General features: G+C 42.2%; 4 protein-coding genes and 2 long non-coding RNA genes across 7 annotated transcripts; 4 read left to right on the top strand and 2 right to left on the bottom strand.

Annotated features, from left to right (window-relative positions):
* The first annotated feature begins 27,195 nt into the window (after nt 1–27,195).
* LOC139537618 (zinc finger protein 70-like) lies at nt 27,196–30,125 on the top strand. Its single transcript, XM_071339152.1, has 2 exons — nt 27,196–27,504; nt 28,715–30,125. The coding sequence occupies exons 1-2, from the start codon at nt 27,333–27,335 to the stop codon at nt 29,653–29,655; spliced, it is 1,113 nt and encodes a 370-aa protein (XP_071195253.1). The 5' UTR covers nt 27,196–27,332; the 3' UTR covers nt 29,656–30,125.
* Nucleotides 30,126–44,366: 14,241 nt separating this feature from the next.
* Nucleotides 44,367–58,850, top strand: LOC139537610 (zinc finger protein 70-like). Of its 2 annotated transcripts, XM_071339131.1 has the most exons (3): nt 44,367–44,630; nt 49,254–49,511; nt 52,649–58,850. In XM_071339131.1, exons 1-3 carry the CDS (start codon nt 44,459–44,461, stop codon nt 53,587–53,589), a joined length of 1,371 nt encoding a protein of 456 aa, XP_071195232.1. In that variant the 5' UTR covers nt 44,367–44,458; the 3' UTR covers nt 53,590–58,850. The 2 variants fall into 2 exon arrangements, with proteins under 2 accessions (XP_071195232.1, XP_071195240.1); XM_071339139.1 differs by lacking the exon at nt 49,254–49,511.
* A 9,144-nt stretch (nt 58,851–67,994) lies between these two features.
* Nucleotides 67,995–98,956, top strand: LOC139567576 (zinc finger protein 721-like). The gene is made up of 8 exons (XM_071388941.1): nt 67,995–68,265; nt 71,042–72,012; nt 77,959–78,181; nt 80,409–81,348; nt 91,249–91,494; nt 91,561–91,837; nt 92,926–93,181; nt 97,577–98,956. Exons 1-8 carry the CDS (start codon nt 68,103–68,105, stop codon nt 98,515–98,517), a joined length of 4,017 nt encoding a protein of 1,338 aa, XP_071245042.1. The 5' UTR covers nt 67,995–68,102; the 3' UTR covers nt 98,518–98,956.
* A 17,748-nt stretch (nt 98,957–116,704) lies between these two features.
* LOC139537609 (procathepsin L-like) lies at nt 116,705–120,802 on the top strand. Its single transcript, XM_071339114.1, has 8 exons — nt 116,705–116,864; nt 117,760–117,898; nt 118,112–118,234; nt 118,693–118,845; nt 119,078–119,302; nt 119,604–119,772; nt 120,039–120,156; nt 120,385–120,802. The coding sequence occupies exons 2-8, from the start codon at nt 117,770–117,772 to the stop codon at nt 120,482–120,484; spliced, it is 1,017 nt and encodes a 338-aa protein (XP_071195215.1). The 5' UTR covers nt 116,705–116,864; nt 117,760–117,769; the 3' UTR covers nt 120,485–120,802.
* A 10,792-nt stretch (nt 120,803–131,594) lies between these two features.
* Nucleotides 131,595–133,908, bottom strand: LOC139568411 (uncharacterized). Its single transcript, XR_011673598.1, has 2 exons — nt 133,679–133,908; nt 131,595–133,515 (listed from the first exon to the last, which is right to left on the bottom strand). It is a non-coding gene; the product is annotated as an uncharacterized lncRNA (long non-coding RNA).
* Nucleotides 133,909–134,426: 518 nt separating this feature from the next.
* Nucleotides 134,427–140,616, bottom strand: LOC139537606 (uncharacterized). Its single transcript, XR_011667569.1, has 2 exons — nt 137,571–140,616; nt 134,427–136,630 (listed from the first exon to the last, which is right to left on the bottom strand). It is a non-coding gene; the product is annotated as an uncharacterized lncRNA (long non-coding RNA).
* Nucleotides 140,617–144,179: the final 3,563 nt, after the last annotated feature.

Raw genomic sequence — 144,179 nt, 5'->3', positions numbered from 1 at the left:
CATAGGGTGCCATTTGGGACATAGAGAGTGAAAAGCTCAAAGCTGACTGATGTATTGAGGTAGTGGGTTAGTCGAAGCGACTGCACTTAAATATAGTGTTGTGTCACTTCCTGAAGGAGGAAGTAGTTGTCCACAAGGGAGAATAAAGTACATTTTGAGTTGAATGTTGAACCAACTGCACAGTGTGGCTTTCTATGCGTAACTGTATTTCTGCGTCCATTGGGCCCCATGTAGGTCTCTACCTAGATACATACAGTACCAGTCAAAAGTTTGGACACCTACTTATTCAAGGGTTTTTCTTTATTTTTTACATTGTAAAATAATAGTGAAGACATCAAAACTATGAAACAACACATATGGAATCATGTAGTAACCAAAAAAGTGTTCAACAAATCAAAATATATTTCATATTTCAGATTCTTCAAAGTAGCCACCCTTTGCCTTGATGACAGCTTTGCACACTCTTGGCATTCTCTCAACCAGTGCCATGAGGTAGTCACCTGGAATGCATTTCAATTAACAGGTGTGCCTTGTTAAAAGTTAATTTGTGAAATTTCTTTCCTTCTTAACATGTTTGAGCCAATCAGTTCTGTTGTGACAAGGTAGGGTTGGTATACAGAAGACAGCTCTATTTGGTAAAAGACCAAGTCCATATTATGGAAAAAACAGCTCAAATAAGCAAAGAGAAACGACAGTCCATCATTACTTTAAGTCATGAAGGTCAGTCGATACAGAACATTTCAAGAACTTTGAAAGTTTCTTCAAGTGCAGTCGCAAAAACCATCAAGTGCTATGATGAAACTGGCTCTCATGAGGACCTCAACAGGAAAGGAAGAACCAGAGTTACCGCTGTTCATTATAGTTACCAGCCTCAGAAATTGCAGCACAAATAAATGCTTCACAGAGTTCAAGTAAGAGGCACATCTCAACATCAACTGTTCAGAAGAGACTGCGTGAATCAGGCCTTCATTGTCAAATTGCTGCAAAGAAACCAGTACTAAAGGACACCAATAAGAAGAAGACACTTGCTTGGGCCAAGAAAAACGAGCAATGGACATTAGACCAGTGGAAATCTGTCCTTTTGTCTGATGAGTCCAAATTTGAGACTTTTCGTTCCAACCACCGTGCCTTTGTGAGACACAGAGTAAGTGAACGGGATGATCTTCGCATGTGTGGGTCCCACCGTGAAGCATGGACGAGGAGTTGTGATGGTGTGGGGGTGCTTTGCTGGTGACACAGTCAGTGATTTATTTAGAATTCAAGGCACACTTAACCAGCATGGCTACCATAGCATTCTGCAGTGATACGCCATCCCATCTGGTTTGCGCTTACTGGAACTATCATTTGTTTTCAACAGGACAATGATCCAACACACCTCCAGGCTGTGTAAGGGCTATTTGACCAAGAAGGAGAGTGATGGAGTGCTGCATCAGATGACCTGGCCTCCACAATCAACTGACCTCAACCCAACTGAGATGGTTCGGGATGAGTTGGACCGCAGAGTGAAGGAAAAGCAGCCAACAAGTGCTCAGCATATCTGGGAACTCTAACAAGACTCTTGGAAAAGGATTCCAGGTGAAGCTGATTGAGAGAATGCCAAGAGTGTGCAAAGCTGTCTTCAAGACAAAGGGTGGCTAATTTGAAGAATCTAAAATCTAAAATATATTTTGATTTGTTTAATACTTTTTTGGTTACTACATGATTCCATATGTGTTATTTCATAGTTGATGTCTTCACTATTATTCTACAACCTCGAAAATAGTAAAAATAAAGAAAAACCCTTGAATGAGTAGGTGTGCAAACTTTTGACTGGTACTGTACATGGCCGGGGGGGTCTGAAGCAGGTTAGTTACAACTGGGGTTGGAGCGAAAACCTACAGCAAGTAGCTCTCCGGGAACAGGGTTGTAGCAAAAAACCTACAGGAAATAGCTCTCTGAGAACAGGGTTGGAGCAAAAACCTACAGGAAGTAGCTTTCCAGGAACAGGGTTGGTGCAAAAACCTACAGGAAGTAGCTTTCCAGGAACAGGGTTGGAGCAAAAATCTACAGGAAGTAGCTCTCCAGGAACATGGTTGGAATGAAAACCTACAGGAATTAGCTCTCCAGGAACAGAGTACCATAGGTGGTGGCAGGCAGGTTGGAGGGTTAGCGAGAGAGAGAATCAGAGGTGGATGCAGGCAGGTTGGAGGGTTAGAGAGAGAGAGAATCAGAGGTGGAGGCAAGCAGGTTGGAGGGTTAGTGAGAGAGAGAGAATCAGAGGTGAAGGCAGGCAGGTTGGAGGGTTAGCGAGAGAGAGAGAGAATCAGAGGTGGAGGCAGGCAGGTTGGAGGGTTAGCGAGAGAGAGAATCAGAGGTGGAGGCAGGCAGGTTGGAGGGTTAGAGAGAGAGTGAGAATCAGAGGTGGAGGCAGGCAGGTTGGAGGGTTAGAGAGAGAGAGAGAATCAGAGGTGGAGGCAGGCAGGTTGGAGGGTTAGAGAGAGAGTGAGAATCAGAGGTGGAGGCAAGCAGGTTGGAGGGTTAGAGAGAGAGAGAGAATCAGAGGTGGAGGCAGGCAGGTTGGAGGGTTAGAGAGAGAGAGAATCAGAGGTGGAGGCAGGCAGGTTGGAGGGTTAGAGAGAGAGAGAATCTGGATTTGTGTTTAGCTCTGGGCCCGGCAGTCAGGGTGGTCTGGTCTGTGACTACATTGGGTTTACGTTGTGTTTTTAAACATGACTACCTACCCCCTCTGCAGATCATCCTGCTCTGCTTACTCTCACTATGATAGGAGAGGGGCCACATTACCCAGTTACAGGAAAGATGAGATCATTGGCCGGACCAGTCCCCTCACATAGTGGGTGAAACAGCCCTAAGTACAGACTCTTGCCTGAATGAGAGGTGAGGGGAATGACTAAGTGTGCTTGATTTTCATTGTGCATGGAGAACATACCATGTTGGGACAGCTACAGTATGTTATAGTGTTCACAATTACAAGCAGAGCACAAAGCAGAGCATCTCCACTGACTGAACACAACATAGGGTCTGAACCCAACGCATGGTGAGCCAACCCTGACGCTGTAATGCTGTGTAACATGAAGATGGGTCTGGGTCGCTCCGTGAGAACCAACGTGTTCACCTCTCTCTACCAGCAGATAGTAGCGCCGACAGCCCTGTTTTGTTTGTGTTTAGAGCTTTTTTTTCTGGACAGTCATAAATGAGGGGATCCATTGTCTTGTGGACCCGGTAATCATTTGGGCCAGGATGTTCCCACGCAGCCAGGGCCATAGCCACCTTCCTGCCAATCACCAGTGACAAAGCTGAGCCGTGTCTGAATGACTTATTGTTCCCCCGCCGAGGGAGGGGTGCAGCCAGGGAGGGGAATGGGGTTGTGATGGGTCACGCAGACTCAGTAAGCTCCACTACCGGCAGCATGCACCAACACTACATTAGTTCTAAAGGGGACGGCGCTAGAGGTAAACAGTATCAGAATGAACATGATGTGTCCCAAATGGCACCCTATTCCCTACGGACCCTGCTCAAAAGTAGTGCACTATGAAGGGAATAGGGTGCCATTTGGAATGAACAGAATGAACATGGACTTGATAGAGGTTCTCAAGGTTATCAGTTCTGGTTGTAAACTGGTTGTAATGATGCCATAGCTTTGCCTGCTATGGGAACCAGTGTATACGGCTATGTCTCTACCACATGTACTGTAGACATGGGGAGCTATTGTAGGCAGCTACATGATATGCAAATTAAAAGGGCTACCTGTGTTGTTGAAAACTCATGCTTGTTTGATAATAATTGGTAATAAGCTCCTTCACTTTAGATACGTTCACAAAGTTTCAAACAGAATAGTATGCCGTGCTTTCGCTTTTTTTATGTTGTGTGGCACAGTTTGTAGATGTATTGTACACATTCGTGTACATTCCCCAGAGCAGTTAAACCTCAATAATAAAACAGGAATTCCTACAGAGATGTAGACAACCCTTGTCCGGCTCCTTAGAGTAGCAGTGGAATAAAATGATGGAGAGAAAAGTCAAACATTTCCACAGTCTCAAAAGTCCTCAACATTTTCATTCCTTCCATGCTCTCGCTGTACCTCCATTGTTTCACCCCCCTGGGGGCATGACCTAAATCTGTCATTTTACTGTTTTTACTGGAATATAAAACACCATTGATTCAATTTAAATCAGCAGCCAACGTGAGCCAAGTGAGATGTAACATATATCCCCACAGCTATGGGAAAATGGAGGGAGAGCCCATCTAGATACTCTGAAAAGAACGACAAAGACATGCAAGACAGCCAACTGGAAAAAACACAGCTGTACCCCTTAAAGGGATAGTTCACCCAAATTACAAAAGTACACGTTGGTATTTTTTTTTAACTGCATTGTAAGTAAGCATTTCACTGTAAGGTCTGCACCTGTTGTATTCGACGCATGTGACAAATACAATTTGATTTGATTTGATCCATACTTTGGTTTAGTTTCACTGGCATTGTTTGCATTTGTGGCACAAATCCCATTCAAGTCACTGGACCGATATTAGCGTTTTCACGCATCATGTCAAAATCATCCAAAAGTATAGAAAATTGATTGTGAAGCAAAGTCACTTATAGATTAAATCAAATCAAATTGTATTTGTCACATGCGCCGAATACAACAATTTAACCTTCAGTGAAATGCTTACTTACAAGCCTTTAACCTACAATGCAGTTTTTAAAAAATCCCTAGAAAAGTAAGAGATAAGAATAACAAATATTTAAAGAGTAGCAGTAAATAATAATAGCGGGGCTATATACAGGGGGTACTGGTACAGAGTGAATGTGTCAATGTGAGGGGGGCACCGGTGTCGAGGTAATTGAGGTAATTATGTACATGTAGGTAGAGTTATTAAAGTGGCTATGCATAGATAATAACAGAGAGTAGCAGCAGCATGGGGGGGGGGGAGTTTGCTCCCTCTAATTCTCTCTCTCTCTCTCTTTTTCTCTCTTTCTCCTTCTCTCTCTTTCTCTCTCTCTTTCTCTGAGGACCTAAGCCCTATGACCATGCCTCAGGACTACCTGTCCTGATGACTCCTTGCTGTTCCCAGTCCACCTGGTCGTGCTGCTGCTCCAGTTTCAACTGTTCTGCCTGCGGCTATGGAACCCTGACCTGTTCACCGGACGTGCTACCTTGTCCCGGACCTGCTGTTTTGGACTCTATCTCTACCGCACCTGCTGTCTCTAACTGAATGATCGGCTATGAAAAGCCAACTGAAATTTACTCCTGAGGTGCTGACTTGCTGCACCCTCGACAACTACTGTGATTATTATTATTTGACCATGCTGGTCATTTATGAACATTTGAACATCTTGGCCATGTTCTGTTATAATCTCCACCCGGCACAGCCAGAAGAGGACTGGCCACCCCTCATAGCCTGGTTCCTCTCTAGGTTTCTTCCTAGGTTTTGGCCTTTCTAGGGAGTTTTTCCTAGCCACCGTGCTTCTACACCTGCATTGCTTGCTGTTTGGGTTTTAGGCTGGGTTTCTGTACAGAACTTTGAGATATCAGCTGATGTAAGAAGGGCTATATAAATACATTTGATTTGATTTTGATTTGAATATGTAATTTTGTAATTTGGGTGAACTATCCCTTTAAAGCTGTAACTCTTCATACAGGGGCCATGCAGGTTAACAACTCCTGTGACTAAGTAAACATGGGTGAAATGGGGCCAGACTGTTATGAATCCAAGCCAGGATATTCACGTCTTCACCAAATGGAGTTTTATCCAACAGTCTATCATTCTGTAGTTACCATACAGTAGGCTACATACACACATCCGCACTCAGCCTAGCAGTATGACTCTGACCCTACAGTACATGAGGTTCAGCTACCAGGTCACAGAAGTACAGTATAAAAAGGACACAAGGAGATAAGGTAAGGTCATAGATAGAAGACACATTCTACAAATCCTGTAGTCTGATTTTCTGTGAATCTGATTCAAAGGAATCCTCTCACAATGCTTACAACAATTGTGTTAAAGATTCCTGATCTACAGACGTAAATCTGGATGTGGCCCCTCCCTCCCTCCCTCCCTCCCTCCCTCCCTCCCTCCCTCCCTCCCTCCCTCCCTCCCTCCCTCCCTCCCTCCCTCCCTCCCTCCCTTCCTTCCTTCCTTCCCTTCCTTCCTTCCTTCCTTCCTTCCTTCTTCTATATGTTTGTAGCAGGCTGTACGTCAGACACTGGCCTGTTTGGAGTGTTTACTCTTAGACACGAGCCCACCTCTGAGTACCAACACTAAACCCTAAACCAGGGTTCCCCAACTGGCAGCACGCAGTGGTTTTATTTGACCTCCCAAGTTTTCTGAGCAAGTAAACAAAACCTTTTTTTTCCATTGTTGTAGATAAAACACTGTAAAAACACCAGGAAATCAGCTCCCAAGTATTCCCACGCATAATAGATGGACGTGATCGTATACAAATGCAATGACGGTTTGAAATTATTATGTTTTAGTCAAACATTATATCTGTTTAGGCTTCTTGCGATCAATTTGATGTCTACAAATTTGTAAATATGTTCCGGCTCCCGACCATCCGCTCAAGAAAAAATCATCCCACGGCTAAATCTAGTTGATGATCCCTCTGCCCTAAACCCTCTGGAGGGTTTGTGCAAACAACGTGTCTGTGTGGTTAAATGGATTCTTCAGGATTTTGGCAATGATGCACACAATCTACTTCCCCAGGGTCAGATGAACTCATGGATGCCATTTTTATGTCTCTTTATCCAGTATAATGGAAGTTAGAGGTAGTTGTTATGCTAGCAGCATGCTAGCAGATACCCATAGACTTCCAGTCATTGCGCTAGTTAGCATTGGCTCACAAAACTGTTTTCTAAGAACCATTTTCCATCTGTTTGATCAGAAATCAAATAATTTGCTTCTTCCACATTTTTAGGATGGAAAATGGTTGAAAATGTATATATCAATAATATAGGCTTTCATTTGACACCAAATTTGACATGCTCCTTTAAACTTCACATGTTGGTGCTCATGGGTCCTTTTACATGAAAATTACCTGTGGCGGAATTAGGCTAAAAGTAACCTCCCATCTCATAAAAGGATAACCATTATAATACATTTACAAGGTTATCTAAATTAAACCACAACAGTTAATAGTGCAGTGTGTGAATTGTGAGACCATTGACATGACATTGCATCCTACCTTTTACATGTTTTTCTTAATTTAACCTTTATTTAACTAGTCAAGTCAGTTAAGAATACATTCTTATTTACAATGACGGCCTTGTCCGCAGCGCTGAGTGAGTAAACCCACACACACACACAGAGACACAGACACACACACACACGCACAGAGGCACACACACACACACACGCACAGAGGCACACAGACACACACACACACACACACACACACACACACACACACACACACACACACACACACACACACACACACACACACACACACACACACACACACACACAGTAGCGAGAGGAAAATAAACAGGCTGAGCTGTTCTCCGCAAAATCTAAATATTGACTCTGCAACCTGTAATCATACACAGTCTGGACAGAATAGAAATAAACAAGTGTGCGTTCTATTTATGTGTGCCTCTGTGTGTGTGTGTGTGTGTGTGTGTGTGTGTGTGTGTGTGTGTGTGTGTGTGTGTGTGTGTGTGTGTGTGTGTGTGTGTGTGTGTGTGTGTGTGTGTGTGTGTGTGTGTGTGTGTGTGTGTGTGTGTGTGTGTGTGTGTGTGTGTGTGTGTGTCACACAATTAAGATGTATTGAATTGGGATCGTTATTGAAGCACTGAGGCTATTTGAAGTCAAGTTGAAATATCTCTTTCCTTTAGTACTTTAGACATAGAGGGTTTCTACATATGGGACTGTATTGTGTGCTCAGTTCATGGTCTTCTACACAAACAGGCATCTGATGGGTTTTTATTTTAAATTTTTTTATTTAGGGGTGGATCAGCTTAATATTGCGGAAAAATTGTTGCTTCCATCAATGTAATTGTCTGCATCATTTCCAATCCCCCATATATTTTTGGGGTAAATATATATATCCATATACATACGTGTACATACCCATACATATGCATACATAAACATTCATACATATACACATATATACATACACATACTTATATAGATATACATACTTTGTTACTTTATATATTTATATATTTTATATAGATATACATACTTTGTTTTAGATTATACCTTTATTATTCCCCGCAAACCCTACCATCCTACCCCAATTGGAGTAAACAAATAAACAGTAACACTTAGGCTTCTACCTTCAGTTTATTCATATTATACACATTTACAGACACAATCTATTTTACATTTTGTTTGTTTTTAGTCCTTCCTCTATTTCTGATGTCCATTCAGTTTGATTTCTATTTGTAACTGTGCTATTTCACAAACTTTCTGAACCTATATACATTTTACAGACCCCGTATGTTTTACATTGGTTATCTTGTTATTAGTCCCACCCTTCATCTCCATTCAACCCCTCCCATCTATCTCTTAACACCATCCATTTAGAATTTATATTTGTCATATATTTTTCAACTGTGCTGTGATGCTTCACAAAAGAACTGAACCTTTCTATTCTCATAGCTTCCACAGATTGTAAATTTAAGATAAACATTTTTGCTAAAATAATAATTATATTATTGATTGATTGACTATGGCTTTTCAAATCACCCAGTATTGCTATCTGTAGCGTTAGTCCTAGGCAAATGTTGCAATTCTTCAGCCATTCCTGGACCTGTGACCAAAAACGAGCTAGATATGGACAATTCCAAAATAAATGATCTAATGACTCTGCCTCCTCACAGCAAAATCTGCAGAGCTAGGAAGATTGTATCCCCCATATATATAACACTCTATTGGTTGCAAGAATTTTGTATAGTAATTTAAATTGAAAAACTCGACATTTTGAATTCGGCGTTGTTTTGCGTGTCAATTCATAAATCATGTGCCATGGAATGAGCACATTGAAAATATCTTCCCAACTATTTTGCAATTTATATGTGACAGATGTCAATTTTTTGGTCCTTAAAATAAATTGGTATATGTTTTTATTTATCACACTTTTCTTTAACCATTTATATTCTTTAATGCAGGGCCAATATACAAGTTCCTTACTTTTTTCCCCTTCTACTTGCCTCTTCCATTTTCGTGGTAATGCTGCAATTAGTTGGTTGTAATTTTGGGTAGAGCAGACATTTCCATATGTCTGTGTTAGCTGCATGTGTGACATAACTCCACCAGTCCTATTTATGATATCATTCACTAAAATTAGACATTTTTTAAACATTTCATCGAAAAAAAGTTGTTTTTTTAATCAATTAGTATATTTGAGTTTAACCACAATATTTGTTTTATTATTTGTTCTGTCTTTTCAGGTGGATTAAACTGAAATTGCAACCAACTTTCTAAGGCTTGTTTAAAAAATAACGATATTTTGGAGATTATTTCCTTTTCAAACAACTGAAAGTGAACAGGTGTAATCTGAATAAAGGGAAAAAGGCCATTCTTGAACATGGGGTGAGACATTCCTACCAATTTACTAGAGAACCAGTTTGGATTTAAGTATAACTTTTGTATGACTGATGCCTTCAGTGAGAGGTCTAATGCTTTAATATTTAATAATTTCTGCCCTCCGAATTCATATTCATTATATAAATAGGCCCTTTTAATTTTGTCTGGCCTGCCATTCCAAATAAAATTGAATATTTTTTGTTCATATAATTTAAAAAGCAGGTCACTAGGTGTAGGCAAAACCATAAGCAAATAGGTAAACGGTGATATGACTAAAGAGTTAATCAGGGTGATTTTTCCACAAATAGACAGGTATTTTCCTTTACATGGTAGCAAGATCTTATCTATTTTTGCTAACTTTATATAAAAATGTATTGAGGTGAGATCATTTCTTTCTTTTGGGATTTGTATACCGAGTATGTCCACATCTCCGTCAGACCATTTTATTGATAAAAATGAAAATTATTTAAAAAATTGTGATCCAATACGTAATATAGTACACTTTAATCCAGAGAGGATAGCAAAAGTATCTAGATCCTCTATGAAGTCGTGGAGGGATTCTAATTGTGGTTTTAAAAGAAAACATGAATCATCAATGTACAATGACACCTTAGTTTTTAAGCCACGGATTTCTAATCCCTTAATAATATTGTTGGATCTAATTTTAACAGCTAACATTTCGATAGCAATAATAAACAGATATGCCAATAGTGGACAACCTTGTTTTACTCCTCTAGATAGTTTAAAACTTTCTGAGATGTAGCCATTATTTACTATTTTACACCTAGGGTTACTATACATAACTTTAACCCATTTTATAAGAGATTCCCCAAAATTGAAATATTCTAAGCATTTATATATAAACTCCAGTCGTACTTTATCAAAAGCCTTTTCAAAATCAGCTATGAAAACCAGGCCTGGTGTCCCCGATATTTCATAGTATTCTATTGTTTCCAGTACTTGTCTTATATTATCTCCAATGTATCGTCCATGTAAAAAACCTGTCTGATTAATAATATCTGACAATACTTTTTTAATTCTATGCGCCAAGCATTTAGCTAAGATTTTTGCATCACAACACTGAAGTGTAATTTTTTTTAATGGACTGGATCTTTATATATACCACTGGGGCCTGTTTCAGTAATAATGATATCTGTAACGATCGTCTGTGGTGGAAGAAGGACCGGACCAAGGTGCGGCGTGGTAAGTGTTCATGTCTTTTTAATAAACCAAAACTGAACACTGGAACAAAACAATAAACGAAGTGAACAAACTAAACAGTACCGTGTGGCGACAAACACTGACACGGAAGACAAACACCCACAAACCAAAAGACAAAACAGGCTACCTAAATATGGTTCCCAATCAGAGACAATGACAAACACCTGCCTCTGATTGAGAACCATATCAGGCCAAACGACAAACCCAACATAGAAACACAAAACATAGATAACCCACCCAACTCACGCCCTGACCACACTAAAACAAAGAAAATACAAAAGAACTATGGTCAGAACGTGACAATATCAGACCTTCTTGTTGCATGTCCAATAATCTACCATTTATATAGGAATGGTTAAAACATGCTAATAATGGTCCTCTGAGTATATCAAAAAAAGTTTGGTATACATCCACTGGTATGCCATCCAGCCCTGGAGTTTTCCAAGCCTTAAAGGCTTTAATTGCATCAAGAAGTTCCTCCTCTGCAATTTGGCCTTCACATGAGTCTTTCTGTACAGATGTTAATTTGACATTATTATTAGGAAAAAAATCCATACAATTAGCTTCGGTTAGTGGAGATGGAGGAGACCTGAAATGAAAACATATTCTTAAAGTACTTCACTTCCTCTTTCAAAATATCGTTCGGTGAATCATGCGTGACTCCATCATTTGTAACAAGTTTCAATAAAAAAATGTTGGTTGCATTTCTATGTTAAAGATTGAAAAAGAATTTGGTGCATTTTTCCCCATATTCCATCCAGTTCGCTTTATTTTTATAATATATTACACTGGGATCTTTCTTGAATAAGTTCCTCCATTTCTTTTTGTATTTCCTCTAACTTATTCTGTACCTCTATGGTACCGTTTTTATTGCTATCTAACTGTACTGTTTGTCCTTCAATTTTCCTTTGTCAATATGGACTCTTTTGATCTAAATTGCTTTTGTTTTATAGATGAGTATTGAATTGCATGGCCTATAAAGGCACATTTAAAAGTGTCCCATACCATAAGGGGATCTGCTGTACCTATGTTATGTCTGAAAAAGTCAGTTATAAATTCTTCTGCCCTAGTTCTAAACAATTTATCATCTAATAGGCTTTGATTCAATTTCCAATATCCTCGCCCACGTGGAAATTCTGTAAGAGTAATATATATACCAATTATGTGATGATCCGACCGCATTCTGTCCCCTATCAACACTTTTTAAACTTTTGGTGCCAGAGAGAATGACATAAGAAAGTAATCAAGACGACTAGCTTGATTAAGCCTCCACCATGTATATCTCACTAGGTCAGGGTATTTAAGCCTCCATATATCCACTAATTCCAATATATCCATGACATTCATGATTTCCTTAAAGTTTCTGAGGGTGATAGTTTGTAGTGCGATTTCCTTTCCGGTCCATAGAGGTATTTAAGACCGTATTAAAATCTCCCACCATAATAATAGAGTCTAGTTTTGCTTGTAGAGTTGATCAATTCTTATATATATTTTCAAAGAAGCTTGGATCATCATTATTTGGACCGTATAGGTTAATAAGTCATATCTGTTTCTTGTCCAATAACATATTTAAAATAATCCATCTACCTTGATGATCTGTTTGGACAATTTGCACATTTGGATCAAAATTACTGTTAATTAATACCATCACCCCTTTTGAATATCTTTGCCCATGGGAGAAATATATTTCGCCTCCAGTCCTTTTTCCACAAAACTTAATCTAAAATTGTTGACTGAGTTTCCTGTAAACAATAGATATTATATTCCTTCTCTTTTAGCCAGGTAAATACTGATAGTTTTTTCTTATTATCTGCTAAGCCATTACAATTATAACTGGCTATACTTATTTCACCATTTACCATAATGAAACACCTTTCAATTCTATTTATCAAAATATGTTTGTAAATGTACCATTAAAAAGTAACATGATGATTGAGTGTCTATGTAGCTGTACCATGATATTTGCATTGCTACTAAGTAAACCTCCAATTGGTCCCCACTATTCCATCCGCTAAAAGCCCTCCTCATACCGAGTTGGGTTGTCATCCCAATGCCTGGCAGACCACCCCCGACCCCCCGGATCCCATAGCCCTGAAGAGACTGGGATCCATCCTTCGAAAAGAGCACACATTGCCACTCACAGAACAGAAGTAGATCAACCGCAAAATGAATTTCCATCGCCCTCACCTCGATTTGTATTATATATATAGCCATCAAAAAATATATGTATATATTTTTAAATCTTGTTTCTTATTTTCCATAATTAGCTATTAATATTTGTAGTAATGTAGGCAATTTATGCAAAGGATTTTACCTCTCACCAGTCTCGCCATCACCAAAATTACATTATTGCAAGCAATTATTATATTAGCAAACAATTATTGTGAATCATCCTATATTGTCCCTACCATCTTTAACTCCCTCGCAACAGTTGTGGGATACACACATACACCCACACACTCACACAGACTCAAACACACTGAACCCCTCTCCCCCACACAACCATAGGCTCACATTCTCAAAAGTTGCACCATCCCAGAGCCCAACTCAAGAAAAGTCTTTATTTACGAATGCATATACAGTTGCAGCTGTATGAGAAGGCCTGCAAAACTGTGCAAAAAAATGGGCAGAAATTGGGAGATTTTATTACCCATTGTCACGTCCTAGATGATGGAGGTCAAATGCACCCCTTTCCCCTGAAACACCCACAACACGGCATCTGCTGTTAATTCTCATCAGCATTAACATTAAGATTTAACACTTTTTTTATGAGCATATATTACAGCATATTGGATGACTGTCATTCATATTCCATTCACCCAGTTCAACGTAACAGCTCAATGTAACATTGTAAGGTTTAGACTACTACATGATACAAGCATTTTACCTATACCCACCAGGTTGCTAAAAACCTAGCCTACAAATGAAAGTTTTTAACACACAAGTCGAGAGACAAATTGGAGTAATCAAGGTGACAGACAGTGACACATTCAATATCGTCTTGCACACTCTTGCCTGCATCCAGCTGATCTGTGGTGTAATCATTAGTCCAACAGTTGCAAAACAAGAATTTATATAGGACAAATTCAGCTAGGTCCATCCCCATTTCATTCATTTCGCTTCCGTTTAAGAAACGTTTTGCAACAGAATCATTGGAATGAATACACCCCTGATCACCCATGCAAATACCCTGAGTGTACAAAACATTAAGAACACCTGCTCTTTCCATGACATAGACTGATCAGGTGAATCCAGATGAAAGCTATGATCCCTTATTAATTTCAGTGGTTAAAATCAACTTCAATCAGTGTAGATGAAGGGGAGGAGACAGGTTAAATAAGGATTTTTAAGCCTTGAGACAATTGAGACATGGATTGTGTATGTGTGCCATTCAGAGGGTGAATGGGCAAGACAAAAGATTTAAGTGCCTTTGAACGGGGTATGGTAGTAGGTGCCAGGCGCACTGGTTTGTGTAGAGAACTGCAACGCTGCTGGGTTTTTCACGCTCAACAGTTTCCCGTGTGTATCAAGAATAGTCCACCACCCAAAGGACATCCAGCCAACTTGACACAACTGTGGGAAGCACTGGGTTCAACATCGGCTAGGATCCCTGTGGAACGCTTTCGAAACCTTGTAGAGTCCATACTCCGGCGAATTAAGGCTCTTTTGAAGGGGGAGGTTGTTCTGCCACGAAAGTCAACTACTCAGTGTAGTTGACTTTCATAGTAGACACATACAGTATCATCCATTTGCTCGTTGTATAATTCCTTCTCATATCTACGAGCTCTCCTCATCTTACCTTTTCCCTTCGTTTGTGGACTTCAGTGTACAACACAATAGCTGTTTGTGACCAGGCGCAAAAACCTCTTCAAGCCAAACCTCTTCATACCATTACCGCTAACCTTGACACAGCCTACAACATTTTCACCATATTAGCTAACGCCATAGTCAACAAACTAGAACTAACGCGTTAGTAAACCCACAATCCAATCCATGTGTGCAATTATGCAGTACAGTGTACAGAAAGCAGTTTAGCAGATATAGCGGCGGCAATAAATTAAAACAACTGAAAGCTTACCTTGACTTGGAAGAGTTGCAGTGTTGGACAGCATTAGCCAGCTAGCTAACATAAATAGCATTCAACTCTGTTTGAGTCAGGTTGTTGAGTAGGCTAAATTAGCGGAATTAGCTAAGTAAGTGAAAGGTAAATTAAGAAGAAAAAATTACAACAAAATCTCTCTCTCTCAATACAATTTCTATTTAAGGGGCTTTGTTGGCATGGGAAACCTATGTTGGCATTGCCAAAGCAAGTTAAATAGATAATAAACAAAAGAGAAAAAAAATATTCAAATTACCAGTAAACATTACACTCACAAAAGTTCCAAAAGAATAAAGACATTTCAAATGTAGTATTATGTCAATATACAGTGCTGTAACGATGTGCAAATAGTTAAAGTACAAAAGGGAAAATAAATAAACATAATTATAGATTGTGTTTACAATGGTGTTTGTTGTTCACTGGTTGCCCTTCTCTTGTGGCAGAAATCTTGCTGCTGTGATTGCACACTGTGGTATTTCACCCAATAGATATGGGAGTTTATCAAAATTGTATTTGTTTTTGAATTCTTTGTGGGTCTGTGTAATCTGAGGGAAATATGTGTCTCTAATATGGTCATACATTTGGCAGAAGGTTAGGAAGTGCAGCTCAGTTTCCACCTCATTTTGTGGGCAGTGTGCACATAGCCTGTCTTCTCTTGAGAGCCAGGTCTGCCTTCGGCTGCCTTTCCCAATGGCAAAGCTATGCTCACTGAGTCTGTACATAGTCAAAGATTTCCTTAATTTTGGGTACTCTCTGTTTAGGGCCAAATAGCATTCTAGTTTGCTTTGTTTTTTTGTTACTTCTTTCCAATGTGTCAAGTATTAATCTTTTTCTTTTCTCGTGATTTGGTTGGGTCTAATTGTGTTGCTGTCTTGGGGCTCTGTGGGGTCTGTTTGTGTTTGTGAACAGAGCTCCAAGACCAGCTTCCTTAGGGGGCTGTTCTCCAGGTTCATCTCTCTGTAGGTGATGGCTTTGATATGGAAGATTTGAGAATCGCTTCCTTTTAGGTGGTTGTAGAATTTAACGGCTTTTTTCTGGATATTGATAATTAGCGGGTATCGTCCTAATTCTGCTCTGCATGCATTATTTGGTGTTTTACATTGTACAAGGACAATATTTTTGCAGAATTCTGCATGCAGAGTCTCAATTTGGTGTTTGTCCCATTTTGTTTATAACTTATTCAGTATTTTTAGACAGATCCTAATTGATATGTCAAATTTTATGTTCCTTTTGATGGCATAGAAGGCCCTTCTTGCCTTGTCTCTCAGATCGTTCACAACTTTGTGGAAGTTACCTGTGGTGCTGATGTTCAGGCCGAGGTATGCATAGGTTTTTTGTGTGCTCTAGGACAGTGGTTCCCAAACTTTTTATAGTCCCGTACCCCTTCAAACATTCAACCTCCAGCTGCGTATCCCCTCTAGCAACAGGGTCAGCGCACTCTCAAATGTTGTTTTTTGCCATCATTGTAGGCCTGCCACACACACACTATACGATACATTTATTAAACATAAGAATGAGTGAGTTTTTGTCGGACCAGGGCACAAATAATAAGTTTTTGTCGGACCAGGGCACAAATAATAATTTAATAATAATAATCAATCATTTTGCTCTTTATTTAGCCATCTTACATATAAAACCTTATTTGTTCATAAAAACTCACCACAGGTTAATGAGAAGGGTATGCTTGAAAGGATGCACATGAATCTGCAATGTTGGGTTGTATTGGAGAGAGTCTCAGTCTTAAATCTTTTTCCACACATAGTCTGTGCCTGTTTTTAGTTTTCATGCTATCACATAGGTACGTGGTTGAAAAGGGCATCAGTGTCTTAACAGTGCGATTTGCCAAGACAAGAAACTCTGAGCGCAGCCCTATCCAAAATCTGGCAGTGACTTCTGATTAAATTCAATTTTCACAGAACCGCTTGTTGATATTTCAATGAGGCTCTCTTGTTCAGATATCGCTAAGTGGACTGGAGGCAGGGTATGAAAGGGATAACGAATCCAGTTGTTTGTGTCGTCCGTTTTAGGAAAGTACCTGCGTAATTGCGCACCCAGCTCACTCAGGTGCTTCGCTGTATCACATCTGACATTGTCCGTAAGCTTGAGTTGATTTGCACACAAAAAATCATACAATGATGGAAAGACCTGTGTGTTGTCCTTGTTAATGAAGACAGAAAAGAGCTCCAACTTCTAAATCATAGCCTCAATTTTGTCCCGCACATTGAATATAGTCGCGGAGAGTCCCTGTAATCCTAGATTCAGATCATTCAGGCGAGAAAAAATATCACCCTGATAGGCCAGTCGTGTGAGAAACTCGTCATCATGCAAGCGGTCAGACAAGTGAAAATGATGGTCAGTAAAGAAAACTTTAAGCTCGTCTCTCAATTATAAAACAACATGTCAATACTTTGCCCCTTGATAACCAGCTCACTTCTGTATGTTGTAAAAGCGTTACATGGTTGCTGCCCATATCATTGCATAATGCAGAAAATACACGAGAGTTCAGGGGCCTTGCTTTAACAAAGTTAACCATTTTCACTGTAGTGTCCAAAACATCTTTCAACCTGTCAGGCAGCAAGAGCCTTTCGGTGGATGCTGCAGTGTACCCAAATGGCGTCGGGAGCAACTGCTTGCACGCACGTTACCACTCCACTATGTCTTCCTGTCATGGCTTTCGCGCCATCAATACAGATACCAACATATCTTGACCACCAAAGTCCATTTGATGTCACAAAGCTGTCCAGGACTTTAAAAATATCCTCTCATGTTGTCCTGGTTTTCAGTGGTTTGCAGAAGAAGAAGTCTTCCTTAATTGACCCCCCATAAACGTAACAGACATATACCAGGAGCTGTGCCAGGCCCGCAATGTCTGTTGACTCATCCAGCTGTAACGCATATAATTCACTGGCTTGTATGCGAAGCAGTAACTGTTTCAAAACATCTCCTGCCATGTCACTGATGCGTCGTGAAACAGTGTTGTTTGATGAAGGCATTGTCTGTGTAGTTTTTTTGGCTTTTTCCCCCAGCATTGTCCCAGCCATATCCGCGGCAGCAGGAATAATTAAGTCCTCCACAATAGTATGGGGCTTGCCTGTCCTAGCCACTTGGTAGCTCATCATATAAGACGCTTCTAGCCCCTTCTTATTAATGGTATCTGTTGTTTTTATACATGTCTTACTACTCGAAAGTCATCCTTATTTTTCCCGCAAGAGAGTAATGGTTAATGAGATTGGATGTTAATTATTTGACTAGGCTATCTGTATTTTACATTGTGTTGTTATTTTGCTGAACACTAGATGCTACTCAGGCAAGAGAGAAAAAAATCACCCAAATGTATAGCCCTGTTGGAAAATATAAATGTACCGTTTGAAAAAGTTATTTAAAAAAAAATATATATATACATGTATGTTGAAGAGGGTGGGGCTTAAGCTGCATCCCTGTCTCACCCCATGGCCCTGTGGAAATAAATGGGTGTGTTTTTTCCAATTTTAACTGCACACTTGTTGTTTGTGTTCATGGATTTTATAATGTCGTTTGTTTTCCCCCAACACCGCTTTCCATCAATTTATATAGCAGTCCCTCATGCCAAATTGAGTCGAAAGCTTTTTGAAATCAACAAAGCATGAGAAGACTTTGCCTTTGTTTTGGTTTGTTTATTTGTCAATTAGGGTGTGCAGGGTGAATACGTAGTCTGTCGTACGGTAGTTTGGTAAAAAGCCAAATTGACATTTGCTGAGTACATTGTTTTCGCTGAGGAAATCACTCTGTACTCACTCTGTCTCTCTCTCTCTGCTGCTTAAAGAAAAAAAATGTGTTCACAACTGTTCAACTATTGTCTTCCTCTCTTTTTGAGTCAACTACTCACAACATTTTATGCACTGCAGTCGTCCTCCTGAAGTTGTCGTAATTACTGTGTCTATGGAAGAGATGAGCCTACTTGGTTTTTGTATTGAGGTCTGTACCCAGAGGAAGACGGAAAATATCTGTCCTCTGGCTATACCATAGTGCTACCTTAGAGGATGCTGTTAAGGCTACTGTAGACCTTCATTGCAAACCAGTGTGTTTTAATTAGTTATTTGGTGACGTGAATATATTTAGTATAGTTTAATCTAAAAAGGATAACTTTTTTAATGTTTCACTATTTTTATTTTTATGAAATTCACTGAGTAGGATGGTCCTCCCTTCCTCTGAGGAGCCTCCACTGATTCACATCATCCTTTTAGTTTCATATGAGTCGTATACCAACATCTGACATCAGGGACTTTTAACAATGGCCAAGAATACACTGAAGGGAGCAATAAAAAAATCCAATAGGTTCTTGAAGGAGCATTATTGTGACATGCCAAGTTTCCACTGAACTGAACTCATAAATGACATTACAATAACAGATATCAATCATCGCAATTACATGTGCATGCATGTTTTGCTCTCTCTACGTGTGTGTGTGTGTGTGTGTGTGTGTGTGTGTGTGTGTGTGTGTGTGTGTGTGTGTGTGTGTGTGTGTGTGTGTGTGTGTGTGTGTGTGTGTGTGTGTGTGTGTGTGTGTGTGTGTGTGTGTGCGCAATTTCACAGACACCCATGCACACACACCCCGGAAATTTGCGCTAAAGCTCCCAAACCCCAAGCAGTATCATATCAGGTTGTAAATCTAGATGATTGTGGGGCTAAGTTGTCCCTCTCTGATCTGTTGTCCCTAAGTTGTTCCCCTCCCTACAGTTTAGCCATAATAGCATTGGCCTTCAAAGCCCTGTTGTTCTGGGCAGTGGGGGCTGTGCAAAACTTTTTTTCTCTCCGCTCTGCTGACAAGTATTTTTCTCCGCTCATACAGGACTAATAAAGGCCTAGTGCACTAATTTGGTGGATTTTTTGTATATATTGTGATTTATTGGGGGGGGGGGGGGGGGGGTGGGCTATTTATCACCCTAATGAGACTGTTGAGCTAGCATTGGATTTTCTCTTTCTTTCTGGGTGAGTCTTTTTGGACCATTAGTGCTGCGGCGATGCTAAAACATTTCTGGTTCCGCTACACAGAGCCTGTATGAAATGTGTAAGTGTGTGTGTGTGCTGTGTGTGTGTGTGTTTGTGTGTGTGCTGTGTGTAAGGGTGTGTTGCCGGTGCCAGAGGCAATCAGAGGAGTGCAGAGAGCCTGGCAAAGGACCTGAGCGTCAGTGGAGAGAGAGGGGAGAGAGAGAGAAAGGGGGAAACGGATGAACAGACAGACAGACTCTTCTTTCACTTGACTGCATGACATCTGTCAGAATTGAAGGATGTTCCATCATGTAGTGTAGACACTTGGACAAACCCAAAACAAACACGTCCGACACCATGTCTTCCATTAATATATTTAATAAACTAAATTAGGCTATGACTTTGAGCAAGGCCATTCAAGCTGATCTTTGCTCTCATATTGAGAACATTGAACACAGAAGTAAACAAAGTACACTCTTAGAAAAAAGGGTTCCAAAAGGGTTCTTTGCAGACGGATAGAGTTCTACCAATAAATATTTTCATATGAAGAACCCTTTTTGGAAGACAAGGGTTCTTTGTAAGGCAAAGGGTTTACCTTTTTTATCCTAAGAACCGGTTTTGGAAGAAAGGGTTCTTTGCTGATTCTTTGTAAGGCAAGAAGCCCACTGGGTATAGACGTCAGTTCAACATTCAAGACGAAATTCCTTTACATTGATGACTTTTTGCAAATACGATCAGTTTTCCACGTTGATTCAACGTCATCACATGGAATTGTTTGGTTGAAATAACGTGAAAACAACGTTGATTCAAGCAGTTTTGGTTTTAAACTGCAGCTGGCCCAGAACAGTGCGGTACGTCTTGCTCTTCATTCTAATCAGAGGGCTAATATACAGTGCATTCGGGAAGTATTCAGACTGCTTAAATTTTTCCACATTTTGTTACGTTACAGCCTTATTCTAAAATGTATTAAATTGTTGTTTTTTCTCATCAAACTACACACAATACCCCATAATGACAAAGTAGAAACTGATTAAGAAACTTTTGCAAATGTATTGAAAATAAAAAACTGAAATATAACATTTACATATGTATTCAGACCCTTTACTTAGTACTTTGTTGAAGCACCTTTGGCAGCGATAACAGCCTAGAGTCTTCTTGGGTATGACACTACAAGCTTGGCACAACTGTATTTGGGGAGTTTTTTTCATTCTTCTCTGCAGATCCTCTCAAGCTCTGTCAGGTTGGATCGGGAGCATCGCTGCACAGCTATTTTCAGGTACTTAGCTCTGTTCATCTTTCCCTAGATCCTGACTAGTCTCCTAGTCCATGCCGCTGAAAAGCATCCTCATAGCATGATGCTGCCACCACCATGCTTCACCGTAGGGATGGTGCCAGGTTTCATCCAGACGCTTGGCATTCAGGCCAAAGAGTCCTTTAGGTGCCTTTTGGCAAACTCCAAGCGGGCTGTCATATGACTAACTGAGGAGTGGCGTCCGTCTGGCCACTCTACCATAAAGGCCTGATTGGTGGAGTGCTGCAGAGATGGTTGTCCTTCTGGAAGGTTCTCCCATCTCCAAAAGAGGAGCTCTGGAGATCTGTCAGTGACCATCGGGTTCTTGGTCACCTCCCTGACCAAGGCCCTTCTCCCCCGATTGCTATAAATAAGTTTATATAAATAAGACCTCAAAGAAAGGACATATGATATATGTAATGTCATAAAGTGTTTCATTTGAAATGCTAATAAGACTTGTGGAACTGTTCATAGAGGGTTCTAGGAAGAACCCTTCAAAGATAAAATGGTTCCCGGTACAACCCTTCATAGAAGGTTCTAGGAAGAACCTTTAGATAATAAAAATGTTCTTGGTAGAACCATTTATAGAGAGTTCTAGGAATAACCCTGCATAGAGGCAGTGGTGTGTACTTAAGTAAAATACTTTAAAGTACTACTTAAGTAGTTTTGGGGGTATCTGTACATGACTATTTCTATTTTTGACAACTTTTACCTCACTACATCTTTAAAGAAAATAATGTACTTTTTATTCCATATAAGTCCGCCAGATCAGAGGTAGTAGGGATGACCGGGGATGTCATCCCTACTAGGGATGACACCCAAAAGTAATCGTTACATTTTGAATGCTTAGCAGGACAAGAAAATGGTTCAATCCACTCACTTATCAAGAGAACATCCCCAGTCATCTCTACTACCTCTGATCTGGCGGACTCACTAAACACACATGCTTTCTTTGTAAATGATGACTGAGTGTTAGAGTGTGCCCCTGGCTATCCGTAAAAAAAATTAAAAGAAAAGAAAATGGCGCCATCTGGTTTGCTTAATATAAGGCATTTTAAATGATTCATACTTTTGATACTTAAGTATATTTAAAACAAAACACTTTTAGACTTTTACTCAAGTAGTATTTTACTGGGTGACTTTCACTTTTACTCGAGTAATTTTCTATTAAGGTATCGTTACTTTTACTCAGGTATGAGGATTGGGTACTTTTACCACCACTGCATAAAGGGTTCTAGGTAGAACCCTCAGCGAAGGGTTTTAGGGTTCCCCTATGGGGACAAACTAAAATCCCTATATGGTTCTACTTAGCATCTTTTTTTCGTGCAGATAGAGGCTGTGAAACTCTGCTTCCTTCAAAACAACCCCGTAACGTCTTTCACCCAGGAACACTGAGGTCAGTCTTAGTATGAGAACCGTGAGAAAGTTTATTAGCAATATTATGCCTGTGTTTGTATTTCTACAAGCCCATTTAATTGAAACGGACAGAGAGAGAGTCGTTCCACCTCAAAAATCACCAGAAAGAGAACTACAACACCCACTATCTCAGATTGTTCTGAAACTGTTTCTGTCGTTAGAAACAGATCAGATTAGCATTACTGCAACATTATTTTGTTTAAATATAATTTGATCTCTGAGAAATTAAGCAAATTGATTGCACCCAAACTGGCCATTTTAATTTATAGGATTAACATAATATTTAACAAATCAGATTTGGACCAAACTTTTCTAATAATGACTAATCTCCCCAAAAAACACTTATGTATTCGATGTTTATGTATTCCTATTGGTTGGTTGAATTTACATGAGTTATGCTTGCAGATAGGGAGAACAAGGGGAAGGGATCCTGAGAGGATTTGTGTGAGTAGTAGATCTGTGCCAGCACAGAGGGATAGGCCAATGAGTGATACAGTATATGCTTCAGCAAGATTAGCTTTATAGCGTTCATAGCAATAGTTATCAACCATACCGCAGGGATGGAATGTAAGTCACAAAAAATAGAGTTTTGGTGGCAGATTCAGAGAAGTATTTGGTTGTACGAGATTTGACGTCAGAAGAGTTTTATATACAGTACCAGTCAAACGTTTCGACACACCTACTCATTCAAGGGTTTTTCTTTATTTTTACTATTTTCTACATTGTAGAAAAATAGTGAAGACATCAAAACTATGAAATAACAGATACTTGAGATTCTTTAAAGTAGCCACCCTTTGCCTTGATGACAGATTTGCACACTCTTGGCATTCTCTCAAACAGCTTCATGAGGTAGTCACCTGGAATGGATTTCAATTAACAGGTGTGCCTTGCTAAAAGTTAATTTGTGGAATATCTTTTCTTCTTAATGTGTTTGAGCCAATCAGTTGTGTTGTGACAAGGTCGGGTGGTGTACAGAAGATAGCCCTATTTGGTATAAGACCAAGTCCATATTATGGCAAGAACAGCTCACATAAGCAAAGAGCAAAGACAGTCCATCATTACTTTAAGACATGAAGGTTTGTCAATCTGGAAAATGTCAAGAACTTTGAACGTTTCTTCAAGTGCAGTCGCAAAAACCATCAAGCGCTTTGATGAAACTAGCTCTCATGAGGACTGCCACAGGAAAGGAAGACCCAGAGTTACCTCTGCTGCAGAGGATAAGTTCATTAAGTTAACTGCACCTCAGATTGCAGCCCAAATAAATGCTTCACAGAGTTCAAGATCAAATCAAATCAAATGTATTTATATAGCCCTTCTTACATCAGCTGATATCTCAAAGTGCTGTACAGAAACCCAGCCTAAAACCCCAAACAGCAAGCAATGCAGGGGTAGAAGCACGGTGGCTAGGAAAAACTCCCTAGAAAGGCCAAAACCTAGGAAGAAACCTAGAGAGGAACCAGGCTATGAGGGGTGGCCAGTCCTCTTCTGGCTGTGCCGGGTGGAGATTATAACAGAACATGGCCAAGATGTTCAAATGTTCATAAATGACCAGCATGGTCAAATAATAATAATCACAGTAGTTGTCGAGGGTGCAACAAGACACATCTCAACATCAACTGTTCAGAGGAGACTGTGTGAATCAGGACATCATTGTCGAATTGCTGCAAAGAAACCACTACTAAAAGACACCAATAAGAAGAAGACACTTGCTCGGGCCAAGAAACACCAGCAATGGACATTAGACATCTGTCCTTTGGTCTTATGAGTCCAAATGTGATATTTTTGGTTCCAACCACCGTGTCTTTGTGAGACGCTGTGTGGGTGAACGGATAATCTCTGCATGTGTATTTCCCACCATAAAGCATGGAGGAGGAGGTGTTATGGTGTGGGGGTGCTTTGCTGGTGACACTGTCTATGATTAATTTAGAATTCAAGGCACACTTAACCAGCAAGGCTACCACAGCACACTGCAGCGATACGCCATCCCATCTGGTTTGCTCAGCATATGTGGGAACTCCTTCAAGACTGTTGGAAAAGCATTCCAGGTGAAGCTGGTTGAGAGAATGCCAAGAGTGTGCAAAGATGTCATCAAGGCAAAGGGTGGCTATTTGAAGAATCTCAAATATAAAATAAGTCGGAAGTTTACATACACCTTAGCCAAATACATTTCAACTCAGTTTTTCACAAATCCTGACAATGAATCCGAGGAAAGATTCCCTGTCTTAGGTCAGTTAGGATCACCACTTTATTTTAAGAATGTGAAATGTCAGAATAATAGTAGAGAGAATGATTTATTTCAGCTTTTATTTCTTTCATCACATTCCAAGTGGGTCAGAAGTTTACATACACTCAATTACTATTTGGTAGCATTGCCTTTAAATTGTTTAACTTGGGTCAAACGTTTCAGGTAGCCTTCCACAAGCTTCCCACAATAAGTTAGGTGAATGTTGGCCCATTCCTCCTGAAAGAGCTGGTGTAGCTGAGTCAGGTTTGTAGGCCTCCTTGCTCGCACACGCTTTTTCAGTTCTGCCCACAAATTTTCTATAGGATTGAGGTCAAGGATTTGTGTTTGCCACTCCAATGCGTTGACTTTGTTGTCCTTAAGCCATTTTGCCACAACTTTGGAAGTATGCTTGGGGTCATTGTCCATTTGGAAGACCCATTTGCGACCAAGCTTTAACTTCCTGACTGATGTCTTGAAATGTTGCTTCAATATATCCACATAATTTTCCTCCCTCATGATACCATCTATTTTGTGAAGTGCACCAGTCCCTGCTGCAGCAAAGCACCCCCACAACATGATGCTGCCACCCCCGTGCTTCACGGTTGGGATGGTGTTCTTCAGCTTGCAAGCCTCCCCCTTTCTCCTCCAAACATAACGGTGGTCATTATGGCCAAAAAGTTATATTTTTGTTTAATCAGACCAGAGGACATTTCTCCAAAAAGTACGATCTTTGTCCCCATGTGCAGTTGCAAACCGTAGTCTGGCTTTTTTATGGCGGTTTTGGAGCAGTGGCTTCTTCCTTGCCGAGCGGCCTTTCAGGTTATGTCGATATAGGACTCGTTTTACTGTGGATATAGATACTTTTGTACCTGTTTCCTCCAGCATCTTCACAGGGTCCTTTGCTGTTGTTCTGTGATTGATTTGCACTTTTCGCACCAAAGTACGTTCATCTCTAGGAGACAGAACGCATCTCCTTCCTGAGCGGTATGATGGCTGCGTGGTCCCATGGTGTTTATACTTGCGTACTATTGTTTATACATATGAATGTATTACCTTCAGGCGTTTGGAAACTGCTCCCAAGGATGAACCAGACTTGTGGAGGTCTACAATTCTTTTTGTTGAGGTCCTGGCTGACTTATTTAGATTTTCCCATGATGTCAAGCAGAGGCACTGAGTTTGAAGGTAGGCATTGAAATACATCCACAGGTACATCTCCAATTGACTCAAATTATGTCAATTAGCCTATCAGAAGCTTCTAAAGCCATGACATCATTTTCTGGAATTTTCCAAGCTGTTTAAAGGCACAGTCAACTCAGTGTATGTAAACTTTTTACCCACTGGAATTGTGATACAGTGAATTATAAGTGAAATAATCTGTCTGTAAACAATTGTTGGAAAAATTACTTTTGTCATGCACAAAGTAGATGTCCTAACCGACTTTCCAAAACTGTTGTTTGTTAACAAGAAATCTGTGGAGTGGTTGAAAAACAAGTTTTAATGACTCCTACCTAAGTGTATGTAAACTTCCGACTTCAATTGTATATATATATATATATATATATATATATATATATATATATATATATATATATATATATATATATATACATACATAGATACATACATAGGTCTTTATTGAACATTAATTGAAAGGAAATAACCCAGTAATCATGCGGTTCTCCAGGAATTTAGTTTGACAGCCTTGGACAAAGGTGTTGGACTGACTGTCACAGGGAGTTTCAGCCTGGCTACCCATCACATTTGCTTAAGTATGATATTATGCAGTTATAAATAGAATTATGTCAGACTGATCATATTTAGTCATAATAAATGACCAGGAGTAGGGTGGATTTCAATAGAATGTCACCTTGGGGAACACCCTATCCAGGTTTGCCAGCCTGGGATGCGCACTACCCAAGACGGCTGTAGGTCCGGTGGGTCCTGTCTGGTGTGTCCTGTCCATGACCTATGAATGTAGACACAGAGAATGTGAATAAATACAGTCATTACAGAACACTATTACAGTCCCCTTCCTAATGCTTATTAATAAATTGATACATTTTTTACATCATTCACACTATGAAAATAGATACTTGATATGAATAGCCTATCCAATATCATAGCTTAGGCTACATTATATTGCATAATATGCCTTTTTAGAAGTGTTGACATTCTGGAAGGGATCAGATTAACACATCATAGCAAGACATAAATTGTAGTAACGAATTACCTTACTGAGTTGTTGTTTTCACGTTCTTCCAGTGGTAGTCTACTTAGTGTACTGCTCAGTCTGTCAAAGTCGACCTTTTTTTCTTTATTTCATGATGTGCAACGGGGCATACCAACGCAATGGTGTGTATCTCTTTTACAATGTCAATGACGCAACTTTAGATATATTTTCTTAAATCTGAAAACGAGCAATTCTACCCATGTGTTCCCATCGTGCTGACGTCACTTCCGTGCAGTACAGCGTTCATGTTTGACAACAAGCCCCTAGCCACAGAGATTCTGAAGACTGTACTGTCTTTGCCCATGCTACGTGTATTTTGGGAAGCTATTTTGTGCCCTAGAATCGTCCAACGATGGCTAAATTACAATATCTGAATGTGTATCTAACTGAGCGGTTGATGCAAGCTGCCGAGGAGATACTTAGAGTGGTCGGAGACACAATCTCTGAGTACCAGGAAGAAATAGCCCGGACAAAGCGAGAAAACCAATACCTGAAACGCCACTTGATCACACCGGTCATACCGGGTATGTAGCTAGCTCGACTTTACACAAATTAGCTATAGGGCTAGAAACGTGTTAAATTGTATTCTACAGTATTTGAATGTTTAGGGCAGAGAGACGGTGTATCCCACCCCTCGCCCCTACCAACTCGCTCTGAGGGCCCTGGTCATGGCTGGAAGGAATTCAACTTGTGCCAAATTAATGTCAAAAGTTTTTTTGTTTTGTTTTTAGCATTTGAGCATACCCTAACCTTTTTCTTAACATTAACCTAATTATCCTAACTTGCTGAGTAAATCTTCCTAGCCTGCTACAAAAAGTAAAATCTGACATTAATTTGACAAAAGCTGGATTGAGGGCCCTCAGTTTCCCCATGTTGCTGGCAAAATCCGAGGGTGACTTCCTGAGAGTGATGAGGGGATCATTAAACCCATCAACTTTGGGACACACTGGTGACTTGAATGATGAAATTCATGTTACACTTTGCAATAATAAAACAAGCATGAAATTCTTATTAACAAATCCACTCTGTCGTTTAACAAGATATAAACCGCAGTAACAGTTAAACATTGCATTTTGTGAGGTATTTAATATTTTACATGTATCAAAAATCAAACAAACAATTGCACTTGGCATATAATAATGCCTTCTCATCACACCAACATGGTTTTGGTACACCAGAAGTACATTCATTTCCAATGGAACACTGTGTTTGCCTTACAGCATTGCGTTGCAGAGGCAATTGCAGTGCGTTCTGTGTGGTGCATACCTTGGATTTATTGAACATATGCATGAGATTATATGCATAGACGGCTTGACAGAAATGGTAGCAGAAGGTAAATGTTGAACTTTTGTTGCTCACATATCCAGAAGATGCTGCGTACCATTTTGCACAGTGATGCTTGCGCAAACGTGAAATTGCACAAATTAAAAAATATTTGGGGGGGATTCCACTTCGCTCTGAAGCCGCCAACCTTGCTGGCTTGGTCAAAGTGGTTATCGGAGACACCCTCCATCATTTTCACACCCTCAGCTTTAGGACACTTGTGCATATGGCAGAGGTGTGCGTGAACTCGCAAATAGAGGGGCGAGAAGAAGGCGGGATTTGAGATTCAGACAGAGACATATATATTCCATTCCCAGAACAAGCTAGCTAACTCAATGGTGGTCTTGTCAATCAAACGTCAACAGCTGTCATTACTTTCATTGACATCATTTATTGTCTTCTTTCCACCAGCTCCTCAGCCCATTGTCTCTTGTGTCTCAGAGCAGCAAACTCCCCCTGAGCAACAGCACTGTGAGCAGGAGTGGAGCCCCAGTCTGGGGCAGAGGAACCCAGAGCCCACACAGATTAAACAGGAACAGGGTGAACTCAGGACTCGTCGGGAGGTAGAGGAGATTCAAGGGCCGGAGGCTGATACCAAAGAAGACTCCATAACCATTCCTCCCTGTGTGAAAAGTGACTGTGATCAGGATCCACCTCAGCCCACACATCTTCCCCAAACTGTGGAGAACAGAGAGAGAGACTCTCTACTGACCAACACAACTGGACAGATCAAAACCGAACCTGATGGAGAGGGCTATGGAGTATCACTATCAGAACCAACCAGTGACTCCCCTCAGTCTCAGCCCCTCTCTGCATTAAATCCAGACTGTTCTAGAACACAGAGTGAGAACACTGACAGTGTTACTGATGTTTCGAGAGATCCAGAAAGGAGACCAGAGGACACACAGACACACTCATGTACTCAGTGTGGAGCCGTGTTCTGTGAGCTTTCCCAACTGGAGGCACACATGCTATCCCACACAGTACCACACAGTGGTGACACTAGTCACAGGCAAATCCTCTGCACAGTCTGTTGGAAGTCATTCACCTCTACCAGTTACCTCAAGGTCCACTTGCGTTCTCACACTAAGGATAAGCCCTTCCACTGTGGTGTGTGTGGCAAGAGCTTCAGCTACTCAGGCAGGTTCAGGGAGCACCAACGCATCCACACTGGAGAGAGACCGTACCGTTGCCACGTGTGTGGTAAACGCTTCAGCCAGTCAGTCCATCTGAAGACCCACCTGAGGGTCCACACAGGGGAGAAACCCTACTCCTGTCCTGTCTGTGGGAAAGGATTCAGTCAGTCCAGCCATATCAAGGGACACCTCAGAACTCACACCCGAGGGAGGTAGGAGAAAGATGCCTTGGAGTGGAAAGACCCCATGAGGGGATAGACAAAGCCTTTCCCTTGAGCAACATGGGAAGTCATACTGAGTCTAGGGTCTCTTTTACAGGGCTTGTCTAGTCTGTGTTTTTTCCCTGTCAAGATAAAGGTTAAATCCAAATGTTCTCAAAGTACCCAGCATTTTGGAAGAGAAAGAGATAGAACTGAAGAGAAGGAATGTCTAACTCTACATTTAATTGTAAGACTAGAGGACTATAGAATGTGTAATGTTTTGTAGACTGAGTCACCTCATGTCTCCATTGATTTGAGAGAGCTGCTCATGAACATGCTATGAAAATACTTGACTTGAACGCATCCCCTCGTGGATCAATATGTGACACTATGTTAGAGAGAAATATAATGTTAATTTCTTCCTCTTAAAGATTTCAATTGGAGCTGGTTGGTCTCCTTGCAAATAAACTAACTCTGTCATATTGATTAAGAATGTGTGGGAACATTTACTTTTGAATGTCTGTTTCCGAAGAAGGAAAGAAAACTCACATCAGGTCAACGTTAGCTAGAATGACCATTTGTTACAGACAGCCCATCCTCATCAATGTTCTTATAAAACCATGTTTGAACACTAAATGGTATACTTTAATGATCTCTCACCCAGGAACACAGAGGTCAGTCTTAGTATGAGAACTGTGAGGAAGTTCATTAGAGCAATATTATCCTTGTTTTTATTTTACACACCCATTTCTTGAAACCAACAGAGAGAGATGTAAAGTTGACATAGGGTTTTCTAATGCACACAAGTTTACCTCCCTTAACTTCTCTTAAATCATGTCAAGTTATCATTTGTCACAGTAGTATACACTTGCGTCTAGTAGTGTGTGAATCAATGTACAGTGTTTATTTTTATGGTAGGCCTTGGATCTACGGTTACTCTGAGCTGAATAACTGTTAGAGGTCGCCCTCTAGTGGAAAAGAAGACAAGGTGAAAAATAAAGATGGCTAAAATCAGCCACCAAGTTCAAGGCCGACCGCAGTACTGCAGGCATTGTATGCAGAAAACATAGTGAAGGGAAAATGTAAATCTTCGTGGTCAATCTTCATATAAATATATACACATTTTAAAGACAATCATGGTACCAGTAATTGCTTCTATTACACCAGATGTATGTCCTTGAACAGATTATTTTAAAATCCCATACAGAATAAGTTATGGATATTTTAGTAGCTAATGGCAGCTTTACAGAGGGGGCAGCACTCATTTTACGCCATTTCGCCCAGTGGGCGGTGTTATATATCAGGGTTGGCGTGGGTTGAAAAGTGCAAGGACTGTCCGATACGCATCTGTGTTCAACCGAGAACCCTCCGCCTGGGACTTCATTCATAATCGACATCACTATGGTGGGTTTATACTTTCATATTATTACATAATTTTGCTTTATTTGAACTAACGATAGCTAGCTACAGTTGAAGTCGGAAGTTTACATACACTAAGGTTGGAGGTCATTAAAACTAGCTTTTCAACCACTCAACAGATTTCTTGTTAACAAACTATAGTTTTGGAAAGTCGGTTAGGACATCTTTGTGCATGACGCAAGTAATTTTTCCAACAATTGTTTACAGACAGATTATTTCACTGTATCACAATTCCAGTTGACTGTGCTTTTAAACAACTTGGAAAATTCCAGAAAATTATGTCATGGCTTTAGAAGCTTCTGATAGGCTAATTGACATCATTTGAGTCAATTGGAGGTGTACCTGTGGATGTATTTCCAGGATTACCTTCAAACTCAGTGCCTCTTTGCTTGAGATCATGGGAAAATCAAAAGAAATCAGCCAATGTACAATTGAGAGTAATATGTTAGTGGAGGATAAAAATAACTGTATGCCTATGGATGTGTAGCTAGCTACAGTATGTAGCCGATCTTTGTATGGACCCTAAAACGTTAGGTTCTGAACTAATATTCATACCAATCTATGAACCTCAACTATCATAGTTGTTGTATCAACTTCAAGTTTGAATGGCATTAATGAAGCCTGTGGATAGAGTAGAATATGATAACTTTATTGTGCCAAGGATGCAAGTCCTATATACACATGTAATGTAGTTATTACCACGCATGAGATTCCCACATTGTAGCCTGTACATTGAATATATTCACTGATCATGTACTCTTCCTTGGCAAATAAAGGTGTGGTTCAGGTATGAATCTCTGAGACATTTCAGTCATATCAAACTCCATTATTTGAATGTTGCTGTGTCTGCATGTACTGTATGTATTACAATTATACACTTCAACAATGTTTACCACTCTTGCTTCTGGGACATCAATGATTACACATTGTAACTATGCAATAGACTAGAAACATGATTGATTTGTAATTCATATATACAGAAAAAAATGCATATCTAACTCCCTTCATCTGCATTAATCTGAGAACACAGGATAGTATTTCAATGAGATACTTAATTTCATCCCGTGGAGAATGTGAAACACTTTATTGAAAGAAGTTCATTCATTATCAAGGTGTTATAAATACATGAATGCATTATAATATTATAAATACAAATTCAATCTGTACTTCAATGCACATATGGTGTGCATTATAAAACGAGGAAGAAAGATGAGGTGGGGAGAGAGGTGTAGAAGACAGAAAGGGAAAGAGGTAAGAACAGCAGCAGACAGCATATGATTCATGAATTAAAGTGCTACCCTAATATTCTCTCAGTTCATCACAATTGCGGGGTCTCCTAACCAGCCTTGGGCCCCCAGTTGGCCCGAAGGTTATCTTAAGAGCGGGTGAGGTGGCGATGACGGGACTGGCTTCCTCTCTCACATTAAAACATACCTGCAGACGAGAGAGCATGATTAAGCCTTGTTTAAAAAAAATCCTAACACGGTCAGTCATCTTAAATCAGGAGGTGAAATGCAAAACTGACCTTGGATCATTAACTCTGGGACTACTACATCTCTGTCTGTATTTCAATGTAAAGCACGTCTTTAAAAATACTTCCTGTTGACCAGCCACCCTCGAAGCATCGTTACTGAAATTGTTAGATTACTTGTTAGATATTACTACATGGTCGGAACTAGAAGCACAAGCATTTCGCTACACTCGCATTAACATCTGCTAACCATGTGTATGTGAAAATTTTTATTTTATTTGATTACCCATCGCTTCACAAAAGCTGTGGCCCTTGCAGAGCAAGGGGAACAACTACTTCCAGGTCTCAGAGCGAGTGACGTCACCGATTGAAACTCTATTAGCGCGCACCCCTACTATCTACATGGATTTCAGAGCACTCTCGTCTGAGTGTACCAGAGCGCAGAATAATTACTTTACAAGCGCTCAACACCCGTTGAATATGGCCGGTGTCAGTAAACGTCAGAAAAAAAGCGTAAAATTGTTTCCAGCAGCACATGTACAGTCACCAACCCTCTGGTTAACACGAAAACTGCCTTACCAACTCTGCTAGGGCGAGTAAAATGCCAGAGCGGTCTCATTTGTGTCGAAGTAGCTAGCCAACGTTAGCTTGGGTGCTTGACTGCGGTTGTTAGGCCAGAACGCTCAAATCAACCCTACTGCACTCCGAGAGCGAAACGGTCTGAATTTACAAACTGACCATTTTCTCTGAATGGAAACACCATAATATTAATCAAATTAATTAAAATCATTCCCATATACTATGTTATTACAAAAAATTATCTGTTAATGCCAATACGGAATACTATCAAATGCTTCTCAAAGATGCCCTCTGGTGGTCAAACTAGCAATAACAGAAGAAATGGCGGATAATTAAATGACGTGCCACAGAATGCTGAAGCAGCACGCAGGGTATGCCACAGTGTGACGGTCTTGTAATGTCTTGTAGCCAATTCCAGCCTTGTGTAGGTCTACAATCTTGTACCTGACATCCTTGGAGAGCTCTTTGGTCTTGGCCATGGTGGAGAGTTTGGAATCTGATTGATTGATTGCTTCTGTGGACAGGTGTCTTTTATACAGGTAAGAAACTGAGATTAGGAGCACTCCCTTTAAGAGTGTGCTCCTAATCTCAGCTCGTTACCTGTATAAAAGACACCTGGGAGCCAGAAATCTTTCTGATTGAGAGGGGGTCAAATACTTATTTCCCTCATTAAAATGCAAATCAATTTATAACATTTTTGACATGCGTTTTTCTGGATTTTTTTGTTGATATTCTGTCTCTCACTGTTCAAATAAACCTACCATTAAAATTACAGACTGATCATTTCTTTGTCAGTGCGCAAACGTACAAAATCAGCAGGGGATCAAATACTTTTTCCCCTCACTGTATATTGGTTCCTAACTTCCCTGAAAAGTTGCATATCGCGGGAGCTATTTGATGCTATTGCAGTACGCCACAGGATGTTTTTGTGCTGGTCAAGGGCAGTCAAGTCTGGAGTGAACCAAGGGCTATATCTGTTCTTAGTTCAACATTTTTTGAATGGGGCATGCTTATATAAGATGGTGAGGAAAGCACTTTTTAAAGAATAACCAGGCATCTTCTACTGATGGAATGAGGTCAATATCCTTCCAGGATACCCGGGCCAGGTCGATTAGAAAGGCTTGCTTGCTGAAGTGTCTTAGGGAGCGTTTGACAGTGATGAGGGGTGGTCATTTGACCGCGGACCCATTTCGGACACAGGCAGTGATTGCTGAGATCCTGGTTGAAGACAGCAGAGGTGTATTTAGAGGGCAGGTTGGTCAGGATGATATCTATGAGAGTGCCCGTGTTTATGGATTTAGGGTTGTATCTGGTAGGTTCCTTGATAATTTGTGTGAGATTGAGGGCATCTAGCTTAGATTGTAGGACGGCTGGGGTGTTAAGCATATCCCAGTTTAGGTCACCTAACAGTACAATCTCTGAAGATAAATGGGTGGCAATCAATTCACATATGGTGTCCAGGGCACCGCTGAGGGGGGTCTATAACAAGCGGCAACAGTGAGAAACGTATTTCTGGAATGGTGGATTTTTAAAAGTATAAGCTCGAACTGTTTGGGCACAGACCTGGATAACATGACAGAACTCTGCAGGTTCTCTGCCGTAGATTGCAACTCCACCCCCTTTGGCAGTTCTATCTTGGCGGAAAATGTTGTAGTTAGGTAAGGAAAATTCAGAATTTTTGGTGGCCTTCCTAAGCCAGGATTCAGACACGGCTAGGACATCAGGTTTGGCAGAGTGTGCTAAAGCAGTGAATAAAACAAACTTACAGAACTCAACAAATGATAGGGCCTGGGGAATAGGAGTAGAACTGGGTGCTACAGGGCCTGGGTTAACCTTTATATCACCAGATGAACAGAGGAGGAGTAGGATAAGGGTACTGCTAAAGACTATAAGAACTGGTCGTCTAGTGCATTAGGGACAGAGAATAAAAGGAGCAGATTTCTGGGCGTGGAAGAATAGATTCAAGGCATAATGTACAGAAGGGTATGGTAGGATGTGAGTACAGTGGAGGTAAACCTAGGCATTGAGTGACGATGAGAGAGGTTTCGTCTCTTGAGGCACCAGTTAAGCCAGGTGAGGTCTCCGCATGTGTGTGGGGTGGGACAAAAGAGCTATTTAAGGCATTTTGGGCGGGACTGAGTGCTCTACAGTGAATTAAAACAAGAAATAGCCAAGACAACAGTAGACAAGGCATATTGGCATTAGAGAGAGGCATAACGCAATCACAGGTGTTGATCAGGAGAGCTATGACAAAAATGGGTAAATGGCGATGAATGGGCAGAGAGGGTCAGTTAGATACATACAGGACCTGAGTTCGAGCCTGGGACCGACAGGTAAAAATGAGGTACCGTGTTATTGAAATAGTCCAGGGGGCATCAGCAGTGTAGCCGAGTGATCATAGGGTCAAAAGAGCAGCAATAGGTGAGTCAGGGTGCCTTTTGGTAGTCACTACTACGCTAGGTGAGCAGGGGACACAGCGTTCAGAAAAGCTAGCGGGCCGGGGCTAGTGATGGTTCTGCGGAGACATCGTAACAGAATAGCCTGTTGAGACCACATCGGGCGATCACATCGGCAGTCCAGTCGTGATGGATCGACGAGGCTCCGTGTCGACAATAAAGGGTCCAGGCCAATTGGCAAAGGAAGTATTGTAGCCCTAGAATTAGCTGGTATATGGGCCTAGCTCCAGGCTAGCTCAAGATTAGCTGGTGCTTGCTTCGGGACAGAGGTGTTAGCTAACAGTAGCCACTCGTTTGCAGCTAGCTAGCTGCGATGAGCCAGTGTAATGATCCAGAGCGGCAGGAATCCGGTGATATGGTAGAGATAAGCAGTCCGATATGCTCTGGGTTGATATCGCGCTTTGCAGACTGGCAGGTGTTGTCTGAGCTAAGGCTGGCTGGTGACCGAGAAAAAGGTGAAGACTGCTAGCCGTGGCTAACAAAGACTAGTAGCTAGTTAGCTGGCTAGCTCCAAATGGAAGTTCCAGTTATAAGGAATAAAAATAGCAGATCTCTACCACATTGGGTGAGGCGGGTTGCAGGAAAGTATATTTAGTTCATAGATAGAAAGTGAGATTAAGATATATATAGGAAAAAGCCTGGCTATTTACAAGGGATTAGACAAAGACAAACACACACGTCCTACTGCTACGCCATCTTGGCTAACTATTGTGGGTGTATTTCGCTACACCCGCAATAACATCTGCTAAATATGTATGTGACCAATACAATTTGGTTTGATTTGAAGTGGCTGGACCAGTTTTCCCAAAAGTGAATGCTGTGTAACGTCAAAAAATGAACAATGTGTAACATCAAGATTTTCTTGCTAGCCAACCAACAAGGTCAATGACTGCTGCTATCAAGCCAATCTATTTCACTTAGGCTAATTAATGAAAATATATTAAACTGATCATGACTAGATTTAATCTCATTTCACTGCTATTGGTTAGGGGCATATCCATTGAAAAGGACCCATGGGCACCAACATTTGAAGGTCATAGGAGTATATCAAATTGGGTGTCAAATGAAATTGAAGTCTATATTTTGGGGCAATGAAGGCATAGATGCATTTTTCCATTTTAAGAATTTGGCATAAGTAACGACTTTGATTTCTGGATAAGAGATGGGAAAGGGGTCTTAGAAAACATCTACAAGAAAAAGTCTTAAGGTATCAGAAATACATCAAAATAATGTTGACGTGAAGACCCCTGCAAACACTTATATTTAGTTTTGGATAAATGGTTTACCTTCTGTAAGTTTAAGAAATTTTGCCATTACAAAAACCCACACACTGTATCTTTATATTTTCTAATTTCTCTCCCTCATGAGGGTGGAAGATAATAAATGTTTACAGAAGTAACAAGTAATGGTAGACCTACCAATTAGTTATAGTGATTTTACTGACATTAATTTGGTTTATGAATTATTAAGTGATTAAAGCTTAGAATTACCAAAAGAAATCAGTAAAGGAATTACTGCAACTGAATTGGCTACACTGGGAAATCATAGAAGACAAAAAACACAGTTGGGTCACCTGCACCTGCTACTCCCTTCCACTGGCATACTGTTATGTTCAGCTCTTAATGGTTTTCTTTGTCTTCCTGTCTGGTGATCAAACCAAGTGTTGAAACTGTCAGTCTGGACAACACCTTCCTCTCTCTCACTGCCTCTCTCTCTCTCAATCTCCTGGTAATGCCAGCTCTTACTGACACCTATCAATGAGCCCCCTCTCTTTCCATTTACTGTAACCAGCATCTCACCAACCGACAACGGACATCCATGGACATTGAGAAGTTGTTTAAGTTTGGTCAGTCCACCCTGGCTTTGATGTTAACGTCAACAGTCAGACCAGAATGGACAAAATCTAAACGATAAAAAAGGTCCCCCTGAGAACGTTCCCTTGGGACCATCTCACGACGTCCAAAGGACTAGTAAAATTAAAGTCCTGAGAACCTCTTTAAAAGGTTCTGACATGGTCCTCAGTGATGTCCTGAGAACAAACAGGGAAATAGAGAAAGGTCCCCGAAAGGACATTCCCTTGGGTCCATCACGCAACGTTCTTAGAACTTTATCATAACGTCAGTGGAATAATGTTACGCCAAAACCCTTAATTAAGAGACTTAACGGGAATGTCGTTGAATGTCCTCAGGACATCCCCTGTTTGCTGGGATGCTGTATTGCATGGAAACTAGACTATATTTTGATCAACTGTAGGCTACTAATAACAGCAGCTGTATAGTCTAGCCTACTATGCATTCTGGCCAGGGTGAAGCGGTAATGTTGTGTATTTATAGCCCATTTGTTTGTGAAAATGTGAATGGGATCAAATGTGCTTTATATTCAAACTTGGGCTGACTTGGCTACCAATACTTTTTCAATCCAAATGATGAACTGAAATGTAGCAATAAACACAATACATGTGTACATGAGTATATTTTTAATTAGACCTACAGTTGCATAGGGCAGGACTACATGATGCAAAACTGCATAAAGCAAGCGCTGTGTTTTATTGTCCAATCATGTTATTTTCTGTGTATAGGAAACACCACTAGTCCTGTATAATTAATATTGACAAGTACCAGGTTGCTGCAGTTTGACAGGGTTTTCATCAAGGAGTTTTTTTTAAACCATGTGACCTGATTAGAAAAACTCTGGTCCCATCACAGCCCATTTTAAACCTTTTTACCACAGATGAATCACGTCATACCGTAAAAGATCCAGAGTTGTACCTGGTTAGGTTACCAGATCAGGAAAAACTACGTGCCCCTGAAACGTTTTTCCACCACACCACTCGGAGACCTGTGGTCCCACCTCTGAACTATGGAGTGTGAAGACATACAGTATGCAATCAAGATATCTTTGTTTTTTATTTTGTATTAATTTGGAAAATGTTCTTAGATTTTTATTTCACTTCAGAAATGTGGAGTAGGTTGTGTACATCGTTAGGAAAAAAATGTAATGTAATTATTTTTGTATTTCAATTTTAACTGTTAATATGATGGATTTATGTCCTTGGTGTTATTTATTTGTTCGAGGACGTATACATGAGGCCAACTTTACCATATTATCTTGGAGGCATACTTACACACCCATTTTCATTGTACACCCCCTGATACTTTGCGTGAATGATAACTCAACTTTAAACAATGTGAAATGTTGCTTTTTTTCTATTCTGTGGCTGCATGAAATAGAAAACATAACGTGAATTCAGCGACGACATTTGTTTTCTTCATCTTTGTGGCTCCCTGATGAAACAGTAACATCCATTACAAAAAAACTACAGTAAAGATGGTTGTTTAATGTGAGAGCCTCAGCAATGTTAGGATTTTGAAAGTCGTGTAGTGAAGGACGCAGGGCATTAGCCAACCTGTAGCGCTGTGTTGAATAAGATCGGTGTGTTAAATAGATTCCACAATCCACATTTGAGCGAGTGCTCAGCACCGAGGTAAAGTATGTTTTTATATCTGACATTCACTGTTAAATCTCTTGTTCGCAATAACTTTTGCATTGATTGTCATAGAAACATAAAAACAAGTGCTAATTATTAAAGAAATGTCTTGCCCACTTTTACAACATTTGATTTGCATAAAAATGAATGTGTTGATTTATTATAAATAATCAAATCATATAAAAATGCTTTAATCTCTTGTTCGCAATAACTTTGCATTGATTGTCATAGAAACCTCAAGTGCAAAATATTCTAAAAAGGTCTGGGAAAGACACTGAAAGAAGAGACCGATACTTTAATTGGAGAACAGGAAGGATGACATCAAGAAGATGCAGAGAGGATTAATAATGAAATATTATCTTCATGGCTTCACCCTCTTATTTTATAGTAAAATATTGTCTCTTTCTTAAAAAATGTCAACCTTCTAAGTTTGTTTTAGTTCTGTAAACCATTTATTAACAGTACATCTACTGAATCTCAATTGTTTAAAACAGTAGGCTGCTTTAAATCTGCATGAGGCTATAAACTCGCATTGCTTATTTTCAAAGCTTTGTGGGAAAGGAAGAACACACCAGTGTGACTTCTGACAATGACATCACAGTCCACAACATTATTTTAGGTAAACAGCTGAAGGATGGGGCTGGTGAAATTTCACCCCTCTCCAATTAATGAATGTTGAATGTCAAGACTTAATTTTATAATCCACTTTTCAATATTTTCAATAAACCACTAACTCAAGCTGAACTGGACAAGGTGGCTGACTGGAAGAGGTGGCTGCAGCTAGGGTTCATGTTGTGTTTACAACCGTCTCCAGAATCCCAGTGAAAGACCCTGGCCGAACACACCCACATTCACATCGACGGGGCTGTACTGTAGCGGGTCGAGAGCTTCAAGTTCCTCGGTGTCCACATCGCTAAGGACCTATCATGCTCCAAAGACACCAACAGTCGTGAAGAGGGCACGACAACGCCTCTTCCCCCTCAGGAGGCTGAAAAGATTTGGCATGGGCCCTCAGATCCTTAAAAAGTTCAACAGCAGAACCATTGAGTGCATCTGGACTGGCTGCATCACGGCTTGGTATGGCAACTGCTCTGCGTCTGTCCGCAAGGCGCTACAGAGGGTAGTGTGTATGGCCCAGGTCGAACTCCCTGCCATCCAGGACCTCTATACCAGGTGGTGTCAGAGGAAGGCCCTAAAAATTGTAAGACTATAAGACTGCTAAATAGTTAACTAAATAGCTACCCGGACTATCCTCTTGGACCCTTTTACTCTTTTCGACTCTATGCACACACACTGGACTCTACCCATACACATACTTACACTGACACTCCAACACACAGACACAAATAACATGTTCACACAGGCACACATTTGCCACACACACACACACTTTCATGCCGTCCCTAGGAGGGGTGCGTCAATTGAGTGGGTTGAGTCACTGACGTGATCTTCCTGTCTGGGTTGGCGCCCCCCCCTTGGTTGTGCCGTGGCAGATATCTTTGTGGGCTATACTCGGCCTTGTCTCAGGATGGTAAGTTGGTGGTTGAAGATATCCCTCTAGTGGTGTGGGGGCTGTGCTTTGACAAAGTGGGTGGGGTTATATCCTTCCTGTTTGGCCCTGTCCGGGGGTATCATCGGATGGGGCCACAGTGTCTCCTGACCCCTCCTGTCTCAGCCTCCAGTATTTATGCTGCAGTAGTTTGTTTCGGGGGGCTAGGGTCAGTTTGTTATATCTGGAGTACTTCTCCTGTCTTATCCGGTGTCCTGTGTGAATTTAAGTATGCTCTCTCTAATTCTCTTTCTTTCTCTCGGAGGACCTGAGCCCTAGGACCATACCTCAGGACTACCTGGCATGATGACTCCTTGCTGTCCCCAGTCCACCTGGCCGTGCTGCTGCTCCAGTTTCAACTGTTCTGCCTGCGGCTATGGAACCCTGACCTGTTCACCGGACGTGCTACCTGTCCCAGACCTGCTGTTTTCAACTCTCTAGAGACCGCAGGAGCGGTAGAGATACTCTTAATGATCGGCTATGAAAAGCCAACTGACATTTACTCCTGAGGTGCTGACTTGCTGCACTCTCGACAACTACTGTGATTATTATTATTTGACCATGCTGGTCATTTATGAACATTTGAACATCTTGGCCATGTTCTGTTATCTCCACCCGGCACAGCCAGAAGAGGACTGGCCACCCATCATAGCCTGGTTCCTCTCTAGGTTTCTTCCTAGGGTTTGGCCTTTCTTGGGAGTTTTTCCTAGCCACCGTGCTTCTACACCTGCATTGCTTGCTGTTTGGGGTTTTAGGCTGGGTTTCTGTACAGCACTTTGAGATATCAGCTGATGTACGAAGGGCTATATAAATACATTTGATTCTACATCACATAAGCTGCTGCTACTGTCTATTATATATCCTGTTGCCTAGTGACTTCACCCCAACCTATATGTACATATCTACTTCAATTACCTCGTACCCCTGCACATCGACTCAGTACTGGTACCCCTTGTACAGTAGCTGGGCTGAGGATTTGCATTTGGACCATCATTTAGGCACTGTGTTCGTTGCATGACTTAACGGATTTCATGTTTCAAGCGGCACATCAGAATCATTAATACAGCAAACACTATTAGCAGTCCTCACATCAACCTAACAAACCAAATCCTACTACAGATACCCTGGAACAGTAAAATGTGTAGGATGTGGGATACAGCATTTTCTACTTAACCAAATTAATCTTGACTTCTGCAGCTTGTTCTGAGCGAGCTTCAATGTGGAGGTCTTCGGGGTTGTGGTGTTATGTAAGGCTGTACATTGCAATATGAATGTTCAGTACACAGTAGGTTGACTGGTGAGCTAATGCCAAGAGTGTGCACAGCTGTCATCAAGGCAAAGGGTGGCTACTTTTAAGAGTCTCAGTTATAAAATATATTTTGATTTGTTTAACACTTTTTTTTGTTACTACTTGATTCCATATGTGTTATGTCATAGTTTTTAGGTCTTCACTATTATTCTACAATGTAGAAAATATTAAAAATAAAGAAACTCTTAATTGTGAAGGTGTCCAAACTTTTGACTGGTACTGTACACACACACACATGCAGTATAGTCATTGGATCAAATAATGAAACGCTAAGATGATTGGAAAATGAACACCTAACATTTTAATGTTGCTTTCAAAACCTATCATTATTAGATCCTGTTCAGAGAAGTCAATGATAGGCAATATGTTCACTCTAAGGTCATGACTGTTATATTGCCTGCAGTACACTTGATGGCTGGCAGGTAGAGTAAGTGCATCTGTTTCTGTTATGTCTTGTTTACATCAAGACATTTCATTACGCCATATGTCGTCTTCACGGAGTCTTGCCCCACTACTGAATGGACAAGTGCAGTGTTTGTAATGCACGATGCAGGAGAGCCTGTCTCATTAAATATACAAATATTATTCAATACAGGATACATATTTTTTCAGTGGATAATATTGAATTACTTGTTCCTCAAACTTTATAGCAAGTCAAGCTAGCTTGCAATGTAGAGCAGCTAGCTAGCTAAAAGCTAGGCTTGGTTGAAGATACAGTATCTTCAGCCTAGCTTTAAGCTAGCTACTGTGCATTCGGAAAATATTCAGACTGTTAGGATTTATGTTTATGCATAATAGCCTGTTAGCATATTGGTTGAAGAGGAATATTGTTTTGTTACACACATGCACGCACACCCCCCTCTGTATAGTGTGTGTAGGTGTAAGGAATGACCAACACAGGCCATAAAAGTTGTGGACAGTCTGGAGAGGGGAAGGGTGCAGCTCTCTAGACCAACCAAGAGTTTAGAATACTGGACAATACCATATTAGGAACTGTTTTAGTGTAGAATCGACAGACCCAAGACGGAGCTAATCTACCCAGCAACCAGAGGTGGACAAAGGAACGCGCCAAGGGGCCAGCAAAGGGGGGCAGAGTCTAAACCAGGCCCAGCCTCTACTGTGATAGGCCAACAGACACGTTGAAACGACGTCATCACGGTATAAGAACAGCTGTTTACGTACTTCGTGCCAGTTCATCCTGCGCGGTGAAACAGCGAACCCGTATATACGAAAATTGCATTTGCCATTCATTGTTTGCGGTAATTAAACATAATTAAAGAAAGTTAGCAGACCTTGCATTTTATTTATCCTGACACCGGATGTGTTACACGCAGCGTTCACAAGACCCCTTGACTTTTTCAAAATTTTGTTACGTTACAGCCTTATTCTAAAATTGATTAAATTGCTTTTAGCTAGCTAGCTGCTTTGCAGCCTCCCGAAATAAATCTGGTCTCTTATGAGACAGGCTCTCCTCCACCTTGCGTTACAAACACTACAGTTGTCCGTTCAGTAGCGGGGCAGAGAAGGGTGCAATTGTGGCATCTGCAGAAACCCCTCGTTATACTTCTATTGGTACATTTTAAGCTAGGACAGGCGGAAGGCACGAGCGATCCAGTACAGTAGGTGGCATTAATGCACAATAACATTGGATGCTAGCCGCCAATAAACCCCACGGAAGAAGGGTCAGGGGCGACAACAGTAGATAGCTAACCAGCTGTACATGATAGTGTCCTTTGTCCCCGCCTGTCGGGCACTGTTTTCCCGCAGTTCTGTTAATGACGCGAGGACAGGTGTTTGGCAGGTAGGAGCGAAGGACCCACATTCAAAAGTGTCACAAGTATGAAGACAAAGATAGTACGGTATCAAACTCTGATGAAATGTTCTGCTCGAGATGGGGGGCGTTCATGCTGTAACCAATGGGTTGCTCGAGGGGGGTGTTCATGAAGGAACCAATGGGAACGCCCCGAATGCAGGCTGCAGTAGCACACTAACGGCGGCTAAGACTCCGTGATAATGACAAACAGTGTAATGAAATGCGTCACGATGTAAACTGTGCATTAGACTGTAATTAGTGTCAGCAAAACGTTGCATGGATGAGGTAATGGTCAGTAGTGCATTGTTATCAAAACATTCCTATTGATATGATTAATCAATACTAGTAATGGTTATTTTGAATAAATTAAGTATCCATTAATAAAAAATAAATAAAAAACCTCATTATACTGCAAAGCACTAACTGTAATAATGAATGCTTTACTGATTGTATTCAGAGAGAGAAACTCCTTAGGAATGTGTGTGTCCCCTATCAGTAACCACATACAGGAAAATTCAGCAGCTGCCCAAGAAGATAATCAATCTGTCCCATTCTTCCTGTGTGATTGTGTCTGTTCACTGTGACAGAGACGAACAATTAATTTGACGTTCCTATGGTGAATGTGACTAGAGTGCCGACGTCACTTCCGTGCGCACAGCGTTCACGTTTGACAACAAGCCCTAGCTAGCTGCGTGTATTTCGGGAAAGATATTTTGCCCCTTATAATCGTCCAACGATGACTAAATTACAATATCTGAATGTGTATCTAACTGAGCGTTTGATGCAAGCTGCCGAGGAGATACTTGGAGTGGTCGGAGACACGATTTCCGAGTATCAGGAAGAAATAGCCCGGACAAAGAGAGAGAACCAATACCTGAAACAACACTTGATCACACCGGTCCTACCGGGTATGTAGTTAGCTAGATTACTGTACTTCTCATTTACACGAATTAGCTAAATAGCTGGAAAAGTTACATTGTTTTCTACAATAGTTGACTCTGTGGGGCAGAAAGACGGTGGATGCCTAGCTCTCAAACGTAGCATTCTGCCTTCTATAGTTTCAGCCATTAGCTTCCCCCACGACTACCTCACGTGAACTACAATCCCGACGCTGTGTTTTAACGTTTAGAAACGTCAATAATCATTGCTTTCGATACATATGGCTCTTATCTTTCATCAGCGCGAAATAGCGGAGTTCCCACTAGTGAACGGCTCTTTTTGGTGAACGTTGGGAATCGCGTCGGTGAAAGAGCCGTTTATTTGGCTCCCTGATTTGCATACTGCTAATACTGCTTTTTGAGTTTTTATAAACGATTATCTGCAAATAGGGTACAAAATCATTCTCCGAATATGGTAAGTTGGAGACAGCGGAACAATTTGTTGACGGGGTGCAGGATTTCTTGGGCCTAATTTAGATATGTTTCTTCTTACAATTTCCAACATTTTGGTAGGCTATTTCGAGAGTTTGGGACAAAGTTCTTTCTGCATTTTTGTCAAAAATTAGTTGACATAGCCTTGTTCTGTTCAATGGTCTCTACCTATATAGTACTCTAAATACCCCAATCCATGTTGATAAGCTTAAAATAATAAAATATAAAAATAGCCGACACCATTTAAACCAATGAGGGTTTGGAACTTTTAAAGCCAATTATCTCAGAATCATCATCTTGCAGATATAACCTTATAGTCCCAAGTTCTTGATGTGTTAGTGATCTGTCTGTAATTAGATACATGCGGCTTCTCTTCTGTCATTATATGTTGCCCTATAAGACTAAATAAACCCTTGCTCACCAGAATGTCATCAAGTGATAGATTTAATGCTTCAATCTAGTTGACGTCGGTAAAGTTCTCTTTAATCTCTGCTTCTTTTGTGGAGCAAAGACGTTTAGGCACCGGTGAGAAAATGCAATAACTCAACAAAAAACGGGACAGGTTTTGTAACATTACTAAAATGACATCAGTTTTACGGTTGTAAGGAAATGGAAAGCTATGAAAATGACACCACATGTTTCTAATAAAATTTCAGTTTGGCTTGGATGCATGTTTTATGTGGTTGAAATATCAGCTTTCATGATGCTGATAAAGATAGCACCTCTACAGACATCCCTAACTGTGCATTTACATTCTCTCAAGATGCTGAAAGAAATAAATCATATTTCTCCACTCCTGTTCCTGAGTCATTTCACATTTGGTGTATAATTTTACTGCAATTAATGCTTAATTCCGCAGGAGTTAATATTAAGGCTATGTGAAAGGTTAGATCAACAGTCAGTGTCCAGATTTCAGTTTCCATTTAAAACATCTGAACAGTAGGCTACAGTTCCCTTGATGTGCCATAGGCCTGTTTGATGTCCTCGTCTTGTGACTTCACATTTTTTATAGCGCTTCACAATCATCACACATAAGATAGCCAGCACTGCTATCAACCTCTGTTACCACTTCACCAAATCTTTCATTACTTTTCTTGCCCTGCCTTCTCATTATTTTCAACTCTTCATTTTATAGCTTTTCTCTTATTGAATTAAACTCAGACATTGTTTTTTTAGCCTCCGTGTATATCAACTAACTTTTCTGCCCCTTCACAAAAAACATTTGGCGATTTGCGTGTAGGCTAATTTGCGCAGAAGCTTATAGGCTCACGTACTAATGCCAGAAAGCCTAAAAAGAATGAAAGAAAAACTTCAATGTACAAGAATAAATTGTAAAAAAATAAAAAAAATAATGTATTGTTTTCTCTTCATTCAACCAGCCCGTCCTTCATCCACACAATATTGCAGGACCCTAAACCCGCCTACACCGTGGATATAACAGCATGGACTGCTGGTTATGAACTAACCCCCACATCACTACAATAAACCCATCAACTTCAGGACACACTTGTGACTTGAATGATGGAATTCCTGTTCCACTTTTAAAATAATAAAACATGCATGAAATTCAAATGAGTAAATCCCCCTGTCGTTTAACAAGATATAGTGCATTTGGAAAGTATTCAGACCCCTTGACTTTTTTCACATTTTTGTTATGTTACAGCCTTATTCTGAAAGTGATTAAATAGTTTTTTTCTCATCAATCTACACACAATACCCCATAATGACAAAGCAAAAACAGGTTTTTAGAAATGTTTGCACAAAAAAAATGGAAATATCACATTTACATAAGTATTCAGACCCTTTGGCAGCGATTACAGCCTTCAGTCTTCTTGGGTATGACGCTACAAGCTTGGCACACCTGTTTTTGGGGAGTTTCTCCCATTATTTTCTGCAGACCCTCAAGTTCTGTCAGGTTGGATGGAGAGCGTCGATGCACAGCTAGTTTCAAGTCTCTCCAGAGATGTTTGACCGCGTCTGGGCTCTGGCTGCTCAAGGACATTCAGAGACTTGTCACGAAGCCACTCATGCGTTGTCTTGGCTGTGTGCTTAGGATCATTGTCATGTTTGAAGGTGAACCTTCACCCCGGTTTGAGGTCCTGCATGCTCTGGTGCAGGTTTTCATCAAGGATCTCTATGTACTCTGCTCCGTAGGGATGGTGCCAGGTTTCCTCCAGACATGACGTTTGGCATTCAGGCCAAATAGTTCAATTTTGTCTACATCAGACCACAGAATCTTGTTTCTCATGGTCTGAGAGTCTTTAGGTGCCTTTTGGCAAACCCCAAGCGGGCTCTCATGTGCCTTTTAGTGAGGAGTGGCTTTCGTCTGGCCACTACCATAAATGCCTGATTGGTGGAGTGCTGCAGTGATGGTTGTCCTTCTAGAAGGGTCTCCCATCCCCACAGAGGAACTCTGGAGCTCTGTCAGAGTGACCATTGTGTTCTTGGTCACCTCCCTGACCAAGGTCTTTCTCCCCTGATTGCTCAGATTGGCTGGGCAGCCAGCTCTAGGAAGAGTCTTGATGGTGTTCTTGGGCACCTTCAATTCTGCTGAAATGTTTTGGTGTCCTTCCCCATATCTGTGCCTTGACACAATCCTGTCTCAGAGCTCTAAGGACAATTCCTTCGACCTCATGGCTTGGTTTTTGCTCTGACATGCACTGTCAACTGTGGAACCATATATAGACAGGTGTGTGCCTTTCCAAATCATGTCCAATCAATTGAATTTACCACAGGTGGACTCCAAGCAAGTTGTAGAAACATCTCAAGGATGATAAATGGAAACAGGATGCACCTGAGCTAAATGTTGAGTCTCATAGCAAAGGGTCTGAATACTTAAGTAAATAGGGTAAAAAAAAAAATGTAAAGCCTGTTTTTGCTTTGTCATTATGGGCTATTGTGTCTAAATTGAGGAAAAATACAATTTAATACATTTTAGATTTAGGCTGTAAAGTAACAAAATGTGGAAAAAGTCATGGTCTGAATACTTTCCGAATGCACTGTATATAGGGTACTGTATCAAGCAATCATTAATTAGTTAATGTCATTACACAGCATACGAGTCATTCATGATTTTAAATGCAATCAAGCATTTTTGCTTTAAAACAAAATATAGCGTCCCTTGAATAATTAGCATAAACAATAAATAAACCGCTCCATTTCGACAACTGCATTCACGAATGCATGCGACTCGTTTTAGTCTTTGCTGTAATAAAGGCTTAAACAGTATTTTTTTTTTACATACTCTCTGGTACTCTTCGAATTTATTTACTGTTGTTTTCATTGTTTCCAAACGGTCAGAAAAATTACATTGTAATCTAACAGCACCTGTTTGACACATATGCACACAGCACTTGCTCCTTACCTTATTTTTATTGATCTCCAGTATTTTCCACAACTACTCAAATTTATTCCACACATATGACTTCCCCTTTTCCTCCTTAGCAACCAGTAAACATTCCCCCGTTTCGAGTTTGTCACCTCCTCTGCATCCATTTTGCTGTGATGTGTTACGGTGTTCAGAGTTTGTTATAACCAATTTATTGATGTGATTATGATATGCTATAGGTCAGGCCCTATTGGTCACGTGCATGTGATAAAAAAAAATCTGAACAATCGATTGGTTGAAGAACAGAACTCTCGGTTGGCAAAGATTTTTTTTTTTAAGTCGGGGACAACCCTACAATCCTGGGAAAACAGTTTGGAAAGCAAATGGCTATTGCTGTAAAGAGAAGATCATGAAAAGACTGTATTTTAGTCATAAAAATGTTCAACTTAATTGAGCGAACAGTATAGCCTACATTATTGGATTGTCTATAAGTGTCACGTTCCTGACCTGTTTTCCTTGTTTTTGTATGGGTTTAGTTGGTCAGGGCGTGAGTTGGGGTGGGCATTCTATGTTATGTGTTTCTATGTTGGGTTAAATGTGTTTCCTGATATGGTTCTCAATTAGGGGCAGGTGTTTGACGTTTCCTCTGATTGAGAACCATATTAAGGTAGGCTGTTCTCACTGTTTGTTTGTGGGTGATTGTTCCTGTTTCCTGTGTCAGTGTTGGTGCCACACGGGACTGTGACGGTTAGTTTGTTTTGTCATTTTGTATAGTGTCTTGTTTTGTGTTAATTAAATCATGGAAAATTACCACGCTGCACATTGGTCCTCAGATCCTTCTCGCCTCTCCTCGTCTGAGGAGGAGGACGACTTAGACTGCCGTTACAGAACCACCCACCAAACCCGGACCAAGCAGCGTGGCAACGGGCAGCAGCGACAGCAGCAGCGGTACCAGGAGGAATGGTCATGGGAGCAAATTATGAACGGAGAAGGACCCTGGGCTAAGGTTGGAGAATGTCGCCGCTCTCGTGAACAGCTGGAGGCAGCTAGGAGAGCAGAGGCAACCGGAGAGAGGAACCGGCGTTATGAAGGTACGCGGCTAGCACGGAAACCCGAGAAGAAATCCCAAAAAATTCTTGGGGGGGGGGGGCTAAAGGGTAGTGTGGCGAAGGCAGGTAGGAAACCTGCGCCCACTTCCCATGCTTACCGTGAAGAGCGGGAGTACGGGCAGACACCGTGTTATGCGGAAGAGCGCACGGTGTCTCCTGTACGTGTGCATAGCCCGGTGCGGGTTATTCCACCTCCCCGCACTGGCCGGGCTAAATTGAGCCAAGTGCCATGAAGCCGGCTCTATCTGGCCTCCAGTACGTCTCCTCGGGCCGGTGTACATGGCACCAGCCTTACGCATGGTGTCCCCGGTTCGTCTACACAGCCCAGTGCGGGTTATTCCACCTCCCCGCATTGGTCGGGCTACGGGGAGCATTCAACCAGGTAAGGTTGGGCAGGCTCAGTGCTCAAGGGAGCCAGTACGGTCCGGTATATCCGGCGCCACCTTCCCGCCCCAGCCCAGTACCACCAGTGCCTACACCACGCACCAGGCTTCCAGTGCGTCTCCAGAGCCCTGTTCCTCCTCCACGCACTCTCCCTGTGGTGCGTGTCTCCAGCCCAGTACCTCCAGTTCCGGCAAAACGCACCAAGCCTCCTGTGCGTCTCCAGAGCCCTGTACACACTGTTCCTTCTCCCCGCACTCGCCCTGAGGTGCGTGCCCTCAGCCCGGTACCACCAGTGCCGGTACCACGCACCAGGCCTATAGTGCGCCTCGAGAGTCCAGTGTGCCCTGTTCCTGCTCCCCGCACTAGCCTTGAGGTGCGTGTCTCCAGTCCGGTACCACCAGTTCCGGCACCACGCACCAGGCTTACTGTGCGCCTCAGCAGGTCAGAGTCGGCCGTCTGCCCAACGCCGCCTGCACTGCCTGCCTGCCCAGCGTCATCTGAGCCATCCGTCTGCCCAGCGTCATCTGAGCCATCCGTCTGCCCAGCATCATCTGAGCCATCCGTCTGCCCAGCGCCGTCTGAGCCATCCGTCTGCCCAGCGCCATCTGAGCCATCCGTCTGTCCCGAGCCATTAGAGCCGCCCGTCTGTCCCGAGCCGCCAGAGCCGCCAGCCAGTCAGGAGCTGCCAGAGCCGCCAGCCAGTCAGGAGCTGCCAGAGCCGCCAGCCAGTCAGGAGCTATCAGAGCCGCCCTCCAGTCAGGAGCTGCCCTCCAGTCATGAGCTGCCCTCCAGTCATGAGCTGCCCTCCAGTCATGAGCTGCCCTCCAGTCATGAGCTGCCCTCCAGTCATGAGCTGCCATATAGTCCGGAGCTGCATCTAGTCCGGAGAAACCATTCAGTCCAGAGCTGCCTCTCTGTCCGGAGCTGCCCTTCAGTCCGGAGTTGCCCCTCTGTCCTGAGCTACCCCTCTGTCCTGAGCTACCCCTCTGTCCTGAGCTACCCCTCTGTCCTGAGCTACCCCTCTGTCCTGAGCTACCCCTCTGTCCTGAGCTACCCCTCTGTCCTGAGCTACCCCTCTGTCCTGGGCTACCTCTCTGTCCTGAGTTATCTCCTCTATTTAGGAGGGGCCTTGGTGAAGGTTCCTGGACCAGGGTCGGGGGCGAGGGTCGCCACTCAAGGGACGCTAAGGAGGGGGACAAAGACAATGGTGGAGTGGTGTCCTCGTCCTGCGCCGGAGCCGCCACTGCGGACAGATGCCCACCCAGACCCTCCCCTTGAGTTTTAGGGGTGCGCCCGGACTTCGCACCTTGAGGGGGGGGGGGGGGGGGTTCTGTCACGTTCCTGACCTGTTTTCCTTGTTTTTGTATGGGTTTAGTTGGTCAGGGCGTGAGTTGGGGTGGGCATTCTATGTTATGTGTTTCTATGTTGGGTTAAATGTGTTGCCTGATATGGTTCTCAATTAGGGGCAGGTGTTTGACGTTTCCTCTGATTGAGAACCATATTAAGGTAGGCTGTTCTCACTGTTTGTTTGTGGGTGATTGTTCCTGTGTCAGTGTTGGTGCCACACGGGTCTGTGACGGTTAGTTTGTTTTGTCATTTTGTATAGTGTCTTGTTTTGTGTTAATTAAATCATGGAAAATTACCACGCTGCACATTGGTCCTCAGATCCTTCTCGCCTCTCCTCGTCTGAGGAGGAGGATGACTTAGACTGCCGTTACAATAAGCTATATCAGATACGTTTCTTCTCCTTTCAACTGGAAAAATCTGGCATTTTTATAAACAAATTTCATGCCATTCTACTACGCTTTATATGACTGGAGACATTAGCAGAATATTATTTTATACAACAAAAGGTTCAGGGTAGCCTACTCTGCTAACAGCAGAAAATGATTGTCCAAAAATAAACATTCAAGTGGCACTGACCCAACAATGATAGAGTGAATGTGTGCGCTCATCGGGGATATGGCCAATGCTCTCCGATGGTGCCCTACTCTACGCGGTCAGCCATGCTTTTTTTTGTGTTTGAGTTATATTATGAGCCAAAATTATGGCTATCCAATCTTTTCATCACATTAGGAATAGCAGGCAAACTAACATAAGTTTGCAAATGCGATGATGTATGGAATGCATTATTATAAAAGGCGCATTTTTAATGGTGACAATTAGCTTCCCTTAACTTCAAACTCACTGGCCGCCTATGCGCTGGTACAACCCACTCAAATAATGCAGTGCGGTGGCTTGATCCAGGTGGTTATCGGAGGGTCTAATTAGCTCCTACACCAGAGGTTCCCAAACTTTTTTGGCCTGCGACCCCATTTTGATCAACACTTTTCCGCGACCACACAATGTATAAAAAAAAGAGAGTGATGTAATCAACGGCCAATGTTTACCTTTTTAAATTGGGGATATGACAGTCTATTACAAATCAGTCTGACAGTACTTTTGATAGTATTTCAACTTGTCAGTTTCTTTCGCGACCTCTAGTTTGGGAAACGCTGCACTACACCCTCCATAAATTTCACTCCCTCAGCTTTGGTACACTTGTGTGTATGGCAGAGGCACGTGTGAATGCGCAAATGGATGGATGGGGAAGGGGAAGGGGTGATATGGGATTCAGCCAGAGACATAGGTATGTCATTCCCAGAACAAGCTAGCTAACTCAATGGTGGTCTTGCCAATCAAGCGTCAACAGCTGTCATTACTTTCATTGATGTAAATTGTCTTCTTTCCCACAGCTCCTCAGCCCATTCTCTCTTGGGTCTCAGAGCAGCAAACTCCCCCTGGGCAACAGCGCTGTGAGCAGGAGTGGAGCCCCAGTCTGGGGCAGGAGGACACAGAGCCCACACAGATTAAACAGGAACAGGGTGAACTCAGGACTCGTCGGGAGGTAGAGGAGATTCAAGGGCCGGAGGGTGATACCAAAGAAGACTCCATAACCATTCCTCCCTGTGTGAAAAGTGACTGTGATCAGGATCCACCTCAGCCCACACATCTTCCCCAAACTGTGGAGAACAGAGAGAAGTACTCTCTACTGACCAACACAACTGGACAGATCAAAACAGAACCTGATGGCGAAGGCTATGGAGTATCACTATCAGAACCAACCAGTGACTCCCCTCAGTCTCAGCCCCTCTCTGCAGTAAATCCAGACTGTTCTAGAACACAGAGTGAGAACACTGACAGTGTTACTGATGTTTCGAGAGATCCAGAAAGGAGACCAGAGGACACCCAGACACACTCATGTACTCAGTGTGGTGCCGTGTTCTGTGAGCTTTCCCAACTGGAGGCACACATGCTATCCCACACAGTACCACACAGTGGTGACACTAGTCACAGGCAAATCCTCTGCACAGTCTGTTGGAAGTCATTCACCTCTACCAGTTACCTCAAGGTCCACCTGTGTTCTCACAATAAGGAGAAGCCCTTCCACTGTGGTGTGTGTGGCAAGAGTTTCAGCTACTCAGGCAGGTTCAGGGAGCACCAACGCATTCACACTGGAGAGAGACCGTACCGTTGCCACGTGTGTGCTAAACGCTTCAACCGGTCTGCCCATCTGAAGACCCACCTGAGGGTCCACACGGGGGAGAAACCCTACTCCTGTCCTGTCTGTGGGAAAGGATTCAGTCAGTCCAGCCATATCAAGGGACACCTCAGAACTCACACCCGAGGGAGGTAGAAGAAAGATGCCTTTTTTTATTAGGATCGCCATTCGCCGACGCCAATGGCGACAGCTAGTCTTACTGGGGTCCAACACATAACGAAAAAGACATTACAGACAAAAAACTTTACACTTAAAAATGAACGTGTGTGTGTGTGTGTGTGTGTGTGTGTGTGTGTGTGTGTGTGTGCACTCAGTTCCACATACATGTCAGTACATACACGCAACAAGTAGGTCACATGGGGGAGAGGCGTTGTGCCGTGAGGTGTTGCTTTGTTTTTTGAAACCAGGTTTGCTGTTCACTTGCCCTATATGAGATGGAAGGGAGTTCCATGCAATCATGGCTCTGTATAATACTGTAAGTTTCCTTGAATTTGTTCTGGACCTGGGGACTGTGAAAATATGTCTGGTGGGGTAAGTGCTGTGTGTAAGTTGATTATGCAAACAATTTGTAATTTCGAACACATTGGTGTTTGTTTATAAAAACGAGAAGCGATGCAGTCAGTTTTTCCTCAACACTTAGCCAAGAGAGACTAGCATGCATATTATTGCTTAGGGGATGGCGGTGTCAAAAAGCAGAGGATCTTTTTATCACGGAGAGACCTCTCCCCATCTTTACAACCATTGAATCAATATGTTTTGACCATGACAATTTACAATATTAAGATAATACCAAATAATTTAGTCTGCTCAACAGCCAAACCATTCATTACCAGTTTCAGCTGAGGTCTAGAACTTACGGAATGATTTGTACCAAATACAATGCTGTTAGTTTGAGATTTTCAGGACCAGTTTATTACTGGCGTCCCATTCTAAAACTGACCAACTCTTTGTTTAGGGTTGCAGTGATTTCACTAGCTGTGGTTGCTGGCCCGTATAGGGTTGAATCATCAGCAGACATGGACACAGGATTTGTTTAATGACAGTGGCAGGTCAGCTTTCCATCTAAGTTGTCAATGCCAGGAGGTTTGTCATTATTGATCGATAACAATTGTTCCGCCTCTTCCACACTAACTTTACAAAATTCAAACTTACAATGCTTTTCTGTCATTATTTTCTTTCAACTGTTCGTGGTTGGCATTTACAGCCTAGGTTTGCCCACTTTGCCAATTAAGTAATTATTAAAATAATTGGCAACATTAAATGGTTTTGTGTTGAATAAGCCATCTGATTTTATGGAAGATGGAGTTGAATGTCTTCCTGCCCATAATTTAATTTAAAGTACTCAAGTTATTTTCCATCATTATTTTTATCACTGACCTTGTCTTCATAAGTTTCTTTTAAGTTTAGTCACATCATTTCTCAAATCTCAATAAGAGATGTGCAGCCAGACTTATTAACCACTCCTTTTGCCCCATCTCGTTCAACCATCGTTCTTCAATTCCTCATCAAATCCTTAACAGTCAGTTTCTTAACAGGTGGCATGTTTATCAATAATTGGAAGAAGCAATTTCATAAATTCATCAAGTGCAGCGTCTGGATGCTCCTTATTAATCACATCAGACCAACAAATATTTTTTACTTCTACATAAGTCACAGCTAAATATTTTGTATGATCTCTTATACACTATTTTAGGCCCAGCTTTTGGAATCTTGTCTTTCCTGGATATAGCCACTATATTGAGATCACTGCATTCAATGGGTACGGATAAAGTTTTAGAACAAAGTTCTACAGTATTAGTAAAAATGTGATAACTACATGTGGATTATATAAACTCATCAAAAAAAGAAACGTCCTCTCACTGTGAACTGCGTTTATTTTCAGCAAACTTAACATGTAAATATTTGTATGAAGATAAGATTCAACAACTGAGACAAACTGAATAAGTTCCACTGACATGTGACTAACAGAAATGCAATAATGTGTCCCTGAACAAAGGGGGGGTCAAAATCAAAAGTCAGTATCTGGTCTGGCCACCATCTGCATTAAGTACTGCAGTGCATCATCTCCTCATGGACTGCACCAGATTTGCCAGTACTTGCAGTGAGATGTTAACCCACTGAGGGACCCTGGGCATCTTTCTTTTGGTGTTTTTCAGAGTCAGTAGAAAGGCCTCTATTGTGTCCTACCTTTTCATAACTGTGACCTTAATTGCCTACCGTCTGTAAGCTGTTACTGTCTTAACGACCGTTCCACAAGTGCATGTTCATTAATTGTTTATGGTTCATTGAACAAGCATGGGAAACAGTGTTTAAACCCTTTACAATGAAGATCTGTGAAGTTATTTGGATTTTTACTAATTATCTTTGAAAGACAGGGTCCTGAAAAAGGGACGTTTCTTTTTTTGCGGAGTTTAGTTCCTGTAGTGTAAACACCCTGGTAGGTTGATTAATAACCTGAACCAGATTACAGGCACTGGTTACAGTGAGAAGCTTCCTCTTGAGCGGACAGCTTGATGGAAACAGTCAATATTCAGGTCCCCAAAAAGTAGACCTCTGTTTATATTACATACACTATCAAGCATTTCACATACATTATCTAGATACTAACTGTTAGCACTTGGTGGCCTATTGCAACACCCTAAAAGAACAAGCTTTAGTTGAGATAGGTGAACCTGAAACCACAACACTTCAATATCACTTTACATGAGATCTTCCCTAAGCATTAGAGGGATATGTTTATGAATATATATTTGTATTACTTGTATTGCTACTGCTTTATCAAAGGAATTAGCTTAGTGAGTCTCAGAAATGGTTAATACAGTGCATTCAGAAAGTATTCAGACCCCTTTCCTTTTTCCACATTTTGTTATGTTACAGCCTTATTCTAAAATGGATGAAAAAAATATCAATCTACACACAACACCCCATAATGACAAAACAAAAACAGGTTTTTAGAAATGTTTGCAAATGTATTAAAAATTAAAAACAGATTTACATAAGTATTCAGACCCTTTGCTATGAGACTCGAAATTCAGCTCAGGTGCATCCTGTTTCCATTGATCATCCTTAATGTTTCTACAACTTGGAGTCCACCTGTGGTAAACTCAGTTGATTGGACATGATTTGGAAAGGCACACACCTGTCTATATAAGGTCCCACAGTTGACAGTGTATGTCAGCAAAAACCAAGCCATGAGGTCGAGGGAATTGTCCGTAGAGCTCTGAGACAGGATTGTGTTGAGGCACATATCTGGAGAATGGTATAAAAAAATGTATGCAGCATTGAAGGTCCCCAAAGACAATGTGGCTTCCATCATTCTTAAATGGAAGAAGTTTTGAACCACCAAGACTCTTCCTAGAGCTGGCCACCTGGCTAAACTGAGCAATCGGGGGAGAAGGGCCTTGGTCAGGGAAGGGACCAAGAACCCGATGGTCACTCTGACAGAGCTCCAGGGTTCCTCTGTGGAGATGGGAGAACCTTCCAGAAGGACAACCGTCTCTGCCGCACTCCACCAATCAGGCCTTTATGGTAGAGTGGCCAGACAGAAACCACTCCTCACTAAAAGGTGCATGACAGCTCGCTTGGAGTTTGCCAAAAGGCACCTAAAAAGACTCAGAGCATGAGAAACAAGATTCTCTGGTCTGATGAAACCAAGATTGAACTCTTTGGCCTGAATGCCAAGTGTCACGTCTGGAGGAAACCTGGCACCATCCCTACGGTGAAGCATGATGGTGGAAGAATCATGCCGTGGGGATGTTTTTCAGTGGCACGGACTAGGAGACTAGTCAAGATTGAGAGAAAGATGAACAGAGCAAAGTACTGAGAGATCCTTGATGAAAACATTCTCCTGAGCGCTCAGGACCTCAGACTGGGGTGAAGGTTCACCTTCCAACAGGAAAACGACCCAACACACACAGCCAAGACAACGCAGGAGTGGCTTTGGGACAAGTCCTTGAATGTCTTTGAGTGTCCCAGCTAGAGCCCGGACTTGAACCCGACCGAACATCTCTGAAGAGACCTGAAAGTAGTTGTGCAGCGACGCTCCCCATCCAACTGACAGAGCTTAAGAGGATCTGCAGAGAAGGATGGGAGAAACTTTCCAAATACAGGTGTGCCAAGCTTGTGGTATCATACCAAGAAGACTCAAGGCTGTAATCGCTGCCAAAGGTGCTTCAACAAAGTTGAGTATAGGATCTGCACAGTTGTGTAAATTTGATATTTGCGTTTTTTCTTTTTAATAAATTTGCGAAAATTTCTAAACCTGTTTTTGTCTTGTCATTGTGGGGTAGATTGAGGGAGGGAAACAATTTAATTTTAGAATAAGACTGTAACATAACAAAATGTGGAAAAAGTCAAGGGGTCTGAATACTTTTCGATTGCTTGGTAAGTGCTTGAAAATTCACAAAAAGTGACATTAGCTGATTATCTCATAGAACAGAATATATAAGATCTCCTTAGCCTGTATTTATCATTTTCCTGGGTAGCTTATCAGAGATAGCCTTGGAGTGGAAGGAGCCCACGAGGGAAAAGACAGAGCCTTCTGTTCTCAAAGCACCTAGCTTTTGGAAAGAGGAAGATAGACATACCTTTGTTACGGAGTCTAGTTGATAGGTAATCGACTAGTTGGACTGTTCCCCAGACTCCACGCGTAGGGACTTGTACAATGCTTAACAAGGCTATTGAACTTAACATTGGTGTCTGTCTTTATTCCTTAATCCGACATATCATACAGAAACAACCTTCTCTTCAGTGCTACTAATTCTACATAGAATTGTAAGACTAGAGGACTATAGAATGTATGATGTTTTGCAGACTGTAACTAAGGCCCCTCATTTCTGCATTGATTTAAGAGAGCTGTTCTAATACAATGCTATGAAAAGACTTGAACGCATCCCTTCATGTATCACTAGGTTACAGTGAAATATAATGTTAATTTGTTAGATTTGCATTTTTTTTTTTATTCTTGATGATTTCAATAGGAGCTTGTTGGTCTCCTTGCAAACAAACTCTGTCATTGATTAAGTAGACCTATGTGTGGGAACATTTTATTTCTGAATGTCTGTTTCTGAAGGAAAACAATACTGTCACATCAGATCAATGTTCTAGTGATCAGTGGGACTGTTACAGACAACCTATCCTCACCAATGTTGTTGTAAAACCATGTTTGAACACTAGATGGTATACTTAAATTATTTCTCCTCCACAAAAGTGTTACACAAGCTAGGTTTCCATCCTATTGGCAACAGATTTTCTGCTTAAAACAGTGTGTGTTTCCCCACCAGATGTGTTCCCATCAAATTGACTTGTGCATAAAAGGCTGTATGTGATGACAGTGCACATGAAAATATCTTGTTAAATTCACATATACCGAATAAAATAAAATAAATACAGTTTAATGGTTTGCATCGCATTTAACTCTGATTATTATAATATCAATATTTGCGCATAAAAGCATTTCTAACTCCATTCCTCGCAAAATGAATTTGACTGATTTTACATTTTGAATGGAAACCTGGTTACAGTTGAATATGATTGCCCTCACAGGTCCTGCCAAGCAACAGCCTTAAATCCAGAAACCCAACTATTGGTAAGTTTATACGTACAAAATTCAAAATCTATGATGACTTTATAGCAACAAAAAAACTTCCCCACTAGAGCTCACCAGCTTGTAGTCCTAAAAACAGGAAATGAGTTGACTGTGGTTTGTTCAGCCATTCCTATAGGGGAAATGAATGGGGAAAGAATAGAGTTTTGGGATACACACCGAAAATAAGGTCAGAGGGTAACACAGGCTTCGATCTTAAATGTTTTGTTCTATGAGATAATATCAGTCAGTTAAAATGACCTTCATGAATTGAAGCATTTGTGCTTGTTTTGATTACATACAGTGAAATTCAGAAAGTATTCAGACCCCTTGACTTTTTCCACATTTTGTTACGTTACGTACAGCTTCATTCTAAAATGTATTAAATAGTTGTTTTCCTCAATCTACACAATTTTTGCATATGTATAGCAGGGCTGAGGGGGAGTTTGGAGTTTAGCCAGAGTGAAATTCTCACTCCAAGGAGAGAACAAGGCACTCACAGCCAAGGTAAAAATCCACGATTCCAACATGGATTGTCTACTCAGGGAAAACAGGGTGATGAAGGAGTCACTACTAGACAAACAAAGTCGTAGCATGCGTGAAAATCAATTTTTTTCTGGGATTCCTGAGGACGCATCCAAAAACTCAGAGGGCGCGATCAGAGAATTCTTGCAATCCGCCTTGAAACTTCCTATAGAGACTGTAAACAAGGTGGCTTTCCACCGAGTACTCAGACTTGGAGCTCGGAGTGACAAGACCAAGGGTCCCCGACCGATCATTGCAAAATTTGAACAATACCAACAAAAGGAGCTGATCAAAAGTAGGGGAAGGGAGCTTAACCGGACCAAATTTGGTCTCAATTACCAATTTCCAAGGGAGATAAATGAACGTCGTAAGAGACCGTATCCGGTAAAAAGGCAACAGACGGAGAAGGGTAAGCGTGCCTTTCTAATTGTGGACAAACTATAGATGGACAGCTATTCCCGAGACAGCTCCATAACACCATGGCTGTACTAAATTCTACAGGGACTTCAGGTTACGAAAAAAGAAAGTATGGGAACTGTAAAAATATCTGAACACTATGAAGTGGATATGAACACACACATACTCAATTACATGCTCCCGTACACATATGGACTTATACATGCTGTAGAGTAATGAAAGGTGTCTTTCATGATCATGTGAAATGTCAATTTCTATGGAAATGCTGGGATGTGTTTTTCAATGATGTTAAAGGTAATTATGATGCAACTGTGACAGTGATACGATATGGATTACAATTATCATCATGAATATTAAGGCTATACGCACTACATATTACACACACACAGACGCTCAACCATGCAAATTGGCGGAGTTATTATTTATTTGGACGGGATACATTAGTATTACTCTTATACAGACATCGTACACACTCACTAAATCACATCCAATATCATACACATCAACCTACTCAGATTTACTACACACATAATATCTTGTCTCAATTTTCTAACATCTGTGGCATTGGCTCACAGGCAAGGGAATAAAACAAATATTGCTAGAACCTATTTCTTGAATTCTAAATATCAGACATTTGAAAGTTGTAATTTTGACCGTCATAATAGCTCTGATGTCAGTAACTTTACAAGTGTAACAGTATAACTTTAGTACGTCCCCTCGCCCCGACCTCGGGCACGAACCAGGGACCCTCTGCACACATCAACAACAGTCACCCACGAAGTGTCGTTACCCATCGCTCCACAAAGGCCGCGGCCCTTGCAGAGCAAGGGGAAACCCTACTTCAAGTCTCAGAGCAAGTGACGTAACCGATTGAAACGCTATTAGCGCGTACCCGCAAACTAGCTAGCCATTTCACATCCGTTACACAAGCACTAATTATGGTCAATTTAGACTGAGAATAGTATCTAGTTATGGTAAGGGGTGAAATAAGTATAGCCAGTTATAAAAAAAGATCAGTCTTTACGTGGCTAAAAGAAAAGGAATTGAACATATACTGTTTACAGGAAACTCACTTTATATCCTTAAATGAAGTTGCGTGGAAAAAGGAATGGGGTGGTGAAATATTTTTCTGTCATGGACAAAGGAACTCAAAAGATGTTATTTTTTCTACAAAAACTGCTGAGTGACACTAAGCTCAGCTTCCACCAAACTGTTTCACCTTTTTCACATCTAGAAAGTCATGGCTCTCTGGGTCAATGGCAGACAGGGCCTCCACCAGTTGGCTGTTGCGTTCGCTGATTCGTTCTGACATCTCACCAATGACAGCATCCAACTGAGTGTATCAGTCTCTTCTCCTCTGTCCTGCTGGCCTACTGTACTTTCCACCACGTATTTCTTGTCTGCGTTAGCATTGGTCCCAACACAGAACTTTCGACACGGGAAACAAAATGCCGTATCTGCAGTAACCGGGTATTCCAGCCACTCTCTTCTCATGAACCAGTTGCAATTAAATTAACATTTTTGGACAGAAAACCTGCGGCTAGTGTAGGATTCTAGGCTACCCTGGGCTGGTTCCACTGTTCCAAGATCGTCAGGAACAGTTGGAGGTAGAGCCATTATCCTGGCAGCGCTTGTAGAAGGGTGGGTATGCTAGCTAAGAAGCTTACTCAACTTGGTTGTGGTGCGGCATGAGGCAGATGAGTAAAGCAGCTTCAACTGTAAACTTGGCCCCACCCTTATAAATCAAATATTACAGGCGTATCACATTATTCACTTAGCCTACCACAGATGAGAAGTGACTCTTCCTGCTTTTTATGGAAACCCAAAATGAGTCATACCTAACCACCCAGTGGCTTTTCATAGCCCTCCTTACACAGCACAGCGAATACACAGATTTGTTTTTGCGCCAACCTGTCACTCAATCATTTTAAACTTTCTTGCTATTTTTATAAAGGACAAAACTAAAACTGAGTTTGAACTGAGAGGGCTAAGCCCCCTTTAGCCCCCTCGTGGAGCTGGGTCCGAAGAGCTCTGAGTCTGAGCACTTGCATACTGCAGCAAGTCATTAAAGCAGAAAGCCCCTTTGCCAACAGAAATTATGTTTCTCATTAATTTAACTCCTATCTCAAGTGATGGTTGTGTTGTTTGTATCTCGTTTCAGTACTGTGTCAATAGACTGCAGGCACTCAGAGCAGTGATTTTGTAATGGTTATGTAATATGTACGTTTGTGGACACGTGTGTGTGTATGTGTGCGTGCGTTTGTGGAGCAGTGCGTTTCAGCTTGTGTTAATTTCAGAAGACTGTATGGGCAGAGAACGGCTGTGAAACTTTTCCTTCTTCAAAACAGCCTTGTAACGTCACCCAACCAGGATCACTCAGGTCAGTTTTAGTATGAGAACTATGAGAAAGTTCATTAGCAACATTATCCCCGTTTTTATGTTATACACCCTAGAGTCCATTTCGTTGAAAATGACAGAGGTGTACACAAGTTTACCTCCCTTAACTTGACATGATGAAAAATAACATATGTCGCAGTGGATACACTTGCATCTAGTGTGTGAATCAATGTACAGCGTATATTTTTATGGTAGGCCCATGAATGGTAGGCCTACTTTTGGGCTGACTAACTGTTAGAGGTTGCCCTCTAGTGGGAAAGGAGAGGAGAAGGCAAAAAATAAAGATGAAAGCTGAAAAATAGGTGGATCAAGTACTGCAATGGTAAGATGATTGAAAAACAAACACTCAGTAGCGAACCGTCATTCAGGGCAGGTGGGGCTCTGAGCTCCGCATTTTTAGCAAAAAGGTTACCTTTTTAAAATGTTATTTTGGCATTAATACGTGTCATATCAGTTTGCAAACAATGTAAAACAAATCATTAAAAATCATTGAGTTAATAAAGCCTCCATACAAACATGGTCTCTTTTTTACTTTCTTGAGTAAGGCAGCTCCAAAATGCAGGTGTTTCAGCCTAGCTCAGTGCTTTCTGTGGTGGTGGGGCAGCCGGCGGAAAATACAGAGCATAGGGGTTGGTAATGTTATCTAGTTGCGCCGTGATTGGCTCAGTGTTCTGTCACACATTTATTCTGTGTTCAGTGTTCTGTCACAGTCATTTACAAAATAGCCTCCAAAACCCTACTCAATAAATTGGATGCAGTCTATCACAGTGCCATCCGTTTTGTCACCAAAGCCCCATATACTACCCACCACTGCGACCTGTACACTCTCGTTGGCTGGCCCTCGCTTCATACTCGTCGCCAAACCCACTGGCTCCAGGTCATCTACAAAACCCTGCTAGGTAAAGTCCCCCCTTATCTCAGCTCGCTGGTCACCATAGCAGCACCTACCTGTAGCACGCGCTCCAGCAGGTATATCTCTCTGGTCACCCCCAAAACCAATTCTTCCTTTGGCCGCCTCTCCTTCCAGTTCTCTGCTGCCAATGACTGGAACGAACTACAAAAATCTCTGAAACTGGAAACACTTATCTCCCTCACTAGCTTTAAGCACCAGCTGTCAGAGCAGCTCATAGATTACTGCACCTGTACATAGCCCATCTATAATTTAGCCCAAACAACTACCTCTTTACCTACTGTATTTATTTATTTTGCTCCTTTGCACCCCTTTATTTCTATCTCTACTTTGCACCTTCTTCCACTGCAAACCAACCATTCCAGTGTTTTTTTTTGTTTTTGTTTTTTTACTTGCTATATTGTATTTACTTCGCCACCATGGCCTTTTTTTATATTTTTATTTATATATATATTTTATTTGCCTTCACCTCCCTTATCTCACCTCACTTGCTCACATTGTATATAGACTTATTTTTCACTGTATTATTGACTCTATGTTTGTTTTACTCCATGTGTAACTATGTGTTGTTGTATGTGTCAAACTGCTTTGCTTTATCTTGGCCAGGTCGCAATTGTAAATGAGAACGTGTTCTCAATTTGCCTACCTGGTTAAATAAAGGTGAAATAAAAAATAATAATAAAACCATGAGGACTCTACATCACTGCCAAATCTAAGGGTAGAGCTCATATTCAAGCCCCTTGGGTGCTGCTGTAGAGTTACATTAGAAGTGCCCTTCCAAGAAAGCTCAAGGTCATCGGCTACATATAAAATGACGTCAAATCACATATCTACAGTAGCTTTGATTGGACTTACTTTCAAAATCTTAGCTAGCAGTTATCATCATGAATGAAGTCGACAATCTACTGGCAAATAATTTTGAATCCTTGTCATATGAAGAGAAATAATGAAGAGAAATTATAGATGAAACGTATCGGTGCTAATCGGCCATTGGATATAAACATTACACAACAAGTTGGAAATCGCAAATTCAACAGTGAGTGGTTTGGAAGGAATCCGTGGCTAACTGCAAGTATTGCAAAGCAATCACTAGCCTCCTATTCAGTTGAGTGGGTGTGGTCCCAATTCTAAGTTTAAGGGTCTATTTTCCAAACTTAAAATGAAAACATTCAACATTGGCCATGCTGTCAATCCAGCATGATTTCTGTCGCACTCAAAACAACTATTAACTCGGAACTGGGAAATCTGACCAGTGAGTTCAAGACAACTGGGAACTCAGGGAAAAAACTAGCTCTGACTGGGAAAATACGTTTTGAACGGTCATCCAACTCGGAATTGTAAGTCGGGAACTTGGGCCTCTTTTTAGAGCTACAACCTGAAGATCACTGACATCATCATGATTCAACCTTGTTTTTTTTTTAGAGTTCCCAGTTGTCTTGAAAACACCACAAATCCAGAGAATGACAGACTTTGATGACAACTTTTTATGACAAAATTTGCCCATGAAGGACCGCCACGCCACCTTTCTGTTCAAGTGAGCACAGCACAACAAGTTGCGTCCAAAAATGTATTATATGTTGCTGCATAAATACTGCAATATGCTAGGGAGATATGTATACTGTAGCTAAGAAAGTAATACTAAGTATATGTTGTGTAGTAAGCTGTTAGTAACCCATGTGCCTCGCCCTAATAATTTGGTCAATTTTGCCCTCTTAATTTAACCTACTGTTCTGACTTGGTGGTGCACATGTAGCCTATAACCTGTTTTAGAGAAATGTAATCATTGAATATTGTAAGAGCTTTCATTGTCTGCTTATATACCCCCTTTATTTATCCTACGGTTCTGACTTGGTGTACAGCGAGAACACTGTAAGAACGACCCATATTCTGAATTCTGTCTCTGTACATTTCAAAAGTGCTGAACAAATAGTTATTTTGACTACGTCCATCCTAGCTCATTAATGTCTTAATCGAAATTACAGATTTCCTCTAATCCCCTTGTCGTTCCCTTATGCCATAGTTTGTACATCTCAAGTGTCAGTGGAAACCACATTTGTTTAAGCAAGTCAGCCATATCAGCTATGTTTTTTTTAAGGCAGTAAATGAGGCTAAATTAACTGTTTCACTGCCAGACAAGGCTCCACTGATAGCCAGGTGTAGCAGTGGTAAGATGTTGGGACTGCTATTGGGACTCTGCTGTTGGGACTGCTATTGGGACAGCTTTCTGTAGGCACTAACAGTTTGTGGGCACCGTTTGTCAACGTTATAGTGCAATTCGTGTATTGTTCACTGTTGTGTAGTGGCGCATAAAAACCCAAACAGTAAGCAATGCAGATGTAGAAGCAATGTCAGAGATTAACAATCCTTTAGAATTAATACATTTTACGTTCCTACATTTCTATGGTAAACACGGCCATATGCGACTAGAGTGCCGACGTCACTTCCGTGCTTACAGCGTTCCAAGTGTGCAACTGCAGCCCGCTGCATTTAGACAGTGTTCTTCCCTCACAGTTGTTAATTGAACTGCGGGAAAACAGACCAGACAGGCGGGGGCGAAGGACACTCCCCTGCTAGTACAGCAGGCGGGAGCAACACTTAGCACATGGTTTCGTCCCCAACCCCCGTCTGCCGTTTACCAGAGAGAACCGTATCCGACAGGCGGGGACGAAGGACACTGTACCGGTCGCCCCTGCCTCCCACTAGCGCGAGGCTGGGGCGACACGTGTGCTAACTAGTTAGCAAGCAAGCTAGCATACGGTGTTGCTAACAGCCGATAAAGCCCACAGAAGAGGCGGGGCGGAAACGGTAGCAAGTACACACCCGTAGTGCCCCTCACCTCCACATACCTGTGTGTACTAGCTATGGTTAGCTACCCTTTCCACCTCCGCCTCTTCTGTGGGGTTTATCTGTGGTTGGAATCCAACATTAAGGTGCATTCCCGCCATCTACTGTACTGGAGCGCCCCTGCCTCACGTACTGGAGTCCTAGCTTAAAAATGTACCAATAGAAGAATAAAGTAGTCGGTTCCTGCAGATGCAGAAACGCCCTGAATTGCGGCCTGCAGTTGTACCCTTCTCTTCAAGTTTGACACCTCAGTTCGGCTAGCAAGAATAAGCAACCCCAGTGGTGAAAAAAGTACCCGGTTATCATACTTAAGTAAAAGTAAAGATACCTTAATAGAAAATGACCCAAGTAAAAGTAAAAGTCAACCAGTAAAATACAACTTGTGTAAAAGTCTGAAAGTATTTGGTTTTTAATATACTTAAGTATCAAAAGTGAATGGAATTGCTTAAACGTACTTAAGTATCAAAAGTAAAAGTGTAAACCATTTCAAATTCCTTATATTAAGCAAACCAGATGGCACAATTTTCTTGTTTATTTTTTATTGATGGGTAGTCAGGGGCACACTCTAACACTCAAACATAATTTACAAACGAAGCATTTGTGTTTAGTGAGTCTGCCAGTTCAGAGGCAGTAGAGATGACCAGGGATGTTCTCTTGATAAGTGTGTGAATTGGACCATTTATCAAGTATTTTTGGGTTTCAGAGAAAATGTTTGGAATAAAAAGTACACTATTTCATTTAGGAATGTAGTGAAGTAAAAGTAGGCAACATTTTAAAAAGTAAAGTACAAGTATACCAAAAAACGACTTAAGTGGTACTTTAAAGTTTTTTTTACACAACTGAGCAAGACCTAGAAAGAATAAGTCCTCAGGGATTTTCCTTAAAAATATAAGTCCTACAATGAATAGGGTGAAAAATAATACAAACCTTCAAAATTAGTACAATTTTCTGAGGAAAAGTAAGCAGACTTAAAATTTTGTTAAACAATATGAAAAAATGAATAAAGTTAATCGCCTTTATAGCTCAAATATTATTATAACATTGATATTGTTAACAGCATTAAAAGTAATGATTACTAGATAGGTCACAGTAATACAAATATTTTATTTTATTTATTTATTTTACCGTTATTTTACCAGGTAAGTTGAACACGTTCTCATTTGCAGCAACGACCTGGGGAATAGTTACAGGGGAGAGGAGGGGGATGAATGAGCCAATTGTAAACTTTTTTTTTTTTTTGTAATACAAATAACAAAACATTAATGATAATATTAATAATAGTAATAACAATATGCATAATCATCCCATACTTAATTAGCCCATTCGTATTGCACAATGTTCAGTACATTTTTCACATTGAACATACAAGTATTTACACCATTTAATGTACATTCTGTCATTGTTAAAGTGGAGTCCATTCTACTCAGGAGCACTTCGAGCACTTAAATCCGCAGAGTTTACATCCATAGGAGTGTTGATGCTCATTTGGCAGCCCTTACAGAGTGGCCCATCAACCTTAAAAAATATATTGGATTTCAAATTGGACATGTATAGCTATTGCACCATACAAAACGATCTGTACGTTGTTTCACAGTAAAAGCTCCTCTGGGTGTAAACTCTGTGTATTTGGAAACTAGAAGTGCTCCTGCATAGAATGGATCCCCTTTTGCTGTGTATGTATAATATGAAAAACGATTGGATTAAAGTGAACAAATAAATCATAATATACATGATTCTTTGAATGATAACTAGTATAAAATATCGATAAGTGTACATTTTCCATAATTTTCGACCTAATTATTCATTTACAAAGTAAACAGGACGGAACTCTTATTCCGAAGGATTCCAAAAATCCATGAACCGGAAGTACTTATTTATTCTTGCCTGCTTCACAGCGGTAAATTTGACAACAAGCCCTAGCTAGCTACGTGTATTTCAGGAAGATATTTTTTTCCCGATAATCTTCAAACAATGACTAAATTACAATATCTGAATGTGTATCTAACTGAGCGTTTGATGCAAGCTGCCGAGGAGATACTTGGAGTGGTCGGAGACACGATCTCCGAATACCAGGAAGAAATAACCCGGACAAAGAGAGAGAACCAATACCTGAAACGACACTTGATCACACCGGGTATGTAGCCATCTAGACTACTGTACTCTTCTAATTTACACGTACACGTTGTATTCTACAGTATTTGAGTCTGTAGGGCAGAGAGACGGCGAATACCTAACGTAGCAGGCGTAAAGAGACGCCTGGGTGGAGGTTTTTTTTTTTTAGGGGAAACGGCCGTTAGGTTAAACACTGAAAACCGGAAACAACCGATTGTATCTACTCGCGGAGAGTCGTCAATCCCAAACCACCCCAACCAACGCGTTTAGACGGCCCTCGGTGGCGAGGGGATCAATAAACCCATAAAGTTTGGGACACACTGGTGACTGAAATGCAATACATGTTCCACTTTTAAATAATAAAAACGAGCATTCAAATTAATAACACCCCACAGTCGTTTTACAATATTCCCATAACTCTCGGAAACCCTTCTCCATATCTAGGGTTTCCAGCTATTACATTCCACCCCAGTTGGCTCCACGTGAACTACAATTCCGAAGCTGTGTTTTATTGTTTAGAAACGCCAATCATCGCTTTCAAACACGTTTTCTAAACACATGCTGATATTCCCCTTATCTTTCATATCAGCAATACATAATATTTCAAATATAGAAACACTTACAGTAGCAGTTTTGCACAGATGCACAACCTGTGTGCTTCGTTGACGAACCACACTACATCCCCTGTTAGCTTACACACAGGTGTTTGTGTAATGCTAGATAGCTATTTATCACAGGTTGCCACCTATGTCTTATAATTAGGTAGGCCTCAACATTATTTTGTGTGAACTTGCACTACATGCCACAACAACTGCCATTGAGAGTACTTGAAACAGTACAAAGCCAATTAACATTACTTCACTACATGCCGTACATTAGCTAGCTAGTACACACTCGCTAGGCCTACTCTACGCACTCAATGAACAGTTTTTTTTGCGAACAGTGTTTTGAGTTATATTATTAGACTAAGTTATGACTATCCAATCTACTCATCACAGGAATAGTAGGCTATTTTCGTCGGTAACCATGAAGGCTGAAAAGCTCGTCATGGCTCACATCAACAGCATCCTCCCGGATACCGTAGACCCACTCCAATTCACATACCGCCCCAACAGATCTACAGATTACGCAATCGCACTCCACACTGCCCTTTCCCACCTGGACAAAAGAAACACCTATGTGAGAATGCTGTTCATTGACTACAGCTCAGCGTTCAACACCATAGTGCCCACGAAGCTCATCACTAAGCTAAGGACCCTGGGACTAAACACCACCCTCAGCAACTGGATCCTGGACTTCCTGATGGGCCGCCCCCAGGTGGTAAGGGTAGGCAACAACATGTATGCAACGCTGATCCTAAATACTGGGGCTCCTCAGGGTGTGTACTTAGTCCCCTCCTGTACTCCCTGTTCAGCCATGACTGCGAGGCCAAACACGACTCCAACACCATCAGTAAGTTTGCTGACGACACAACAGTGGTAGGCCTGATCACCGACAACGATGAGACAGCCTATTGGAAGGAGGTCAGAGAACTGGCAGTGTGGTGCCAGGACAACAACCTCTCCCTCAATGTGAGCAAGACAAAGGAGCTGATCGTGGACTACAGGAAAAGGCGGGCTGAACAGGCCCCCATTAACATCGACGGGGCTGTAGTGGGTTGAGCGTTTCAAGTTCCTTGGTGTCCACATCACCAATGAACTATCATGGTCCAAACAAACCAAGACAGTTGTGAAGAAGGCACGACAAAACCTTTTCCCCCTCAGACTGAAAAGATTTGGCATGGGTCCCCAAATCCTCAAAAAGTTATACAGCTGCATCATCGAGAGCATCCTGACCAGTTGCATCACCGCCTGGTATGGCAACTGCTCTGCATCTGACCGTAAGGCGCTACAGAGGGTAGTGCGTACAGCCCAGTACATCACTGGGGTCAAGCTTCCTGCCATCCAGGACCTATATAATAGGTGGTGTCAGAGGAAAGCCCATAAAATTGTCAGACTCCAGTCACCCAAGTCATAGACTGTTTTCTCTGCTACCGCATGGCAAGCGGTGCCGGATCGCCAAGTCTAGGACCAAAAGGCTCCTTAACAGCTTCTACCGCCAAGCCATAAGACTGCTGAACAATTAATCAAATGGCCACTGGACTATTTACATTGACCCCCATTTGTTTTGTACACTGCTGCTACTCGCTGTTTATTGTCTATGCATAGTCACTTCACCCCTACCTACATGTACAAATTACCTCAGCTAACCTGTACCCCCGCACACTGACTCAGTACTGGTACCCCTTGTATATGGCCTTGTTATTGTTATGTTATTGTGTTACTTTTTATTATTTTTTCCTTTAGTTTATTTGGTAAATATTCTTCTTAACTCTTCTTGAACTGCACTGTTGGTTAATGGCTTGCAAGTAAGCATTTCACAGTAAGGTCTATACTTGTTGTATTCGGCGCATGTGACAGTTTGATTTGAAATGTGATAACACATGGAATACTTTATTATAACGGTGCATTTTTATGGTGAAGAATTAGCTTCCTTGGCTCGGTCAAAGTGGTTATCGAAGTACCTAATTAGCCCCTACACCATCCATAAATTTCACTCCCTCTGCTTTGGGAGATGTGTGCAAATGGCAGTGGCACAGGTGACTGTGCAAATAGAGGAGTGGGGAAAGGGGTGATCTTGGATTCAGCCAGAGACATAGCTATTACATTAACAGAACAAGCTAGCTAACACAATGTTGGTCTTGTCAATCAAGCGTCAACAGCTTTCATTGATGTCATTTATTGTCTTCTTTCCACCAGCTCCTCAGCCCATTGTCTCTTGGGTCTCAGAGCAGCAAACTCCCTCTGAGCAACAGCGCTGTGAGCAGGAGTGGAGCCCCAGTCTGGGGCAGGAGGACACAGAGCACACACAGATTAAACAGGAACAGGGTGAACTCAGGACCCGTCAGGAGGTAGAGCAGATTCAAGGGCCGGTGGCTGATACCAAAGAAGACTCCATAATCATTCCTCCCTGTGTGAAAAGTGACTGTGATCAGGAGCCACCTCAGCCCACACATCTTCCCCAAACTGTGGAGAACAGAGAGAGAGACTCTCTATTGACCAACACAACTGAACAGATCAAAACAGAACCTGATGGAGAGGGCTATGGAGTATCACTATCAGAACCAACCAGTGACTCCCCTCAGTCTCAGCCTCTCTCTGCAGTAAATCCAGACTGTTCTAGAACACAGAGTGAGAACACTGACAGTGTTACTGATGTTTCGAGAGATCCAGAAAGGAGACCAGAGGACACACAGACACACTCATGTACTCAGTGTGGAGCCGTGTTCTGTGAGCTTTCCCAACTGGAGGCACACATGCTATCCCACACAGTACCACACAGTGGTGACACTAGTCACAGGCAAATCCTCTGCACAGTCTGTTGGAAGTCATTCACCTCTACCAGTTACCTCAAGGTCCACATGTGTTCTCACAATAAGGAGAAGCCCTTCCACTGTGGTGTGTGTGGCAAGAGTTTCAGCTACTCAGGGAGGTTAAAGGAGCACCAGCGCATCCACACTGGAGAGAGACCGTACCGTTGCCACGTGTGTGGTAAACGCTTCAACCAGTCAGTCCATCTGAAGACCCACCTGAGGGTCCACACGGGGGAGAAACCCTACTCCTGTCCTGTCTGTGGGAAAGGATTCAGTCAGTCCAGCCATATCAAGGGACACCTCAGAACTCACACTGAGGGAGGTAGAAGAAAAATGCCTTGGAGTGGAAAGAGCCCATGAGAGATTAGACCGTCTTCTATTCTCAATGTAGCCAGTGTTTGGAAAGAGAATGAGAGACATTCCTTCTCTTCAATGCTACTAATTCTACATATTATTGTAACACTAGAGGACTATAGCATGTGTGATGTTTTGCAGACTGTAACTGAGGCACCTCATGTCTGCATTGATTCGAGAGTTGCTTAATAACATGCTATGAAAATACTCGTGCCTCATGTATCACTAGGTTACACTAACTATGTTAAGAGAGAAATATAATGTTAATTTTGGTTAGATCCCCCATTTTCTTCCTGAAGTGCTCAGTGGGATAATGGTTACAGCATTTTTTTTAACCAATGTTGTAAAACCATGTTTGAACACTAGATGGCATTCTTGAGTTCTCTCACCCAGGAACACCGAGGTCAGTCTTAGTATGACTGAGGAAGTCCATTAGACCAATATGATCCCTGTTTTTATTTGACACACCCTAGAGTTTATTTCATTGAAACTGACAGAGAAAGGTGTAACGTATACATAGGGTTTTCTACTGTACACAAGTTTACCTCAAGTTCTTTCATTATGTCAATTTATCATTCGTCAGAGTAGGCTAAACTAGTCTAGTATGTGAATCGATGTACAGTGTTTATTTTTATGGTAGGTCTAACTAGGAGCTACTTCTGAGCTGACTAACTGTTAGAGGTCGCCCTCTAGTGTGGAAAGGGGGGGGGGGGGGGGGATAAAGACGAGATTTGAAAAATAAAGTTGGATCAAATCAGGGAACACTGCCCTCTCTCATTGAAGCCACGAAGTTCAAGGCCGACCGCAGTACTGCTGGCATTGTTTGCCGAATACAGGATCCCCGGAAAATGGCAATCTTCGTGTAAATAAATACAAATTAGAAGACAATCGTGGAACCAATAATTGCTTCTGGTACACCAGATGTATGTCATTGAAACGATAAAAAAAAAAAAAAAAATCCACACTGAGGTTAAGGATAACTTAGTAGCTAATGGCAGCCTGCAGTACCCCGGTCGGCATTTAACTTGAGATACTCTGAGGGGCAGCACTGAGCTGGGACACTCTTTTCACGAGGTGTCCAGCTGCGACGTCGTCCTCTCTCAGTGATCTCTCAGTGCAGTGCATATCTCTGGAAAAGTGGGGGTTTCAAAAGGAGTGGACGTTTTTCGAAAGCAACCATATAATTAGAGGCCAGTCTGACATACTGTGGAGTTTGAAATGAAATGTTTGCTAATATGGCCGTTAATGGGGCAATTGATGGCTGCAACCACCAGACTAGTAATTGTAGTTTAAAATATAATACTACTTTTTAAAAAACAGTGGTGCACATTTATAAATGTATCGTTCTATTTATTGTTATTGCATCAATTCAGGCAATTTATCATATGGATTTTTGTTCATATATCCTGGAGGCATTATCCTGGAGGCATGCTTACACTCCCAGTCTCACTGTACAGTCCCTTAATTTGCGTGAATGATCTATCAACTTTAAACAATGCAAAAATCGAATACAAAATCATTTGTTTAGCATCTTTCTATTCTGTTGCGGCATGGGAAATGCACCGGTGTAGTATGGACATGCCTGCCGAGCTGAGACCTGCCCGTGGTACCCAGTAAAGCTTCCTATTGGGTATATGAACGTGTCGCTGGCGGTAGCTAGCGTGGCCATTTTTATCACACAGTCTACTCAAATTGGGAGGGCATGAACAACAACGACTGTGCCCATGATCCCGCTTGACAAGCACTACTGCCAGGCAGCGGCGTGGGACGTAGCTACCTAGTATCAGGGTGATGCATGAAGCAACAGTACGTCCATCATCCGTACTTTTAATTAAGCAATAAGGCACAAAAGGCAGTGCTGTATCGAATACAGGGTGCGTTCGTAAATTCACTCTGGAGTGCCAGAATGTGCTCAGAGTGCTAAACTAGCAAGTATGTTTCTTTGGTTACCAAGGCAACTACTGTAGCCATCTATACTGAACAAAAATATATAAATGCAACATGCAACAATTTCAAAGATTTTACTGAATTACACTTCATAGAAGGAAATCAGTCAATTTAAATAAATTCATTAGTCCCTAATTTATGGATTTCACATGACTGGGCAGGGGCATAGCCATGGGAGGGCATAGGCCCACCCACTGGGAAGCCAGGCTCAGGCAATCGGAATTAGTTTTTCCCCACAAAAGGGCTTTATTACAGATAGAAATACTCCTCAGCACACCCCTCCTCAGACAATCCCACAGGGGAAGAAGCCTGGATGTCGGCTGTGGAGGTCCTGGGCTGAAGTGGTTACATGTGATCTGCGGTTGTGAGGCCAGTTGGACGTACTGCCAAATTCTCTGAAACGATGTTGGAGGCGGCTTATGGTAGGGAAATAACATTAAATTCTCTGGCGGATATTCCTGTAGTCAGCATGTCAATTGCGCACACTCTCAAAACTTGAGACATCTGTGGCAGTGTGTTGTGTGACAAAACTGCACATTTTAGAGTGGCCTTTTATTGCCCCCAGCAGAAGATGCACCTGTGTAATGTCCATGCTAATTTAATCAGCTTCTTGATATGCCACACCTGTCTGGTGGATAAACTGGCCACTTTAATAAATGGAACACTAGTCACTGGGGCTCCCGAGTGGCGCAGCTGTCTAAGGCACTGCATCTCAGTGCTAGAGGTGTCACTACAGACCCTGGTTCGATTCCAGGCTGTATCACAACCGGCTGTGATTGGGAGTCCCAGAGGGCGGTGCACAATTGGCCTAGCATCGTCCGGGTTATGGTTTGGTCAGGGTAGGCCATCATTGTAAATAAGAATTTGTTCTTAACTGACTTGCCTAGTTAAATAAAGGTTAAACATCTTTTAGAATAATAATGTTTACATATCTTGCATTACTCAACTCGTATGTATATACTGTATCCTATACTATTCTACTCTATCTTAGTCTATGCCCCTCTGACATTGCTCGTCCATATATTTATATATTCTTAATTCCATTCCTTTACTTAGATTTGTGTGTATTGGGTATATGTTATGAAGTTGTTAGATATTACTGCACTGTCGGAGCAATAACATATGCTAAACAAGTGTATGTGACCAATAAGATTTGATTTGAAAGAGATACCTAGTCAGTTGTACAACTGAATGCATTTAACTGAAATGTGTCTTCCGTATTTAACCCAATCCCTCTGAATCAGTGAGGTGCGGGGGCTGCCTTAATTGACATCCACATATTCGGCGCCCAGGGAATAGTGGGTTAACTGCCATGCTCAGGGACAGAACGACATAATAATCTTGGAAAAGGAGAAATGCTAAAAATTAGAGTGAAATAAGCTTTTTGTGCGTATGGAAAATTTCTGGGATCTTTTATTTCAGCTCATGAAACATGGGACCAACACTTTACATTTACATTTAAGTCATTTAGCAGACGCTCTTATCCAGAGCGACTTACAAATTGGTGGAGACACGAGTCTCAACGTCAACAGTGAAGAGGCGACTCCGGGATGCTGGCCTTCTAGGCAGAGTTCCTCTGTCCAGTGTCTGTGTTCTTTTGCCCATCTATATCTTTTCTTTTTATTGGCCAGTCGGAGATAAGACTTTTTCTTTGCAACTCTGCCTAGAAGGCCAGCATCCCGGAGTTGCCTCTTCACTGTTAACGTTGAGAGACTGGTGTTTTGCGGGTACTATTTAATGAAGCTGCCAGTTGAGGACTTGTGAGGAATCTGTTTCTCATACTAGACACTAATGTACATCTTCAGTTTCTTGGCAATTTCTTGCATGGAATAGCCTTAATTTCTCAGAACAACAATAGACTGACGAGTTTCAGAAAAAAGGTATTTATTTCTGGCCATTTTGAGCCTGTAATCGAACCCACAAATGTTGATGCTCCAGATACTCAACTAGTCTAAAGGAGGCAAGTTTTATTGCTTCTTTAATCAGGACAACAGTTTTCAGCTGTGCTAACATAATTGCAAAAGGGTTTTCTAATGATCAATTAGCCTTTTAAAATTATAAACTTGGATTAGCCAACACAACGTGCCATTGGAACACAGGAGTGATGGTTGCTGATAATGGGCCTCTGTACGCCCATGTAGATATTCCATAAAACAAATCGGCCGTTTCTAGCTACAATAGTTATTTACAACATTAACAATGTCTACACTGTATTTTTGATCAATTTGATGTTATTTTAATGGACAAAAAATGAGTTTTTCTTTCAAAAACAAGGACATTTCTAAGTGACCCCAAACTTTTGAACGGTAGTGTATTTTTTTTAAAAAAAGTTTAAAAAAAAAATGCATCTCTACACTTAAAAAAAAAAAAAATTTTTGTTTGTAGAATGAGCAGCGATGCTCCTCGGAGTGTAAACTCTGTGGATTTGGAAACTACAGGTGCTCCTGAGTAGAATGGAGCCTAATTTCACTGGGACACAACTTACCGGAAATTGTGTACTGTGCAATATGTGTATGTGCAACATGAAAAAAGTACTGAACATTGTGCAATACGAATGGGCTAATTAAGAAAGGGAAAGGGGGATACCTAGTCAGTTGTACAACTGAAATGTCTTCCGCATTTAACCCAACCCCTCTGAATCAGAGAGGTGCGGGGGGCTGCCATAATCAGCATCCACGTTTTCAACAATGGGATTTAAAAGTGTTTTATAAAGTTCATTATTATAATGATAATCATGTTATTACTATTATTCTTATTGCTATTATTATTTTTAATAATGTTATTTGTATTACTGTCGTTAGAATAATTCTTGAAATCATGACTTCAAAAAGTTGTTCCAATATGAAATTTAAGTTGATTGGCTACTCTTTAAGGGTCACAAAATGAACAGTGATGCTCGGCTGGCTGTAAACGCTGTGGATTTGGAAACTAGAAGTGCTCCTGAGTAGAATGGACCCCCCTTTATTGTGACATAATGTACAGAAACATTGTCTATGGTGCAATATGTATGTCCAATATGAATTTTGGGGGGAATTTAAGCTGATAGACCACTTTTTAAAGGGGCAATCTGCAGTTGGTACATACATTTTTTTACTTTTAAATTAATGATATGTACCCATTGATTCTTAAAGAATATAACATAAATGCACCATGAGCTTAATTCAACTGCCGTACCCCTTTAGAACCCAAAATATAAGCAAATGTAAACAAACTTTATAGCCTCAAAACTTGGTTAAAACTATAATTTTATAGATGGCCAGTCCTTCCATCCATAGCTCTTTCTATGAATTTTACATTTCTCCAGCCCTATCTCTCAGATTTTTACTGAAACAGGGCGGGATGGCTTTATTGTTTCAACATCTGATTGACACTAAGTGCCGAGCATCAATGTTCCTCTGGTTGTAAACTCTGGATTTGGAAACTACAAGTGCTCCTGAGTAGAATGAACCCTCCCTTTTACTGTGACACAATTGACAGAAAATGATATATGGTGCAATAGGTATTTATTGTTATTCAGCTGATAGGTCACTCTTTTTAAGGGCTGCAAATTGAGCAGAAACGTGTAGCTCTGTTGGTAGAGCATGGCAGCGGCAGAGTTGTGGGTTCAATTCCCACGGGGGACCAGTACGAAACAAATATTCAAACGTATGCACTCACTCTGGGTAAGTCGCTCTGGATAAGCGTGTCTGCTAAATGACTAAAATGTAACGCTCCTCTGGCTGTAAACTCTGGATTTGGATACTAGAAGTGCTCCTGAGTAGAATGCACCCTTTGTTGACCATTAAGCCTTGAAATAATAATAAATTGCATAGAAATACTTGTAATTGTTGTTGATATGATAACTAGTATAAAATATGTAATTGTGCACATTTTCTATTATCTTCGCCCTAATTATTAATTTACAAAGCATACAGGTCGGAACTCATATTCTGAAAGATTTCTTCTTTTTTTTTACTCGTGGCCCGGAAGTGCTTAGTTATTCTTGCCTTCACAGCTGTCTAGTTATCTACGTGTATTTCAGGAATATCTTTTGCCCCATATAATAGTCCAATGATGACCAAATTACAATATCTGAATGTGTATCTAACTGAGCGTTTGATGCAAGCTGCCGAGGAGATACTTGGAGTGGTCGGAGACACGATCTCCGAATACCAGGAAGAAATAGCCCAGACGAAGAGAGAGAACCAATACCTGAAACGACACTTGATCACACCGGTCCTACCTGGTAAGTAAACTACTGTACTTCTTATTTACACGAATTATCTAGATGGCTAGAAACGTGTTATATTGTATTTTACTCTGTAGGGCAGAGAGAGACCGTGAAACCCTAACCTAATGTAGCAGGCGTAAAAAGACGCCTGAGCGGAGACCCCAAATTCGAATTTTCCGGAGAATCGGAAGTTAGGTTGAAAATACTGTATCCTTGACAACTGCAAACATTAGCTGCCCTTCAACCCGGCGGAGAGCGTTGACTCCCACACCACCCCGTCGCTCCTACTAACTCGTTCCGAGGACGACTTCCAGATAGTGGCTCGGGGATCAATAAACCCATTAACTTCGGGACACTTCGGGACTTGAATGATGCAATTCATGTTCCACTTTTAAATAATAAAAGAACATGAAATTCGAAATAACGAGATATACTTTTTTTAACGGGAGGCCCATTGATACCAAGGTCACCCTTGCAGGGGTGCCCGGTATCTTACAATTACAAAACAAAATCACACAGGAAATACACCAGAAAATGTAAATACAAAGAGAATACCCCAAAATATATAAACCCCAGTAACAGTTAAACATTACATTTGGGAGGTATTTCATAATTTACATGTGTCAAATGCACGTCACATAATTAGGCACACCTCTCCATTCTTCTTTGTGAAATTGCAATCAGATCTATCTGCGGACTGCAGTAACTACACACTGCGTCCACTGCCATTGAGGCTACGACGTTCATTAGCATTACGTCACTACATGCCACGCCCTCAACCATTACGTCACTACATGTATACTAGCTAGCTAGTACAACTCTAGGTAGCTAGATGGTACACTCTAGGTAGCTAGCTAGCACGCTAGCTACGCTATATATGCAAAAGAATGTGGACACACATTCAAATTAGTGGATTCTGCTATTTCAGCCACACCCGTTGCTGACAGGTTTATAAAATCGAGCACACGGCCATACAATCTCCATAGACAAACTTTGGCAGTAAAATGGACTTACTGAAGAGATCGGCGTGGAAGAACTTGACTGGCCTGCACACAACACTGACCTCAACCCCATTGAACACCTTTGGGATGAATTGGAATGCCGAATGCGAGCCAGGCCTAATAGCCAAACATCAATGCCCGACTTAACTAATGCTCTTGAGGCTGAATGGAAGCAAGTCCACGCAGCAATGTTCCAACATCTAGTGGAGGGCCTTCCCAGAAGAGTGGAGGCTGTTATAGCAGCAAACGGGGGACCAAGTCCATATTAATGCCCATGATTTTGGAATGAGATTTTCGACGAGCAGGTGTCCATATACTTTTGGTCAAGTAGTGTAGCTGGTACACACTAGCTAACTAGCTAGCTAGTTAGTGGGCATAGGTGGTGTGTCCATTAGGCTAAAGTACCCCCAATAGAATTACATTTTTAAAATGATATAGCCTAATTAGCTAAAATCATTCAAAATAGGCTACTACACCAGGAAGCATGTTTTGGCTGCAGACGTTCATTAGCTTCTGTAAAAAAAAGAAGCTGTGGATTGTTTTAAATCACATTGCCTACGGTTGGAAGGGCCACCAATTCGGGCATCGTGGGCGGCAAATACCAAATAGATAATTGTTGAGTTGCAACTGTCAGTAAAAAGTAGAAAAGTCCAGCTAGGCATATCACACAATATTTCAAAATACAATTGCCGGAAAACAGTTTGGAAAGCAAATGGCTTTTGATGTAAAGAGAAGACAATGAAAAGACTCTAATCTGTCTTTTAGTTATCAAAATTCTCAACTTAATTGAGCGAACAGTATAGCTTATCTTATTGGCACCAACGGAGAGCATCTGCAACATCCCCGGTGAGTTTGCATATTCACTCTTTATCATTGTTGCGTTAGTGCCACTTCATATTGTATTTTCGGACAATAATATTCTCCTCCAGGTTAGATGGGTGTCATATTGTATTTGGGTCTCCCCTTCTAGACCTATTATTATTCATCTGTTTGTCTCCAGTCATATTAAGTGTAGAGGAATGGCATGAAATGTGTTTATGAAAAGGCAACATCTTTCCTGTGCAAAGAAATAAGAAACATATCTGATATAGCCTGGAGGAAGGGGTGATATGGGATTCAGCTATAGACATAGATATTCCATTCCCAGAACAAGCTAGCTAACTCAATGGTGGTCTTGTCAATCAAGCGTCAATAACTGTCATTACTTTCATTGACATCATTTATAATCTTCTTTCCACCAGCTCCTCAGCCCATTGTCTCTTGGGTCTCGGAGCAGCAAACTCCCTCTGAGCAACAGCACTGTGAGCAGGAGTGGAGCCCCAGTCTGGGGCAGGAGGACACAGAGCACACACAGATTAAACAGGAACAGGGTGAACTCAGGACTCGTCGGGAGGTAGAGGAGATTCAAGGGCCAGAGGCTGATACCAAAGAAGACTCCATAATCATTCCTCCCTGTGTGAAAAGTGACTGTGATCAGGAGCCACCTCAGCCCACACATCTTCCCCAAACTGTGGAGAACAGAGAGAGAGACTCTCTACTGACCAACACAACTGGACAGATCAAAACCGAACCTGATGGAGAGGGCTATGGAGTATCACTATCAGAACCAACCAGTGACTCCCCTCAGTCTCAGCCCCTCTCTGCAGTAAATCCAGACTGTTCTAGAACACAGAGTGAGAACACTGAAAGTGTACCTGATGTTCAGAGAGATCCAGAAAGGAGACCAGAGGACACACAGACACACTCATGTACTCAGTGTGGTGCCGTGTTCTGTGAGCTTTCCCAACTGAAGGCACACATGCTATCCCACACAGTACCACACAGTGGTGACACTAGTCACAGGCAAATCCTCTGCACAGTCTGTTGGAAGTCATTCACCTCTACCAGTTACCTCAAGGTCCACCTGCGTTCTCACACTAATGAGAAGCCCTTCCACTGTGGTGTGTGTGGCAAGAGTTTCAGCTACTCAGGCAGGTTCAGGGAGCACCAACGCATCCACACTGGAGAGAGACCGTACCGTTGCCACGTGTGTGGTAAACGCTTCAACCGGTCTACCCATCTGAAGACCCACCTGAGGGTCCACACGGGGGAGAAACCATACTCCTGTCCTGTCTGTGGAAAAGGATTCAGTCAGTCCAGCCAGATCAAAGGACACCTCAGAACTCACACCCGAGGGAGGTAGGAGAAAGATGCTTTGGAGTGGAAAGACCCCATGAGGGGATAGATGGCGCTTTGTGTTCTCACAGTGCCCAGCTTTTAGAAAGAGATAAAGACATTACTTCTCTTCAATGCTACTAATTCTACATACACTACATGGCAAAAGTATGTGGACACCCCTTCAAATTAGTGGATTTGGCTATTTCAGCCAATCCCGTTGCTGACAGGTATAACATTTACTTTTAGTTGACTTTCAAAGTGACACCATCATACCACCTTTGCCACATTTCCCACAAGTCAGATCGTCAAATTTCTAGAGCTTCCCCAGTCAACTGTAAGTGCTGTTATTGTGAAATGGAAAAGTATAGGAGCAACAATGGCTCAGCCGCGACGCGGTAGGCCATACAAACTCACAGAACGGGACCGTTGAGTGCTGAAGTGCGTAGTGCGTAAAAACGCCTGTCCTCGGTTGCAACACTCACTACCGAGTTCCAAACTCTGGATGCAACGTCAGCACAAGAACTGTTCGTCGGGAGCTTCATGAAATGGGTTTCCATGGCCGAGCAGCCGCACACAAGCCCAAGATCACCATGCGCAATGCCAAGAGTGGGCTGGACTGGTGTGAAGCTCGCCGCCATTGGACTCTGGAGCAGTGGAAACGCGTTCTCTAGCATAATGAATCACGCTTCACCATCTGGCAGTCCGACAGACGAACCTGGGTTTGGCGGATGCCAGGAGAACGCTACCTGCCCAAATGCATAGTGCCCACTGTAAAGTTTGGTGGAGGATGAATAATGGTTTGGAGCTGTGGAAAGCCTCCCCAGCAGAGTGGAGTCTGTTATAGCAGCAAAGGGGGACCAACTCCATCTTAATGCCCAAGATTTTCGAATGAGATGTTCGACTAGCAGGCGTCCCCATACTTTTGACCATGTAGTGTATTATTGTAACACTAGAGGACTATAGAATGTATGATGTTTTGCAGACTGTAATTAAGGCACCTCATGTCTGCATTGAGTTAAGAGAGCTGCTCTAATACAATGCTATGAAAAGACGAACGCATCTCCTCATGTATCACTAGGTTACACTAACTATGTTTCAATTGGAGCTGGTTGGTCTCCTTGCAAACAAACTTACTCTGTCATATTGATTAAGCATGTGTGGGAACATTTACTTTTGAATGTCTGTTTCTTTAGAGAAAAAAACACATCAGGTCAATGTTAGCTGGAGTCACTAGTGGGACTATTGTTACAGACAACCCATCCTCACCAATGTTGTTATAAAACCATGTTTGAACACTAGATGGCATATAACGTAAACTCACCCCATTCTGTACAAATGTGCGCAACCGCAACATTCAAACGATGCTACAAAGAAGACTAATGGGACTGTAGCGACTGTGTTGACTTCAAAATCGGGGGTGTGAACTAGGTTTCTATTCAAGCGTTGATCGACATGGTAATGCTCTATAGTATTGGAGAAAAGTTGAAAAAACGGACCCTCCGTTACATCGTGACGTGTCATGTCGTAACGTACAGCACGCATAAAGCAACTATTTCTGTCTTACAATCTCTCTCCACCAGGTGTAGCACTTCTCTCATCGTTTAATAACAAGAAATGGACAGTGACGGGGGTAAGGGGGGGATACCTAGTCATTTTTTGCGTCATCATTGCATGCGATCATCATTCTCAAAGCCGCTGTTTACTTCTAAGATCACTTTAGCACCGCCCTAAAAACCCGCTTAAAATTCGACACAAACCTTCAAATAGGTATGTAATGACACATTATATAAACTCTTTATAGTGTTTTATCTGCATTTTAGTGGCGATAAGGTGATAGGTTGGACAGATCGAGTGAAAAAAAGCAATTTTCCCACACATCTCTCCTTCTCACTATCACGCATTAGTTTCGCTTCCCCACCCGCCATTTTTAAAAAGACCCGACGGGGCTCATTGCCTGCTTGAATTATGCAAAAACGGGCAGCGTTTAGGTCATGTAATTGAATCTGTTGGAAAGGGGAGAAATTGTGCTTTACAATGGTATTGACATTACAGTTGATCTGGAAGTATTACGTTTTTGGGGCGCTAAAATAAGGGCAATTGTACGGACCAAGGCGATGTACGAGTTCACGTGAGTTTACTTTACTTTAATTATTTCTCCTTCACAAAAGTGTTACAGTTTTCAATATTAATGCCCTCACAGGTTGCCAAGCAACAGCCTAAAACCCAGAAACAGCTATTGGTAAGTTTATGCATACATTCAGAATCTATGATGACTCTATAGCAAAAAACTTCCCCAATGAGTCTCCTTTTCTGTGTGTGAATTTGGTGTGGTTACTAGGGTACCATGCAATAATAGAGCACATCCCAATACTGTTGATTATGGCTCGATATAACCCCAAATGTATACATGTATGACCTTTGACCCCTCCCCCCCAAGGTGGGCCCATAGAGATTTCATTACCATTCAAATTGTTTCATACCTCAATATGTGATGTATTCTAAAGTTAAAAACATATCAAATGGCCTTAGTTTGAGAAGATTATTACCTGTTAATTCAAAATGACATCTCATACCCTCAATCCTGTTGGCCCAACGAACCGCATAACGTTCATAACATTTAGTTGTGTTACAGCCTGACTTCAAAATTGATTAAATAATGTTTTTCTTACACATCTACAAACAATACCCCATAATGACAAATTGAAAACATGTTTTTAGACATTTTTGAAAATGTATTGAAAATGAAATGCAGATAACAAATTTACATAAGTATTCACACCCCTGAGTCAATACTTTGTAGAAGCACCTTTTGGCAGCAATTACAGCTGTGAGTCTCCAAGAGCTTTCCACACCTGGATTGTGCAACAATTGGTTGTTGATCATTGTTAGACAACCATTTTCAGGTCTTGCCATTTATTTTCAAGTAGATGTAGCCCTTTCCTGCATTCAATGACCAAAATAGCCCTCTTTGGCCTCATGGCTGCAATGTTATTAATATTTTACATAATTGAATAATTAATAAAGATTTGATTTATTTTTACCATGAAAATCCTGTGTTTCTATGTCAAACAGTTTTGTTATTTCAGTCTTCTGTAATGTCTATAAAGTGTAATATTGGGACGCAAACTCAAAATGTAATGCATCTCAATTCTATATCTGACATGGTACAGGTGTCTTCTTTTTTTAAAGCACATGACCTTGAGGTGTATACTCTTGTTTCAGACTACCAATAACCACTCTGTGACCCTGATTTAGCCCACTGCAGTGAAACTTCAGTGTAGATTTGGCCTTGTGATTTAGGTTATTGTCCTGCTGAAAGATGAAATCATCTCCCAGTGTCTGGTGGAAAGCAGGTTTTCCTCTAGGACTTTGCCTGTGCTTAGCTCCATTCCGTCTATTTTTTTATTCTGAAAAACTCCCCAGTCCTTAACAATTAAAAGCATACCCATAACATGATGCAGCCACCAGTATGCTAGAAGATATGGAGAGTGGTAATCAGTAATATGTTGGCAAATCTAATAGAAACACTTTGTATTCAGGACAAAAAGTGAATTGATTTGACACATTTTTTTTGCAGTATTACTTTAGTGCCTTGTTGCAAACAGGATGCATGTTTTGGAATATGTTTTATCCTGTTCAGACTTTCTTGCTTTCACTCTGTCAATTAGGTTAGTATTGTGGAGTAACTACAATGTTGTTGATCCATCCTCAGTTTTCTCATATCACAGCCATTAAACTCTGTAACTATTTTAAAGTCACCATTGGCCTCATGGTGAAATCCCTGAGCGGTTTTCTTCCTCTCCATCAAAGGACGCCTGCATCGGGGTGGGTCTTTAAAAAAATATACAGATATTTTACTAGGCAAATTCTTATTTTCAATGACGGCCTAGGAACAGTGGGTTAACTGCCTTGTTCTGGGGCAGAAAGACAGATTTTTATCTTGTCAGCTCGGGGATTCGATCTTGCAACCTTTCGGTTACTAATCCAACGCTCTAACCACTAGGCTACCTGCCGCCCCAGCAGGTAGTGTATTGATACACCATCCAAAGTGTAATTAATAACTTCAGCATGCTCAAAGGGATATTCAATGTCTGCTTTTTTTTTTCTTCCCCCATCTACCAACAGGTGCCCTTCTTTAAAAGGCATTGGAAAGCCTCCCTGGTATTTGTGGTTGAATCTGTGTTTGAAATTCACTGCGCGACTGAGGAACCTTACAGATCATTGTATGTGTGTGGTACAGAGAGGAGGTGGTCATTCAAAAGTCATGTTAAACACTATTATTGCAGAGAGAGTGAGTCCATGCAACTTATGTGACTTGTTAAGCACATTTTTACTCATTTTTACTCATTAACTGGCCATAACAAAGGGGTTGAATAATTATTGACTCATGACATTTCAGCTTTTCATTTGTAATTATATATTTTTTAAATGTTCAATAACATAATTCCACTTTCACATTTTGGGGTATAAATTTAAACAATTTTAAATTCAGGCTGTAACAACAAAATGGGGTGTGAATACTTTCTGAAGGCACTGTATTTAATTGCCTGCACATTGTGTTGCAGTAAAGGAGGGCCCATTCCACTCCAGAGCACTTTTACTTTCCAAATCAACAGAGTTTACAACCCAAGAAGCATCACTGCTCATTCTGTGGACCTTAAAGAGGGACCTATCAGAGTTAGAAAGCTGGCTGTCAAACATTTTACAATGTAAGTTTACTTTTAGTCCATCTATCTGTATATTTCAAGACGGGAATAGGGAGGTGCGGTGAGATACCCAATGGGTTGAACAATAATTTTTTCATCACTTATATTGAAGACGCTATTACTTAAATATTGGAAGTCAAATGATACACCCATGTTAAGAGAATGGAATAATCAAATAATGTATTATTTAAATATTGGAGAGAAAAAATCTGGCTACAAACAAACAACACAATTTGAAGTCATACTGGGCAGAGTCTTACAAGCATGAGAAACAAAGTTGGGTGTGGATACGGTGGGAACATGTGGGTCTGAGCAAGTGTGATGTCATTTATGTTTGGAAATGTATTTATATAAATGTTAATTTGTCTATTGTTTTAGTCTATGTACTGTATGTTTTTGCTTCCCCCCCCTCCCATATAAACTCAGCAAAAAACGAAACGTCCTCTCACTGTCAACTGCATTTATTTTCAGCAATCTTAACATGTGTAAATATTTGTATGAACATAAGATCCAACAACACACATAAACTGAACAAGTTCCACAGTCTTGTGACTAACAGAAATGGAATAATGAACAAAGGGGGGGTCAAAATCAAAAGTAACAGTCAGTATCTGGTGTGGCTACCAGCTGCATTAGGTACTGCAGTGCATCTCCTCATGGACTGCACCAGATTTGCCAGTTATTGCTGTGAGATGTTACCCCACTCTTCCACCATGGCACCTGCAAGTTCCCGGACATTTCTGGGGGGAATGGCCTAGCCCTCACCCTCCGATCCAACAGGTCCCAGACGTGCGCAATGGGATTGAGATCTGAGCTCTTCGCTGGCCATGGCAGAACACGGACATTCCTGTCTTGCAGGAAATCACGCACAGAACGAGCAGTATGGCTGATGGCATTGTCATGCTGGAGGGTCATGTCAGGATGAGCCTGCAGGAAGGGTACCACATGATGGAGGAGGATGTCTTCCCTGTAACGCACAGTGTTGAGATTGCCTGCAATGACAACAAGCTCAGTCCTATGATGCTGTGACACACCGTCCCAGACCATGACGGACCCTACACCTCCAAATCGATCCCGCTCCAGAGTACAGGCCTCGGTGTAACTTTCATTCCTTCGACGATACACGCGAATCCGACCATCACCCCAGGTGAGACAAAACCGCGGCTCGTCCGTTACTTTTCCCAGTCATTTTCTGGTCCAGCGACGGTGAGTTTGTGCCTATAGGCGACGTTGTTGTCGGTGATGTCTGGTGAGGACCTGCCTTACAACAGGCCTACAAGCCCTCATTCCAGCCTCTATCAGCCTATTGAGCACAGTCTGAGCACTGATGGAGGGATTGTGCGTTCCTGGTGTAACTCGGGCAGTGGTTGTTGCCATCCTGTACCTGTCACGCAGGTGTGATGTTCGGATGTACCGATCCTGTGTAGGTGTTACACGTGGTCTGCCACTGCGATGATGGACAGCTGATTGTCCTGTCTCCCTGTAGCGCTGTCTTAGGCGTCTCACAGTACGGACATTGCAATTTATTGCCCTGGCCACATCTGCAGTCCTCATGCCTCCTTGCAGCATGCCCAAGGCACGTTCATCCAGATGAGCAGGTACCCTGGGCAGAGTCAGGGTCAGTAGAAAGGCCTCTTTAGTGTCCTAGGTTTTCATAACTGTGACCTTAATTGCCTGCCATCTGTAAGCTGTTAGTGTCTTAACGAACGCTCCACAGGTTCATGAATTGTTTATGGTTCATTGAACAAGCATGGGAAACGGTGTTTAAACCCTTTACAATGAAGATCTGTGAAGTTACTTGGATTTTTACGAATTATCTTTGAAAGGGTCCTGAAAAAGGGACGTTTCTTTTTTTGCTGAGTTTATATATACACTACCATTCAAACGTTTGCGGTCACTTAGGAATATCCTTGTTTCGAAACAAAAGCACATTTTTTTGGTCCATTTTAAAATAACATCAAATTGATCAGAAATACAGTGTAGACATTGCAGCTACAAGAGTCATTTACAACATTAACAAATGGCTGATTTTTAAATGGAATATAGGCGTACAGTGGCCCATTATCAGCAACCATCACTCCTGTGTTCCAATGGCACGTTGTGTTAGCTAATCCAAGTTTATCATTTTAAAAGGCTAATTGATCATTAGAAAAACCTTTTGCAATTATGTTAGCACAGCTGAAAACTGTTGTGCTTATTAAAGAAGCAATAAAACTGGCCTTCAGACTAGTTGAGTATCTGGAACATCAGCATTTGTGGGTTTGATTACAGGCTCAAAATGCCCAGAAACAAAGGACTTTCTTCTGAAACTCGTCAGTCTATTCTTGTTCTGAGAAATGAAGGCAATTCCATGCGAGAAACAGAAGATCTCGTACAATGCTGTCTACTACCCCCTTTCACAGAACAGCGCAAACTGGCTCTAACCAGAATAGAAAGAGTAGTGGGAGGCCCCGGTGCACAACTGAGCAAGAGGATAAGTACATTAGAGTGTCTAGTTTGAGAAACATATGCCTCACAAGTCCTCAACTGGCAGCTTAATTAAATACTACCCGCAAAACACCAGTCTCAACGTCAACAGTGAAGAGGCGACTCCGGGATGCTGGCCTTGCAGGCAGAGTTGTAAAGAAAAAGCCATATCTCACCTGGACAATAAAAATAAAAGATTATGGGTAAAAACACAGACACTGGGCAGAGGACGATTGGAAAAAAGTGTTATGGACAGAAGAATCTAAGTTTGAGGTGTTCGGATCACAAAGAAGAACATTCATGAGACGCAGAAAAAATGAAAAGATGCTGGAGGAGTGCTTGATGCCATCTGTCAAGCATGGTGGAGGCAATGTGATGGTCTGGTGCTGGTAGAGGGAGATTTGTACAGGCTAAAAGGGATCTTGAAGAAGGAAGGCTATCACTCCATTTTGCAACGGCATGCCATACCCTACGGACGGCGCTTAATTGCAGCCAATTTCCTCCTACAACAGGACAATGACCCAAAGCACAGCACCGGGAAGAAGCAGTCAGCTGGTATTCTGTCTATAATGGACTGGCCAGCACAGTCACCGGATCTCAACCCTATTGAGCTGTTGTGGGAGCAGCTTGACTGTATGGCACGTAAGAAGTGTCCATCAAGCCAATCCAATTTGTGGGAGGTGCTTCAGGAAGCATGGGGTGAAATCTCTTCTGATTACCTCAACAAATTGACAACTAGAATGCCAAAGGTCTGCAAGGCTGTTATTGCTGCAAATGGATGATTCTTTGACAAAAGCCAAGTTTGAAGGAAAGAATGACTATTTCAATAAAAAAGTATCATCTATAACCTTGTCAATGTCTTGACTATATTTCCTATTCATTTTGCAACTAATTTCATGTATATTTTCATGGAAAACAAGGACATTTCTAAGTGACCCCAAACTTTTGAACGATAGTGTTAATACAGTACCAGTCAAAAGTTTGGACACACCTACTCATTCCAGGGTTTTTCATTTTTGACTATTTTATACATTGTAGGTCAATGGTGAAGATATCAAAAATATGAAATAACACATGGATTCATGTCGTAACTGAAAAAGTGTAAAACAATTCAAAATATATTTTATATTTGAGATTCTTCAAAGTAGCCACCCCTTGCCTTGATGACAGCTTTGCACACTCTTGGCATTCTCTCAACCAGCTTCATGAGGTAGTCACCTGGAATGCATTTCAATTAACAGGTGTGCCTTGTTAATTTGTGGAATGTATTTCCTTAATGCTTTGAGCAAATCAGTTGTGTTGTGACAAGGTAGGGGTGGTATACAGAAGATAGCCCTATTTGGTAAAAGACCAAGTCAATATTACGGCAAGAACAGCTCAAATAAGCAAAGAGAACGACAGTCCATTACTTTAAGACATGAAGGTCAATCAATCTGGAAAAGTTCAAGAACTTTGAAACTTTCTTCAAGTGCAGTCGCAAAAACCATCAAGCGCTATGATGAAACTCTCTCATGAGGACCACCGCAGGAAAGGAAGACCGAGAGTTACCTCTGCTGCAGAGGATAAGTTCATTAGAGTTACCAGCCTCAGAAATTGCAATCCAAATAAATGCTTCACAGAGTTCAAGTAACAGACATCTACAACATCAGCTGTTCAGAGGAGACTGCGTGAATCAGGCCTTCGTGGTCGAATTGCTGCAAAGAAACCACTGATAAAGGACACCAATAAGAAGAGAATTGCTTTGGCCAAGAAACACGTGCAATGGACATTAGACCAGTGGAAATCTGTCCTTTTGTCTGATGAGTCCAAATTTGTGATTTTTGGTTCCAACTGCCGTGTCTTTGTGAGACGCAGAGTAGGTGAACGGTTGATCTCCGTGTGGTTCCCACCATGAAGCATGGAGGAGGATGTGTGGGGGTGCTTTGCTGGTGACACTACAGTATCTGTGATTTATTTAGAATTCAAGGCACACTTAACCAGCGTGGATACCACAGCATTCTGCAGCGATACGCCATCCCATCTGGTTTGCGCTTAGTGGGACAATCATTTGTTTTTCAACAGGACAATGACCCAAAACACCTCCAGGCTGTGTAAGGGCTATTTGACCAAGAAGAAGAGTTATGGAGTGCTGCATTTGATGACCTGGCCTCCACAATCACCGACCTCAACACAATTGAGATAGTTTGGGATGAGTTGGACCGCAGAGTGAAGGAAAAGCAGCCAACAAGTGCTCAGCATATATGGGAACTCCTTCAAGACTGTTGGAAAAGCATTCCAGGTGAAGCTGGTTGAGAGAATGCCAAGAGTGTGCAAAGCTGTCATCAAGGCAAAGAGTGGCTAGTACTGTATATAAAAAAGTGGCCTAACAGTTTAAAACCTCTTCAGGATCAGACCCTTTTTTTCAATTTCTGCTTAAAATGACATAACCAAATCTAACTGCCTGTAGCCAGGACCTGAAGCAAGGATATGAATATTCTTGATACTATTTGAAAGGAAACACTTTGAAGTTTATGTAAATATGAAAGTAATGTTGGAGTATATAACACATTAGATCTGATAAAAGATAATACCCCAAATAATACATGCGTTTTCATAGGTTAGTTTCACCCCTATCATCACATATATTCATGTGGTGAAGGTAGGCAACATTACCTCCTCGAACACTGATTTTCAACACAGGGGCCTCACAAGGGTGCCCCCTCAGTCCCCTCTTGTATTCCCTGTATACCCACAACTGCATGGCCTCACACAGTTCCAACTCCATCAAGTTCGCGGACAATACGACAGTAGTAGGCCTGATTACCAACAACAATTACCAAGGCACTCTGACGGCGTGGTGCCAGGTTACCAACCTTTCCCTCAATGTCAGCAAAACAAAGGATCTGATTGTGGACTGCAGGAGGAACCTGGCTGGATATGCCCCAATCCTCATCAACGGGTCGGTTGTGGAGAAGGTCAATAACTTTAAATTCCTAGGCTTACACATCTCAGAGAAGCTGTAATGGTCAAGGCATGACAGCGACTCTTCAACCTCAGAATGCTGAAGAAATTCTTCCTTTCCTAGAGGGCCCTCAGTGTTCTACAGGAGCACCATCGAGAGCATACTGTTGGGCTGCTTTACAGCCTGGTACAGAAACTCCACCGCCGCTGACCGCAAGGTTCTTCATAGGGTGATACGCGCAGTCGAACTCACTATTGGGTGCACACTGCCCGTCCTGCAGGACACCTACAACACCAGGTGTCGCAGGAAGGCCAAGAAGATCAAGGACCCCAGATCCCCGAGCCATGCCCTGTTCTACCCGCTTCCATCACTCAGATGCGGGAAGTACAGGAGCATCATGGCAAAGACTGGCCAATAGTTTTTACCCCCAGACCATCAGGCTGCTGAATAGCCACCACTAGTCAGCTACCTGCTCCCTCCTTCCCCTGCAACTCCCCCTATGGACATTTTCCCCCCACCCCAATAACATTCATCACTGTTGCAGTTAATATGTATATTATTATTTATATTTGTGTCTGTTTTATTTCCCTTGGTCCCCACACCCCCTCAATGGTAATTTACTCTGACTGCTGCTCCCCTATAGTCATTCCCTCCCACCCCCTCAACAGTCTTTACACTGCCTCCACCCCAATAGACATGTATTCATCACTGCTACAGTTGATATTATGTATATAGTGCTATTTATATTTACATGTATGTTGTTTTTGTATTACCATGATCATTATTTTATTTCCCTTAGTCCTGCATGTTGGAGTTGGGAGCCTAAGATTTTCACTGTACCCTGCAATCACACCTTCATCCCTGTAAATTTGATTTACAGTGCCTTCAGGAAGTATTCACCTTCCTTTACTTTTTCCACATTTTGTTGTGTTACAGCCCGAATTAAAAAATGTATTTAATTTATTTTTTTGTCACTGGCCTACAAACAATGCCCCATAATGTCAAAGTAGAATTCTGTTTTTCAGAATTTTCACAACAAAATTAAAATAGAAAAGCTGACATTCCTAGAGTCAATAAGTATTCAACCCCTTTGTTATGGCAAGCCTAAATAAGTTCAGGAGTAAGAATGTGCTTAACAAGTCACATAAGTTGCATGGACTCACTATGTGTGCAATAATAGTGTTAAACATGCTTTTGTAATGACTACCTCCCTCAGTCGAGAAATTAATTTCAAACACAGATTTAACCACAAAGACCAGGAGGTTTTCCAATACACCTATTGGTAGATGGGTAAAAATAAAAAAATAATATTTTTTAAATCACATATCGCGCATAAATACTTTTAATTATTCTTTGTATGACAACTAGTATAACATATCTATAATTGTGCACATTTTCCATCATATTTGCCTTTATTATTAATTTATAAACCATACAGGACGGAAATTATTTTCTGAAAGATTCTTTTTTAAATCCGTGACCCGGAAGTACTTGGTTATTCTTGCCTTCTTCACAGCAGTCTGGGTATCTAGGTGTATTTCGGGAATATTTCTTGCCCCCTATCGTCCAATGATGACTAAATTACAATATTTGAATGTGTATCTAACTGAGCGTTTGATGCAAGCTGCCGAGGAGATACTTGGAGTGGTCGGAGACACGATCTCCGAGTACCAGGAAGAAATAGTCCGGACGAAGAGAGAGAACCAATACCTGAAACGACACTTGATCACACCGGTCTTCCCTGGTATGTAGCTAGCCAAACTACTTTACTTCTCATTTACACGAATTATCTAGATAGCTAGAAACGTGTTATATTGTATTCTACAGTATTTGAAGGATGACACCCTAACCTAATGTAGCAGGCGTAAAAAGACGCCTGAGCGGAGTCCCCACATCCGTTTTTCAGTCAGGGTTGCCAGGTTATACTTTGAAAACCTGTTAAAAAGTCCCGAAACTAGCCCCAAAAATGTTTTCTCAGGCAGAGTTGTTGCCACATTTATCCAATATACCAATTTCCCATAACGTTATCGAGCGAATTAAGAAGGAATATAGAAGTCATTTTTAACGAAGTAGGCTAAGAAGCAAACTAGGTTTTCCATCCAAATAGTTCTTGCAAGTTTAATAATATATCGCAAGAGACAATATAAATCGCACTTATTAAACTCTCCAGATCATTTTCCATCAATGGATGTCGATTTAACTTGTTTTCACTGCTATGATTAAGCAATAAGGTCCGTGGTATATGGCCAATAAACCATGCTGGCTTAGGGCTGTTCTTTGTGGTATATGGCCAATATACCACGGCTAAGGGCTATAGCCCATATTGGCCATATACCACAAAGAACAGCCCTAAGCCGTGGTTTATTGGCCATATACCACAAACCCCTGAGGTTTGCTATTATGAACTGGTTACCAACGTAATTAGAATATACCATGGCTTTCAACCAATCAACATTCAGTGCTCAAACTACCCAGTGTGTAATTGTAAATACATATTTTTTTACCCCTTTTTCTCCCCAATTTTGTGGTATCCAATTAGTAGTTAGTCTTGTCTCATTGCTGCAACTCCCGTACGGACTCGGGAGAGGCGAAGGTTGAGAGCCGTGCGTCCCACGAAACCCAACCAAGCCACACTGCGTCTTGACACATTGCCCGCTTAACCCGGAAGCCAGCCGCACCAATGTGTTGGAGGAAACACCTGGCGACCGTGTCAGCGTGCACTGTGCCTGGCCCGTCACAGGAGTCACTAGTGCGTGATGGGACAAGGTCATCCCTGTCGGCCAAACCCTCCTCTCACCCGGACGATGCTGGGCCAGTTGTGCGCCGCCCCATGGGTCTACCGGTCACGGCCGGCTGCGACAGAGCCTGGACTCGAACCCAGAATATCTAGTGGCACAGCCTTAGACCACTGCGCCACTTGGGAGGCCCAAATAAATCTTGTTTGCGAATGCGCACAACTATAGATTCATCACTCAAACTCTCCTGTTGAATGTAAGTTGGACAGAGGATCTCAATCTCTGGGCAAGAAACACTTGGACGAACTTCAAAAAATGAATGTTACGTTATTTTCTGGCAACTGTGATGTTAAGACTACAAACCATTATAAATGGCCTATTTGCGAGATTGATTTGTTATTACAATAGGCATAGGCTACCGACTAAAATATGGGTTTATAATTGCAATTCAACTTGGCCATGGTTTGCTGAGCTAGATGCAGGTAGCGTATTGCCCCTGATAGGCTAACATCTCATTTCAGGGAAAAGTCCACAATGAAACTGACATTAAATGTGGAGAATGATACATTTGAGATAGAGCTCAGACCATGATTACAATTGACAACTTCCAAGTTAATTATCTAAACATGGACATTAATAATTGCATAATAACACAAGGCTACAACAAACTGAGTTCTAGGCTATTTATTAAATCTGTTTGCCAGCTCCAGGAAGGCTACACAAGTAGCAAGAATTGATTTGCAATGACTCCAGTGATATCTTTTTTTCAATATATTTATTGTATCAAATGGTAAGCTACAGTAGCCTGCAATGGAATATAAATGAATAGCCTACTTGATGGCCAACAGATGCAAATGTAGCCTATCATTCTCCACATGTCATGTAATTCTCATTGTGGACTCTTTCCAATAACACAAGCATGCGAGGGAGTTCCATTTCACATTTCTACTCGTGCAGCCCTCCAGACCCTAGAACTGAGCATGAGTAAAACCCTTCACTTGATATGGTTATCCATAAGAAAAGTCAACATTAGAATACCGTTTACTTTAAACCTCCTCTGAGCGAATTTATATAAAGAGCTCTAGTGCGCCTAAAGAATTTTCCAATGCTTTGTTGCCGTTGTGTCAGTTATAGCATGTTAATGTTTTATAGAAAATGGGTATCTTCATAATTACCAATCTAAATGGCCTACCTACAACTGGTAAAAAGTTGTCACAGCGCATGCTGCACTGTCCATGACTCAGCTGCCTCTGCTGCAGCACTCTCTCAACCAACACACACACATCCAGCCCTCTCCCTCTCCACCATTCACTCAGTCACTCACTCAGTATTAGCCTGTTCACTGCCTGATAGTCAGCAGCATCATGTCACAATGAAATATATACAGTGCCTTTGGAAAGTGTTCAGACCCCTTGACTGTTTCCACATTTTATGTTACAGCCTTATTCTAAAATTTATTAAATAAAAACAAATCCTTAGCAATCTACACACAATACTCCATAATGACAAAGCAAGAACAGGTTTCTAGAATTTTTTGCTAATTTATAAAACATAAAAAACATACCTTATTTACATAAGTATTCAGACCCTTTGCTATGAGACTTGAAATTGAGGTCACGTGCATCCTGTTTCCATTGATTATCCTTGATGTTTCTATAACTTGGAGTCAACCTGTGGTAAATTCAATTGATTGGATGTGATTTGGAAAGGCACACACCTGTCTATATAAGGTTCCACAGTTGACAGTAAACGTTAGAGCAAAAACCAAGCCATGAGATCGAAGGAATTGTCCGTAGAGCTCTGAGACAGGATTGTGTCGAGGCACAGATCTGGGGAAGGGTACCAAAAAATGTCTGCAGCATTGACGGTCTCCAAGAACACAGTGGCCTCTATCATTCTCAAATGGAAGAGATTTGGAACCACCAAGACTCTTCTAGAGCTGGCCGCCCGGACATACTGAGCAATCGGGGGAGAAGAGCCTTGGTCAGGGAGGTGAACAAGAACCCGATGGTCACTCTGACAGATCTCTAGAGTTCCTATGTGGTGGTTGTCCTTCTGGAAGGTTCTCCCATCTCTGCAGCACTCCACCAATGAGGCCTTTATGGGCAGTGACCAGACGGAAGCCACTCCTCAGTAAAAGGAATCCAAGATTGAACTCTTTGGTCTGAATGCCAGGCGTCACGTCTGGAGGAAACCTGGCACAATCCCTACGGTGAAGCATGGTGGTGGCAGCATCATGCTGTGGGGATGTTTTTCAGCAGCAGGGACTGGGAGACTAGTCAGGATCAAGGCAAAGATTAATGGAGCAAAGTACAGGGAGATCCTTGATGAAAACCTGCTCCAGAGTGCTCAGGACCTCAGACTGGGGTGAAGGTTCACCTTCCAACAGGACAACAACCCTATTCACACAGCCAAGATAATGCAGGAGTGGCTTCAGGACAAGTCTCTGAATGTGCATGAGTAGCCCAGCCAGAGCCCGGACTTTAACTCGTGAGAGACCTGAAAATAGCTGTGCAGCGACACTCCCCATCCAATCTGACAGAGCTTGAGAGGATCTGCAGAGAAGCTCCCGAGTGGCGCAGCGGTCTAAGGCACTGCATCTCAGTGCTAGAGGCACCACTACAGACACTGGTTAAATACTGAAGAAGACTCGAGGTTGTAATCTCTGTCAATGGTGCTTCAACAAAGTACTGAGTAAAGGGTCTGAATACTTATGTAAGTGTGATATTCCAGTTTTTTATTTGTAGTACCTTTTCAAAAATATCTAAACCTGTTTTTGCATTTTCATTATGGGGTATTGTCTGTAGGTTGATGGGGGGAAAATCTATTTAATCCACTTTAGAATAAGGTTGTAACGTAACAATATTTAGAAAAAGTAATGGGGTCTGAATACTTTCCGAATGCACTGTATAGTGTATATTATTAGCCTACATTATGACTATCCAATTTACTCATTACATTAGCAATAGTAGGCTATCTTACAAATGTGCTAATGCATGCTTTATTATAAAGGTGCTTTTTGATGGTGAAAATATGCTTCCCCATACTTCCCGAAGCTATTTGCTAGTACACACTAAAAAGTAATGCAGTGCCTTATGGGATTCCACTTCTCTCTGAAGCAGCAGCGTTGCTGGTTCGATCGAATTGGTTATCGGAGGGTCTAATTAGCCCCTACACCCTCCATAATTTTCACACCCTCAACTTTGGGACACTTGTGCATATGGCAGAGGAATGCGTGAATGTGCAAATGGATGGGCGAGGGGAAGGGTGATATGGGATTCAGCCAGAGAAATAGCTAGCTTGTTCTGGGAATGACATAGCTAACTCAATGGTGGTCTTGTCAATCAAGCGTCAATAACTGTCATTACTTTCATTGATGTCATTTATTGTCTTCTTTCCACCAGCTCCTCAGCCCATTCTCTCTTGGGTCTCAGAGCAGCAAACTCCCCCTGAGCAACAGTACTGTGAGCAGGAGTGGAGCCCCAGTCTGGGGCAGAGGAACCCAGAGCCCACACAGATTAAACAGGAACAGGGTGAACTCAGGACTCGTCGGGAGGTAGAGGAGATTCAAGGGCCGGAGGCTGATACCAAAGAAGACTCCATAATCATTCCTCCCTGTGTGAAAAGTGACTGTGATCAGGAGCCACCTCAGCCCACACATCTTCCCCAAACTGTGGAGAACAGAGAGAGAGACTCTCTATTGACCAACACAACTGAACAGATCAAAACAGAACCTGATGGAGAGGGCTATGGAGTATCACTATCAGAACCAACCAGTGACTCCCCTCAGTCTCAGCCTCTCTCTGCAGTAAATCCAGACTGTTCTAGAACACAGAGTGAGAACACTGAAAGTGTACCTGATGTTCAGAGAGATCCAGAAAGGAGACCAGAGGACACACAGACACACTCATGTACTCAGTGTGGTGCCGTGTTCTGTGAGCTTTCCCAACTGGAGGCACACATGCTATCCCACACAGTACCACACAGTGGTGACACTAGTCACAGGCAAATCCTCTGCACAGTCTGTTGGAAGTCATTCACCTCTACCAGTTACCTCAAGGTCCACCTGCGTTCTCACACTAATGAGAAGCCCTTCCACTGTGGTGTGTGTGGCAAGAGTTTCAGCTACTCAGGCAGGTTCAGGGAGCACCAACGCATCCACACTGGAGAGAGACCGTACCGTTGCCACGTGTGTGGTAAACGCTTCAACCGGTCTGCCCATCTGAAGACCCACCTGAGGGTCCACACGGGGGAGAAACCCTACTCCTGTCCTGTCTGTGGAAAAGGATTCAGTCAGTCCAGCCAGATCAAGGGACACCTCAGAACTCACACCCGAGGGAGGTAGAAGATTCCTTAGAGTGGAAGGAGCTCATGAGGGGATAGACAGAGCCTTCTGTTCTCAAAGTGCCTCCCTTTGCTTCACTTCTACATATAATTGTAACACTAGAGGACTATAGAATGTGTCATGTTTTGCAGACTGAGGCACCTCATGTCTGCATTGATTTGAGAGTTGCTTAATAACATGCTATGAAAAGACTTGACCCTTATGTATCACTAGGTTACACTAACTATTTTAGAGAGAAATATAATGTTCATTTTGGTTAGATTAAAAAATATATCTTCTTGATTTTCAATAGGAGCTGGTTGGTCTCCTTGCAAATAAACTAACTCTGTCATATTGATTAAGAATGTTTGGGAACATTTATTTCTGAATATGTCTTTCTGAAGAAAATAAAAACTTGCATCAGATCAACGTTAGCTGGAGTGACTGTTGCTACAGACAACCTATTCTCACCAATGTTGTTGTACAACCAAGTTTGAACACTAGATGGTATTCTTGAATTATATATCCTCTACAAAAGTGTTACAATGTTCAATATTATTGCCCTCATAGATCTTGCCAAGCAACATAGCCTAAAATCCAGAAACCACTATATTGGTGAAAAAGTTTATACATACAAACATTCTAAATCTATGATGACTCTATATAGCTAAAAAACTTCCCCAATGGGTCTCCTTTTCTGTGTGTGAATTTGGTGTGGTTACTAGGGTACCATGCGATAATAGAGCACATCCCAATACTGCTCATTCTGGCTCGATATACCCCCAAATGTATACATGTATGACCTTTGACCCCTCCCCCCCAAGGTGGGCCCATAGAGATTTCATTACCATTCAAATTGTTTTTTACCTTAATGTGTTGTATTATGAAGTTTATAACATATCCAATGGCCTTAATTTGAGAAGATTGTTCTCTGATAATACATTTGTACATTTCATACCCTCAATGGATTTTAAAGAACTGATTCTAGCACTTAAAGGTTCCAAAAAAGGTCCGGTACCATCGTTGGGCTGCGGGTATGAAAGATTCAGCTACTGGCATTACACACCTGGCTAAAAGATTACTGTAGCTCTGTTCAAAACACTTTTATAGACAACTTTGACACCTGGAAACAGAAGATACTCTACAGGAATGACTGAGTCCATCCAAATCATCTTGGCTCCTGGACTCTGTCCAGACATTTCAAGGCTGCGGTGAGACAATGACTTATGAATGACCCAAGACCTGCTCGGTTAATCCCTACTATTGTGACACAGTTGTCATAATGCTGCATCAAATGTACATTATGTAAGTAACTTATACTAACTTAATTTATGTCCCCCTAACTACCCTGAATACCTCCGTTGATCCTACAGCTATTGAGATTTGTGCTTCGGGGGTCGACTATTGTATGCAGTAATCATGTGCCTATGAACCAGACTTACACTTTAAGCACTGAGGCAGTGTGCCCTAGTAGGAAGTCCACTGTGTGCAGCTCACCCTGCACTATCAGCTCCAATATAAATAACATGAGCAAGTCTACTTCTGATAAGCTTCCCAGTAAAGAATTAATAACAATCAAGCAACCTAGAGAAGTACTAAAAATAGCCCTTATTAACATACAGTACCAGTACCAGCTTCATGAGGAACAATGCTAGCATAAAAAACGAGATACATAATGCTGTAATAATGACAAAAATATTCTTCAACTATTGTCACGACTTCGGGGGTCGACGTCACCGGCTTTCTAGCCTCCACCGATCTACATTTCTTTTTCCATTTGTTTTGTCTGTATTGTACACACCTGGTTCCCATTACGTTTTAATTATTTCCCTATTTAACCCTCTGGAGCCATCATGGTTTTGTGCTTGGTTATTGTTGTCAGTTGTCTCGTTTATGTGTTTCTGGATTTCCGTTCTCCTTGTTGGAAGATTATTTTTGAGTAAAGTTACTATTATTACTCATCTCTGTGTCCTGCGCCTGACTCCACCTTACCCACATCACCTAGACTCTGACAACTATTAACAACTTTGTCAGTAAAACAGGGAAAACATATAGCTTACTTACAGTTTTGGTATTAACGCACAGTGATGAATAACTTGGTCAAAGGAAATAATGTCGTAAACTGAGATTTGTGTTTACAGCAGTAGGTTGCGAGCTGCACTTGGCAATGAACTAAACACTCTGCCTGCTTGTGATAGCTGTGACGTCATCACTGAGTTCTTACACAGCTGCCCCAAATGTCTGCTATGACATTCTAACCAGATGGAAAGTCTGTTCTAGATGACAGGTTCTTCTGCATCATCATCAAGGATGTCTGGGTGAACTGGAGAGTGGATTGGCCGCCCCGTGTAGGGACCTAGTTGTTGCCTTCATGAGGTCTTCCCATGTATCAAACTTGCAGATATCTGGGAGCTGAGGACTGTAACTGATAGACACATGTCCGCAGAAGGATAATTTCTTCAGTTTGCTGTTGTCAGGCTCTGGGTCAGCAGAAGGCATTGAAGGCCACTGATCTTCTGAGTGTTGGAGGAACTCAAGGCCTTGGTGCCATCAATGTGGTTGGGCCAGCTCTTTCAGGGTCTTGCCCGAGTGATTTCATCCTCCGTTGTTTTTGCGGTGTCCACATACCTCCAGTTGGTTACATCCGTAAGGTTCTAAATCTCTGCAACACAAGTTCCTACGAAGACCTTGTATCTACAAAATTGACTTGAGCCAATGAAGGACTGTGGTGGAATCGGACCAGAGGATGACTTGTCAGATGGGCAGGGTGAGTTCTGCTTGGAGGACACTGGCCAGCTGAGCCCCAGTGAGTACAGCACTCAGCTTCAAGCGTAGCATTGACAGCTGCTTCTTTGGCGCAACGCAAGACCTGACCAGAACGAAGGAAATGTGCACCTGCTACTGGTCGTCCGAATGTAGGCAACAGAACCATATGCTCTCTCTGATGCATCACAGAGTATTTGGAGGTCTCTGGTTGACTTTGGATTGTCAGTGTATGGAGGTGCGTAAGTTCTGGGGAGTTCTATCTGGGCAAGGTCAGGAATCTCTTGTTACCAGCCAAGCCATTTGTCTAGCAGGCTCTGAGGCTGAATGGGGTTGTCCCAACTTATCCCTTCTTTCCACAGGTCCTGGACGATTACCTTGGCTCAGGTTGTGAAAGGCGTGATGTAGCCTAGCGGGTCATATTGATGAGCGAGCATGCTGTAGATATTCCTTATTGTAGGTTTGGAGCGCTCCGCAGTGCAGTGCTTGTATCGCAAGGAGTCTGAGGCAGTTCCAACGTAGCCCCAGGGTTGGCTCCTGAGAACCATGCTACTTTGGGAAACCCACAGTTCGCTGCTTTCCGATCTGGCCTCGGGTGGTAGGTGATCGATGACAGCTGGTACATTGCTAGCCCACTGGCGTATTTCAAAGCCTCCAGCATGGAGGTCCATTAACAAGGTTTCTTGCTTCCTCGGCAGAGGGGATGCTTCAAAGGCAGTAGTTCACGTAGAATGACTCCTTCACAAGCTCTTGGTTGACTCCTACATTGTCCTGAACGTGTCGCTGCAGAGCGTAGATGGCACAACAGAGACTACAAGTCCTGCCGAATGGCAAGACCTGCCACTCATAGATGCTTGATTTTTCAGTTCTACGCATGTTCCGTCAAATGAAGCATAGCACCGGTTTGTCAGCTGGTAAGAGGCGAATCTGATGAAACATGCCTTTGATGTCACCACTTACAGTTACGGCATGTTGACGGAATCTGAGAAGGACACCGAGCAGGGATGGTCCCAAGGTTGGTCCAGGGAGGAGAAAGTCATTGAGCGACTGTCCTTTATGCTGAAATGAACAGTTAAACACAATCCTATCCTTTCCATTGTGATGCACAATATGTTCGGGTATAAACCAGGACTCAGTAGATTGTTCAGCTACCTCGGGTGGCACCAGTGACACTTAAACTGCCATCTGCAGCTTCTTGATATCCTTGCAGTACACCTCTGCGCGTTTTGAATCTTTGGCGAGTCTTCACTCCATGCTATGGAGGCTTGGCAGTACAGCTTCCTTTGGAGCATGAAGAGTTGCATCGTTGACTCGACGAAGCAGGGGTGTAGCGTAGCGCTGAACGTCATCAACTTATATCCTAGAGGTGGACGTCATGGCTTGCTGGTCTTGTTTCGATGGAGTCGCCAGCTTCTCACTCATGTAGGAAAGGTTATCGATCTGCCAAAAGACGCTCAACATTTTTGAAGAGCTCGGCAGAAGGCGAAACGGTAGTGGTGAGCAGGCACTGTTGTTCAGCGGGTGATGTGTGGACAAAGCTAATAGGGCCTTGCAGGGACCAGCCATGTTCAGTGTGGACGGTAATGGGTCCACCAGGCGGGCCTGTACACTCTGGCTGTATGGGTATCAGGAAGTGAGGCATGTCTGAACCAATCAGCTTGGTCCACCGGTGGCATGCAGCTTACAGAGGAGGTCGTATCGCCTTTGAAGAGCTGCTACTGGTCAGGAGTGTTCGTAAAGGCCTAGGTTGTCTGCGGTGAATGCCTGACGTATCTGATGCTTCTTGAAAGGTTTGAGCAGGGGGGACACCTCAAAGGTAACTGAGGCACCTTGAAGTTGCACAACGCCTTGTCGAACTGTCCTAAGGGTGAGGGTCTCAGGCTCAGAATTGGGGTTAAGTTGTTGAACAGCCTGTGGCAGGACGATGCTACGCTCAGAGCCATCATCGAGCACAGCGTGTGTCTCCAGGGCTCGGTCTCCATTGTAAAGTAAGACCTTCACGACCTACAACATTACTTTCGCTGATCGGTTGGGTCTGTCCATGTACACCTTGGTCGTAGGGACACTCATCATGAGCATGCTTTTGTGGTTTTCCTGTATGGCATCATGAAAGATCGTTAGGTGCTGCTCTTTAAATGTATTGGAAGGTCGTCGGAGGGTGCAAGCATCAGCTTTGTGGGATCGTCTGCACTTCCAGCACCTTTTCCAATCCTTTATTCACTTGACGATCTGTCCTGTGTTCAGCTTCTTGAACTCTTCACGAGAAGAGAAAGTGTTCTTTATTGTCACAGTGGGGACAGTATAGCTTGGGTTTGGATTTCTCCTTGGATTGAGCAGGTTCCTTTGGGTTTGGGTCTTCACTTGCGTTGAAAAGGATTGAAGCAGATTTCTGCTTCTGTCTTAAGGCACAGTGGTCTTGAATGGCTTAGGCATGTCACATTGACAAAGGGCTGCAGCTCTGTTTGACCTGGATGTACGTCTGGAGGGTGAACATCTGGTCCGTGCCAGACCTGAGGATGCCGTGATTGAAGCAGTACTCAACGAATTCATCTCGGTAACTCTGTGGCATCTTGCTCAAGAGCCGGTCGACGTGCGATCCACATCTGCGCTCATAGCCGTTCTGCCCCTCAAGGGTCCTGAGCATGCCTACCAGTGAGTGGATAGACAGGGCAAAGGTGTCGAAAGCTTCTGCATCTCCGGACCGGAAGGCGGGGGAGTTTAGGATGGTGGCTAGCTCACACTGGACAAGTTGGCTGACCGTACTTGTCCTGCAGAGCTTGTAAGGCAGCAGTGTAAAGTCTTGGATCGTGCATGTAGGCCTTAGCGAGCTGTACTGCACTCTGTAGTTTCAGGTGGGCCAGGAGCACTTGATACTTATACCACTCGTTTAGGTGTCTGTGACTGCTCATCAGGTCATCTAGGAACATCTTGAGGAGGGCAAAATCCCTCTCTACTGCTGTCAAAGTAGGGCAACGATGGCTTCAGCATGCTGTATGATGAGGCAATCAGCTGATCTGTGCCATGTGGCGGAGCAGGCTCCGGGTAGGGTGCCATCTATCCCGGGGCAGGATGTAGTGCTGCTGGATTGGGATAGGGCATGCCTAAACCTGGATGGAAGCCCGGTGCTGCTGGGACTGGATAAGGCATGTTTTGTCGCGCAGGTAAGTAGGGTTGACCTGGTGCAGGATGTGGACTGCGGATGCTGGTCCAGGGTATGGAGCCACGGGTGCTGGTCCGGGTTATGGAGCCGCAGGTATTGGTCCTTAGTACGGAACCACGGGAGCTGGGTGAGGAGCTGCTGGAGCTGGGTGTGGAACCACTGGAGATGGGTGCGGAACCACAGAAGCTGGAGCTGGGTACGGAACCACGGAAGCTGGAACTGGGTGTGGAACCACGGGAGTTGGGTGCGGAACCACGGAACCACGGGAGCTGGAGCAGGGTGCGGAACCACGGGAGCTGCTGATGAGTGCCTCGGGTAGGCAGGGAGAAGATGTGAGTCTTCATAGGCTCTGCCTTGTTTTCCTAGGTTGGCGTGGTTGTGTCAGTGATATAGCCGCAAAGCTGTCACATGTTCATCAGATGGTGCTGGTGAGAGGTTCCTCTGCTCTGGCTGAGTTATCTGGGTTCTGGCTGCATCAACACCTTTATCTTTTACTTTAAGACAGCATGTGACAAGCTTGGCTAGCTCTAGCTCACTAGCTACCTTCTGTAGATGCCGCTGCCTGTTCAGTTGTGTAGACTAAGTGAGGCGCAGAGTACTACATAGAGCCATGGCTACATGGTAACTTATTCAAGCAGTAGAATCAGATTTTTTTTTAAACAGATAAAAATACACCTTATGGAACAGCAGGGACTGTGAAGAGACACACATGATAAGACATGCACTCTACACACACGTAGACATGGATGATGTATTGTAAATATGTGATAGGTGTAGTGGCTTGAGGGAACACACTACATGTATTGGGTAAAGTAATATTTGAAATTGTATATAACTGCCTTAATGTTGCTGGACCCTAGGAAGAGTAGCTACGGCCAAGGATCCTTAATGAATACAAATACTACCATACCTCGTTCAAAGCACTTAAATATTTTGTCTTGCCCATTCACCCTCTGAATGGCACACATACGCAATCCATGTCTCAAGGCTCAATTGTCTCTTTAACCTGTCTCCTCCCCTTTTACATTTACATTTACATTTAAGTCATTTAGCAGACGCTCTTATCCAGAGCGACTTACAAATTGGTGCATTCACCTTATGATATCCAGTGGAACAACCACTTTACAATAGTGCATCTAACTCTTTTAAGGGGGGGGGGGGGGGGTTAGAAGGATTACTTTCTCCTATCCTAGGTATTCCTTAAAGAGGTGGGGTTTCAGGTGTCTCCGGAAGGTGGTGATTGACTCCGCTGACCTGGCGTCGTGAGGGAGTTTGTTCCACCATTGGGGTGCCAGAGCAGCGAACAGTTTTGACTGGGCTGAGTGGGAACTGTACTTCCTCAGAGGTAGGGAGGCGAGCAGGCCAGAGGTGGATGAACGCAGTGCCCTTGTTTGGGTGTAGGGCCTGATCAGAGCCTGAAGGTACGGAGGTGCCGTTCCCCTCACAGCTCCGTAGGCAAGCACCATGGTATTGTAGCGGATGCGAGCTTCAACTGGAAGCCAGTGGAGAGAGCGGAGGAGCGGGGTGACGTGAGAGAACTTGGGAAGGTTGAACACCAGACGGGCTGCGGCGTTCTGGATGAGTTGTAGGGGTTTAATGGCACAGGCAGGGAGCCCAGCCAACAGCGAGTTGCAGTAATCCAGACGGGAGATGACAAGTGCCTGGATTAGGACCTGCGCCGCTTCCTGTGTGAGGCAGGGTCGTACTCTGCGAATGTTGTAGAGCATGAACCTACAGGAACGGGTCACCGCCTTGATGTTAGTTGAGAACGACAGGGTGTTGTCCAGGATCACGCCAAGGTTCTTAGCACTCTGGGAGGAGGACACAATGGAGTTGTCAACCGTGATGGCGAGATCATGGAACGGGCAGTCCTTCCCCGGGAGGAAGAGCAGCTCCGTCTTGCCGAGGTCCAGCTTGAGGTGGTGATCCGTCATCCACACTGATATGTCTGCCAGACATGCAGAGATGCGATTCGCCACCTGGTTATCAGAAGGGGGAAAGGAGAAGATTAATTGAGTGTCATCTGCATAGCAATGATAGGAGAGACCATGTGAGGATATGACAGAGCCAAGTGACTTGGTGTATAGCGAGAATAGGAGAGGGCCTAGAACAGAGCCCTGGGGGACACCAGTGGTGAGAGCACGTGGTGCGGAGACAGATTCTCGCCACGCCACCTGGTAGGAGCGACCTGTCAGATAGGACGCAATCCAAGCGTGGGCCGCGCCGGAGATGCCCAACTCGGAGAGGGTGGAGAGGAGGATCTGATGGTTCACAGTATCAAAGGCAGCCGATAGGTCTAGAAGGATGAGAGCAGAGGAGAGAGAGTTAGCTTTAGCAGTGCGGAGCGCCTCCGTGACACAGAGAAGAGCAGTCTCAGTTGAATGACTAGTCTTGAAACCTGACTGATTTGGATCAAGAAGGTCATTCTGAGAGAGATAGCAGGAGAGCTGGCCAAGGACGGCACGTTCAAGAGTTTTGGAGAGAAAAGAAAGAAGGGATACTGGTCTGTAGTTGTTGACATCGGAGGGATCGAGTGTAGGTTTTTTCAGAAGGGGTGCAACTCTCGCTCTCTTGAAGACGGAAGGGACGTAGCCAGCGGTCAAGGATGAGTTGATGAGCGAGGTGAGGTAAGGGAGAAGGTCTCCGGAAATGGTCTGGAGAAGAGAGGAGGGGATAGGGTCAAGCGGGCAGGTTGTTGGGCGGCCGGCCGTCACAAGACGCGAGATTTCATCTGGAGAGAGAGGGGAGAAAGAGGTCAAAGCACAGGGTAGGGCAGTGTGAGCAGAACCAGCGGTGTCGTTTGACTTAGCAAACGAGGATCGGATGTCGTCGACCTTCTTTTCAAAATGGTTGACGAAGTCATCCGCAGAGAGGGAGGAGGGGGGGGGGGAGGAGGATTCAGGAGGGAGGAGAAGGTGGCAAAGAGCTTCCTAGGGTTAGAGGCAGATGCTTGGAATTTAGAGTGGTAGAAAGTGGCTTTAGCAGCAGAGACAGAAGAGGAGAATGTAGAGAGGAGGGAGTGAAAGGATGCCAGGTCCGCAGGGAGGCGAGTTTTCCTCCATTTCCGCTCGGCTGCCCGGAGCCCGGTTCTATGAGCTCGCAATGAGTCGTCGAGCCACGGAGCAGGAGGGGAGGACCGAGCCGGCCTGGAGGATAGGGGACATAGAGAGTCAAAGGATGCAGAAAGGGAGGAGAGGAGGGTTGAGGAGGCAGAATCAGGAGATAGGTTGGAGAAGGTTTGAGCAGAGGGAAGAGATGATAGGATGGAAGAGGAGAGAGTAGCGGGGGAGAGAGAGCGAAGGTTGGGACGGCGCGATACCATCCGAGTGGGGGCAGTGTGGGAAGTGTTGGATGAGAGCGAGAGGGAGAAGGATACAAGGTAGTGGTCGGAGACTTGGAGGGGAGTTGCAATGAGATTAGTGGAAGAACAGCATCTAGTAAAGATGAGGTCAAGCGTATTGCCTGCCTTGTGAGTAGGGGGGGAAGGTGAGAGGGTGAGGTCAAAAGAGGAGAGGAGTGGAAAGAAGGAGGCAGAGAGGAATGAGTCAAAGGTAGACGTGGGGAGGTTAAAGTCACCCAGAACTGTGAGAGGTGAGCCATCCTCAGGAAAGGAACTTGTCAAGCTCATTGATGAACTCTCCAAGGGAACCTGGAGGGCGATAAATGATAAGGATGTTAAGCTTGAAAGGGCTGGTAACTGTGACAGCATGGAATTCAAAGGAGGCGATAGACAGATGGGTCAGGGGAGAAAGAGAGAATGTCCACTTGGGAGAGATGAGGATCCCAGTGCCACCACCCCGCTGACCAGAAGCTCTCGGGGTGTGCGAGAACACGTGGGCAGACGAGGAGAGAGCAGTAGGAGTAGCAGTGTTATCTGTGGTAATCCATGTTTCCGTCAGTGCCAAGAAGTCGAGGAACTGGAGGGAAGCATAGGCTGAGATGAACTCTGCCTTGTTGGCCGCAGATCGGCAGTTTCAGAGGCTGCCGGAGACCTGGAACTCCACGTGGGTCGTGCGCGCTGGGACCACCAGGTTAGAGTGGCAGCGGCCACGCGGTGTGAAGCGTTTGTATGGTCTGTGCAGAGAGGAGAGAAGAGGGATAGACAGACACATAGTTGACAGGCTACAGAAGAGGCTACGCTAATGCAAAGGAGATTGGAATGACAAGTGGACTACACGTCTCGAATGTTCAGAAAGTTAAGCTTACGTTGCAAAAAATCTTATTGACTAAAATGATAGTTGGCTAGCTAGCAGTGTTGCTAGCAGTGTTGACTAGGTAGGAGAACGGCGGCGCTAGCTAACGGCGGCGCTAACTAACCTCGATAATTACTCGATAATTACTCTAAACTACACAATTATCTTAGATACAAAGACAGCAAAGACAGCAAAGACAACTATGTAGCTAGCTAACACTACACTAATCACTATTACACTACACCGTTGTAATGTAATAGTTCCTACAGTGCTGCTATTCGGTAGAAGTTAGCAAAAAATCTTATTGACTAAAATGATAGTTGGCTAGCTGGCTAGCTAGCAGTGTTGCTAGCAGTGTTGACTAGGTAGGAGAACGGCGGCGCTAGCTAACGGCGGCGCTAGCTAACCTTCATCTACACTGATTGAAGTGGATTTAACAAGTGACATCAATAAGGAATCATTGCTTTCACCTGGATTCACCTGGTCGGTCTATGTCATTGAAAGAGCAGGTGTCCTTAATGATTTGTACACTCAGTGTAGGTGGATGAAATACTGAAATGCTAAGATGATTGGACAATGAACAACTAAAATCTTAATGTTGCTTTCAGACCCTATTGTTATTAGGTCCTGTTTAGAGGAGTAAACACAAGTCAATGATAGGCAATATGTCCATTCTATGGTCATGACTTTTACATTGACTTCAGTACTCTTGATGGCTGGCAGGTAGAGTAAGTGCATCTGTTTACGTCAGACTGTAATCAGTGTCAGCAAAATGTTGAAGTTGCATGGATGAGGTAATGGTCAGTACTCCATTGTTATCAAATAATTAATTTTGATAAGATTATCAATTTTAATAATTTTCAATCAACACCACTTTCTCAACTGCCTCATTATACTGCAAAATGATAATTGTGATAATGAATGCTTCACAGATTGTATTAAGAGAGAGAAACTCCTCAGGAATGGGAATGTGATTTCCCTCTGTTTCTGTACACACCATTACCAATCAAGTAGTCCTATTAACCTCCACATATCTACTGCGTGTGTGTCCGTCCTCACAGTAACCACATATCTACAGGTAGATTCAGCAGCTGCCAAAATATAAAATCAATCCGTCCTTGTTCTTCCTGTGTGGTAGTGTCTTCCCAGTTGGCTCAGAAACCAGTGTGTCCTATCCAAAGTCAGAGACAAACAATCCTTCAGTCAATTCAGATAAAATGTGCCTCCGCTTCGACTGTAACTGTTGGGGGGTTTTGATAACAATTCTCGTTCACTCTGTTTCGATTTCATGAAGTAACTTTTCCAATACCTGTCATTTACTGTAATTATTCCTTTACGCTATATTTCAAATCAAATTTTATTTGTCACATACACATGGTTAGCAGATGTTAATGCGAGTGTAGCGAAATGCTTGTTTTTCTAGTTCTGACCATGCAGTAATATCTAACAAGTAATCTAACAATTTCACAACAACTACCTTATACACACAAGTGTAAAGGAATGAATAAGAATATGTACATAAAAATATATATGGACGAGCGATGGCCGAACGGCACAGGCAAGATGCAGTAGATGGTATAGAGTACAGTATATACATATGAGATGAGTAGTGTAGGGTATATAAACATTATATAAAGTGGCATAGTTTAAAGTGACTGATACATTTATTACATCCAATTTTTTATTATTAAAGGGGCTAGAGATTGAGTCAGTATGTTGGCAGCAGCCACTCAATGTTAGTCTCTCGGTCCCAGCTTTGATGCACCTGTACTGACCTCGCCTTCTGGATGATAGCGGGGTGAACAGGCAGTGGCTCGGATGGTTGTTGTCCTTGATGATCTTTTTGGCCTTCCTGTGACATCGGGTGGTGTAGGTGTCCTGGAGAGCAGGTAGTTTTCCCCCGGTGATGCGTTGTGCAGACCTCACTACCCTCTGGAGAGCCTTACGGTTGTGGGTGGAGCAGTTGCCATACCAGGCGGTGGTACAGCCTGACAGGATGCTCTCGATTGTGCATCTGTAAAAGTATGTGTGTGTTTTTGGTGACAAGCCAAATTTCTTCAGCCTCGCTGTTGCGACTTCTTCACCACGCTGTCTGTGTGGGTGGACCATTTCAGTTTGTCCGTGATGCCGAGGAACTTAAAACTTTCCACCTTCTCCACTACTGTCCCGTCGATGTGGATAGGGGGGTGCTCCCTCTGCTGTTTCCTGAAGTCCACGATCATCTCCTTTGTTTTGTTGACGTTGAGTGTGAGGTTATTTACCTGACACCACACTCCGAGGGCCCTCACCTCCTCGTCGTTGTTGGTAATCAAGCCTATCACTGTAGTGTTGTCTGCAAACTTGATGATTGAGTTGGAGGCGTGCATGGCCACGCAGTCATGGGTGAACAGGGAGTACAGGAGAGGGCTGAGAACGCACCCTTGTGGGGTGTCCAGGACCCAGTTGCACAGGGCGGGGTCGAGACCCAGGGTCTTGAGCTTTATGACGATTTTGGAGGATACTATGGTGTTAAATGCTGAGCTGTAGTCGATGAACAGCATTCTTACATAGGTATTCCTCTTGTCCAGATGGGTTAGGGCAGTGTGCAGTGTGATTGCGATTGTGTTGTCTGTGGACCTATCGGGGCAGTAAGCAAATTGGAGGGGGTCTAGAGTGTCAGGTAGGGTGGAGGTGATATGATCCTTGACTAGTCTTTCAAAGTACTTCATGATGAAGGAGGTGAGTGCTACGGGGCGATAGTCATTTAGCTCAGTTACCTTCGCTTTGTTGTGAACTGGAACAATGGTGGCCCTCTTGAAGCATGTGGGAACAGCAGACTGGGATAAGGATTGATTGAATATGTCCGTAAACACACCAGTCAGCTGGTCTGCGCATGCTCTGAGGACGCGGCTAGGGATGCCAATTGTCAAACACCCATTTACACCCATACCCCCAACTCATGCTCACCTCCCCTGCTAACCTCTAACCATTAACAGGTGAAGTTAGCATGAGTTGGGGGTATGATCTTTGACCCCCTTTAACTTTCTCAATCATCATAATTCATGATTCATTCGGGATTATCCGTAATCATGGTAGCATCCACATTAATGTAGAAGTGTTTAGAAACATATTATATTCATATTTACAACAAAATGGACTCCAACATGACACAACACATGATTCCCCATTCATTTCTATTGGGCAAGAAATAATGTGAAACAACCAAAAGGAACTGCAAATGCATCCAACAAGTTTGTAGAGTCACAAGCTTGATGTAGTCCTTGCGTGCTAGGAATACGGGACCAAATATAAAACTTTTGACTACTCTATTTATAAAAAGCTTTAGGGGTGTCAATTTTTACCCCTTGCCTTTTTGAGAAAATAAAGTATTACTTGTTTAACAACATCTCTTTCTCTGAACAATTTTATTAGTATAAACTAATATAATCTCCCACTTTTTTGTTGTTGCATACAATATAGCTCAGTATTTGAATTATACAGTCATTATTGCTCATGTTTATCAAGGGTGTCAATCATTTTCGATCCCACTGTAGGTCAGTTGTCAGAGTAAATATCATTTTACTTCTAGGTAACCGAGGTTAGGTAAACAGTGATTGGGGTTTCTTGGTGGATGAGAGAAACTTGACTTGAATGTCCCACTACAGATAATTCCACAAACATTTACATAGAATCCATTGTGAGAGTAAATTTAATTGTCAAACAATTACGTATAGTCAATTGTCCCAGTAGTAGTTAACAGGGAAAATGAAGAGCATGTGCGAGAAAGGTAGAAAAACCCAGAGAGGCTTGTAAGACATCCGCCTTTCAAATGAAATTGGAATGATTATTTACACAAATAAATGATTTACAAGCCCATAAGAACTTTCTTGGCACAGCAGGCTATCTAAAGTATGCAGACAATTAAAGGGGCAATCTGCATTTGCTATGTCCATTTTGGACTCTCATGATGTAACCTTTCCAGTACGGCAAAATGTTTGAAGTTGCATGGATGAGGTTATGGTCAGTACTGCATTGTAATCAAAACATCTATTCAGAAAGAGAAACTCCTCAGGAGTGTGTGTGATTTCCCTGTGTTTCTGTAGACAGAACATTAGCAATGAAGTAGTCCTGTTAACCACTACATATCTACAGAGTGGTGTGTCCTGTCATTAACCAGCTATCTACAGATATCAGCAGCTGCCAAATAAGAAAATCAATCCGTTTCATTCTTCCTGTGTCTTTCTAGACGGCTCAGAGACCAGTGAGTCCTATCCAATGTCAGAGACAAACAATCCTTTAGAATCAGTCAATTATTCCTTCACACTAAATCTTTCTGCAATTGTCAAATACCCATTTACAAAGTATTTTTGTTGTTTTGTTTCTTTCAGAATACTAAAGTCAATTTCAATAGTTTGACAGGCTGTGTTTCCTATAGCTGACAAGGCAAAGGGGAAATTAAATCATTAATCAGAAACAATGTATTTATTAGTTGGTTTCGATCTACGCAGTTTCATCATTGAAATAGATGCATTTAAATGCTTTGTCATTTAAAAATGTATGAGCTCCAAGTCACTGTGTGGAGGTCAGGCGAGGCCTACCTGATTGTTCTCTTTCCAATGTTAAACACGTAAACCGAGATCAATGGCTTCTTAATGACTGCTTGATGTAGACATAGGCCACTTTTCAGAGAAAATATATAAATGATGTAAATAATGATTCGGGTTTCTTGGTGGATGAGCGAAACTTGACTTGAACTTCCCACTACAGGTAATTCCACAGACATTTACATAGAAACAATTGTCTGAATGGTCATTTGTTGTCCTTAGGGTTGTAGTAGTAGCACACAAGAAAAAACAATATGATCAAAGTTATCCGAAAAGAGCATGTTTGTTTGTTTGTTTGCTTACATAGCAGGTTAGGATAACTAACGTGGCAGGTTAGGGGAATTAACATAGCGGGTTAGGATAATGAGGTTAAGGTCAGGAAAAGGGTTAGCTACAAATCTATAGTTGTCCCGACTACTCCATCTAGCCACAACGCTAAAAATGTAAAACCATCTGTGGCGACAAATCGTCAGTATCATAACACAGGAAAGGTAGAAAACCCCTGAAAGACTTTTAAGACACCTCCCCCTTTCAAATTCAATCGGAATTATTAGTTACACAAATCAATTTATAATCCCATCAGAACTTTCTCGACACAGCAGGCTATCACACAATAATTAATCAGTATATTAAGAATGCAGACACTAATTTCTAGTTATCTATGTGGTTCTCTCAGCTTTAGGCAACTTTATCAAAAAGGTTAAATAAATATATACAGTTGAAGTCGGAAGTTTACATACACTTAGGTTGGTCATTAAAACTCGTTTTTCAACCACTCCACAAATTTCTTGTTAACAAACTATAGTTTTGGCAAGTCGGTTAGGACATCTACTTTGTGCATGACACAAGCAATTTTTCCAACAATTGTTTACAGACAGATTATTTCACTGTATCACATTTTCAGTGGGTCAGAAGTTTACATACACTAAGTTGACTGAGTGTTTAAACAGCTTGTAAAATTCCAGAAAATGTCATGGCTTTAGAAGCTTCTGGTAGGCTAATTGACATAATTTAAGTCAATTGGAGGTGTACCTGTGGATGTATTTCAAGGCCTACCTTCAAACTCAGTGCCTCTTTGCTTGACATCATGGGAAAATCAAAAGAAATCAGCCAAGACCTCCGAAACAAATTGGAGACCTCCACAAGTCTGGTTCATCCTTGGGAGCAATTTCCAAACGCCTGAAGGTACCACGTTTATCTGTACAAACAATAGTACGCAAGTATAAACACCATGGGACCACGCAGTCGTCATACAGCTCAGGAAGGAGACGCGTTCTGTCTCCTAGAGATCAGCGTACTTTGGTGTGAAAAGTGCAAATCAATCCCAGAACAACAGCAAAGGACGTTGTGAAGATGCTGGAGGGAACAGGTACAAAACTATCTATATCCACAGTAAAACGAGTCCTATATCGACATAACCTGAAAGGCTGCTCATCAAGGAAGAAGCCACTGCTCCAAAACTGCCATAAAAAAGCCAGACTACGGTGTGCAACTGCACATGGGGACAAAGACTTTTTGGAGAAATGTCCTCTGGTCTGATGAAAAAAAAATATAACTGTTTGGTCATAATGACCATCGTTATATTTGGAGGAAAAACGGGGAGGCTTTCAAGCCGAAGAACACCATCCCAACCGTGAAGCACGGGGGTGGCAGCATCATGTTGTGGGGGTGTTTTGCTGCAGGAGGGACTGGTGCACTTCACAAAATAGATGGCATCATGGGGAGTGAAAATTATGTGGATATATTGAAGAAACATCTCAAGACATCTGTCAGGAAGTTAAAGCTTGGTCGCAAATGGGTCTTCCAAATGGACAATGACCCCAAGCATACTTCCAAAGTTGTGGCAAAATGGCTTAAGGACAACAAAGTCGAGGTATTGGAGTGGCCATCACAAAGCCCTGACCTCAATCCTATAGAAAATTTGTGGGCAGAACTGAAAATGCGTGTGTGAGCAAGGAGACCTACAAACCTGACTCAGTTACACCAGCTCTGTCAGGAGGAATGGGCCAAAATTCACACCAACTTATTGTGGGAAGCTTGTGGAAGGCTACCCAAAACGTTTGACCCAAGTTAAACAATTTAAAGGCAATTCTACCAAATACACTCAATTAGTATGTAAACTTCTGACCCACTGGGAATGTGATGAAAGAAATAAAAGCTGAAATATATCATTCTCTCTACTATTAATCTGACATTTCACATTCTTAAAACAAAGTGGTGATCCTAACTGACCTAAGACAGGGAATTTTTACTTGGATTAAATGTCAGGAATTGTGAAAAACTGAGTTTAAATGTATTTGGCTAAGGTGTATGTAAACTTCTGACTTCAACTGTATATTTTTTAAAATCATATCAGCCCACGGTTGATCAAACACTGAATCTACTTCATAGAGAAGAAAAATATCATTTTCACCATGTGTGAGCTTTGTCTGAAAAAAAAGTAGAAGACTGGCTTTGACGTCCAATTAGCAGTGTGGTGTTTGTTGCTGCCCACTCAGTTTTAGGGAGTAGGCCAATTGCGCGTAGGCAGAAGTGTCTGGTGAACGAGATTGCGGTACAAATATTTTCAGGCCTACCTGTTTTTTGCAGTGGTGTAACATACTTAAGTAGTACTTTAAAGTAATTTTTACTTAAGTCGTTTTTTGGGGTTATCTGTACTTTACTATTCATATTTTTGCCAACTTTTACTTCACTACATTCCTAAAGAAAATAATATACTTTTTACTTTATACATTTTCCCTGACACCCAAAAGTACTCCTCACATTTTGACAGGAAAATGGTCCAATTCACATAATTATCAAGAGAACATCCCTGGTCATCCCTACTGCCTCTGATCTGGCGGACTCACAAAACACAAATGCTTCGTTTGTAAATTATGTCTGAGTGTTGGAGTGTGCCCCTGCTATCCGTCAATAAAAAAATAAATTTGAAATTATTTATACTTTTACTTTTGATACTTAAGTACATTTTAGCAATTCCATTTACTTTTGATACTTAAAGTATATTTAAATCCAAATACTTAGACTTTTACTCAAGTAGTATTTTACTGGGTGACTTTCACTTTTACTAGGGTCATTTTCTATTAAGGTATCTTTACTTTTACTCATGTATGACAATTGAGTACTTTTTCCACCACTGTTTTTGTGTGTGTTACAAAACATTTGTCTAGGGCCCAAGACTAACATTAAGGTGTGTCTCACGTGAGTGCGGCGTTATTGATCATATGACTACCATTTCTTCCTTAATGCATGTCGTCCTTGTGCTGTGAACATGTCTTGACTTTTTTTTCTGACAATTTCTTTGTATTTTCTGTATCCATGGGAGAACTGTTACAAAGTAGCCTATCTGAAAAGTAAAAAATGTTGAGGGAAAACGACTAACTGTTACTTTGTAACATGCCAGCAGTTCCGCTGCCGGATAAGACGGTCACGTGGGCAGGAATCACATGCTGGGATATTTACTCGGGGCGGGACCTGCGCGTTATAAAGTCCCATTTCAGCCAATCCTCGACCCTCCTATGTGACATATTCAACCAATCACAGGCCCCTCCTACTGTACAACAAAAAAACTGTCTGTATAAAGTGGTGTGTCTACACAATATTTATTTATTGATCGACACGCAACAGCAGGGACCTCCACACTTCTACTGCAAATTGACAATACATTAAGTACGTATTTCTCTAGGGCTTGCGTTGTTTGTACAGTTTTAGGCCTGTCTATTTTCGTTTGCTACGTTAGGTACGTCTACTTGGGTTATAGACTTTACCCCGGGCATTTGCTCTTGTTTGTTTTTGATACCTGCTGTTACCTAACATTCCCTCGACTAGTTTCGTGGATATCAACATTACAGAACTTGATATAAATTGAAAAGGTATAGCAGTAAAACGGTATCTTTTCCCCCCCTCCATGAGTCGAGTGCTTTTGTGTAGCGCTAGAGGGCTTTGTTTTGTTCTCACAAAGGGAACATTGTGTTCAAATGTATCAGTCGCGAATGTTATCGTTTATAGGTTGCTATATATTAAAGCGAACCGTTACATTTTTGGAAATGGTGATGTGGGAGATTCGATTTCCTTTTATATTTTCCTTGGGCTTTGTCCATGTTCAGAGAATGATTCAGCGGCTTTGGATCCGCCCGCATCTTGTGATCAGGATCAAGCCAAACTAGGAAAAACAGGAATGATGCAACCAACCAAGTCCCACTTTGCGCAGACTCCCTTTCAGTGTTTGCATACACAGCATTCTAACCAGAACGTCGGTTCAGACGGCTGCAGTCTGCCATTCGCGTAGACTTCAATTAAGGAAATTAGCTAGTTGGTTTATGAGTTTTTATATGACTTCTGATTCAGGTATTATGCTCCACTCTCTTCCTCACAGAGCAGAATCTATAGCCCTTGTTTTTCCTGTTCTGTTGGTTCTAGATAAACGCAACACACACTTAACATGTCAGTCAACCAAGCTGCCTGTGGCAATAATCTGAAGGCAATAACAATCTATATATAAATGTAGCTTCTTCACACTGTGAAATACAAGGCTGACCGATAGCTCTTCTCGCTCCCTTCACAGCTGTTTGGCCATGACGGCACTGTACTTGGCAGTGTTGGTGCTCTGTGTGAGTGCTGTGTGTGCGGCTCCTAGGTTTGACTCTCAGTTGGAGGGCCATTGGCACCTGTGGAAAAACTGGCACAGCAAGAACTACCATGAGGTGGGTGTTATTGAAGTACAAGTAGGGCACCATAGTGCCTCAAGGTCTTGTTGAGTCTCAAATTAATTATTTGGTGCCTTGACAACTGTACATTCCATGTAGGCCTGTATTATTGCAAAATGTAGTGACTTATTTTTCCCTGGATTTTGTTTGTAGTTCTGGGACTGTATGATTTGTATGTCCATTCTCTGACCAAGTACACTAATTTCTCAGAGCGAGGAGGGCTGGAGGAGGATGATTTGGGAGAAAAACCTGAAGAAGATTGAGATCCACAACCTCGAACACACCATGGGAAAACACTCCTACCGTCTGGGCATGAACCACTTTGGTGACATGGTAAGAACAAGCTCCTTGCTGAGACATTTTATTGTGGGGCAGGAGATGCATGTCAGCAGCCTTGTCCCATAGTGTTTGCTGTAGCTGAATCCTTTTGTTGTCATGCCCTATGTGGTCTATGACACAGTACGGAATGAGGAAATATTTCACAGGCACTATGAAAACATAGCCACAGGTGTCAGCGTTGAATACATTCCTACTTTCATTGCCAGACTCACAGGTTGGGTTTCTTCCACTAGCACGTACTGAAGAAACAGGAACAGAATAGTGATCCTGAGAAGGGAACTGAAACTTACTCATCTTTATGCATAAGTTAAAAAAAAAATTATTTAAAAAGTCCTTAGACATTGGAAACCCCTCAATGTTCTATTCAGATAGGAACTTTAAAAACCCCAAAGCACACCTGGCCAGGAATGACATACATTTCAACATGCCCTTACTGATTCCTTCCTCCCTAGACCAATGAAGAGTTCAGGCAGACGATGAACGGCTACAAGCAGACGACTGAGAGGAAGTTCAAGGGCTCTCTGTTCATGGAACCCAACTACCTGCAGGCACCTAAAGCTGTTGATTGGAGGGAGAAGGGCTACGTCACTCCCGTCAAGGACCAGGTGAGACCTCAGACACTCATGAGCCATGACTCATTCTTAACCATACACAGCTGTCACTGAATAAAACAAGACTGAGGTTTGCCGTTAACCCATTCCAAGTTGCCACAAGTTGTGTACACAGGATATTTATAGTTGCAGTAAATGCATTGCTTACACCCCTACTTCGCAATTGCTAAATTATTGTCACTTTGTTATACACATGCTAGCTATTCACAATCTCCGCCTCCCTCAGGGATCATGTGGGTCTTGCTGGGCGTTCAGCACCACCGGGGCCATGGAGGGCCAGCAGTTCAGGAAGACTGGCAAGCTGGTGTCTCTGAGTGAACAGAACCTGGTGGACTGCTCCAGACCGGAGGGCAATGAGGGCTGTAACGGTGGGCTCATGGACCAGGCCTTCCAGTACATCCAGGACAACGCCGGCCTGGACACAGAGGAGTCCTACCCCTACGTCGGCACTGTAAGACCCATTTCTGTTATTTTAGCCTGGTCTCAAATCTGTTCAAGCTGTATAACCAACTCCTATGGTTGTAGTCATGTTTGGCATGACAATAGGATTTGGCAAGACTGGGCCATAAATGTTTAGAAATCTGGATTTATTATTGCGTGAGGTGCTGACAGAAAAATAAATGAAGGTTTCTGCTCTTTATGGCATTGAGATTTAGGCCATTTCAACCAGAATTGCTTGATTCAGTGGATATTCTTATTTTATTTTTTTACTAATAATGACTTTTTTTACTATTGATCCTCTATTTCCCCAGGATGAGGACCCTTGCCACTACAAGCCAGAGTTCAGTGCTGCCAACGAGACTGGCTTTGTGGACATCCCCAGTGGCAAGGAGCATGCTATGATGAAGGCTGTGGCTGCAGTCGGTCCTGTCTCTGTTGCAATCGATGCCGGCCACGAGTCCTTTCAGTTCTATGAGTCTGGTTAGTAGCAAAAAGGCAACGCAACATATGTTACATCAACTTCCTCAACTTTATTTGGATTCCCTACATTCTATTTTTGTGTAGCAGTGCGCTTCACTGGTCCACTGTCCTGTTCACACTAGCTAATAATGGTTCTCTTTCAAAGCGTTACCAAAGTTGTCACTTTGCCTGCTAGCAGCTTTAGCATTGATCAGATGGTTGTACAGCCATACGCTGGGGTAAACTCATTTTAGCCCAACTAATGTAACTATATGCCCTCCCTCTAGGGATCTACTATGAGAAGGAGTGCAGCAGTGAGGAGTTGGACCATGGCGTTCTAGTGGTGGGATATGGTTTTGAAGGAGAGGATGTGGATGGCAAGAAATACTGGATTGTCAAGAACAGGTACAGAGTTTCTTCCTGGAATGTTTGTTTGACCGTTTCCACCACAGGAATGGTTAATTTCTTCATCAGGGAATATACCTCTACAATACCATTGCCTTTATTTGAATATGGTGTTGGTCTGGTACTATGGTTAAGTCATGAATTTCTCTAAAGTGGCAGTAAATCAAATTTTGTATAATTTCCCAACTAAGTCCAGAGAAGCTAACAGATTGTTTGTATTTTCCTCAGCTGGAGTGAGAAATGGGGAGACAAAGGCTACATCTACATGGCCAAAGACAGGAAGAACCACTGTGGTATCGCAACGGCATCCAGCTACCCACTGGTCTAGTGTTTCAGAACCTGGATGTGTTCAAGAGTTTTGTTTATGTTTGAAAAACGTTCATAAAGGGCAATGATGACGAAAGTGCTGCCTTATTAAGTCTGTGAAAGGCACTAGTGAATCCTGCTGCATGGGTTTTAAAGAAACACAGTTTTAGGGAATCTATGAAATTCTACCTAGTTTGTTTTTATACTTGATTTGATATATAGTTGAGTCAAGTAAATGTTACAGGTGTGACCTCTGTGTACATTCCTAGTTTACTGCTTTTACACCTGTTCTGTAAAAATGTTGTACATATGAGAAAAATAAACCTCTTTTTAAAATTGATTTGTTGTTTACATGGCAAACTACAAAATTGGTAGTCATCCTATCCAAACTGTAAAACTTTGCCAAGTGTTTTTGTGCCCTTTGGTCAATGATGTCACTTTGCGTTACTTGGCTTACTACACACAGCTGTTCCATATGGCCTGTATTAGAAGCCATATTGCCCCTACCCTTTGGGTACACACACCAAAGTTTATTCCAGATAGAGCAGGAAAAACCTTGACGGTATTAACATTTTATACCTACAATACAGCAGGAGTTAGTGTCTCAGAGCAGATAAGATGAGCAAGGTCCTCATGGCTCAGATAAGACCTGTTTTAGCCTGGTGGGTTACAAAACAACTAACTGTTGAACTCTGGCCACAGATCCAGTAACCTTTGTCATAGAAAAAGAACACTGTGTCCAATCACGTCTGAGATTGTGGCTTAACTGGTAGTTGGTTAGTGACATTTGTGTAGCTGCTCCCAATTTAAAGGGAATGCAGTTATTTCCCAAAAATAGAATTTGTACTAACCCCATTTGACTATCAGTGAGGCTGTATGCTTGGATATGTGTGAGAAATATTGCGTTTAGATTTGGCCATAAGCAAACAAGAAAATGCTAATCCAGAAGTGGTGAGGCTGGTGATTTTAATGCAGGAAAACAAACCCGTTTTACCTAATTTCTATGAGCATGGCACCTGTGCAACTAGAGGTGAAAAAAATATATAACTTTCACTCCTCACAAAGAAGCAAATCTGACCATAACTCTATTCTCCTGATTCCCGCTTACTAGCAAAAACTCAAACAGGAAGTACCAGTGATGTAGTCCGATGAAGCGGATGCTAAACTACAGGACTGTTACGCTAGCACAGACAGGAATATGTTCCAGGATTCATCCGATAGGATTGAGGTTACCACATCAGTCACCAGCATCAATAAGCGGATCGACAATGTCGTCCCCACAGTGACCGTACGTACATATTCCAACCAGAAGCCATGAATTACAGGCAACAGCCACACTGAACTAAACGCTTGAGCTGATGTTTTCAAGGAGCGGGACACTAATCTGGACGCTTATAAGAAATCCTGCTACGCCCTCCAACGAACCATCAAATAGGCAAAGCATCAATACAAGACTAAGATCGAATTCCACTACACCGGCTCTGACGCTTGACAGATGTGGCAGGGCTTGCAAACTATCACAGAGTACAAAGGGAAACGCAGCCGGGAGCTGCCCAGTAACACAAGCCTACCAGACAAGTTAAATGCCTTCTATGCTCGCTTTGAGGCAAGCACCACTGAACCATGCATGAGAGCAACAGCTGTTCCGACGACTGTGTGATCACGCTCTCCGTAGCCGACGTAAGATCTTTAAATAGGTCAACATTCATAAGACAAATTACCAGGACGCGAACACAGAGCATGTGCTGACCAGCTGGCAAGTGCCTTCCTTGACATTTTCAACCTCTCCCTGACCCAGTTTGTAATACCTATAGGTTTCAAGCAGACCACCATAGTCCCTGTACCCAAGAATGCCAAGCTAACCTGCCCAAAAACGCCAAGCTAACCCCAGACACCCTGGACCCACTCCAACTCGCTTACCACCCCAACAGATCCACAGTTTACGCAATCTCTTTTGCACTCTACACTGCCCTTTCCCACCTGGACAAGAGGAACACCTATTTGAGAATGCTTTTCATGGCCTACAGCTCAGCGTCCAATCACTAGGCAAAAAGGGTCCATATCGGGATATCTTTACATGAAACATTTTTGAAATTCTAAAGCCGGGGTCTCCAACAGGTCGATTGCAGTCCATCTAAGTAGCTCACAGCCCATCTATGAGTAGTTTGCCAAACAATTCTGAAAGTATATGCAATTTTCACATGTTCCACTGCAAACTGTCATAAACCTCACAAGAATCAGAGAACGCAAGCTCCCAGCTACTATCTAATCAACACAACGTGAACATTATCCCAAGACTGCTTCGATCACGCGGATTGGAATATGTTCCGCATTGCGTCCAACAACAACATTGACGAATATGCTGATTCGGTGAGCGAGTTCATTAGAAGGTGCATTGACGATGTCGTACCCACAGCAACGATTAAAACATTCCCAAACCAGAAACCGTGGATTGACGGCAGCATTCGCGTGAAACTGAAAGCGCGAACCACTGCTTTTAACCAGGGCAAGGTGACCGGAAACATGACCGAATACAAACAGTGTAGCTATTCTCTCCGCAAGGCAATCAAACAAGCTATGTCCCAGTACAGAGACAAAATAGAGTCGCAATTCAACAGCTCAGACACAAGAGGTATGTGGCAGGGTCTACAGTCAATCACGGATTACAAAAAGAAAACCAGCCCCGTCGCGGACCAGGATGTCTTGCTCCCAGACAGGCTAAATAACTTTTTTGCTCGCTTTGAGGCCCGCTACGGCCCGCTACCAAAACCTGCGGGCTCTCCTTCACTGCAGCCGAGGTGAGTAAAACATTTAAACGTGTTAACCCTCGCAAGGCTGCAGGCCCAGACGGCATTCCCAGCCGCGTCCTCAGAGCATGCGCAGACCAGCTGACTGGTGTGTTTACGGACATATTCAATCAATCCTTATCCCAGTCTGCTGTTCCCACATGCTTCAAGAGGGCCACCATTGTTCCTGTTCCCAAGAAAGCTAAGGTAACTGAGCTAAACGACTCACTTCCGCACTCACTTCCGTCATCATGAAGTGCTTTGAGAGACTAGACAAGGACCATATCACCTCCACCCTACCTGACACCCTAGACCCACTCCAATTTGCTTACCGACCCAATAGGTCCACAGACGACGCAATCGCAACCACACTGCACACTGCCCTAACCCATCTGGACAAGAGGAATACCTATGTGAGAATGCTGTTCATCGACTACAGCTCAGCATTTAACACCATAGTACCCTCCAAACTCGTCATCAAGCTCGAGACCCTGGGTCTCGACCCCGCCCTGTGCAACTGGGTCCTGGACTTCCTGATGGGCCGCCCCCAGGTGGTGAGGGTAGGTAACAACATCTCCACCCCGCTGATCCTCAACACTGGGGCCCCACAAGGGTGCGTTCTGAGCCCTCTCCTGTACTCCCTGTTCACCCACGACTGCGTGGCCATGCACGCCTCCAACTCAATCATCAAGTTTGCGGATGACACTACAGTGGTAGGCTTGATTACCAACAACGACGAGACGGCCTACAGGGAGGAGGTGAGGGCCCTCGGAGTGTGGTGTCAGGAAAATAACCTCACACTCAACGTCAACAAAACAAAGGAGATGATTGTGGACTTCAGGAAACAGCAGAGGGAGCACCCCCCTATCCACATCGACGGGTCAGTAGTGGAGAAGGTGGAAAGTTCCTCGGTGTACACATCACGGACAAACTGAATTGGTCCACCCACACAGACAGCGTTGTGAAGAAGGCGCAGCAGCGCCTCTTCAACCTCAGGAGGCTGAAGAAATTCGGCTTGTCACCAAAAGCACTCACAAACTTCTACAGATGCACAATCGAGAGCATCCTGTCGGGCTGTACCACCGCCTGGTACGGCAACTGCTCCGCCCACAACCGTAAGGCAGTCCAGAGGGTAGTGAGGTCTGCACAACGCATCACCGGGGGCAAACTACCTGCCCTCCAGGACACCTACACCACCCGATGTCACAGGAAGGCCATAAAGATCATCAAGGACAACAACCACCCAAGCCACTGCCTGTTCACCCCGCTATCATCCAGAAGGCGAGGTCAGTACAGGTGCATCAAAGCAGGGACCGAGAGACTGAAAAACAGCTTCTATCTCAAGGCCATCAGACTGTTAAACAGCCACCACTAACATTTAGCGGCCGCTGCCAACATACTGACTCAACTCCAGCCACTTTAATATTGGGAATTGATGGAAATTATGTAAAAATGTACCACTAGCCACTTTAAACAATGCCACTTAATATAATGTTTACATACCCTACATTACTCATCTCATATGTATATGTATATACTGTACTCTATATCATCTACTGCATCTTGCCATCTTTATGTAATACATGTATCACTAGCCACTTTAAACTATGCCACTTTATGTTTACATACCCTACATTACTCATCTCATATGTATATACTGTACTCTATACCATCTACTGCATCTTGCCTATGCCGTTCTGTACCATCACTCATTCATATATCTTTATGTACATATTCTTTATCCCTTTACACTTGTGTGTATAAGGTAGTAGTTGTGGAATTGTTAGGTTAGATTACTTGTTGGTTATTACTGCATTGTCGGAACTAGAAGCACAAGCATTTCGCTACACTCGCATTAACATCTGCTAACCATGTGTATGTGACAAATAAAATTTGATTTGATCCTTGGTTGGCTACTTTTGGCTTAGAAACTCAAACAATATCTGCCAATTAATTTCCAGCAAAATTGCCCGTCTGTCTGTGTGGTGCACCCGTTTGACTTTCACTCCGTGTGTAGCCAGTTGATGTGATAACCGTCTTGTGGGTTGACAGAAATACTTTCCCCAACATCTTTCATAATTAAATGTTAACTGCAAAGTAGGCTTACCTGGGAGATTAGCCTATATCATGAGTCATTATATATTTTGTATGTGTTATTTGTTATTCGCAAACTTTGCCATGAAATGAGCAGCTGCAGTATAGAACCATCACTAGACCAGCAGTTAGAAGGCACATTCCTCACTCGTTAGATGCACAATTAAAGGGGAATTACACTCAAAAATCTAAATGTGTTAGTTTTCTTCCAGTCCTAAAACAAATGCTATTCTGATGTGATTTAAGCATTGACATGGCCTCAGAACATCCAATTTCCTTGTTTCTCTATGAGCAATTCTACATTTGAGGCTCCCGAGTGGTGCAGCAGTCCAAGGCACTGCATCTTAGTGCTAGAGGTGTCACTACAGACACCCTGGTTTGAATCCAGGCTTTATCACAACCGGCAGTGATTGGGAGTCCCATAGGGCGGCTCACAAGTGGCCCAGCGTCGTCTGGGTTTGGCCGGTGTAGGCCATCATTGTAAATAGGAATTTGTTCTTAACTGACTTGCCTAGTTAAATAAAGGTTAAATAAATAAAAATAACAACTGAGTTGTTTATTATCCATTATTTTACCAGGTATTGACAGAAAACATAGTGCACTGTTTTCTCTTGTACACTAAACACCCGGGGATGAGTTGCAGGGGAGAGAAGAATGTGCCCATTTGAAAGCTAGGAAAAACGTGTAGCTCTCAACGTTTTATTTTTTTTAAGTAGCTCTCATGCTAGAAAAAGTAAATAAAACATTTTGCGAGTTACTCATTTTTTTTCTGCAATTCTTCAGAATACAGACCATTTCCAATGCATGTTTTTTCAGTTTTGTGGATCCAGATGTGTCTTTTAGACATATATGATATTGGGAGTACTCCGAATATGGCCAGATATGGACTCATTCAATCGCCTGAGATATGCGACATCCTATTTTCTCTCTTCATGTTGACAAATACTGACTATACATAGCATATCTTTGTTTTCTCATCATATTTAAGATATGAAGCTATTTTGATTCCAGATATGCTTCTCTTGGCTGAAGTCCATATCCGGATCTTGATATGCTTTTTCATTTGCTGAAAATAAGGACGATTTCTGATACATTTCTACGTTTTCTGCACATGCTCAAAAATTTGACAAATATGAAATCCGTATTTTTCTTTCATGCAAAAATCATTTTTTGCAATCCCTCCGGAAATCATGGATATTGACTCATTAGATATCCTGAGATAGGCCTTTGAACACCTTATTTTCTCTAAATGATGATAAATACTGACAGTAGGCCTACGTACTGTAGTATACAGTGCATTCGGAAAGTATTTTTAAAAAATACTGAAATACCTTATTTTCACAAGTATTCAGACCCTTTGATATGCGACTCAAAATTGAGCTCAGGTGCATGCTGTTTCCATTGATCATCCTTGAGATGTTTCTACAACTTGATTGGAGTCCACCTGTGGTAAATTCAATTGACTGGACATGATTCAGAAAAGGCACACACCTGTCTAGTGCATGTTTGAGCAAAAACCAAGCCATGAGGTCGAAGTAATTGTCCGTAGAGCTCTGAGACAGGATTGTGTCTGGGGAAGGGTAACAAACATTACTGCAGCATTGAAGGTCCCCAAGAAAACAGGGGCCTCCATCATTCTTAAATGGAAGTAGTTTGGAACCACCAAGACTCTTCCTAGAGCTGGCCGCCCGGCCAAACTGAGCAATCTGTGGAAAAGGGCCTTGGTCAGGGAGGTGACCAAGAGCCCGATGGTCACTCTGACAGAGCTCCAGAGTTCCTTTTTGGAGATGGGAGAACCATCCAGAAGGACAACCATCTCTGCAGCACTCCACCAATCAGGCCTTTATGGTAGAGTGGCCAGATGGAAGCCACTCCTCAATTCTCTGGTCTGATGAAACCAAGATTGAACTCTTCGGCCTGAATGCCAAGAGTCACGTCTGGAGGAAACCTGGCACCATTCCTATGGTGAAGCATGGTGGTGGTACCATAATGCTGTGGGGATGTTTTTCAGCGGCAGGGACTGGGAGACTAGTCAGGATCGCGGGAAAGGTGAACGGAGCAAAGTACAGAGAGATCCTTGATGAAAACCTGCTCCAGAGCGCTCAGGACCTCAGACTGGGCCGAAGGTTCATCTTCCAACAGGACAACGACCCTAAGCACACAGCCAAGACAACGCAGGAGTGTCTTCAGGACAAGTCTCTAAATGTCCTTGAGTGGCCCAGTCAGAGCCCGGACTTTAACCTGATTGAACATATCTGGAGAGACCTGAAAATAGCTGTGCAGCAACGCTCCCCATCCAACCTGACAGAGCTGGAGAAGATCTGCAGAGAAGAATGGGAGACACTCCCCAAACACAGGTGTGCCAAGCTTGTAGCTTCATACCCAAGAAGACTCGAAGCTGTAATCACAGCCAAAGGTGCTCAACAAAGTACTGAGTAAATGGTCTGTATACTTATGTAAATGTGATGTTTCAGTTATTTGTTAAGAAATGTGCAAAAATGTCAAACAACGGATTTTGCTTTGTCATTATGGGGTATTGTGTTTAGATTGATGAGAATACACTGTATTTTCTCAGCACATACAATGCATATGCTCTTAACTGAGGTCCATATCAGGATCTTGATATGCTAAATAAGGTCAATTTCTGATGCTTATTTGAGCTTGACAAATATTAAAACTAGGATCACATATTTTCTGCTGTGGAGTTCCAACTGTCATTTCTGAATTTGGGCGCCATAAATGAGTGTGTAAATGGTGTGTGGTGGAACTGACAAATGGAGAAACAATGAATTGAGAAGCTGTTCAGCAAATACCTCAAAAAAGTTGACTCTAAAGCGAGTAGCTAATTTGAGATGTTTTATTTATCTTATTAACGAGTCAAGAATGTTTGCTAATTTGACCTGCAGCAAGTAGGGCTTGCTAGCTAGATAGGCTTGATGTTAGGGTATAAGCTAACTTGTAGACTTCGCTAGCTAACAAATAACTAAATTCCCTTCAGGTTTTTTTTTGTACCCCCTATCAAGCCTCAAGGTGACAGTTAACGTTGGGTCTGGACTGCGAAGAACCGCTGCTGACAACCAAATCTGCATCCATCCATAACAAACAGGGCAGGCAGGGGTATTGAGGGTGTGCAACTTTTATTTTCGGTTAAATAAATAAAATAATAATTTCGCAAAGATTGGCCTATGTTGCATCTTTACAAAAAATGTGTTGTGATTGGGTTTTCTATGCTGCAGAAATAGCAAAGATGTGTTTTGGAAATAGAAACTTGGATTAAATAAAATGATGTTTGCCTTTCCATACCTTGTATAGCCTACTACTGAATGTGGTGCAAATGTATACTTAGATACGTCACCTTCATGTGAAGGACAATTTTATGCGCTTGAAAAGGTAGAATAATTTGGTCGCCAGACAATTGTTGAGTAGGATTTAGCCCATTTTTATATTACATATCATGTAAAGATATCGATTGAAATTATGCATAAAAAAGGATACATCAATTATCAGGTAATGACTACAGACATGTGACACATTTCTGAAAATATGTGGATTCAATCAAGACTTAGATATGTCATACCTTTTCCAGAGATAGAATATTCAACAAATATGAAAGCGGGTGCACACGCATCAGGTGTGTGTCCTGAACATTTCTCACCCCAGATGATCCTGTGTGGCTCAATTGGTAAAGCATGGCACTTGCAATGCTAGGGTTGTGGATTTGATTTACATAGGGGTCCAGTATGAAAAAAAGTATGAAAATGCATGCACTCACTGCTGTAAGTCACTATGGATAAGAACGTCTGCTAAAATGTAAAATATCTCCCTGGACTCATATCGTGTCAGGAAGATTTCTGAGGTCTGGATTGGATGCATGTAGAAACTGTCCAATTATGGAGAAGCTCTTAGCTCCTTATACGAAATTAAGGATATGGGGGTGTGTGCATAGTTCCCTCCTGTTCACCCACGACTCCAACATCATCTTTAAGTTTGCCTACGAAACGACGGTGGTAGGCCTGATCACCGACGACGATGAGACAGCCTATTGGGAGAAGGTCAGAGACCTGGCAGTGTGGAGCCAGGACAACAACCTCTCCCTCAAAGTCAGCAAGACAAAGCAGCTGATCGTGGACTACAGGAAACGGATGGCCGAACACACCCCCATTCACATCGACAAGGGTGTAGTGGAGCGGGTCGTTAGCTTATATTTCTTCGGTGTCCACATCACCTCTTCCCCCTCAGGAGGCTGAAAAGATTTGTCATGGGCCCTCAGATCCTCAAAAAGTTATACAACTACACCATTGAGAGTATCTTGACTGGCTGTATAACTACTTGGTATGGCAACTGCTCTGCGTCCGACCGTAAGGTGCTACAGAGGGTAGTACGTACGGCCCAGTACATCACTAGGGCCAAGCTCCCTGCCATACAGAAGCTCTATCTATACCAGACGGTGTCGGAAAAATTGTCAAAGACTCCAGCCACCCAAGTCACAGTCTGTTCTCTCTGCTCCCGCATGGCAAGCAGTACTGGAGAGCCAAGTCTGGTACCAGAATGCTCCTGAACAGCCATAAGACTGCTGATCAGTTAATTAAACGGCTACCCGGACTTTCTGCTTTTCACCCCCTACCTACATTCAATCAATTACCCCAACTACCTCGTAACCCAGTACACTGACTCGGTACCGGTACACCTTGTATATAGCCTGTATATAGCCTCGTTATTGTTATTTTATGGTGTTACAATTTCATTTTTTTTTGGTAAATGTTCTTACTTTTAAACTGCGTTTTTGGGAAAGGGCTCATAAGTAAGCATTAAAAAAAAATATATATATATAATTGTTGTGTGCAACAGTGATTGGCAATTAAATGCAAGCTTCACAAAAAAATGCAATTGTTAACATTTCTAGCCTGTCGATCTATGGGTAATAGGGTTGAAGTCTTATGCTCGACCTGCTTCTTCTTCTACCAGAAAACACCAGAAAATTACCAAAAAGAGTCGAACCAGTTCACCTGTTTTTACACTATGATTTGACTATTGAGTTAGATATTCAATAATTTCTTTTGAAAAAAAGATTTAAAAAGGAATAGTTTCACCATATTAAAATGAGAATTCAGTTCACATAACAGGGTTGACCTTAAAATGAGTGACAGACATTAATGAATCACTAATCATATTGAAATAAATAATAATCTTCAGAAATGACTATCAATAACTAGGGTTTTACAATGATGGTGAAACAGGCTTTTAAAATTCAATATTGGTTCACAATTTGTACTTAAATTAAAATATAAACGGGACGCAAAAGGCACCCATTCCGTGGAAGACCCAGCATGACTCGCTATGAAACACGGGCACTCGGGCAGACATACACTCCAAAAGACAGTGAGAAAGTTTTGAAAACAAAACGACAACTAACTTGCAGAGTTCCATTATAGTTGACAAGAGCAAACAGATAAATCAGTTATATAACAGATACTGTATCCTCATAACTGTATAACTCAGACAGATACTGTATGTGGTTTGTTTTGTATTCATCACGTGGTAACTGATAGGATATTGTAACTCTCTGTATAGCTAAAGATACTCTCTGATATAGCTGTTGCTACATGGGATAAATGCGGTATAAACCAGTGCTTTAAGAAGTTTACGAGAATAAGGTGCATCTATTCTAATTCATTTTGATAGGCTTGCTATTGACAGCTGTCGCATTGTTTCAAGTAATGTCAATAGTATTTCCCTAACTGCTTAAAAATTATGTTTGCAATGTCAATAGTATAGCTATCTATATTGAACAAAAATATGAACCAAACATGTCAAGTGTTGGTCCCATGTTTCATGAGCTCAAATAAAATATCCCAGAAATGTTACATACGCACGAAAAGCGTATTTCTCATTTGCCAAGATAATCCATCCACCTGCCAGATGTGGCATATCAAGCAGCTGATCAAACAGCTTGATCATTACACAGGTCCACCATGTGCTGGGGACAATAAAAGGCTACTCTAAAATGTGCAGTTTTGTCACACAACAAAATGCGACAAATGTCTCAAGTTTTGGGTGAGCGTGCATTTGGCATGCCGACAGCAGGAATGTCCACCAGAGCTGTTGCCAGAGAGTTAAATGTTAATTTCTCTACCATAAGCCGCCTCCAACGTCGTTTTAGAGAATTTGGAAGTACGTCCAACCGGCCTCACAACCACAGACCACATGTAACCGATTTGTTCTTGAGCGGATGGTCGAGAGGCTGAAACATAAGTACAAATCATTTGTAGACTGCAAATTGACCACAAGAAGCCAAAACAGATCATTTCAAACCTTGCTTACATTCATATACGATCACCCGTCTCTCTATTATGCGTGGGAATACTTGGGAACAGATTTCTTAAATTAAAATCACTTGGAGCTGATTTCCTGGTGTTTTTACAGTCTTTTATGTCCAACAATGAAAAAAAAAAAAAAAGAAAAACGTTTTTTTTTTGCTCAGAAAACTCTGCAGTGGTCGCTGGCACTGCCAAACTAGCCCACCGGCACTGCTGCAGAAAACCTTTGCTGTATGGAAGTCCCTAATGTGCGTTTGTATGCAATATTATACACTATTATTGATTTCATGTGAAATAGATGTCATTATAAACTGAGTGGCCTATTAAATGTATACTTTTCCCCACAGGTTACCAGAAGGTGCAACAAGTTCCGCGACATCCCCACCTACTTGATTAATATTTGTTTAGAAATAATATGCCTCAAGTTATTTTCTCAAGACAAAGGTGATGGCTGGGTATGATTGTGCACATACAGTACGTAAATAAATATGTAAGTTATTTTTGTTGTTGTCCTTAACCGAACAAACAGAGCTATTTTTGGATCTAGTGTTTTCCATGATGCAGTAGAACATTCAGAAATGTGTATTGGTGGAGTCTTGAGACATTTTATGTGTGTCTTCAAGACATGTCTCAAGACACTAATGCCATGTTTTAAAGACATGCAAAATAATGTGACATTAAGGCTGTCAGACATGCTGTTTATTTATTTATTTAATTATACTGCAATAATTGAAAGTAAATATGCAGTAAAGTGTGTTTAATGTAATGTCTGTGATTCTACATGCAATCACAGAAAGGTCACTTTCTCTAATCAGCTGTCTTTGAATCATATAGGCTCGTTCTATTTTCAGACTGGACATACAATAAAGCTGGGGTCTTACCTGGTGTCAAACATTTAGCCCTCACGGACGATAGGGCTTTCTGCTTCAGGTGAGCTATTTATAAGTACAAGAAAATAGCATGGTAAATGTGATATTGTTATTTTCTGATAGGATACCTAATGGCATTTTATTTCCGAAAAGATTAAGGAGGAGCAGCTCTGAGATCCCCAAACAAGCGATTACTATCTGGCTGTAAAGACTCAAAGATGGGCGTTGTTTGGAGCTCTATACCGCCTTTACCACAAGTTATTTTGTTGCATCATTCTAAAATTGTTATTTGGTCAATAAATCTTGCTTACTTTGATTTGGTGTGCAGTACAATTTGTGCTATGAATGTGCATGAGAGTTCTAGAGTGAATAAGTAATATTAATAACTAATAAAACATGAAAACAATAAATTATAAAATGTCTTAAGACGGATGTCTCATTGGTGTCTAAGACATGTCTTAAGAGGTCTCAAGACATGGTGATGGCTGGGTTATGACATATATACACAAATATACAGTTGATTTGTATATGGTGTCTGTTTAGCCAACATTCCACTCCTTGAACTCTGTGTCATTGCAAAACATGATTGAAACATGACACAGAGTACAAGTAGTGGAATGTTAGCTAAAGACTGGTACCCAGGCTAGGTGTATGAATGTTTTGGGGGGAAACGTATCTCCCCGTGCCCCCTTGGCTGTTGCTGATACTTTAGCATTGGCTCAGTTGTTCTCTTCTGGTGTTACTAGCAGAGATGGAAAAGGAAGTGACACATACAAATGTTTTCTGTTTCAATGGAGGTCAAATGAGCTAAGTAGACCAGACCCAACTGCTATCGCATTGGTGTCTATGGGAGAGCCACCACCTTGAGTAGACCAGAACTGACCACTGACATACTGGCAGCTTATATAGCAGGAGAAGGCTGCACGGTATGTTGACCAGAGTGTATACCAGAGGCTGAGGAGAGGTAGCCACCAACACAAACACGCTCTACAGAGACACAGAGAAGAGAGAGAGGTTTGTTTAGTGTGAGGTTTATGTGTATGTGTGTGTGTATTTGTGTGTATATGTGTGCATCACCTCTTAATTAATAATCTTGGTCATAAACAGACATTTAAAGATGGAACAATTAGTCAGGGCATTGGAAACGTACATACGTCATCTCTTCCAGTGACTATGGTGCAAGAACCTATAGAGCCCAGAGTCTTCACTTTCACCCTAGATTGCTGAAGGAGGACACAAATCCAGCGATGGCTTCCTCCTTGTCAGGTCTCTCGTACTGGGCACACATGGGTTCTGGAATGGCGAACTCACACACACACCTCCTCCACATACAGATCGTGGATGACCGCATTGAAGATGAAATCCAGCAGTCTATCTAGCCTGTAATGTTTGTGAAAAGGAAGATTGTAGATTAAGTGGTAGTGAATTTTATGTTATGATGCTAAAGTATTCTATAGTGTCTTTTCTGGAGATGTTGTGTAGTCTACAGGAAATATGCATATTAAAAAAATCCCTGTTTATTTTTGGAATGTTTGTGTATCTGAATGATGATCAAACACTATAAAATATGACAATTACAGTACTTCCGTGCATCATGCTGCTTCCACCATATTGCCTAACATTTATAAACAATTTTCCTTCCAAATCATATAAATACCACAACATATCTCTAATATCATATAGCTAACATTACCATTTCTATGACTCAAAGGAGAAGACGTTTTACAGTCTTATTTAGATTGTTTATGCACCGAAAGAGATGCATAGAAATCCAATTGTAAAACGTCTTCTCTTTTGAGTCATAGATTTGACTAAAAGTTAGCTAGCTAAATTGGCTAATGTTGATAATTGGATATGGAGAAGGGCGAGCCGGTCAAGGATCGATTCGGACAAGGTGGTAAATTGTATGACAAGCGACAGCTTTATTTAAGAGTAAAGATATCTGGTACAAGCGTATACGGTCTCGTTCCTTCGGCTCATAGAGAACCTCCAGAAAAAGCCCAGATAACAGAGTGCATAGACATTTTATACAAAGATAGAAAGTAGGTTGAGTCTGGAAGTTCTTGTCCTCTGGTTGGTTCTGGACAGGTTGTTGTCTTCTCAGATTGGTCCTGATGAGCTGGGCGTCATCCTTCTGAGTCTTATAGCAAAAGTTCTTTGTTATCAAATGTTCAGCTAAACAGGAGATTTTGTGTGTGCGTAGTCAGCCCTCCGTCCTTGGGTATGTGTGTGTGTCTGCACCCTTTTCTTATCAGTGTTTATGAATGTTCTGTGTCAGCCATCTGTCTCTGGGTGTGTGAGAAACCCTGCTTAGAAAGAAGTTAGTTATAACAATGTAATAGCAATATGCTTGTGTTATTTTAAATGGTATTTATTACAAATCCCTCTCTTCACGTCTCCAAAGAGACGTGACATAAACTAGGTAAAAGTAAGAAAAGCAAAAGTAAACAACCAGGGAAACTTTCTCAGAGAGAAAGTTTTGATTCCCTCTCTTCACGTCTCCAAAGAGACGTGACATAAACTAGGTAAAAGTAAGAAAAGCAAAAGTAAACAACCAGGGAAACTTTCTCAGAGAGAAAGTTTTGATTCCCTCTCTTCACGTCTCCTAAGAGACGTGACATAAACATAGTAAAAGTAAGAAAAGCAAAAGTAAACAACCAGGGAAACTTTCTCAGAGAGAAAGTTTTGATTCCCTCTCTTCACGTCTCCAAAGAGACGTGACATAAACTTGGGATCAAGCAGGAGTATTATATGCAGAAACTTTCTTGAAGAGAAAGTTTCATATGCCCTCTCTTCACGTCTCCTAAGAGACGTGACATAAACTAGAAGAAGGTAAAAGCAGCAGGCATGTTGTTGTCCTCAAAAGATGGAGGGCCTTCATCCCCTAAAAGAGGAAACATCTGGGAAGGGCTTGTTGGGTCAATGGCTTTAGATATGACCCTAGTGGTGAGTGAACGAATGCATGGTATGCAACAGCAACCACACAAAACCAAAATGGCTGCAAACACTGAGATAGAAACCAAAATTGAGGACACCAGGGTTTTATATTTCCCAAAAGCATCCATCCAGGAATCCCACATGGAGGTGTCTACACCAGAATGGGATTTCATCTTACCATTAAGAGTCCTCAAGCCTTCTAAGGCAATGGTCAGACTACCATCAGTGGCAGTGTTGTTAGGTATAAAGGTGCAACACTGTTCACCAAACATAGAGCATACACCTCCCTTCTCAGAGAGTAGCATGTCTACTGCAATGCGGTTTTGGAAGGCCATCAAGCTGGTAGCCTCCAATTGGCCATGTACCGCCTCAAAGCCTTGTTGAGTCCAATTGCCTAGTTTCTGAACATTAAAATGAATGTAATTGATTCGGTCCACATTTTTATTAACTGTGCACCACCAACAAACAGAAGATTCAAGCCCAGCTGCCACTTGGTCCACCAGTTTATATTCATCTGGCACCCCCTAGGGACACCAATAGCATCAATGTAAGTTGAGTCGTAAATGAGCAAGGACCAAAAAGGAGACCACTCCAATAACTACACCTGGAGTGGCCAACCACACATTAGTAACCAAAAAACGAGAAAATGTTAAACCCTCAGGTTCATCCCTCTATACAACCTGTACCAGGTGGGCTCGTCGCCACCCGGGAACTTCAAACCTTCACAACAGGGAGGACAAACATCATTTTTTTATTCATTCGACAACATCAACTACAGCAAACCAAGGGTCCTCCTCTGTCAGGCCCACTCTCCTGCGAAAGCTTGATTCCGTATCAGCCTCTCCAACTGGAGCATCAAGCAACGGCATCATACCCGAGGTCCTTGCCAGATCTGTAACAGACTTCTTCAACCAAGGCATGATACAGGCAGCACAGCACATGAGCATAAGAAAAACAACAACTAGAGTCAGAAATCCAGCAACCATCATTGTAGTGCCAGTAACCATCATTACTGGCAAAATGACTAAAAAAATTGTAGTGTACTTACCAAACCAACCACCCAGCCAGGGGAACAGTCCACTCTCCTCCACACCTGCAAGACCCTCCATCTCCACCGATAACCTTGCCAACCCACTCAGAGCTTTTTGAAATGCTCCCATCCGGACTAGTATTGTTAGGGACAAACGTGCAACACTGTTCTCCAATCATTTTACATACACCTCCCTGGTTGGCCAGTATCATGTCTAGTGCTAGTCTATTCTGTCTAGCAGTTCGAGAGGTGGCATCTAATTGTTCAGCCATCCCCCTAAGTGCAGTGTGGGTGTAGTTGACAAATCATTGTTGATTATATTAAAGATAATTGATCCAGGCATTTTGTTTAGTATCACCAATAGCTGGGCCAATGGTGGGCATCAGATGCCACAGACCATCATTTCTGTTTAATGCCTGGAATTCGTGGGGGGACCCCTATTGGGACCCCAACAGGTTGGTGTGCATGTTATCTGTACCCTCGGACCAAGGAGCGTCACGGTTCTGCCGTCTCCTGGGTTGGTACCGAGTCTCTGTGTCATGTGCAACTCCCAGAAGTTGGTTAGCTATAACCTCAATAATAGGCAATGGTGGTATCAGACTGGCCAAAGCACCTGTGCAACGACAATTTCCTTTCAAAATGGGGTCAATCGCCTGGCAGGTCCACACATCCACCATACATCAGCAACACCTCCAGTTAATAGTGGCATTAGTGATGCAGGTAGCAGTAGGGAGCCTCCCATAGTCTATACCCCTACCTGTACCAGTGTTACAGCTGTAATATCCCCCATATGCCTTAACCCCCCATGGTGTCTTCTGGGGAGGGACTTCTGGGAACACAAGACTCAGAGTTTTACACAGGGTTGAATTTGGCTTAAACTTTCCAATATGCACATCCAACCTTCCCCATTACTTAGGGCAAATGGGTGAGCAGCCAGAATAGGTCTGGCATGTCCACATACGACACAGTCCTTTCTATTTATTGTTTTGTAGGCCAACCACATATTCTCCCTTTCCTCATAACCAGTTTCAGTCCCCAATTGTTCACTATCTGAGATGTCTTTTACATTTATTACCTGTACCAGATTGGAGAGCTTAGGTGGTGGTGTGGGACTTGGTCTTGAAGTGGTGGAGGAGGCCGGCTGAACCCTGGTCCGTCGAAACTGGTGGTGGTTCTGGCAGTACTGTGATGGTAACATCCCCATCGTATCCTAAACAGACAGCTCAGGACCACAAACAGTCCTGTAAAGCCCCATCCTCTCCCAGAGAACACATCATCAGCTAGAGATCAAGCAACACTTTCACTTCTATGAACGTACACAGTGAGGAAAGGTCGGGGTCAGGGAATTCTTCATTAAGGAGTTGACCCCTGAGCTTTATTAGCAACAGTTCTTCTCCTTAACTCTGTGATCATTCGGCAGTGTCAGTGTGTCTCACCCTCCAAGTGCGATATGCCCCCAGGTCGAGTGAATCACCTTCTCCTTTAATTCATCTGTAATGCATAAAATCTTGGACATACAGGTTTGGTTAACAAACAGTTTCTCATTTGTTTTATCTGATTATATATTTAACTTCTATACCCATTTGTTAGCTAGTAATTTTAAATTTTAAATTAGTTTATTATCCAATAGGCCCCATCCTATCCTAGACCACAATGTACCCCTCCCCCGTTTGATACCTGGCTCTGGCCAGGTATCAACCTTACCTATTCTAAATAATGACTTAGTAAAATATTCTTATGTTCTACATTATTATGTAGGAGCGCCCCTTTCATTTTCCACATGTCCAATTCTCCCTTTTGTCTCCATTCAGTAACTGTTATCTACCCATTCTGTTATCTCTGTCCTGGCGCCCCCTTCCAAAACTCCCTTCTCTGCTCTCAAACCTTCAAGGTCTCAGCAGTGCGGGGAGGGCCACTCTGTCTGCCCTTTCCCTTATCTGTCTGTAGCTTGGTCCCAAACATTAACTAAGTGTCTCACTGTTTTGACTTTATCTAAAATCATGGATTTAAAATTAACAACATGTCTTATAGTGTCAATCTCTAAAGTCCTTACATAACCTTAATAAACCTATCTCTATCTTCTTATGGCCAAAACAAATGCTAACCATATAAATTCCTTTCTTTACTAATAAGCTCTCTATCACTTTTATTTCCATGCCCTATAGGCTTAAAATATCTCCTGTTCAAACCAATTCAATAACAGCCCATTCAAAACCGTCATAGCCAATGTTTAAAACCAGAAACCTGACTCCTCTGTGGTTAATTGCAATTATGGTCAAGAGTTATAAACTCTATTATCTCAAAATTAGTATTCCAAATGACCACGATTTCATTATCCTCACTACATTTCCCTGTGGGTGATCAAACCACATGAAAATGCAATGAAAATAGGTCAAAAGGTTACACCTACATTCGTGTTCCATGCCATATCTAGACATACCAAAAGAACTGGGGTGCCACTCTTCCAGTCTTGTTCTTTTCCCCCTTACTTGTCTTGTATCTTCTGATCTAGAAAATCGTTAAATTTTAGCTTTGGAGTATTTGGGGTCGTCATATTTTATTTTAATGCAGTGGAATTTAGTACAGAATAGTTTTGGTAATGTGTGTGTGTATATCAGTGTATATGTTTGACTATCCGACTGTACTTAGCCCGTCACTGGATAAAATCCAGAATCCAATTTTTTTTTTTACATGTATACATTAAACATTTACATTTTTCCCACTATGAACATTACCCTTTAGACGTTGAACACTTAGACTTTAGACATTGGAAACATTACACTTAAACATTGAACATTTTTCAACCTGGCGCCTACAAACACAAATAGACTATTCTTCACCGGACAATCGCCTGGACTATTGAATAAGTCTAGCCTACTCCTCACCGGACACAAGCCGGACCATACTAATAGGTCTTGACAAACTTTACCCCACTCGTCACTGGTCACAGCCGGACTATATGAATGGGGATGGAACAAGCCTATCCTTCACCGGCTGAATAGCCGGACTATTGAATAGTGCCTATCCCAATTTTAAGCCTACCCTTCACCGACTGAATAGCCGGACTATTGAATAGTGCTTACTATATTCCTCACCGGTCACAAGCCGGACTATACGAATAGATCTTTTTATCACATTAAGCCTATTCCTCACCGGTCACAAGCCGGACTATATAATAGCGCTTTTAACACAAATTAAGCCTATTCCTCACCGGTCACAAGCCGGACTATATAATAGCGCTTAAGACTTACAAATTATTCCCACATATGTTCACTTCACTGTCGTTCACATGTCATCTATGCTCATAAATTTAAACAAGAATTCTTACCCAGACTCGGTACCACTGATCAAAATTTGGAAGAACTATACGACAATATGCAAAGTTTGATTTAACAGGTCTTGCTTACCTTATTTATGGTCGACCAGGAGATCAGTTTCTCGAGCTGAGCAGAACTGCTGTCCTCCCCCCCAAAAGATTTCACCTGTCCTCCGTGAACCGTCCTTTCACCAACTCGCCCCCTCACATCCACATCAACCACTCTGGACCGGGTATCTAGATAACCATCCTCTGCTTACCATGTTTCTGTTGATAATTGGATATGGAGAAGGGCGAGCCGGTCAAGGATCGATTCGGACAAGGTGGTAAATTGTATGACAAGCGACAGCTTTATTTAAGAGTAAAGATATCTGGTACAAGCGTATACGGTCTCGTTCCTTCGGCTCATAGAGAACCTCCAGAAAAAGCCCAGATAACAGAGTGCATAGACATTTTATACAAAGATAGAAAGTAGGTTGAGTCTGGAAGTTCTTGTCCTCTGGTTGGTTCTGGACAGGTTGTTGTCTTCTCAGATTGGTCCTGATGAGCTGGGCGTCATCCTTCTGAGTCTTATAGCAAAAGTTCTTTGTTATCAAATGTTCAGCTAAACAGGAGATTTTGTGTGTGCGTAGTCAGCCCTCCGTCCTTGGGTATGTGTGTGTGTCTGCACCCTTTTCTTATCAGTGTTTATGAATGTTCTGTGTCAGCCATCTGTCTCTGGGTGTGTGAGAAACCCTGCTTAGAAAGAAGTTAGTTATAACAATGTAATAGCAATATGCTTGTGTTATTTTAAATGGTATTTATTACACTAACTAGCTCAGTGAAAGCAAGGGTATGGAGGTTCATGTCGGAAATATAACGTTAGTTTATTGACAAGTGTATTAGCTAGCTAGCTAATAATCTCTACTATTCTATGTTAGCTACATACATTGTGATTCACGCTTGTTGTTGGGACTGTCAGTGGCCACTCACGTGTTGGGAATGCATCGGGCTTCAGTATGAGAAGCTTGACATACGCAATAGTTTTTTTGCAGCAGGTTCTCAAAGCACCCTCCTGCTAAATGTGCTCTGCAAATGGCACTCCTTGTGATCAACTTGGGTGCATCCTGAGTTTGAGAAACGTATGTAACCCACAAAACTTATTTTAGGGGGAAGATAAACTGTAGATTGCTTTTACAGACTAAGACACAGTAAAGATGAGCCATTCTCTTGCTTACCGGTATGTAGAGTCTTGCATCAGGTCAGATACCCACGGTTCACTACAGGTGAGCCACAAAATAATCAGTTGGCGGGTGGAATGAAAACATTATTTCAACCCGTGGGTCGGCTTGTGGTTCAGAACAATTACATTGCGGGTCAGAAACATTTTTAATAAAGATACACTTTTTAAAAAGCCCAGGGGCTTGTTGTGTTGCATTGCATTCTGTTGTGTATTCCAATCTGTGAGCAGTGAGGCAGACATAAGGCTACCAGCCACGCACGCATTGAGGCCATTATTTGTGTAATGTCGTGTGTGTAGGTGGCAGGGAAGTCAGGCGCAGGAGAATCGAACTTGGTATAAATGGAGTCGTTTAATATACTTGACAAAACTCCATAATCAAAAATACAAGATGAAATAAAAGTGAGTACAAGAACCCGTCGCGCACCAATACATAATACACGAATATACAAACAATCTCTGACAAGGACATGAGGGGACACAGAGGGTTAAATACACATGTAAGAATGGGATTGGAACCAGGTGTGAAGGAAGACAAGACAAAAACAATGGAAAATGAAAAATGGATCAATGATGGCTAGAAGACCGGTGACGTCGACCGGCGAGCACCGCCCGAACAAGGAGAGGCATCGACTTCGGAAATAGTCGTGACAATTTGTGTGGTGCTAAAACGTTCTATTTGTCTATGCGCAGAGTTTGTTCCCTCTCCCCACATAAGAATACGACACATTGCCAAGTTTATTTTCCCTGCCACGTGAGAATACGACACACTTTCCCTGGATAGCCAAGCTCAAACAAAAATTGCTAGAAATAGATGACGTTGTACCCATAGTGACTATACGGATGTATCCCAACCAAAAACCATAGATTACAGGCAATATCCGTGCTGGGCTAAAGGCTAGAGCTTCCACTTACAGGGAACAGGACACAAACCAGATAAAAACATTTTTAAAAGGACTACGTGGGTTACGTGCCCCTGTGCCCCCTATGGGCATGAAGCCTCTCTTACTCACTACATCAGCTTGTGTGACTTTGCTAACACAATCAACAGTATGTTAATTAAGAGACCTTCCTTGTCCATCAGTGTTCAGTTTATTTGAAGCATTACTTAATGAGGTCAAGATCAACAAGACTACATTCTCTGTCACATAAGAAGTCAGTTTGTGCTTACGGTTTGTTTATTTGTTTACAACACTGTTATAGACACATGATACCCATGAGGTAGTCTATTTTTAAATGGAGCCTTATGTGTGAAGCTGAGACCAACAGCCACTGAGAGTGATAAGACATTGAGGAAGACTAGAGCTCTGAAATGTCTGAGTTTGTCTGTGAAAAGCAGCGAAAACATGAGGTAGAGAGAAAGGGTTTCCTCTGTACTATTCTTTATCTGCAGCTAGTGTTTGTTGAGTAAAGGTGCTGTACGGTCATGCTGGGACAAGAGCCTTCCAATCTAGAGACTGTTATGCCTCATGGTCATGGGAGGATTTGTAGGACATTCTGTTCTACGACACATTCTCTCTCTCTTGTTTAACTAATCTTGTGGGGACACAATTAATTCCCATTCCAGATCCTAATTACCCTAACCCCTAACTCTAAATCTAACCCTAAATCTAACCTTTAACCCCTAACCCTAATTCTTACCTTAACCACTAGAAATAGCCTTTTTCCATGTGGGGACTAACACAATGTCCCCAGTTGGTCAAATGTTTGTTTACTATTCTTGTGGGAACCTTTGGTCCCCACAAGTATAGTTAAACACGTCCATACACACACACACACACACACACACACACACACACATTTATAATGTTGAGAAAGTCACAAATGTGTAGCAAGGATAATTGAACACTTCATTTTATTCGTTTTTTAATTTGGCTCCAGTACATTATGGATCTAGGAAAGGCATCACAGCTAAGAGCCAGAGCAACAGCCTTTGATTAATAACCTGTTTTCTATGCAGGACACTGATACTTATGCGGCCTCTTGTCATAATCACAAAGTAAGCAGCAACCACTCCCCCATGGTCAACTTTGTTACCCAAACAGCTCACCATTCATGAAGCACCCACAATGTTTCCCATTCAATGTATTCTGGAGCTCCATGGGGACAACACTCCATTCATATGAATGAGAGATTATGCTCTACTGTATTTGAACTGAATACATTTAAGAACAAACTAAGGAGAGAAATGTGAGACTGTAATTCAATCTATACGGTTTGTTTGGATGTATTTGTAATAGCAAAACAGAACTGGTATTTTGTGGTTTTCGTGATGCTGTGCGATTGACTGACAACGTCTTGTCTAGGGGAAATGAGTAAGGGGAAAAGGCTATGCTACTCTAGGTGTTTTTCTCCTCTTACCCAACACCAATACACTTTCCCTCCTCCATCCTCACCATTTACAGACCACCTTATGCTAGTCTTGCTTGCCAGAGAATGGCACTTGATAAATACTAGCCTTAGCTTTGCAACACAAAGAACAAACATGTATTGTAATGTTGTACATGAAAGCACCTGAGGGTAGATAGGATTAGATCTTATCGTGAAGTAGGGTACTAAGTAACTCATAAACCTAAATTGTATAGCAAGATCAACAACACCTTGGTAACAGGACCCCTATTTGAATACTTTCCCCCTATCATCACACATTCATAGGCTGATAAAAGGCTTCCATGACTACGATAGGCATTGTCCAGACAGGCCTACTTTCTGCCGGTCTGGCTTTTCAGCAGCGTTGTGATGATTGCTTGTCACAGGGTATTGTTTCTGCTTGTTCAGCTACATGACTAATCACGCTAAAAAGAACACAAGAGAGCACATGCCGTCTTCCTGCTCTTCTACGGTGTCATACTTCCTCTTACTTGACTAGAAAAGGTTTTCCTCTTTTACCTTCCCAGACACGGGGCTGTATGACCACAACCCCCATCACCTAGGCCCCAGGATGACACGGCTTGGCTTCGGTCAGCTGATGGAGCGTGTAGCATAGTAGAGTGATGTGTGTGTTATATTGTGTAATCTAGAATCATGTGCCAAGCCTTGTCAAGACAAGAAACATCCACTTTTAGTCATCAGTTTCACTTCTTTAAAAATATATATTTTTGGTTTTTTAAACTTTCCTCAACAAATTGCTGTAAATGTACAACATAAAA

This window comes from Salvelinus alpinus, chromosome 1, assembly GCF_045679555.1.
Source record: "Salvelinus alpinus chromosome 1, SLU_Salpinus.1, whole genome shotgun sequence".
Taxonomy (NCBI): domain Eukaryota; kingdom Metazoa; phylum Chordata; class Actinopteri; order Salmoniformes; family Salmonidae; genus Salvelinus; species Salvelinus alpinus.
The sequence above is the reverse complement of the archived record's forward strand: the minus strand, read 5'-3'. Positions and strand labels throughout refer to the sequence as shown.

What these genes read in the sequence shown, in the direction of transcription:
- LOC139537618 (XM_071339152.1), top strand. Translation starts at nt 27,333, where the DNA reads ATGGCTAAATTACAATATCTGAATGTGTATCTAACTGAGCGGTTGATG. An exon ending in GATCACACCGGTCATACCGG is followed by an intron (nt 27,505 to 28,714) that starts GTATGTAGCTAG and finishes TCTTTCCACCAG; the next exon opens with CTCCTCAGCCCATTGTCTCT.
- LOC139537610 (XM_071339131.1), top strand. Translation starts at nt 44,459, where the DNA reads ATGACTAAATTACAATATCTGAATGTGTATCTAACTGAGCGTTTGATG. An exon ending in GATCACACCGGTCCTACCGG is followed by an intron (nt 44,631 to 49,253) that starts GTATGTAGTTAG and finishes ATTGGTCCTCAG; the next exon opens with ATCCTTCTCGCCTCTCCTCG. An exon ending in GAGGAACCGGCGTTATGAAG is followed by an intron (nt 49,512 to 52,648) that starts GTACGCGGCTAG and finishes TCTTTCCCACAG; the next exon opens with CTCCTCAGCCCATTCTCTCT.
- LOC139567576 (XM_071388941.1), top strand. Translation starts at nt 68,103, where the DNA reads ATGACTAAATTACAATATCTGAATGTGTATCTAACTGAGCGTTTGATG. An exon ending in ACGACACTTGATCACACCGG is followed by an intron (nt 68,266 to 71,041) that starts GTATGTAGCCAT and finishes TCTTTCCACCAG; the next exon opens with CTCCTCAGCCCATTGTCTCT. An exon ending in TTACACATCTCAGAGAAGCT is followed by an intron (nt 91,495 to 91,560) that starts GTAATGGTCAAG and finishes TTCCTTTCCTAG; the next exon opens with AGGGCCCTCAGTGTTCTACA.
- LOC139537609 (XM_071339114.1), top strand. Translation starts at nt 117,770, where the DNA reads ATGACGGCACTGTACTTGGCAGTGTTGGTGCTCTGTGTGAGTGCTGTG. An exon ending in TGAACCACTTTGGTGACATG is followed by an intron (nt 118,235 to 118,692) that starts GTAAGAACAAGC and finishes CTTCCTCCCTAG; the next exon opens with ACCAATGAAGAGTTCAGGCA. An exon ending in CTTTCAGTTCTATGAGTCTG is followed by an intron (nt 119,773 to 120,038) that starts GTTAGTAGCAAA and finishes CCCTCCCTCTAG; the next exon opens with GGATCTACTATGAGAAGGAG.